The sequence below is a fragment of the Sander lucioperca genome, chromosome 2 (assembly GCF_008315115.2).
Source record: "Sander lucioperca isolate FBNREF2018 chromosome 2, SLUC_FBN_1.2, whole genome shotgun sequence".
Lineage (NCBI taxonomy): Eukaryota > Metazoa > Chordata > Actinopteri > Perciformes > Percidae > Sander > Sander lucioperca.
Genome location: NC_050174.1, coordinates 18,894,753 through 19,038,931, shown reverse-complemented (window position 1 = coordinate 19,038,931; position 144,179 = coordinate 18,894,753). Strand labels below are relative to the sequence as shown.

Below are 144,179 nucleotides of genomic sequence, written 5' to 3'. Positions count from 1 at the left end.
CTTTCCGGGTGTTTCAATGATGCCAGAGCAGGTTCTGAGGTAGCATGATAATGGTTTGCTCTCCACACTGAACAGTTTGAATAACTCTGGTCTAGCTAATGAGAGATTGCTCTGGTCGTTCAGAATTACACAGACTTTGATGGCCATGTGCTTAGAATCCCTGGGGTACATATTTGCAAGGCAGATCTTTAAGCATGAGCGGCTACACCGACATGCACCGCAAAACCTCTGTGCAGCTTGTTGCAACAACAGCAGTGTTTGAATGATCTTCTCCCTCCCCACCGTTCTCTTCTGATGGTGAAGGAGCCTTGAGGGATTGAGGTTATGGGCCTGGATGCATAGCTGCATCATGATAGGTGCTGTCACATTCAGAACACTTTACAAAGAACTTGCAATCTTTGGCTACGTGAGAGATGGAAGAACAGTATTTGAAACATATTCCTTTCTCTCTACAAATGGATCCTAACACTCGGTCCATACACTTGCAGACCATCGGGGCTGCAGTGACCATTTTGACCAGAGGTGACTACTGCCAGCCAAAGAAGAGAAGAAATTCTATACCAAAGCACATTTTCCTAATTCTCCAAAAATGCTGTTCCAAGAGTGGAGAGCTGCAGACAGAGTGGAGGTAAGCTAATGCTATTAGCTAAAGTTAGTGTGTTGACCAGGCATCAGTAAGTTACACCTGGAAGCATGGCATTATAACAGCAACTTCTCCATCTTTCCATAATGTAGTCATACACTTATAGTGACAATCTGAGCCTGTCAGTGGCAAAACAACCAATTTTAGTGGACATAAATTGATCACACATAGGATTACATTGCAGCCTGGTTCGCGGCTGCCAGCCTCTCGCACAATACTGGACCAATTTAGTCACTTAGACAGAAAAATTCTGGCATTTCCCTTTGAATAATGAGGTGGTACATTATGACAGACAACAAGTATTCATGGTAACTAGTTATCACATGAAAGCATGGAACAGTTTCATTGTTAATGCAATAGCCTGTTATTATTTTTGCTTTTTGTCACTAGTCAGTAGGGTCTTTCTCACTCTTAATATCAGAATGCTATGCTGATAAAAACGTTTCTGAGGAAACTAGCAAAAGACTGTGTGAACATAGGCAGGTATGCTGGAAAGCTAGGTAGAATAACACTCTGGTAAATTACAGGTGGAACAGGAATTGTAAATATACACTGAGGGGCTAATGAGAGAATGAGGTGCAGGTGAGGCAATTGGCATGAAGGACCAGGTGAGGGGAGTGAGGTGAAGGTGTGGCCGGACGGAGAAAGGGATTTTAAATGGCAGAAGAGTTAGTGATATGACAGAATCCCCAAAACAGAGCGCAAACATGACTAGGTTTTGTTGAGATTTGTGAACCCCGCTCTAGGGACGGCCCCTGACATGCCACTAGCCTGGTCAGCATGGGCCCGATAGCCTATACTGAAAAACCCTTCCCCGGCGGGATTTATTGAGCCAGAGTTCAACATTAAGCATGGTCCGGGGCCACAAAAAGTTACTCTGTGGCCACCAAATATCCCCAAGAGGTGGCCCCTTGTGGCCAACATGCAGGTCTCTCTTAAGAATGAGACCGGAGTGGTCGGGTTGGGTCAGTGGGTAGAGCAGGCGCACATATACTGAGAGGTTTATGCCTCGACGCAAAGGTCCAGGGTTTGAATCCAACCTGTGACAATTTCCTGCATGTCTTTCCCCCTCTCTCTCCCCTTTCTCACCTAGATGTCCTATGAAATTAAAGGCGGAAAAGCACCAAAAAATGATCTTAAAAAAGAATGAGACCGGAGAACATAGTGTCCCATTCACTCAATGATGCTATCGAGGACATCGCAGTTGTTACCATTTTTCTGTGAAAATCATGATTTTGCACTCAATAATCCATTTATCAGTGTTGATCCGCAGCTGAAGTCTGATCATTTTGTTTGCGACTGTAACGTTACATTGCCGAGGAAAAGCTGTGATAGCCAAAAAAGGATTTTCCCTTAGCCAAACGTTGGCCCTCCTCTCTTTCCCCCACTTTGTTTACAGTCTCAACCCATCTCAAACCCTCTGGAGGAGGGCTGAAGCAAACTTTTACTGACTGGTTTAACTTTGGAGATATAGATCATGGGATGAATCTTCATGGTCCGGGACAGGTGGATGACCACAGTCCATGTGGGCTGGCCACTTCTATGTGCAACAATATCTTTTAAACTTGCATTGTAGAACACTTACTTACGTTTTTGTCCAACGTATCTCTACTCTTTTGAAACAATTCAAATGCTACAATTTATATAATTTAACTGTTCACATATTTCACTGTTTATAAATGCAATTCCATATTATATTATGTAATCTAATCTGTATTGTAATATGTAATCAGTTCCTCCTCTAACCCTGCCTGTGACACACGTCTTTCCACGCTTTCTCCCCTTTTTTTTGTAACTGGGAATGACTGATGGGTTGGTCATGGCTGTTAGTTCTCGTAAGCAGTCACACGTTCACATACACAAACACATACTCTTCTTCACACGCGCCACACACACACTTTCACAGACCCCCGACCTATGCAAAAAAACCTACAGAGATTGACAATGCATTAGCACATGTAAACACACACACACACACACACACTCAGTTAATTAAGTTAACATGCTGACTAAGGAGCTATAGAGTTCTTTGCAGTATGAGAGTGATAGGGGAGGGGACACATGCACACAAAGTACACATATGGACAGAATAACGCAAAGTCAACCTGGACAGACCTGTTTGTTCTGACATTGCACCAATACACAGAGAGAGAGAGAGAGAGAGAGAGAGAGAGAGAGAGAGAGAGAGAGAGAGAGAGAGAGAGAGAGAGAGAGAGAGCGTGTTAAAAGGTGTGTTAAAAACTGACACCACAATGCATGCAGTGAATGCCTTTTTAGGGGCATTTTTCTACTTGTTATATAGATATCATGATATATGTAAAAATGATTGTCTCGCAATGTATCGAGTATCACAGAATCGCTGTAATCTGATACCATAGTTTTCATGGGCAATATATCGTGATAGTATCGAAAGTTACTCTGTGATTCCCATCCTAATCAGCCACCACATTTTGTGTTCCTCTCTTTTGCTTGATCTCAATGTAAAAGCCTTGTTCCAGCAGGGCCCAACTCATAAACTGAATAAAATGAAACAACCGTGGAAAAAAGGTTGAGGAAAAAAAGCGCTGCCATAATGCTGGCTCTTTCGTGTTTGCCCTACAGAATAAAGGTACTTTTTCACAGTCATGGCAAAGCAGGGTCTCACTGGAAACTGCCGACACCTTAAAGTTAATAGAAATATGTTGTCAGATGGGCTTAGGGTGATGCATGGAACGAGGAGTGTGCGTCCAGCGTTGAAACCAACCACAGATGTTGCAACCAAGAGATGTGGCAGGATCTGTTTGATAATATACCTTGAGCCATTGCAGTGTCTGTTGTGCTGGTCAAAGTTTCTAAGGGGCATGATCACCATTCCTACCTTGAGAGTGATGCGATGGGGAGACACACCAGATGGGCAGGTGGGTACACATGGTAACTCTCAGTCTCTGCTGTGTCCACACAGTTGCAAATATGCTTCTATCCTGGAAACATTTTTGTATGTATTGTATTGTTATTGTATTGTTGTATGTATTCGTTCACTTTGTCAACTTCAGAGTTAGTTGGCAACTAATTTAATGCATGACGATCCATCATTGACACTTCATCTACAACCATGACGTGTAATTTTGATGAGTCATAGTGCTGTCATCTTCACTCACTTGCAAGTGGACTCGTCAGTGAGAATGAGAGGGCACCTGGTCCTACTATGAAGGTGGTTCCTTTAGGATGGTGGCCGCAATGCCACTTGCAGCGATTGGGAGGGCTACCTTGCTCTGTGCTCGGACTTTGTTGAGGATGTGGAACAATGTAAAGTTGCAGCAGTTCCCACACTTGCATCAACTGTGATCATTTTGCCAAGTCCCTGTTCCACACTCTCCATCACTGTTTTGACAACTACCCGCTGCTCGTCATTGAGAAGGTGTTCTGTCTCAGTGATGTGAGGAATGTGAGAAAGTGTCGCTTGTAGCCTCCTCCATAATGACATTATGGCACGCGGTACAGTAGGATGCGGAGATAGTACAGCTCAGCTGTATGAGGGTTGAACGCAATCATGGGGAGTCATCCAACTGTGTTAGCCATCTTGAGAAGTCATTCTTTTTCTTCCGCAACTGAAATATTTTTAGAATGTAGGTGAAGTGTTGAAACGCATCTGGATACACAACATGTTGCATCTCTGGATGTAGAGTCATGGCAGCACCTTCATCATTGAATGTGATCACCTGCTCATCCTCCAGATGAATTGTCAGCATCTCCACTGGTGGCTGCTTACTTTGAATGGGGGAGTTATAGCTGTGCCAATACCCCTCAGATGCAGTTATGTATCGCCCTAGTTCATATTGTGTCACTTCATCATGTTGCACGGGTTCTCACGTTTCTCCATCAGGTATGTCCAGTCTGACCAAGCACTGATCTGGTCCCTTTTCAAGATATTGTACAGGTACTTCACACTGGTCACAGCACACACAATCTCAAGGTTGATATGAGCTATATATGGATTGTAAGGCACAACCCATGCATTGTTGACTGATAAGTTGACACCGCCTTTAATGGTCTTCATGATGGGAGCACCAGGTGCTGTATCTACTCGTCTCCTGTAGAGAGGATAGGGGTCCTCAGAGAAGCTTGTCTTGTCTTGAGGAGTGCTTCCACCTTCATGTGGAACACTCAAGCTATGATGTCTGATGTTTGATTTGGACCAAGGCAATTGCATCCTAGAACTCCTTGGCATACCACCGTGGTGATCCATAAATTGACGGCGGCAGGATGGTCAGGCTGGGTCATGACCGAAAGAACAGGGTACAAGCGGCCGAAATGGGTTTCCTCACGAGGGTGGCTGGCGTCTCCCTTAGAGATAGGGTGAGAAGCACAGTCATCCGTGAGGAGCTCGGAGTAGAGCCGCTGCTCCTTTGCGTCGAAAGGAGCCAGTTGAGGTGGTTCGGGCATCTGGTAAGGATGCCCCCTGGGCGCCTCCCTAGGAAGGTGTTCCAGGCACGTCCAGCTGGGAGGAGGCCTTGGGGAAGACCCAGGACTAGGTGGAAGGATTATGTCTCCAACCTGGCCTGGGAACACCTTGGGATCCCCCAGTCGGAGCTGGTTAATGTGGCTCGGGAAAGGGAAGTTTGGGGTTCCCGAAGATGGATGGATGGATGGAGGATGGTCAGGCGTCCAGGTGTTTTTGCCATCATGTCACATACGTGCTGCCGTGTCAGTTTTTTTTTTACCACGAAGCAGTAGATTCCAGTAATGAGCAGGGTCCCGCACTTGAAGATGGAGAGTCCATTTGATTTCTGAAGGTACTGACTACTGGACTGCTAGATATTAAGTTAAGTACTTACTTTATTTGGGTTTTTGCTGCTTCTTGTACTTTTCTACTTTCTACTGCTGCTGTGTGTTCTTTGCTGGATTGATTGTGTTGTTAGGCATAATTTAGTGTTTTTTCTTAAAGTGAAACTAGTTAGTGTGAAGTGTGAATTTTGGGAGTCGAGGTTAACGACTCTCAGGTGCTTTTGACTGATTAGCCAGGGTGTGGCCTCCCCACCTGATTCTGACTACATAAGTAAGCTATAATCAAACCAAAAGATAGAGTGCATTTGATTTCTGAAGGAACTGACTACTGGACTGCTAGATATTAAGTTAAGTACTTACTTTATTTGGGGTTTTGCTGCTTCTTTTACTTTTCTACTTTCTACTGCTGATGTGTGTTCTTTGCTGGATTGGTTGTGTTGTTAGGCATAATTTAGTGGTTTTTCTTAAAGTGAAACTAGTTAGTGTGAAGTGTGAATTTGGGGAGTGAAGGTTAACGACTCTCAGGTGCTTTTGACTGATTAGCCAGGGTGTGGCCTCCTACTCTATCCTCCTCTCTTGACTCTCACGACCCTCGTCCTCCCCAGCGCCGTGGTTATCTGACTCAGTACGTGCTGAAAGATCAAAATCTAAACACCCAGATGATCTGCTTACCTATCAGTCTCTTCTTTCCTCCTTCTTTTTATCAAACCAAAATTGAATCCTCTTTCTCGAACCCCAAATTTTTTTTTTCCATCTTCTCAAACCTCCTAGATTCCCCCAGTCCACCTCCTCCCTCCTCCCTCCTCCCAACCCACTTTGTCAACTATTTTGTAAAAAAGATAGATGACATACGCTCTTCATTCTCCACCACATTTCCTGAAATCATCTTTCCATCTATCACATCCAGTACTCTTTCCTCTTTCACCCCTTTATCTCCAAATCAAATTCTTACTTTGATTACCTCTGCCCGCCCAACCACCTGCCCCCTGGATCCTATCCCTTCTCACCTTCTCCAGTCCATTGCTCCTGACCACCTTCCTTTCCTCACCCATCTCATTAACATCTCCTTGTCAACTGGTTTCCCCGATGCCTTCAAAGAGGCAAGAGTGACCCCACTACTCAAAAAACCAACACTCGACTCCTCTGATGTAAATAACTATAGACCCATCTCCCTTCTTCCCTTTCTATCTAAAACTCTTGAGCGTGCCATTTATAATCAACTCTCTACCTATCTCCACCAGAACAATCTTCTTGATCCCCACCAGTCTGGCTTCAAGGCTGGTCACTCAACAGAAACTGCCCTCCTTGCTGTCACTGAGCAGCTTCACATCGCTAGAACAACCTCTCTCTCTTCCATCATCATCCTTCTGGATCTTTCTGCTGCCTTTGACACAGTGAACCACCAGATCCTCGTTTCGACACTCCGAAATCTGGGTGTCTCAGGCTCTGCGCTCTCATTGCTCACATCTTACCTGGCAGACCGAACCTACCGGGTAACTTGGAGAGGATCTAGCTCAGAACCTTGCCCACTCAAAACTGGGGTTCCTCAGGGATCAGTCCTGGGTCCCCTCCTCTTTTCTCTGTACACCAACTCTCTCGGGTCTGTCATTCAATCACACAGCTTTTCTTATCACAGCTACGCAGATGACACCCAACTAATTCTCTCCTTTCCTGAGTCTGAAACTCAGGTAGCAGCACATATCTCGGCCTGTCTGACTGACATCTCTTCTTGGATGTCTACACACCATCTGAAACTCAACTTCGACAAGACTGAGCTCCTTTTCCTTCCAGGGAAGGGCTCGCCTACCCAAGACCTGACTATAACAATTGACAACTCTGTGGTAGTCCCCACCAAGACTACTAGAAACCTGGGTGTGACACTTGACGACCAACTCTCCTTCACTGCTAACATTGCTGCAACCACCCGATCGTGTAGATACATGCTACATAACATCAGAAGGATACATCCCCTTCTAACGCAGAAGGCGGCTCAGGTTCTGGTTCAGGCTCTAGTCATCTCACGTCTAGACTACTGCAACTCCCTCTTGATTGGCCTGCCTGCATGTGCCATCCGACCCCTGCAGCTCATTCAGAACGCAGCAGCTTGGCTTGTCTTCATCCTCCCCAAGTTCTCTCACACTACACCGCTCCTCCGCTCTCTTCACTGGTTACCAATTGCGGCCCGCATCCGCTTCAAGACACTAGTACTTACATACAGGGCCACGAACAGATCAGCCCCATCTTACATCCAGGACATGGTCAAACCCTGTACCCCAACCCGCCCACTTCATACTGCATCAGCCAAACTGCTTGCTGCCCCCTCACAGCGAGGGAGAACTAATCACTCACGAAATCCCAACTGTTCACTGTCCTGGCTCCCAAATGGTGGAACGAGCTCCCCATCGACATCAGGATGGCCGAAAGCCTACACATCTTCCGCCGAAGGCTAAAAACACATCTCTTCCAACTACACCTCGGATGAAAAAAAAATAATAATTCTTGAACCTGCACTTTCATATGTCTCTTTGTAGCTTTGCTTATTTACAGCTAATGTACTTGCACTTACTACTTGTTGTCTGGAGTTTGAACCTTCACAGTTGAAAGCACTTAATTGTAAGTCGCTTTGGATAAAAGCGTCAGCTAAATGACATGTAATGTAATGTAAAAAAGATGGCACTGGTAGAAGGATTTTGGTGTAATTCACACCACAAGGCAACAGGAGTACATATGATAATGGGTCATATGCTGGATGCATGGCATTGACCATTTGAATTCTTCCTCCTCTGAGATGAAGAGTGACAGACAGCTTACCAAACTGCTCCATTCTTGTTGCTCCTGGAACAATGACCACAGATCCCGTTGCTCTGCTTCGGAGACCAGTGAAGGATATTAGAAGCACTTTTCCGGTGATGGCTGAGCGTTAATGCGCAGCCTCCAACTGAGCTCGAAGACGTAGATGTGACGTGAGCAACCTGTCTGAAAGTTGTAAGTCTTCTGGTAGCTGTGCCAAGAGAAATCTCAATCATTCCGAATCTTGCAGAGAGGGAGAGCGTAGGTATATGTAAGGAGATAACACAGGCACAGGCTAATTATTGCTAACTAAAATGCCAGTTAACATTAGTAATTAAACTTAAACAGCTAATGTGAGTTGAAACTCCCTGCGAGATTCTCCTGTACTGTACAATTTCTCTACTGTGCGACAGTAAGTCGCGTGGTTATGACACAATAGTTAGCCTATTTTTACAAAAACGCCTGCTACGGAGCCATAATGTGAGGTACAAGGTAATGGAGCCTTTTATACATTGTCGTGTTTCTTTAGAAATAAACAATGGACAAATAGAGTCTTTAAACGCTTCAAGATGTAAAGTTATTCGCTGTCAAAGTGGCGCCAAAATGAATGGCAGTCAGTGGAATACTAACGGGAGGTGATGGCTTGTTAGCATCAAAATGGCGCCATAGGAGCTACGCGTTCCAAGGAGAAGCTTACCCCCTTGTCAGTGACAGCTAAGTCACTATCAGTTGATGGATGGTTCAAGGTGCCACGATGAAGGTCTCAGCGCCGCGTGCACATCAGGACAATTTTTAGCTTATTGGCGCTGTCATTTTAGGCCACATACTGCGGTAAACTGTGCAAAGAATCTGCTCTGGAAGGGGACCTGCAATGTAATGATACACCTTTCCTTGAATACGTACACCAGGATTAAAGCCGGGCATAGCTATCTCCCAAACCCGATACTTGCCATTGCAAGTGCATTATTATACTGTTTCGACTGTTTTACAAAGTTCTGATTGAGGAAAAGGTCCATATTGCAACTGGAGGCTGCGGTGGGATTGAGCCAGACTTGGGTATTATGGAGTCATAGTTAAGGTCAATCTTACCTGAGTTGCAGCAAAATTCTTTCTTTTCCTCTTTCCAAACAACAGCTTCACAATGTGGGCATTTCAGACATTGAAACAAGTCGTCTTGCTCAGTGTCTGCCTGTAATCACCATGAAGCTCCTCTTGGAAGAAGTCAGTGTCATCATAGCATGCAAGGTTGTGATTGTTATAGCGTACCTGCCGCAGTCGTGCACAGTGCACTTCCTGATTCCGTGTGGCGTCCCTTGCCAGGCACTCCGCTTGTTTCTGTGGTGCCTCTTTTGCCCTCTTATTAGACCTGCGCACAGCGTCGCTTGCCAGGTGTGCAGCTCGTGCTGCGTCTGACTCAGCTGCACATGCACAGCGTTTTGCCTTGTGCATCTGCTTAGCACTTTGTTTAGGCATGTTAGCATCAGCAAAGGTGGTCTGCAACAAAGATTAGATGTCACGGTCAGTGGTCTTTTACTGTAAATTTTCGACAATGGAAGATGAAAATGCCAAAAAATATCACTATACTATTCTCATCTGACATGAAACAGCAAGCTAAACTCGTTCCTTCAGAAAGTTTTCCTCCAATGAACAGGCGGTGTGTTGTACTTGGCAAGTCATTTTAATGAAGGAAAGGTAAAACTGAAATAACAAACACATAACAAATACAGGTAAGTATTTTCTGTATTACCATTAATTTATAAGTAACATCTTTATTTTAACCCTTTACAGGTTGCACCTTCAAAATGTCTTGATTAAGATACAGGTGAGTAAACAAATAAATAAATTCAGTACACAACAAATAATATGTCCCTAAATTAGGTCTTAAGTTATTAAATTAAATATACTCACTGGCGATGCCACATGAATGAACAAAAGATGGATGGCTAGAGATGGCATTAACTACAACATGTGCTTCTTCCAAATAACCACAAGTGCAGCACAACAGGAAAAGCCCCACCCACAGAAAATCCAAATTGCAAAATAAAACACCCACCTTCAAAATAAAGGCATTCTACATTCTACGTCTCTTGTAACTTTCTTCATTACACCACAATCACACTTCAAATTGTTAACATGCAGTAAGTACAAAATGTAAGGTGTTAATACTCACCAGACAGCAATTTGATAGAAAACTTTATACAGTGACCTCCAGTATCCGCAAACACGATCTGCAACAAAGACTAGATGTTCACAGTGTTTTAAACTCTGTCACACTCTGATATCATGCACACAGACACATACACATTTAATGTATTTATTTGTCATACCCAAGTTGCTCATAATCAGAAACAGCAGTGAAATACACTGTTGTTCATGAGAAAAAAGAGCAGGGACAGACTTTACCAAGTAAAAGTGGCCCAAATAGCCTATAATAGATTTATTATGATTATGTTTAGATATGAAAAATATTGAGTCATGTTATTCAAAGTAAATTTACTACTGACTTACTGTGTAATTTTACTTGAGAGAAAACTATTGTACATTTACCTGGCATACATGTTACTGATTATGTTGCAGATTCTGATTTGACTCACAGAATATAACAATGAAAATGTTACATTATCATACAGTGATCCCTATAATTGTCCCTATAATTGTACAGGTCTGGCATGCTGCCAAATATATATTGTGTTCCCCTATATTCATTCTACAGCTGCATAATGTCATGCGTTTGATCGAAGTGATGTAATGTAGCGTGTTATGTGAAGTGAGCACTGCGCCAGACTCTGCTTAAAAACATAGCCAACATAGTCAACCTAGGGGTTAAATACATCAAACTATCCGGTGTTGTGTCAAAGCCTGTTCCCCCGTGGAGTAGTTTATTTTGATTCTAGTGATGCGTGTAACGTTGGCTTCTTGTAATACACTGGCCAGGTTTTTGGCTTCTGTGAGGGAAGTATACGTTGTAGACGTAACGTTATTTAACATCAGGTAGTAATAAGCTTATGATTTGCTTGTTTTAACAGGGGTATTAGTGTAATAAGTTATTAGTGCTGAAGGTTAGAGTGGCAAACTTATACAACAATTGTGATGTTCGTGTAAGCTATCCCCTCGTGCTCCAGGAAAGTGAAGAAAAGTTTGGTTGGTAACGTTATATCCAGTAATCACGTAACACAACAAGTGAACCGCAGTCAGAGTCAAAACCGGTAAACCTCCACCCGCTGCTGTACAGAGCGTCAACAGTTTTTTTATTTTAATAGCTGCAGTCAACCTATGGTAAAGACAATACATTAAACTATCCAGCGTTGTGTCGAAGTCTGTTCCCCCGTCAAGTACTTTATTCTGATTCTAGTAATCTAGTGGCTTGTGAAATATTGGCCAGGTTTTCAGTTTGTGTGAGGGAGGTATACATTATAGGGCTAACGTTACTTAACATCAGGAAGAGATATTTCAAAGACAGACCGCACACACACACACACACACACACACACACACATACACACACACATACAGAGGCTTCCTGATTTATTAGATAGATTATATACATTTGATCCAGTTAGTTTTGGTTTCACACTGCAGTTGTGCAAGCTCACTAAAGAACTAAACATAGTATATCTACGTCTTGTCATCATCACATACGTGTGCCACGTCTCCCGATACTTGTAATTGATTTGGTTTGTAGACTGGCTTTTCAATTCAATTCAATTCAATTCAATTTTATTTATAGTATCAAATCATAACAAGAGATATCTCGAGACACTTTACAGATAGAGTAGGTCTAGACCAAACTCTGTACTTTACGAAGCCCCAACTATTACAGTGGTTGCCTCAAGAGCAAGCATTAGCAGTAGCTATTGCGACAGTGGCAAGGAAAAACTCCCTTTTTTTGTTAGGAAGAAACCTCGGACAGACCCAGACTCTTGGTAGGCGGTGTCTGACGGCACCAGTTGGGGGAGTGGTGAATGGTGGCAATAATAGTCATAATAAAGATAGTGAAGCAGTGATCACAATGGTAGTCATAGTAGTTCATGTCATAGTAGGGCACAGCAGGGCGTTACGGGGTGTAGTGTGGCACAGCAGCCTGGGTGGACGCGGTTGGACGCGGCAGGACGCAGTCGGACACTGCGGGGAAACGCAGAGCGTAGCAGGGTGTAGTAAGTCCATAGCGTCAGCTGCACCCAGGACCCCGGTGTAGGTGCCACCCAATTCCAAGGCGATGTTCTGGGTGAAGAAGAAACAAAGGGACTCCGGGGAGAAAACTCCCCAGAGCTAGGTTAGTAACAGGCATTTCTGGGACTAAGATGCACACAAAAGGAGACAAGTGAAAAGAGAGAAGAGGGAGCGGCTCATTGTGTCCTTGGAAGGAGCTTCCCACAGCAGTCTAGAGTTATAATAGTATAACTAAGAGAGGCAGGCTAAAGAGAGGGGCCCTGGACCGGGCTCGTACTCTCCCCTGCCGGAACGGGCTTGTACTTCCTGCCTCCCTCTACTCTACTCTACTATGCTGCAACTCCTCACTCCCTAACTATAAGCTTTATCAAAGATGATGGTTTTCAGTTTATTCTTAAATGTGGCGACGGTGTCAGCCCCCCGAACCCAAGTTGGGAGCTGGTTCCACAGGAGAGGGGCCTGGTAGCTGAAGGCTCTGGCTCCCACTCTACTTTTAGAGACTCTAGGAACCACAAGTAGCTCTGAGTTCTGGGAGCGCAGTGCTCTAGTGGGACAATAAGGTACTAAAAGCTCTTCTATGTATGATGGTGCTTGACCATTTAGTGCTTTGTAGGTCAGGAGAAGGATTTTAAATTCAATCCTGGATTTTACAGGAAGCCAATGCAGAGAAGCTAATACAGGAGAAATGTGATCTCTTTTGTTAGTTCTTGTCAGAACACGTGCTGCAGCATTCTGGATCAGCTGGAGGGTCTTGAGGGACTTATTTGAGCAGCCTGATAGTAAAGAATTACAGTAGTCCAGCCGGGAAGTTACGAATGCATGGACTAGTTTTTCAGCATCGTTTTGAGACAGGATGTTCCTGATTTTGGCAATGTTACGAAGATGGAAAAAGGCTGTTCTTGAGGTTTGTTTTAAGTGGGCGTTAAAGGATAGATCCTGGTCAAAAATGACTCCTAGATTTCTGACAGTAGTGCTGGAGGCCAGGGCAATACCATCTAGGGTAGCTATATATTTAGATAATGAAGTTCGGTGGTGCTTGGGTCCCAGCACAATAACTTCCGTTTTGTTTGAGTTCAACATCAGAAAATTGTGGGTCATCCAGGATTTTATATCTTTAATGCACGCTTGAAGTTTAGCTAACTGACCGCTTTCGTCTGGCTTGATTGACAGATATAATTGGGTGTCGTCTGCGTAACAGTGAAAGTTAATTGAGTGTTTCCTAATAATATTGCCTAGAGGAAGCATATATAAAGAGAATAGAATTGGTCCAAGCACTGAGCCTTGAGGAACGCCATGGCTAACTTTAGCGTATTTGGATGGTTTATCGTTAATATTAACAAATTGGGATCGCTCAGAAAAATAGGACTTAAACCAGCTTAGTGCGATTCCTTTAATGCCAACTAAATGTTCCAGTCTCTGTAAGAGGATGGTATGGTCAATAGTGTCGAATGCAGCACTAAGATCTAATAAGACAAGTATGGAGACAAGTCCTTTGTCAGCAGCAGTTAGAAGGTCGTTAGTGATTTTCACCAGTGCCGTCTCTGTGCTATGATGCATTCTAAATCCTGACTGAAAGTCTTCAAATAGACTATTTCTATGCAGAAAGTCACACAATTGATTAGCGACTACCTTCTCAAGGATTTTGGAGAGAAACGGGAGGTTAGATATAGGTCTATAGTTGGCTAAGACCTCAGGGTCGAGGGTGGGTTTTTTCAGAATAGGTTTTATCACAGCTACTTTAAAAGACTGCGGTACGTGACCCGTTAATAAGGACATATTGATCGTATCTAGTAATGTGGTGTTGACCACGGGTAGTGCTTCTTTAAGTAGCTTCGTTGGAATGGGGTCTAAGAGACAGGTAGTTGGCTTAGCTGAAGAGACCCTTAACATTAATTGTTGGAGGTCTAAAGGATAAAAGCCGTCTAAATAAGTATCAGGTCTTATCGTTCTCTCTAGCCCTCCTGCGCCCAATGGTGAGTCGTTGGAAGCTGTGGGCAGAAGGTGATGAATTTTTTCTCTAATTGTTATAATTTTATCATTAAAAAAGGTCATGAAGTCATCACTGCTCAGAGCTATAGGAATAGATGGCTCAATAGAGCTGTGACTATCTGTCAGCCTGGCTACAGTGCTGAAAAGAAACCTTGGGTTGTTCTTATTTTCTTCTATTAGTGTTGAGTAATAGTCTGATCTGGCATTTCTGAGGGCCCTCCTATAATTTTTTAGACTATCTTGCCAATCCACACGAGATTCTTCCAGTTTGGTGGAACGCCATTTACTTTCAAGTTTTCGTGAGATTTGTTTTAATTTGCGAGTTTGGGAGTTATACCAAGGTGCTAGTTTCCTTTCCTTCATCATCTTCTTTTTGAGAGGAGCAACCGAGTCTAAAGTAGTCCGTAGGCAGGCCGTAGCAGCGTCTACAAAGTTATCAAGTTGGGAGGGACTAGAGTTAACATAACAGTCCTCTGTTATATTAAGGCATGACATTGAGTTAAGTGCTGTTGGAATAGCTTCCTTAAATTTAGCTATAGCACTGTCAGATAAGCATCTAGTGTAGAAACTTTTATTTAATTTCGTATAGTCTGGTAGTAGGAATTCGAAAGTTATTAAAAAATGGTCTGATAATAAAGGATTCTGCGGAAATACTATTAAATCGTCAATTTTGATGCCATATTCTAGCACAAGGTCGAGGGTGTGGTTAAAACAGTGCGTGGCCTTATGCACCCTCTGACTGAAACCAATAGAATCTAGCAGTGAATTGAAAGCAGTACTAAGGCTATTGCTCTCAATGTCCACATGGATATTAAAATCACCTACAATAAGTACTTTGTCTGATTGAAGGACTACGCATGATAAAAACTCTGAGAATTCAGATAAAAACTCAGAATATGGACCTGGTGCTCGGTAAACAACAACGAATATAATTGGCTGTACTGTTTTCCATGTTGGGTGTTGAAGATTAAGAACAAGGCTTTCAAACGAGTTATAATTTAGTTTAGGTTTAGGATTAATTAACAGGCTCGAGTCAAATATGGCTGCAACTCCCCCTCCTCGGCCTGAGCCTCGTGGAATTTGGGTATTATTATGACTGGGAGGAGTGGCTTCGTTTAAACTAACATATTCGTCATGGCCCAGCCAGGTTTCGGTGAGGCAGAATAAGTCAATGTGGTTATCTGATATCAATTCGTTTACCAATAATGCTTTCGATGACAGAGATCTAATATTTAATAGTCCACATTTGATTTTCCTATTCTGTTCTATCGTTGCAGTGGTTGTTTTAATTCCAATTAGGTTGTTTAGTATAGCACCTCTTTTGTTAGCGTTTGGTTTAAACGGTCTCAGTCGGGGGACAGACACGGTGGTTATGGGATTATGAATGGGTGATTGCTCTGAAGGGAGCACAGAGGGGCGTGTAGCGCTGTATCTCTGATTATTGACTTTGGGAGAGTGTGTCTGGTCAGTGTGCTTGTGGGAGTGTTTACGGGATGTAAACAGTCAATCAGAGGTCTGGGTATGCAGGGCGTGGTGCAAATTTCCACGTAGCATCTGGCTTCCGCGTGTATTGGGATGAATCCCATCCCTGCTGAACAGGGAGCCACGTTCCCAAAACAGATTGAAGTTGTCAATAAAACCTATCCTGTGAATACTGCATGTGAGCTGGAGCCAGGTGTTAAGGGAGAGTAGTCTGCTAAAGAGGCCTGATCCGCGACCTAGAGATGGAAGTGGGCCCGAAATAAAAACCGACTTCCCAGTGCTTTTTAAAGCCTCAATGAGAGTGGTAAAGTCTCGCCTTGTGCGCTCACACTCCTGAATCCGAGTGGACATGTCGTTATGTCCACAATGGACCACGATGCGTTTGATAGAGGTCGGAAATGAGGGTATCAGGTCCATAACTTTAGCCAGGATGTCTGCAACTTTGGCTCCGGGAAAACAGTGTGTGACAGCATTATGAAACCGTAGGTCTCTAGTGATGGAGTCCCCAATAATTACTGTGGTTAGGGGGAAGAGCGGACGAGGAGTGGGGGGGGTGTGGGTAGCCGGTGACGGGAGCAAAACAGTCAGTGTCGGTTTCAGATGGGCAGGGAAAAGAAGAGGAAGAATGCTTACCGTTCGGTTGTGGAGATTGTTTTTGAGGAACGTTGTCATTTGGCCGATCCAGGCAGTGTAGGCCACCGGACCGTCTGACTACCGCATCCCTCAGAAGCTTTCGCCGCGCGGTAGCAATCGTCTTCCGTGACGACGGCTGGTCAGTCTGCTTTGAAGCGGGGCGAGCCCGGTGAGCCGCACTGGCCACCACCGGCTCCGACTCCGACAAAGCATTGAAGCGGTTGGAGAGGCTGAGGGCAGGAGGCGATGGAGCCCTACCCGAGGCTCTCTTTCAGCCGCAAACCACCTCAGTCCAGGGTGGCTTGATAACCGGTGTCGAGCAGGACGATGGGCGTGGGCAGGCAGCTGGGTCCCATGGCGCGGTATCCTGGAAGGCCGCCGAGAGAGATGAGATCCGGAGCGACTGATTATGAGCCACGTCCAAGCAGGCGGTTAACAAAGCATCTTTGGTTTTTAAGTCCTCGGAAAGCCGACGAACATCTTCCCTGAGGTCAGCAATTTCTTTGTTTGTATTATTGAACAACGAGGAAATCCTGAGGGGGAGTGGGGACTCGCCAGGTGTAGAGGTTGCCATGAAGCTAGCGTTAGTTTAGCCGGTAGGCCTAGTCTTGATAAATTAGCGTGAGGCTAATACTTACTTACACGTAAAAATGTATCTTTGGTTTTAAAAACACTTTATTAGTATAATAAAAACTAGGCGATAGAGCCGACTGTTAGGTAGGAGGTTGAAGGCAGCTGCCGGCTGCCTCGTCCCCGCCGACTGCTGTCGCTTGTGGATGACGTTCGCTTGTGGATGACGTGCAGCAGCTCCTCACAGTTGTGTGTGGGTGCCCAATTACTGCTAAAACATGTCTGATTGGGTAGTATTTGGTCCAGAAGCCTATTTAACTATTAAGTAGCTGCTTGCTGTAAGATAGCTGTAATCTTGGAGGCCAATGCTGGTCATTTCTCCCGAATTTCGGGTCACATTACTGCTGGGACAGGTTCGGCTGTGTAGTATTTGGTTTAGAAGCCTTTATATGAGTTTTCACTGTCCTGCTATACTGTATACTCTGTTGCAATAGCTCCAGCTGCTACTAGTGAAACAAAACTGGAGCTCAGCAGAGAGTCCAGAAAACACATGGCCAATCAGAGTAGACTGGGCTTTTTTGGGGGGGGGGGCTTAAAGAGACAGGCGCTCCAGCAGAGCGTCTCATACAGAGGGTGAATGGGCAGTATGAGAAATATGTGTTTTTTGAACATTAAAGCATGTAAACATGTCCTAGTACAAACACAAAAGTACAAGTATGAACTTGAAAATGCTAGTTCCCCTTTAAAAGCGACCTACATCAGTGACTGAGGGAAGATCAAAGGCATAAAACTGCATTATTGCTACAGAGAGAGACTGTACATGGATGTCTCTAATGCCCTCTTGTACACACACACACACACACACACACACACACACACACGCACACACGCACGCACGCACGCATGCACACACACACACACACACAGACACACACACACACACCTTCTGTGCAGTGCAGTTTCTGCATCTGTTCTTGGATCTGCTATACTGCAGTGTGGTGCAAGGGGACATCTAAGGGCCAAAAGATAGAACTGCAGAAGACCAAAACACTGCAGTCTCCTTCCTGCCTCCCCACTCTTTCTCCTCCTCTCTCTCTAAATAGCGGTCTGTGTGCCCCCTCTGACATCCTTGTTTCCTTCCTGCTCCCATCACATTTAGTTTCCTATGCTCCTGTCCTTGTTTCATAAAATTGCAATAAAAGATGGCAGTTAGGATGTGCCCCTAGTTTATCATGCAGGAGAGGAAACGCAACAATAAAAGGAGAGGTCATTAGTTTGAAGTGAATTTTAAGCAAATGCTTGAAATGTTGCAAAAAAGAAATACGAATTAGGGGGCGTTACATTAACTGGTTTAGATTGAATACACTAGGCTGCTCCAAATCTAGTTTCATCAGAAATTGGTGTACTTGTACTGGAGGACACCCCCGACTCTCCTGTCCTGAATGTTACCCATTCTCATCTGGAATGATGCTCTTGTGGGGATTTGTTGGGTCTCTGTAAACTATAGTGTGGTCTAGACCCACTGTATCTACAAACATGTATCTACTATCTGTATCTACGTGTGTGTGTGTGTGTGTGTGTGTGTGTGTGTGTATGTGTGTGTGTGTGTGTGTGTATGTGTGTGTGTGTGTGTGTGTGTGTGTGTGTGTGTGTGACGGCCCCGGTCAGCGAGGTTGTCGCATGCTTGTGGAGTTTAAAGACAGTTAACCACAGGTTCCCGTTAATGTTATGATGGACATGTGTTGTGATATTTAAACAAACAATCCGTCAACGGCGAAATAAAAGCCTATTATTTACGAGACCGGTCTGAGAGACCTCCAGCTTACAGTGAGGTCTCTGAGCCAGTCATGGCCGAGCGACGAGCGACGAGCTAGAGGCCGGGGCAGGCGCCTGCTGGCTGTCGCCTCACTCCATGGACCTCCGAAAACTTTGAAGCAAATTGTCAATTCGGCATCAATTTTCGCAAGACTGCCTATATTCGAAATCTAAACAGTTCATTTCTCGCCTAAAACTTTGTCAGAAGTGAATTTAATGATGAATAAGAAAATTGTTAAAAATGTCTCGTTGTTGGTTATTCTGCAAGTTCCGAGTTGGCAGTGGGCGTGACTTATAAGTTCGACCAATCAAGTACACCTAGGAAAAAGGAAAAGGGAAAAGACCATGCTCTGAAGTAGGAGCTAAAAAAGTGCGCTACTGGGCCAGAGGAACTTAAAAATCCCCAAATTTTTCCTGTTGGAACACGACGAAAAAAAGTGTTCTAGGAACGTTTTAGTTCTAAGAACTGCAAAAATCCCTCCGGTCGGAAAGCCCCTAGTGTCCGAGAGAGAGAGAGAGAGAGAGAGAGAGAGAGAGAGAGAGAGAGAGAGAGAGAGAGAGAGAGAGAGAGAGAGAGAGGACTGTTTAATCTCTGGGAAGTGAGATCCAAAAACACACCTGCAATTACCGCTTATCACCAGAGGTGCTGCCAACCACCATAATGTTGTCCATTAAAACTTCACAGTATCAGTTATTTCTTATCTTTTCCCTTCCTTTCCTGAACTATGTTGATTTAATGCAGTCAAGTTATGCGAAATGTTCATTTACTGAAAAATTGGCAGAAGATCCGGCTCTGCCTCCCCTTGCAAAACTTTGTTCGTTTTCGGGAAACAACAACAAACTTTGAGTAGCAAGCTACAGGCTAAAAATGGCACAAAAAACGTTTTTAGGCAAATTTGGATCTAGCAAAAGGCAGGCTTGCTTGGTTCTTTCAGGGAATAATTGTAAAGATTCACAAAAAATATGTTTAACGTTATGGCATTTACTATCCAACTGGGATGGTTTTGTGACAGATTGTGGTTTTTTCTCCTACCTGCCATGTATGTGTGGAGGAACTAGACCTTACTCTGCAGTGCTGTGGAGATCTGGCCAGGTCTTGGCTACCAGCTGTTCACAGCTGATGTTGTCAAGAGCTGTGGACTTTCAAGTTGGCTACCAGAGGGCATGTTACATCACCTGAGGCACACACCCAGCACAGGTTGCCCCTGCCAGTGTTTTTACTGCACAGCCATATTAAATGAGCAGGGAGAAGGGCAGGACACTGCTGAGGGATTAATAATAAATTAACAGACAGACAGACAGAAAGAGGGAAAAGACCACTGGAATCAAACACACATACAATCTAACATGCACAAGCCCAGTTTCCAGGACTATGTTTATGTGGTTACCCACATAAATGGATGGGAATTCATATTTTCACACATGTATTCAATCTAGAAAATGCATTTCCTGCAGAAAATGCTTGTGAATGCTAAAGCTAAACTGGATTGCTAGCTTAAATGCGTGAGAAAAAGGTGAAGTAGTGAGAATAGTTGGAGAAATGGGAATGGTTTAAATTAGTATAAATTTCATTAAAATGTTAAATAACACCAATAATGTATGAAACAAAAGTGGAATATTTTAAGGTTTTCTGAAAAGCTGCCGCTACACTGAATTGCTGGCTTCAATGTGCAAGAACAAGTTGAAGTGAAGTTCTGGGGAAATGGAAAAGTGGAAATGGTTTTAATATGAATGTCATTAAAAAGTTGAATAATGCCAACACTATGAAAGTTTTTGTAAAAGCTGATGCTAAACTGAATTGCCGGCTTTAATTTGGATGCATATATCCAATATTTTCAAAAAGTACGAATAGAATTTACAAGCTGTATAAAACATAATAAATGAAAGACGTGGAACATTTTAAGGTATCAATGCAGTATGAATCTGTAAATAAGACTTGAATATGCATGGACAGCAGCTAAAGCAATATAACTAGTTTAAAAAGAGGGAAAGGGATGAAGGAAGCAAAAAAACAAAAAAGAGTAGGAAATAAAAGACATACAGTATATAGACATATAGATAGATAGATATGGAGAGAGAGCCCCGTTTTGCCATGGCATTAAAATCCTGAGTGAAGGTTGTAAGTCAAAGCCACATGTGAGATGTAACATGCACTTTTATTAAAACAGACTGTGATCAAAATAAAATGCAAAGACCAAGTTTCCTTCCCCGTTTGAAAATATACAGCTGCAACACATGTAAATGAAAAATGATCTAAAATAAATAGCCCATATTAAATAAAAACAGCCTATCTCTGAGAGAGAGAGAGAGAGAGAGAGAGAGAGAGAGGGGCGTCAGGGGAACTTGGAAATTCTGGCGCCAAATGGAATGTGATTATTTATAAACAGAATGTAGATGCTGTTGCAACAAAATTAAGCCAGATTAACCTTTTTACCTTTGTCTCAGCACCCTGACTGCATGGTAATGATACCAAACCATAGAAAAAATGAACGCAGCTTCCAGGTCTGAAAAGTAAAGCCAATGCAAAATGCCCTAATCCCACATTCTATCTAATTTCCCACAGAGGGCGACTCCACTGGTTGCAAAAACAAGTCCATTTCTTTAGAAGTCTGGAAAAATTACCCTACTTCTCACTTGATTTAAGGAGTTTATGTCCTCAGTCACTAGTTTCAAGTCTGCAATACAGCATGATGTTCATTTTGTGAATTATGGTCCCATTTATTTTAAAATAGATGATAAGACAGGGCATGCTTTAGGGCGTGGCTGTATGCCGACCTGGTAATCATAATAAAGGCTTGGCAATGCTAACCATGGCACTGTGGACAGTAAAATAGCTGTGAACTTGTTTTCGGTGTTGTCCGTGTTTTCTTTCTTAAACTTTGACCCTCTCCTCAGTGTGTTTTCAATTCAGCAAAATTGTAACATTTTGCTCACATAAAAATGTCTTGTTCAGCGTCCTGCCAACCAAGCTAGCTAGCTACTGCTAGCATTAGCTGGTACCTTAAGGGAACGTTTGACGATTTTCTGTACTGCCATTCATACGATCTCATTCAAATGATTGGGTAGAGTTTATTTTTGGTGTAAATGTAAAATGTTGGTCTCACCTGGGTTTTCATATTGAGGAAATTATGTTTTAGTTAATTCTACATTGTCCAGTCATGGAAGATGACAGTAGGGTACATTTTTCCATCTGATTGTCAAAAAGCATTACTGTCCACTCTGGTGTACATTATTTTGCATTACAATACTACCCCTCTAACAGTAGTGAACATGTACAATGTGACTTTCTGTGAGCTCAACACCCCTCTTCCATCATTTTCCATCCATCAATCAATCCCTCTTTTGCTCATCCCTTGTTACTGGCTAATTAATAAAACTACCTTTCCCTGCTAATTGTCTACCGTTTATAGGACCACAAGAGACACCAGGAAGCGAGAGAGACAGAGAGAGAGACAGAGAGAGAGCGATGAGATAGGTAGCGGTGTAGGGGTATAATTATGTTAAGCCAAATCACACATGAACTTGATAGAGCTTATTCTTAGCCCAGGGAATGTTGGGAAATGACAGGAAGAAGGAGGAGGGCTCAAGTTTATTTCAGTTCAAAGAGCATTTAACAAGACTGATATAATACATTGTGTAAGGAAGAGCATTTTTAAAAGGAAACAGAGAGAAGTAAGAGAATGATAGAACAACTGCAATCTGATCAGTCCCTGGCCTCTTTTCCAAAGGCCTCTACACATTGTACAGTTACAGCAATCTTACAGGTTCATTACATGTCACACTGTGAGAGCTCCGTTCTGTAGATGTGGGTAGCAGCCACTGGTCTTTATTAGCCAGGCTAGCAGCATGGCTCCAGAGATGGCAATTTAATCCAGTCTGAAATAATTAAACACTGTTGGATTGCCATGAAATCTGTTACAGATATCCATGTTCAAAGGATGACCCCTAATGACTTTGATGATCCTGACTGTCCTCTAGTACCACCATGAGGTTGATATTAGTGGTTTTAAGTGAAATTGATCCACTGGCTTTTCTTCTAACGCCAATATCGGGTCAAATTTTAAGTTTATTGGATGTACATGGGTAAAGCCTAACAACGCTTGAGAGACGCAGGTCCCTCCCCTTCCGCTATCTCCACTAAATATTTTGCAAGGGCACCTTTGCTGCATCCGGGGCATAGCGCCACCCAAGACAGTTGTGATTGGTTTAAAAAAATACAAACAAGCCAGAGCGATTTTCCCCCTATCCCAGAATAGATAAGTGGTGTAGCCAGAACATACTCTAGAGCTATGGAGATAGGTCAGGCAATGCAAGACTAGTATTAAGCTGCATTACATGTCATCAAGCTGACGCTTTTATCCAAAGCGACATACAATTGCTACATATGTCAGAGGTTGCACGCCTCTGGAGCAACTAGGGGTTAAGTGTCTTGCTCAGGGACACGTTGGTTGATGTACCGCAGTGGGAATTAAACCCAGATCTCCCACACTAAAGGCATGTGTCATATCCACTGCGCCATCACCACCCTAGCTAGACATAGTAATCATAACAACCACTACAGCCTATTCATAATCTACAGAGAATGTTTGATAGACTATAATACACAGTAAGGAATGACATTTCTCCGTCCTCAACTAGATGGCATAGTGGTGCAGTTTTTACTATTGCACTTCACACTGCATAAATTAGCCTAGCAGCTAGCAGTTTACCTCTGCTCATTTCTTCAGCTCTGTTTTTCTCTGCTTAATCCTGATAAAACCCCATGGTTGAATATCAGCCTGCATGCTCGTTTTTGTAGCCTATAGGTGTGTAGTTGAGATTAAAATGAAGGCAAGGTTCAAAGATGGGTGTGCTCTAAGCAAAGGAGCTTCAAGTAGGGGTGTAGTCATGTTCACAAATACGGATTGAACTTTCCTAGGTCATGGAAATAACAAATTTGATTTCTTAATAGGTGGTGTTCCCCTTTAATGTCCTTCCACTGTTATTCAGTATGTTAAAAATCCCCAAGCAGAGGCTACATAGCCACACCTGAGGATGTATTATTAATGAGTTTTTGTTATCTCATTGCAGAGAAAAAAAACATAAATTACAACATGAAGATAGATTGTGTGCATTAAGGACAATCAAACAACATTTAAGTATATCAACTTACAGGACGCACACAAAAAGAATGAACAATGGGAGTATAATGTGTTTACTGCTGCATGCAGGACTTTTAATTGACATACCCTGAACTGGAGGTGGTAGTGTGTGTAATGGCGGATAATAAAAGTAAGCTAACTAATAAGCTCCTGAAAGTACTGCGTGTACCTGGAATCATTAAAATATAGTGAGTCTCAGGGAAGAAGGCTGTGTATATAGCCTCTAAGTGGGGTGATTGATAGCACCTGAAGGGGGTTCCTTCCCATGCAGGAGTGTTTGATTTAGACTCTCTGCCCCAGATGTGGTCAGGTGGCCTCCGTTTGGGGACTTATAACACGATAGGCTTGTTCGAGATGAGCTGCGCCTCGCCTGTAAAGTGAATGGGAACAGGTGGCAGCAGCGGGGGGCGGTGACCAAAAGCTGTGGCCAAGTCAGACAGTTTTAAATTTTAAGCAGCCTTCGGTCTGTACATGGAAGTCACAGAAACACTCACATCCTGTTAGATCTAATTCTGATTTATTAAAATGTTATCAGACCCACATATAAGTTTGTTCGCAGGTTCCAATTGTTGTGATAATGACTAAGTAGCCCATTAAAATGCTCTGCAGGCTATCTGTTGCTGATGTTAATATAAAACACAACAGTTTTTTTTACAAAAGCCATAACCACTTTGAACTCACACATGCACTGACTTCACAGTCTAACCCCCCAACCCCCGGACTTTCTTCTACCCACATACTGTGCAATATGCAATATTTAATACTATTGATAATACTGTGCAATTCCATTACTGTGCAATATCTGTATACTGTGCAATATCATTACTCTCAATACAGTGCAATAACCCACACTGCATATCACACTGTATATAAAACCATATTTATTTATTTTTTCATATGTATATAGCGTCTCAGATCTGTGCACCTTACCCCCCTTTTTTGCACTACTTATTTTATTTCATGTTGTTATATTTCTTTATTTTACTTACATGTTGGCACTGGAAAAGGAGTTGCTTTTATATCTCATTGTACATGTATGGTGACAATAAAAGGCATTCTATTCTAGCCAATAACATCAGCCATCACAATGCATCGGTCGGGCAATAGTGCTAATTGACAATGGCCAGCAGTAGTTACATTAGCTGTACATTTTTTACATGAAATCAAACCAGCACCAATAAGATCTAGTATGATAGACAATGCATTAAACTGCTATTGCTCTACAACTGCCAGAAAGAAAAGTACCAATTCAAAGACTAAATCTTTATAGTGGCAATCCTTGAGGACCTTGATTTTTATCTTTATCTTTGGTGAAAAGCAATTGTTCTTCCCTGTCAAGGTAAAGGTGTTCAGTCACAATTAGAAATCATTATTATTATTATTATTATTATTATTATTATTATTATATTATGTACAGTATGCACTTCATGATTGGGAATTGACTTCACAGGGCAAAGATTCTTCAATCAGAGAAGGGATCCTTTCACATCACTTTCTTTCATTCTTAGGACAACACAGTCTCACTCCCAGTTTGTCAAAACCGACACTTGGTCAGGGGCCTTTGGCATTGGTTACTGACACAAAAAGTCTCCTTTAGCGTCTTAGTCAGACGCAGGATCATGGGTGATGTTACAAAATGTAAATTTTAAGTGACACGCGGGACACCCAATCTCCTGGGTGAAAGGCCAGTGTTGTCTGCGTCCTTGCACAGATTTTCAGTCTTTCATACTACTTGCAACCGTTGCTCTTCATACTATGTCACCTTACAGATGCTCGTGTGTCTTAACAGGTTGCTAAGGAAGTGGTCACGAATAAACAATTGATTAAATATTTGTGCAAATAAACTGTAAATCCGTAAACCAGTGGCATACAGAGGGTGTAATTAGCAATTTATATTTACACCTCGATTTTACCATTAAGGCACCTTTTTTTTCAGCAGCAGCTGAAAGCTAAGGCTTCTGTCTTTCATCATTACATTTTTCGCTTGTGATGACGTCATCCTGTTACGTGAAGTCCGGCACTTATTTGAATGAACCATCTATCTATAACGTATGCCATTGTTGATGTAAACGAACAGTTGCTGCTGTCACACACACCTAAAGCACACCCGTAGCTGCCAGTAGCTCCTCACTGAATGCTGATTGGTCCGGTTTGCCGCTGTTCGGACACAACCGCATTACTCAAAGCCAGTCAAAATGGATTTTTGTGTGATATGTGATCCGCCAGGTTGGAGATATAATCCCTCCACCTAGTCCTGGGTCTTCCCCGAGGCCTCCTCCCAGCTGGACGTGCCTGGAAAACCTCCCTAGGGAGGCGCCCAGGGGGCATCCTTACCAGATGCCCGAACCACCTCAACTGGCTCCTTTCGACGCAAAGGAGCAGCGGCTCTACTCCGAGCTCCTCACGGATGACTGAGCTTCTCACCCTATCTCTAAGGGAGACGCCAGCCACCCTCCTGAGGAAACCCATTTCGGCCGCTTGTACCCTGGAACGCCTCGGGATCCCCCAGTCGGAGCTGGTTAATGTGGCTCGGGAAAGGGAAGTTTGGGGTCCCCTGCTGGAGCTGCTACCCCCGCGACCCGTTACCGGATAAGCGGAAGAAGATGGATGGATGGATGGATGTGAACCGCTATTCTGCCAGTGCCTACTGATATTAGGCTGATATCTGGAAATGATGTTGGAGACTTCAATAGATGATTTCAGGTTAACTGCAACATTTATTCAAACAGCGAACAAACTCTCATGACAGGGAGACGCCCGTTGTACACACACAGCTGCGTGCACAAGAGAGACTGACTTGAACATCAGAATAACTCCTTTTTATACTCTTTTTATCCTTACATATTACAATCTATCTATTTCTGTGGGACCGTGTTACCTTCAAACTAATCCTCATATGGAAGATACTTCTAATAGATTCACACATTCCAGTCTATTTATTTCTGTGGGACAATGTTACCTCAAAACTAATCCTTATATGGAAGCTCCTTAGAATAGATGAAATACCTTTGAACACCTGCATGCTTACATATCCAACCTATCACCTACATTGGTATTTTTGGCTTATTGTGATGTCATTTCTTGGAGTATCTTCAAATGCTTCATATCTCTCAGTACAACCTAAGCTAAAATATTAAGTCAATAAACCATAATAATTAATAAAAATATTTAAATTGTGTCATAAATAAAAAATAAAATTGCATGTGTTTTCATCAAATCTTCCTAAATAAACACACAAAACATATTGATCCTATAAATTTCTAAATGTAGAAACATGTACATGTACAAAATATTTCTCAACACAAGTTATTTGAAATATTTTTATTATTATATTTTTTACTGTATGAGATATTTTCATTTTCATGTGCAGTGGCATTTGATTGTTTTATCTGCATTAGAATGGTGACACGTGGTTTTGCACCGAACTTCACATAACGTGATGACGTCATCACAAGCGTACGATGCAATGACATGAAAGACTGAAGCCTAGCTCTCTGCTGCTGGGAAAAAAAAATTCTTTCTTCATGCACTAAGGCTTCTGAACTTGGCTTAGTGTGGAGGCACAATAATTACGTGTTGCCACTTGTTTTCTGCTGTGAACCAGGAGGCCTTAACATAGCCAACATTGCCATTTTGGGATGTGGATGTGTCCATGCTTGGACACTTTTTGGCTAACTTCTACCAGAATATATGTTTAAATACAAATATAAATGATCTTGTAATGTTTGTATGTTGTAAATGTGTAAAACTTAAGTGAAAATTCTTACCTTTCTAACAGAATATAGTTTTACCTTTTACTTTATCTTTGTCTTTAAAAAAGTCGGCAAAAGCAAGCGAATACTGGTGAATTAGCCATGCTTTGCCACCCTTGGCCATACTTGGACAACCCTATCTCCTTGATGTGAAAACTCAATGGACGCTGCTGGTTTTTCAGGGGTATTAACCATATTAACAAGTCGGCCAATTTAACATCAATGCTGTCAACACATCCAGGACTGTACTTCTGTTCTTCACAATTAAATGGCATGCTTCAACAACTCCAAATTATGCAGTAAAAGCTCCTTAAATTTTCACTTTGAATGTAACATAATTTCACCCTATGAGCGTCGCCCAAGCATTCTTACTGCTTTCTCTCATCAAAGTTACTTTCATATATTAATTAGACACATAAATGTCTATGTACATATATGAAAATTCCCACTTAGATTCTTTGATGTGTATAAATTAATTCTAGTCGGACTTTGGGCATAATCTACTTTTGATTTTACTTATTTGACTTCGGACGTCACTACGTTTTCTTAATTTATTTTTTCTATTTAGTTATTTTGATGTGGGATTTGTTTAAAAAAAAATGTATATTTTTTTATTTAAGATAAAATACAATCTCAGTTGCACTTTTGATAAGAGACACATCTGTTGTTTTGCACAGTTTTATTTAGTCATTTGTCTGCAGCTCATTCTGTTAAAAAATTGTGAGAAAAAAAATGTATTGTGAACCAAATCGTGAGTTAAGTGTATTGTTACATGTCTAGTGTCTGAACTAGTGTCACCCTGGTTCCCTTAACAAATGCCAATGGAATATTTCCATTGGAATATTGCAGAAAATGTGGCAAACAAACGTTTATGATACTTACATGTTTTATTTTAGGAAGACCTTAAAACATAACCACCAGTGTTTCCCCTAGATTGACTGCTTGGCAGATGGGGGGATACCACAACACCAAATTCCGTTCTCAACTCAACACTTTCTTTAAATATTTATCGATAAATAGGTTTGGCAATGTGAGACTACCAGTAGGCTTACACTACAAACAATATATCTTTACTTCACCTATTCAACTGACTTTAGCAGTTTAGAAAAACTTGACTGTCCTGCTGTTACAGACGTGAACAGGGTTCAAAATTAACTTTTTCGTCCACCAGCCAAATGGCTAGTGAATGTTCAAATTTTACCAGCCACTCAAAAGATTACCATTGTTTTTTGGCTGGTGAGTGAAGCAAATCTACCAGCCAATTACATATTTTACCAGCATTTGGCTGGTAAATGGTGCTAATTTTGAACCCTGGACGTGAACTAACCACAGCCTCATTCAGTGACTCAGGGCAGTGTATCGCTGCAGTTCATGGTGGTGTGCAGCTGCAGAATGAATATAGGGGAAACACAATGGATAGTTGGCGCCTCAGAGCCTTTTGGTTAGTTTCCAGGTGATGACGCTTCCTAAAGCCAGGCCGGCGACAAAGATCAGGATGAGGCTATAGCTATGACAGCTCATTGATGACACGTTCTGCATGGATGCCACAGCCAGCTCGGAGAAACTGTTGATCTGTGGAGAGACAGCTCTTATCATGTGGTGCATTATAATCACTCCTGGAAAAAATATTTCAGAAGATAAGAATGAAAAACATTTATGCAACTAAATGACAATAACTTTTTTATTTTATTCCCAGATATCAAATTGGTTATTGTTCCGTTGCTCTGATTGGTTGTAGGTCTATCCAGTCACATACAGAGGTATTTTGGTCTATGCCCAGTGATAGCGCACCTTAGAAGTAGAAAATAAGGGGATGTTTCAGATTAATTTGCATTTGCGATTTGGTCTGGGAATGTCCGTCGGGAACTGTGTATGGTCAATGGTCATTGTGCTAAACTTCTGCAATTGTTGGGCCTCACTGTAAAAGCATCTTAAAGGACGTAATAAAAATAATAACTTTATTTGTATAGCAGCTTTCATACAATTAAGTGCAGCGCAAAGTGCTTTACAGTATGGCATTAAAAACTAAACACATTAGAGAAAAGACAACATAAGATAAATAAGTTCAGAAGAATAGAATGAAAACTATGAAGAAAAAAAAAAAGGGACAAAGCTAAAAGTAGTAAAAGTGTCAGACGAAAAAAGCTAAAAGCGAACCACATTAACTAAATGCCAGCCTGAATAAGTAAGTCTTCAGTTGAATTGTAAAAGAGTCAGCTGGCATTTCTAATGTAGCTGAGCAGGGTGTTCCAAAGTCTTGGAGCATAGTAGCTTAAAGCAGATTTGCTTGCTTTGTGGGCTACTTTGGGAACAGTTAAAATACCAGTATCAGAGCATTTGAGGGCACTTGTTGGTTGATAAGGAGTTAAGAGGTCTAAAATGTAGGAAGGAGCTATATCATTAAGGGCTTTGTGAGTAAAAGGACCTTAAAATCAATTCAAAAAGCTAGTGTAGGGTAGCTGAAACATGAGTAATGTGCTCTCTTGAAAAAATGTTTTTCCACATCCTGGTTTGTTAGTAACGGTCTTACTTTGGCCACATTTCTCAGGTGGAAGAATGCTGTCTTGGTGACTTTGCTAATGTGAGCTTCAAAACATAAATTAAAGATTAAAGACTGATTTGGTCTGATAAGCCAGGTCCCCAAGCCTATTAAAAATAAAAAAAAATAGTAGTTTAGGACTGTTTGTGCCTATTTGTTTTAAAGAGCAACGTCCAATGGGGAAACTCCAACCCTCGACCCACCAATGGTGTAACTTCATCACTCACTCTGTAAGTGAGGGACAGACTTTCCCATCTACAGTGAGGAAAATAAGTATTTGAACACCCTGCTATGTTGCAAGTTCTCCCACTTAGAAATCATGGAGGGGTCTGAAATTGTCATCGTAGGTGCATGTCCACTGTGAGAGACATAATCTAAAAAAAAAAATCCAGAAATCACAATATATGATTTTTTAACTATTTATTTGTATGATACAGCTGCAAATAAGTATTTGAACACCTGTCTATCAGCTAGAATTCTGACCCTCAAAGACCTGTTAGTCTGCCTTTAAAATGTCCACCTCCACTCCATTTATTATCCTAAATTAGATGCACCTGTTTGAGGTCGTTAGCTGCATAAAGACACCTGTCCACCCCATACAATCAGTAAGAATCCAACTACTAACATGGCCAAGACCAAAGAGCTGTCCAAAGACACTAGAGACAAAATTGTACACCTCCACAAGGCTGGAAAGGGTTACGGGGAAATTGCCAAGCAGCTTGGTGAAAAAAGGTCCACTGTTGGAGCAATCATTAGAAAATGGAAGAAGCTAAACATGACTGTCAATCTCCCTCGGACTGGGGCTCCATGCAAGATCTCACCTCGTGGGGTCTCAATGATCCTAAGAAAGGTGAGAAATCAGCCCAGAACTACACGGGAGGAGCTGGTCAATGACCTGAAAAGAGCTGGGACCACCGTTTCCAAGGTTACTGTTGGTAATACACTAAGACGTCATGGTTTGAAATCATGCATGGCACGGAAGGTTCCCCTGCTTAAACCAGCACATGTCAAGGCCCGTCTTAAGTTTGCCAATGACCATTTGGATGATCCAGAGGAGTCATGGGAGAAAGTCATGTGGTCAGATGAGACCAAAATAGAACTTTTTGGTCATAATTCCACTAACCGTGTTTGGAGGAAGAAGAATGATGAGTACCATCCCAAGAACACCATCCCTACTGTGAAGCATGGGGGTGGTAGCATCATGCTTTGGGGGTGTTTTTCTGCACATGGGACAGGGCGACTGCACTGTATTCTGTAATCTACCGGGGCCATGTATTGCGAGATTTTGGGGAACAACCTCCTTCCCTCAGTTAGAGCATTGAAGATGGGTCGAGGCTGGGTCTTCCAACATGACAATGACCCGAAGCACACAGCCAGGATAACCAAGGAGTGGCTCTGTAAGAAGCATATCAAGGTTCAGGCGTGGCCTAGCCAGTCTCCAGACCTAAACCCAATAGAGAATCTTTGGAGGGAGCTCAAACTCCGTGTTTCTCAGCGACAGCCCAGAAACCTGACTGATCTAGAGAAGATCTGTGTGGAGGAGTGGGCCAAAATCCCTCCTGCAGTGTGTGCAAACCTGGTGAAAAACTACAGGAAACGTTTGACCTCTGTAATTGCAAACAAAGGCTACTGTACCAAATATTAACATTGATTTTCTCAGGTGTTCAAATACTTATTTGCAGCTGTATCATACAAATAAATAGTTAAAAAAATCATACATTGTGATTTCTGGATTTTTTTTTTTTTTTAGATTATGTCTCTCACAGTGGACATGCACCTACGATGACAATTTCAGACCCCTCCATGATTTCTAAGTGGGAGAACTTGCAAAATAGCAGGGTGTTCAAATACTTATTTTCCTCACTGTATAGGGCTGGTCCACCTTGCTGCAGTCCAGCCAAAAACAAACTAGATATAGCTTTATCTACACTGCTGAATAATCTCATACAGTGAGACAACATGAACAACGGTCTCATGTTCCTGTGACCACAGAGCTAACATGGTTGAGGAAAGTGCTCTGAAATGAAGAAGATGGAAGAAACGAAGGCCCACATACCCATCCTCCATGTTCCCGGATCCAGCCCAGTAGATTGTTTCTGAAAAAATCTACGGTCCACCTCAGGATCTCCCTCACTGATTGAGGGAGATGGGCCTTCACCATCTGATGAACAACAGAAACACAAGGTTCATACACAAAGTGAAGCTGCTGACAAACTCTGTAGTTCATTTTAATGACCTTGCTGGATTATTGGAAAAAAACTGCAACAAATATCCAAAAATATGTGGACACCTGAATATTACACGCATGTGCGATTGTTGAACATGTCATTCCAAAGTTATCAATAGACAGTGAAATGTGCCTCAAGTTGGGTTAGCATCCCTATGTGTAGGAACAAGGAATGTGTTTTAGGTTGCAACCTACACTGCCACTATGTCACTGTTGGTAATTGTCAGCGTGTTTGTCTGGAGGTGTGTGTGTGTGTGTGTGTGTGTGTGTGTGTGTACGTTACCAGGGGTCCGTTTCAGAAAGCAGGTTTAGTGAAAACTCTGAGTTTGTTAACCCTGAGATGAGGGAAACTCTGGGTTTTCCGTTTCAGAAAGAGAGGTAACTTAACCTCAGAGTCAGTTACTATGGTTACTGAGTCTGTGAACCTAACCTGGTCGGGAGCAAGTTTTCTTCAAGAAACCTCGAGTTTCTCTTAGTCTCCTCCCTGAGTTTCTGTATGTGCACGCTTTAGTAACTTTTTCATTTTTTATCAAATAAGTGACACATCAAATGACTAACACATCATACCGCTGTACTTGTTTTGTCACATCTCACAAAAAAGTGACTTTTATTAGTATCGCCTGTATTTTTTTTTTTCCTTTTTACAGTTCTCTAAAATATTGTCTGAATCGCTGAGGGAGGAGACAGAGAAACTCGGTTTCTTCTCTCTCATTTCCTCATTCATTCAGTCTGTATCAGGCGCATTTTAATGCAGTTTGTTATCTGCATGAATAAAAACTTAATAAATAAAACTTATTGTTAGGCAGATTATAAAACATTTTTTTCTCAAACATATGTCCTTTTGTCGACAATCCCGTTGATGAAAAAGCTGTATTACTTCACAGAGAGTTTACGTCGGGAGATGATATTGAGTCCCGACTAAATGTATTTTCATTTCCACATAACCGATTTGAGAGGTATTTTTTTTCACAGTCCATCAGATATGTAGATACCTTATCCGTCCTCATATCACTAACATCCACCATCGTTAACATCCCAGCAGATTCTTTGTGTCGCATTACGTTTTTTGCAAACGGCAGTTTTCTTTATTGGTGATGCAGATCATACTGTAGGCTAATAGTAAAGCCACTGTATGCAGAGCCGTAAGAAAAGTGTGCCGCCGTCTGAAACGTTTTTTTGTATTGTTCCCTGGACACAAACCAGTGAGAGCCATTCAAAAGAAATAAATGATTATAAATGATAGTTCTGTTAATGATCATGGTGCTGCAGCCTCAGAATGGGATATAGTAGGCCTAGTAGCTTACTTTTTCGCCCGCAGGATTGCACCCAAATGAAATTATAGGTATAATACAATTCCAGTTTTCACTAGTAGGCTAATATTATAAGTTAACTGTGATTAAATATGAAATTAATACACTGTTAATACTTACACATTGACTCAAGCAGCAATTTTCTCCCACAACAATTCTCTCTGTTGCTGCAGCAGCCGCTGTCTTACTTTTTTAACGAAATACATGTTCAAACTCGCTGTTTGTGCGCATGAGTATTTCCGCCGACCCGTTTGTTTGTGGTTGTTACCATGGTGAATCGTAGAATCATGGCTCCATTCATACTGCCTTTTTATTGTGGTGGTGCACGCGCGTGAACCTACTCCGAGTTGATTGAACCAACTCATATCAGCTGTTCTGAAACCGAAAACTCTGAGTTTCCCATCTCAGGGTAAATCAACTCAGACATCAGGGTTAGACTCAGAGTTTGTTAAACCTTCTACCTGAAACGGACCCCAGCATAGACTGTATGTATATAAAAATGGACAACGCATCTTGCACTTCCTCTCAGTCTACAAAAGTGAAGGCAAAATCTCACGGGAAAGGGAACTGTCATCTTGTAATTTTCCAGAGTCTGCACAGTGGTAATCGGGTGGTGGAGATGCGGTATCAAAGTCCCACCCACACACCAATCACAGCTGTCAATCATGATGTTTAACCCCATTTTTTATAGCATTAAATAAATAATAAAAACTAAACTGATCCAAAAAAAATAACAGTTTTGTTTGAAACAGAGAAGGGAAAAGTGGAAGCCCCTATTTTTGGTCCAGTTGCTGCCACATCAAAGAGCATCTTGTAAGGTAAAACGGTTTTGTTTACAATAATCGAACTGGAATGCAGTTATGGCTCTTTATTTGGACACAGCACGACAGAGAGACCTCCCTGCATTAGCCCTATCAGCAGCTAATTGTATTGATAGTCACTACAGCATTGTCAACAGAAACACGGTCATGGAGCACACGTGTGTTCATCTTCGGACGCTTTGCTTGATAAATTCCCCTTGAAACGATGGATCATTCAGCCACTTTGGACACAGACTTTGAGTAAACTTGCTGCAGCAAAATGAAGGAATGCACACAGTAACTTCATTTGTTCATATTGTGAGTTTCCTTCTTGCTTGACACAGTTTGAATATGGTTCCTGCCGTACTGGGGACGCAGTGTTGCTGATTGTTGCATTTGCTGTTGCTCAAAGTATGAATTAACATGTGGATATGAAGTGAATCTCTTGTTTGTGAACCTAAAGTGCCCAAGTAGTGTAGTGGATTATTGATTAATGTGAACGTGTATTGTGGCTGATATTTGTGCTGTTTAAGTTTTTACATTTTTTATTGTAGTGCATGTACTAGTGGTTGCCCTCAATATGAGTGGAACAAATGCTTCTTCAATTGATGATGATGATGATGATGATGATGATGATGATGATGATGTCAAAAGAACTGTCAAACTCACTGAAAAAAGCCTTGGCATGTAAATTTAAGAAACTTCAGAAAGCAAGGAAATCCAAAGTCATCAAATCAAATTAAAAAGGTACAATCACTTTAATGAAAAAGCTCATGAAAAATGACGATAATGCCTTACAAGTGCAAACTAAGCTTGATGCAAATATTGGATAATGTAATTACGTTACATGAGCCATTTCCTTAATACCACAATCAAAATAACCATGGGTTTATTGAAGATGTCAAACAACCGGCAGACCGGTCTCACAACATGGACTCAAAAGGAACATGGACTTGGAGGAAATAATAATAACCATTTTGAAAACTTTTCTTGCCTGCCAAAAGTTACTCAAGAGTAAACATAATCTGGAACAAACGGAGAAGGAAATAAGAAAGAGGAAAGAGCAATCTGAACTTGAAGTGGAGTTAGCTGCATCTGTGGCGAAGGTAAAGGAAAAGGTTTGCAAAGCTCTGTATCCAATAAATTCCATGGCATGGAAACCTATATTAACAAAATAGAGAAAAAGGACCTACGTGCTCAAAGTTCAACAAAGCCTCTCTCATCTGTTGTAAATTGTTAAAAGGTTTCTGTATCTGCGTGAACCTACCTTGAACCAATCCTCTTTTCCTCTTGTGCCCCTTTCTTATCTATTTACTCTCACCAGTGGTGTAGTCGAGTCACCATCTGTCAAGTCAGAGTCAAGTCTCGAGTCCCCAGTGTTCGAGTCCGAGTCCAAGTCACCAAAGAAGAGTCCCAGTCGACACACCATTAACTGAGTTTGAGTCTCGAGTCCCCAGTGTTCAAGTCCGGGTCCAAGTCTGAGTCACTAAAGAAGAGTCCGCATCCCTCTGCATCTTTCGACTACAGTCGCAGGTGGAGAGCACACACCCTGCCCCTGCAAGAAATAGCTTATATGAAATGTTTATGACCTATTAGCGTTTTGTTTTATTTCTATACCAGTGATAAAACGACACTTTTAAAACGGTGCCGGTGTCTAAACGGTGCCTGAACAGATACTTTGAAAAAAATTGCTGTTAAACGACAAAAAGAACCACTAGATGGCAAAAGGCTTTTTTACAATAACACTAAACGCACCACAAGGCTTTTGTTCGGTAGTGTTTTGTTTTTTTATTGCAAGTGAACGCACCATAAAGTCCTGTCTGTGTTGTTTTTCAGAAAATGTCAGTGGGCATAGTGCAACTGCACTGTGTCTTTAGCTGCAGACTGTTGTACGTATCGGTGTTGGAATCCTTTTCAGTGAAATACAGCCACACTTTACATTGTTTAGCTGTCAGCATTTTAACTGTGTGCAGCTACTAACTAACGGTAGCTTGCTGCAGTGTAAATAGTGTTAATTAGCATCAGATGTAGCAATGGTTCTGTGTTCTCTACTGTCTGTTTCGGAGCACCAGAGAGCAGCCCAGGCATTTAAGTGGCAATGAAGTCAGCGTTGCTATTTGGTCCGGTAGATACCGGTCGTTGAGGCATTAGTCAGAAACTTCATCCAACTTCCAAGTCCTATATCATGAATGCTCGAATCCGATTTCATAAATACTCAAGTCCTAGTCATCAGTGTGCAAGTCCAAGTCAAGTCACAGGTCCAGAGAACAGCGACTCGAGTACTCCATCGCTGACTCTCACATCATCAAAGTACATTTGCCAACAATCGCGTTGGCAAATGTATATATTTGTGTGTCTCATTCAAACTTCAGAACATTGTGAACTGAACCTTGCTTCGTGTCATTTCCATCTAATTTCAGCCAAAATCGTTTCTGTGTCTTTTTTGCCGAGCACTAAGCCAAAGGAAAGAAACTATGACCTGAATGTTGAATCACAAACACTTCTGCAGAGTTCCATAGAGCTTAGGATAGCTCAGAACAGATATCCTGATGTTTCAGCACCAATCGCTGGTGATGGTAATAGTTTGTTTTCTATAATTGCAAGGCAAAATTAAATAACCAATATGCTGGTGCAACAACAAAACTCTATTATCTCTGCCAAAGAGGGAGATTTAAGTACTTTAGATTTTCACGTGATAATCTATTCTGATCTACAGCAAAAATAAGCTAACCCACCTTGACAGCCAGCTTTCCGGCGACGTAGAAGAGCACAGCAATCCTCTCCCAGTTGATCCCATGTTGAAACACTTTGTCTGCCACTGCCTTAAAGCTGTCACACTTAGAGCGGGAAGAACCAGCTATCCCATCTATCGCACTGCAACAGAGACAAGAGAGGATAGGGGCAGTTTGAGTGTTAAAGAACTTGAAAAACTAAAGAGGACTTAGACCAGTGGTTTTCCAACCTTTTTGGTCTGAGGTCCCCCCACAGCTTTGTCAGATGAACTTGTGTGTATAAAATTATTAATTATATAAAAGTATTTCATAAAATTGAACTATCAATATTTAGGTTGGTTTGGTAACTAACTATATAGCTATTAACTATTTCAACCGTTAGCTAACTATTTCAACTTTTAGCCATTTTAACTGTTTCTGTTATTTTTAGCTGATCATTTTAACTGTTAAGGCAGTTAACATTACTTTTAACTAGTTAGCTCTACCATTTATTCATTATTTAATATATAACTTCAGTGCTCGCTTGCTAACTAGTTTTCACACACTCTTACATAGCTACAACATGCAGTGTTCCGGTGTTGAAGTTGACTTAATGTTAGTATGTGGATATATTCTTTTAGTCTTTTAAATGTACATATCTGTCTATATGGTTCATACTGAATATCCATATTTATTCAGTTTTTCTTATAATAATACACTGCATATATCTATATTATTTTTACTACTATTATAAGGTTTCTGCTGCTACATTGCACATATCTGTACATGTTGTTCACACATTGTTCATATTACATAGCCATATTTATTCTGCTCTTATAAGGTAACTGCTAATACACTGCACACATTTATATTTAATTTATATTACTCTAAACCACCTTCTGTTGACCAACTGTACACTACTGTCTACAATGCACTATATTTCTTGTCCTGAATATCACATTGCACTTTTCTGCTCTTTTTGCACTTCTGGTTGGACGCAAACTACATTTCGTTGTCTTTGTACTTGTACTCTGCACAGTGACAATAAAGTTTAATCTAATCTAATCAAATCATAATTTCAATTTTTTCAAATTAGTAGATCTACTCTGAAATCTTTCCACTTACCCCCTGGCAACTGCAGAAGTATCCCCTGGGGTACACGTACCCCTGGTTTGGAATCAATGCTATAGACGTTTTCCAACAGGTTCTCACACTCATCTCGTAAAATACGGACGCTTGGTCAGGTGCCTTTGTCGTTCTTATTGACGCTAAAAGTCTCCTTTAGCGCTATAAGTAAACGCGCTTGGTCGGGACTATTGCCGTCCCTTTAGCGCTATAAGTAAACGCGCTTGGTCGGGACTATTGCCGTCCCTTTAGCGTTATAAGTAAACGCGCTTGGTCGGGACTATTGCCGTCCCTTTTGACGCAGTTATGTTAAGGAAAAGGTCGTGGGTGGGCTTACGGTTCCGTGACACGCGGGAAAAACGGGATGGTTATGTTTAGGAAAGGGTCGTGGGTGGGCGTACGGTTCTGTGACACGCGGGAGGAAAATAAAAAGCGACTATAGCAAGCGTGACAAGCGGGATGCGAACCCCGCTCTCCTGGGTGAAAGTCCTGTGTTTGTTTGACCCATCCACCACCCCAACCAATATCCTTGCGCGGAAATTCGCCCTTACATACTACTCGCTAAATCCTATCTAACTGCTGCTCTCCCCAGTGCGTTACACAAATACGCTGAAAGACGCCTTTTTCGTCACATCAGACGCTGACAGCCACTGTCCAAACGTCCTTATTTTACGAGTTCGGAATGAGAACGGGTTGCGTTTTCAGTATTCTACCATGAGCGCTGAGATACAGCGGCTCAGACTCACTCTTTGAACTCCTGGTCGCCTTGGACCTTGTCCCCGATGATGCAGATCATTTTGGCCAGCTGGGTCACCATCTTCTGCTCCTGGTCAGTCTTTAAGTCTGCCAGCGGAGTAAGGGGTGGGAAGTCCTCTGAGGGTACGTCCTTCAGCTCCTCCTCTATCACCCTGGAAGAGAACAGGATATTAAAAAACAGGCCCTGTCCCAAACTTATAGAGGGAATTAAGGGCCATAACTAAACAAATCAATACATCAATACAACAAATATGTAATTATGTAATTAAATGTCAAAATGTGTGTATATTTATTTATACTTTTAGTTATACATTTATACTTTTATTTTTACTTTCATAGTTTTATTTATACTTTTCTTTATCCATAGCATAAGTTGCTGCAGGGACAACATATCTGTCAACTTTAGTCATCAAAAGCTTCTGTTACAGACCCAGCAGGCTCAACTAGTCGATCGAGCTCTCTCGGTTTGCACTGTATTGCTACAATCCAGCAGATAGATTAAGAAGAAAGGAGGATTCATAATGTATAATATGTTCTTTTTTTAAATTATTTTTTATTTTATTATTTGGAAATATTGTAAATACTAGACATTCTGATCCACACTCACTATACCTGGTGGTGGCGGTAATCATGGATCTTCAGGCCACACAGCACGTAATGTTGAATTGTGTCAGCTGGTAAATCAAAAGAAGGCAGCCACCAGGTTCTCTCCCTCCATCACATCACCCTGTAGCCCAGTCTCATAATACATTTATGTTGCAGCCTCACTTGCTGTACGTTAGCGCTTAGAGGAGCAATTTTTTTCTGTCTCACTCAGGGCTGATATAATTCCTATTCTCTCAGCTAAGTCCTTAAAAATGTTGCATGTTCCGTTGTACTAACACTCAAAGAAGTCGGTTGTTTAGTTTTTCCGGTAAGTAACTTAACGTTACTTTTTGTTTTAAGCCTATTTACAAATGCTGTTTATTCCTAAAATGTACGTATCACAAAAAAGTGTGTTCTTGCATACAATACACAATTTATAGAATAAGATTTGACATGGAATTTGGTCACATAATACTGCAAGTCCTCAGATGAAGCATACATTCATGCACAAGCTCATATTTATGATTCATTGTGATCCACCATGTCTTAACTACGTGTTTGTATTTTACTGTAATTACAAAAGGTATCTACACTGAAAACTGAATGACCAGTGCCTACAAAAAGAAGACCTTGTGTATAGAGCGGTGTATTTTGTTGTTATTTATCAGGTTGTGGAAAACTTGCATAGACCACATTCTTAGTTTTTCAAATGGGTGTGATGATGATGCAAGAACAACATTTTTAGTTCAGCTTCTTCTGTAGAAAGGACAGACAGACTATTAGCAGTTTATTATTCTGTCTTTAATAAGAGAATTTTATAAATATTAAACTGAAACAATTGCTCTGCTCCAGCAGTCACCACCTTCACAGGTAAAAGCGTTTTTTTCCAAATTCACATAAAAAGGGTCTTCAATAGCTGGAACTGGCCCACTAGTAGTGCAACCATGTGAGTCCTGTAATAGATGTGTCCTGGTGTTACCACTTTAGAAGTATGTATTAGGCATACACAATATATATTATGTATTTTGGATTTAACAGTTAGGATTAGTAATTGACATTGCATGTACTTCAATAGTTTTTAGTTTTTAGACTTCAAAAATGTCAGTGTAGTAAAGCTCATGGACATTAGATGTAATCATAACAGTTATGGTAATTGAATAACCTGTTTAACGTGCCTTTTAATTTGTGATCACACCTTTCTGTTATGAATACATTTACAATAAACCTACACTTATTAAACAGCACCTAGTGCATTTTCAATTAACTACAAGAATTTTTTTTTTCAACTTTACTATACTGTGAGACATTTTATATGTAGCAAGCTAGGGGAAGAAACTGTTAGGTCTATTGATGTTAACAGTTTCTTGGTTTCCTTGGGAAAGGGACAAAAAAGGCAACCTGACTTGCCTAAATTTAAATTGGTCCCAGTAACAACCACTCTCTAAGTATGTGATGCTCTTGGAACAGCACACTAATATTACCTATAATATTTGAGAAACTGTTTACAAATATTTACAGCTATGTTTGACATGGGGGCAGAGAGTGTCATAGACCTTGGAGTGGTAAGGAAGAGCAGAGCTGGTAAGACCGAACAGTGTTATGGCCATAAGTGGGAAAAAAAAATGTTAAAAAAAGAAATAACACTCATCAAATAATAGACTCTGCAAAACTGTTAAAAAAATAAAAAATACTTTCATTAGTGTTGAAATGAACTCCATCGTACAAAAAAGCCCAGGGGTCTTATTTGCGTCAGAAGTGGCGTACAGACGAAACGTAGGATGTGAGTACACAGAAATATTCGGATTTATAAAACCGTGCCCACGCACGTCCTACACCGGATTCCCTTTATAAAATCACAATCGGCTCTAAATGTGGCGCAGCTTTGGCGGCTTCATGTCACGCCCATAGCTGCCCTTCAATAGTCAGTGAAATGCCCCAAATTAATATTCATTCATTCCGACATCATGCGCAGAAAGAAAGCAAAGGACTTTCACTCAATGTGAAGTTGCAGTTCTTGTTAGAGAGGTAGAAAAGAGAAAAATATGTTTGGAAGGCACAGTGTGGGCGTTACTAATGCCACAAAAGCTGTAGGTAGAGTGACAACATGTTGCAGACACAGTTAATGCCACAGCCTCAGAGGTCAGACAGTGGCCCAAATTAAAAAGAAATGGTCCGATATTAAAGTTGATGCAAAAAAACACCTAGCGCTACTCCGAGAAAGTGTTTATGCCATGGGACGCCAGACTGACCCCTCTTAGAGTGGGACTGGCACAGCGTGGTTTCTTCGAGTGCTCCTCTGTGTTGCTGGGCCCAAAACAGCACAGAGATCAGGACAGCTCGAGGAAGTTGGAACTGGCTCTGAGGCCACTCATCCTCGTTTGCCAGCAAGTCCTCTTACTGTCAGTCTCCATTTGCCACACAATCTCCCAGCTGGCATTCGTCACAGTGCCACTGAGTGTAAAAGCGCGAAAGGCGGAGGTATGTCCCTCTTTGGCTAATGTATTTTAAAGATGAAGGTGCAACATGGCTGCCGCCATTTGAGTGACTCGCTTCTAAGTATTCTGAATGATTCTGAATGGCAGATTCTACGTGTACGAGAAGATTAGTTGGTGGAAGTAATTACACATGAATGAGCACAGAACAAAGGGGATTTTGTTAAGAATCAACTCAAAAAATTACTCAATGGAGCTTTAAGGCATTGACAACCCCTGTGTTTTTCATTTCGCTGACACTAAGTTAAAAGTTAGGAAATGAAATATTCGGTTTGCAGAACTACTTTTAAAACAAAATTAACGTTAGCATGTTTTACCATATGTGGCTGACAGTTAACAAGGTAATGTTAACTTAAGATGAATTTACTGTTACTCCGCTTATATGTAATATAACTGTGGATATGTATGCAAAGAGCTACTAAGACTACTTTAACACTTAGCTATAAAGCTTACCCCAAATTATATAAACTAACTTTGTTAGCTCTTCTTTTTCTTATTATTATCCTTATCTTTGATTGGTGCTTGCAACCAGGTTTCAGGTGCTGGCTATGGGGGTGTGCGCTGCCATCTTGAATTAAGCTAAAGCAGTAGATTAAAGTTTAACCACCAATCACAGGGTAGAGCCTGGCCCCTGACTTTTGATGACTGAAGTTGACAGATATATTCTGTCCCTGCAGCAAGTTATGCTATAGATAAATAAAAGTGTAGATAAAAGTATAAGAGCATAAATACAAGTATAAATAAAGATATACACATTTAGACACTGTATAATTATACATGTATTTATTTATTTATTATTTAGTTGGTTAGTTAGTTATGGTCCTTAATTCCCTCCATACAAACTGACCCCTACCCACTAACACTATACTGTGGAGTAGGGCTAATGGTTTTCCTGAATCGATTCAATTCCAATCCAATTCCTAGATTCTCAGAGAATTTATGCTGTAATTTATGCTGTACATTGTACAAACAAGTTTGCAACCCTCAAACATGTTTTATAATGCAACAGGTTAATGTTCTCATTAAGAATTGACCCCCAAAAAATGTTTGTGGTGAAAAGGCATATATTAAACAATCAATTTTGGGATTTTATTAATCTCTGCGATTTAGCACAAAATAAATGAGCATAGATTATGGATTGTTGATAATCTTAAAAGTAGGTTTTCACATACAAGGAAATTGCACTTTAACTTTCCAGAGGCTGATGACGTTTCTTAATTTATGGTCTTCCTTATGAGTCATGATGCAACACAGTTTATGAGAGGTGTGATTTACCGTAAGAGCGCAACAGCTGTTACTGTGAAATGAAACTGAAACTTGCTTTAGATTAGAAAATGTTTTGTTATTTTCATTAACAAACCAAGTTTCCAAAGCAATGATTAGTGAGTGAAGTGGAAGTAAAACAAAATTTATGATTTACAGAGTGTGTTCAGCTGTGCTTTAGATACACTGGGCTGAAGAAATGACCGGTTTCAGTTCAGGGTAAATAACATACATTTTCCCAGTTAATCATTTGGTTTGCAAAATGTCAAATTCAAACTTGTTTTGTCCAAAATGGAAAAAGGCAGCAAATCTTCACATTTGAGAACGGCAATATTTTTGCTTGAAAAATTATTTAAACAATGAATCAATTATCTAAATTGTTGTTGACTCATATTGTGTAGCTCATCTTATCTCTAATCATTTCAGCTCTAGTTTTGAAATATGGTACGATGTGTGGACCTATCCAGATGTCATCACAGATGAAATGGAACCTTTTACTTTATTTTAAAATATCTATGATTAATCAACCAATCAGCCCTTCTAAATTCAGTGATTAATCGGGTTTTTTTGTTGTTGTTATGGTCTCATGTTATTTTAAACTAACTAAATGACTGTTGATTGAACACAACTATCTTGGGCTCTATAACTTGAGATCAGAGAAAGGAAACTTACTCTTTGATCAGGGCCTCCCCTATCCTCGCATCTGAGGAGGAATAAAACAACATTAGTGTGCACTACACGTTCAAAATGACACAAGGCAGCGTTAACTTCTGGCTATCTAAATGGTTACAATGTTGCCACTGTGGTTGTTAGCCTACATGTAGCCGCGGGCCATTTAAAAATACAGAAATAAAAAATACAAATGTTAACTTCCGCAACTTGAATTTGACTTGAACTACTACGTTGAGTGCCACAGAAAGCTTACCTGACATGCCGTTTCCTTCACACGCCATGGTTTGAGGAAAACTATTTAAAAAAAAAAAAAAAAAAAAAAACTTCTAGAGAAACTTTTTTTCCCCTACAAACTCTGCCTCTCTCACACAGTCAGATAAAACCTCATTTAAAAACGTAAGGCGCTATTTAAAAAAAAAAAAAAAAAAACATCCCAAATGAAACGCTTACTATATTTTATATAAACGAACCTCCATAAAGAGACAATACATACACACATCGAAAGTGTTCTGTTCTGATTCCTGCTTTAAAGAAAAACACTGGGCGGCGCAAATCAACTGTCCTTGACTTAAATACATCCGTGTAGCAACTTGAGTCATGTACATAGGTCATGTTACATTTAGGCCTACATTGTCCCTGCTTCCCCTAATGGCTACACTTACTGGAAAAGGCTATGCGTGCTAAGTCTACGCGCTTTGTGGTCAGCACTGCTTTGCCAAATCGATAAGTTGCATGCACAGTAGTCTCTCGGTGTTTTTTCAAGTAATAATATTTTTATTAATATTTGTTTGTTATTTTTGGTTGTTTATTTTAAAAGTTATTTTTGTGTATGTAGACTACTTTTGTGTTCCCCCCGTTTTTCATTATAAAATGTATTCATACATAATGTAAAAAAGTTCCCCGCATTATCTTTTTTTAAGTAGGCCTAGATATAGAAAAGTATACAGAGCTATACATAAAGTCAAACGAATAGAAGAACAAGTTAGAACCAAAGAACCAAAATAAATTAATATCAAACATGCCAGGGGTTAGCAAAGAATAGAAAATAAATGAATTGAAAACATTAAATAGGGAGCACAATCTTACAGTTTTAATTGCTTTTTTGTTTGTGTAGTATAATTGTCTAGATATATAGCACCATTTCTTTCTTGAACACATTCACTTTTTTACTTTGGCAAATTTACATTTATGGAAAAGTGGAGAGTGATGAGAAAATGTTCGTTCTCATATAGCAGTATCATATCTGACAAAACCAAATATTACATTTTCCAGTAAAAATTTAAAGTTGCAGGCAGGTAATATTCCCCATGATAAATCTACAAATATCTTGCCATATAGTTTGTGGGTATGTATACATTTCCAGAATAGATGGACAATAGCTTCAGTATGTGAATCACAGAAGGCACATCTCAGGTCTATATTATTTTTGAATTTGACAAAAAAAAGGATCCAATGAATAATTTTAAATTAAAAATTCTTTAACCTTATTGACCAAAAATATTTTTTGTGGGAGAGTCCAAACCTTTTTGCAGCATGAATTGCCTACACAATTTTTCCAATAAGCTATTCCAAGTGAATAGAAAAAAAATATATTGAAATAGAGCACAGATCTTACGGTTGTTTTAACAAACAGATGGCTTAAATCACATTGTTCCAATAGGTGAGTCAATTTCATCAATACCCCAGATGGGATAGCATCAAAGACTATGGCAAACTGTTTAGGAGTTACAGTTATCTGATATTGTTTAAGAAATCCCTGATAATTAAATAAAACACCTTTACTATTGAATAATTGATTCACAGAAACAATGTTGTTATTGAACCATTCCTTGAAAAAAAGAGATCTGTTTTTATAATGTAGGCCATATCTCTATTGTTTAATATAGTTTTTTTTTTATGTATTAAGAACATTTGCAGATTCATACAACAAAACACTCCAGGGAGTCTACAAAGTCTAGCAAGGCAATATCCAATATCATTCAGTCATGTGAGGTCACAAGAGTTAAATATAACTGCACAGTATTCAGAGCTTTACAGTTCTTTGAGTCCAAATATTCATTGACTTCACTTTTAAACAGTAAAGAAAGGTTTAGATTAGGTTAGATTAGATAGACTTCATTGATCCCAAATTGGGAAATTTCAGTGCTACAGCAGCAAAATATAAGACACACAGCACACATACAGAATATGTAAGAAATAAAAAATAGGATAGAATACAAGAACAACTATTCAAAAATTAAGATAAAAAAATACGAAAGAAATAGTGTACAAACATATATACAAGTGGGGAATAAAAATGTACAAGATGAAAGTAAAACGAGTGTTTGTGCAAGTTACACTATAGTGCAGTATTGTGATGTATATACATCTTATCTAACACTCAGTGATGAAGTGTTAAAAAGTTTTATTGCCTGTGGTAGGAATGATTTTCTGTGGCAGTCCATGCAACACCAAAGCAGTGTGGGGTGGAGAGGGTGGTCAGGATTATCCATGATGAATGACGATGTTCAGTGCCCTCCTCTCCACCACCGCTTCAAATGTCTCCTGTTTGCAGCCAATAACAGAGCCAGCCTTCCCGATCGGTTTGTTAAGTCTGTTTGTGACGCTAGCTCCAATGTTGCTTCCCCAACAGATGGAGGAGAACAGAGCACTGGCCACAACAGACTGGTAGAACATCTCCAACATTCTGCTGCACACGTTTAAAGGATCTCAGTTTTTTCCTAATCATATTTTTTGTGTGATTTCATACCTGTTTAGGGTTAAAAAAAAAAAAAAAAACATCCTACAATGTACACATTTTAATTTTAATTTTAATTTTACAGCATGGACAGCAGGATCATTTGAGTATGAAAATAGACAAATTTGGTAGATACAAATTTTACCAGATTATAGAGTTTTTATTAACCAAGAATACAGATATTTTGGTTTCGTTACTTGCATTTTGCAAGGGTATATTTACTACTAAAGCTTAACACTTTTTTTTTTATTTAACCTTTATTTATCCAGGTAAGTCGATTGAGAACAATTTCTCATTTGCAACAACGTCACATTCACACAGTTACACATCCATACCTGGAAGCTGCCCAGTACAACCACAGTCTGATCTGGCCTTGCTCAAGGGCACCTCAGTGGTGGTAATGAGTGAGGGACAAGCGCTGCTCTTTTTTACTTTCCCCACCCAGATTTTGTTTATCAGTGTTTTAAGCCCCCTACGTCTCCTTCCAGGCAGCGCTGCCTAGAAGGCACTAGGATTAGGCAATGGTTATGATAACCATAACCATTGCCTAATCCTAACCATAACCATAACGGTTAGGGTATAGAGCGGACCTGCTTTCTAAAGGCGGAGGGGCAATCTGGCACCCGAAGCCGACCATCTTGCAGCTCTGGGCTTGGCCCCTTCTCAGTCCCTCTCTCAGGGGCTAGATGAGGCGGTCCTGCACACTATGGTAATGCCAGGGCTTCCTCCACTCGTTCTAACTATGTCCCGAAGTGGAGGGTGTTCTCGGGATGGTGTCGCAGTAAGCAGGAGGATCTAGCCACTTGCTCTGTCCAACTTGTTCTCCGCTTCCTTCAGTCGCTTCAAGATTCGGGGAGGGCGGCTAGCACCATTAAGGTGTACACTTCTGCTGTATCCCTCTTCCATGAGGCTGTGTGGTGTTACGGTGGGGAGACATCTCTTCGTGTCCCAATTCATTAAAGGGCGTGTAGAAGCGTCCATACAGGTCCCCCAGGTCTCCTTCATGGGAGCTACCCTTGGTGCTGAAGGCCTTGACTCAAGCTCCTTATGAACCCATAGAACAGGCTACCCTTAGGTTTCTGCCTCACAAAATGGCTTTCCTCCTATATGTTCCGCTAAGAGGGTTAGCGAGTTGCATGTTCTATTTATATATATATATATATATATAATTTATCAAACTTATTTCATTATTTCATAATGAAATATAAATAATGAAATAAGTTTGGATAAATTCAAGGACATCTGACCAGAATGTCTCTGTGTAGGAACATTTCAAAAACAAATGGGAAATACTTTAATCTGAGCTTTTACAGAAAGCGCATTCAGATTCAATATTTGGTTTATACCTCTTAAGTAGGACTACACACTTGGCTGGTTAGAATGTGTGAATTAATTTAAACGTTAATTCTCTCACTTTATTAGTCAGCACAAATTTGAAAGGCAAAACCCAAACTTTTTTCATAATTAAAATATTATTCCTGTACCAGTTTTCAAAAAATAAAGATTTGTTTTTGTAGAGAATGACCTTATTAAGCCAAATATGATACCTATGAGGTTTTCATATAGCCTAGGCCGAGTTTTTAATTTTACTACTTCTTGGATCATATCATCACATTGGCTTCCGATTAGCAGCTTCCGATTTGGCAGTTAAGGGGAAATTTAAGGGAAACTTAAAGCTGAAGTTAGCTTCCGATTCACAGCATCCAATTCAGCAGGGAAACATAATTTACATTGCTGAGTGATTGATCCTCCGTTTTTTGAACCTCTGACTGTATTGAAAGCATGTTAGTAATTAAGGTAAATTATTAATTGTGTCTAAAACACAGTTTCCATATTTGTAAAAGCTTTATTCTATTTGTGAAAATGCAATAAAGAGGGTTTTCCCTGTTCTTTTTCAAATGTAGACCACATTGGACCTGGTCCAGATCCAAAACCACTACACTTAGGAACCGTTCGGTATTTATGGAATGGACCACCGGAGGAAAATAGGGGAGGGTCATGTCTTTTTATTCTTTGTTGAGGGGAGGGTCATCCAATTTGTTTTAGTCTAGGGGGGAGGGTCACCCAACTTTTGCATTCATGAGAACAGCAACATTTCAAAGTGGCTTGTTTGGTGCATATTTATCCATGTAGCTCCATGTAGCTCTCTCAGTCTCGGCCCCTATTGCTAGCAGATGGGTCCCTCCCTATTTAGTCAGCCAGAAAATGTAAACTGTAGCTTTAGAGACTGTGATATTTCCCAAACTGAATAAATCCCGCTCGCACATATAAACACAAAAACAGTTCAAAAACACATCCAAAACACTGTACGAAAACGGATCAGACGCAAGCTTTTATTTTTGAAAAGTCAAAGCTTGCGGACTGCACCAAGCCGGGATGAGACAGGAGGTCTCCAGGCTGCAGCCACACCCGACTCAAAAATATCCTTTCGGTCCCGGTGATATATATATATATATATAAATAAATGACAGCCTTTTCAAGGCATTCGAGAAGGAAGGAGTGGTAGCATGCAAGCTTATATTTTAGCATATAGGTAAAGCTGCCAAAGCTGAACATTATCCAAAACTCAATTTGACGAGCGTCAATTTGGGAGATTGCATGCTACCACTCCTTCCTTCTCAAATGCCTTGAAAAGGCTGTTGTTTGCACAATTTCACAAATAATCACCGGGACCAAAAGGATATTTGAGTCGGATATGGCTGCAGCCTGGAGACCTCCCATCTCATGCATGAAAGAAAGATGCAGTTACAAAAAATAAAATAAAAACACCAAAGGAGAGTACTTCTTCATTCTCTGAAAGACCTCCACTCCAACTACAATCCAACCGCCCTGAAACACCATGCAGTCTCCTATCGACAGTTCCTCAGATACTGCCCTTTTTATGTTACTCAAGCGAAAGAGTCCGACCGAAACACCTGTAGCTGCTTTGACCATGACAACTTTAAAATGATTGTTGACAGGCTCTGTCAGAAAGGCATTCTGTTGACTAACAGCATTTATATAGATATTGCGCAAAAAATATACTATAAATATGATTTTAGCACTCTACTACACTGTAAAAATGAAATTTAAAATGATTTTAAACCAACTGACCCAAGAATAGAGAGAAAACATTAATGTCTATGGCATACTGACTTGCTCAGTACAACAAAAAACCCATATTATCTAAGTTTAGAAGTAAAATATTTTAAATATACTTTGAGATAGTAGTTCATAATAAATAACTTATTTTCATCAGTACATTTGCATAACTTCTAGTAGGGTGAATTATTTAATACTTGTCATGCTTTTGTAGTTACACCATTTGACAATGTAATGGGACTGTGATTCTTTAATTGGTTAAAAATGGTAGAAATGTCAAATAAAATACTATGACACCAACAGAAATGCAAACTATACATTTAAACAAACATCTAACATGTTGTTTTAACAAGTTTAAAGCATATTTTTGATTTGGACATCATACCAACCCTTATTTGTCACTGACCCTCTAACCTTGCCCGACTGCTCCTGGGAGAGCACTGCCCCAAGCCCCCTGTAGCTGGCATCAACCTCAAGAATGAATGGCAGAGAGAAGTCGGCATAAGCAAGCACAGGTGCCGTAACAAGTTTGATCTTAAGTTCCTCAAAACTACACTGGCACTGCTCCGTCCAATGTCCCCTCACAGACAGCTCTGCTCTTCTCTTTGACTTTGTGTCACCCATTTCAGCAACTAGCCTATGCAGCGGGGCCGCCAACTTGGCAAACCCCTCCACAAAGCGGCAATAGTAACTGGCAAAACCGAGGAATGACCACAGCTCTTGGATAGTGGTAGGAGGCGGCCAGTTCGCCACTACCTGCACCTTACTGGGATCTGTGGAGACGCCTTTGTCAGAAATGACATGGCCCAAGTAGTGCACATCCTGCATCCCGAGCACTACATCCAACCTCTCTAGATGCTGTTAGACCGTGGAAGAGAAAACTACAATATATGTATAGTCCTGCAAGAATGACGGAACCCAGCTCTGCTCTTCAGCAGGACATGAGGACAGGTCCATGGCCTCAATCTGGTCTTGCACCCCAGGAGAAACAGCTTGGGACCTCACCATGGCAACCACAGACCCCTGCAGGCAAGCTGACGACACAGACCACATCCAGGGTACCCACGACAGTGCGAGGGTACAGTATCACGTTGATGGCCTCAACATTCCCAATGGGTATGTAAGCAGTGCCCCCGACCACCTGAACCAGGGCCGGAGAAGCCAGCAGTCCAGCAGGCAGACCAAAGTCCAAAGGCTCGAACAGTACAGTACAACCAGAATACTGCTCTGAACGGGTTGCAGCGATGGTCTTCATCATGCCACCAGGGATGCGGCAGGACTTTCTGCCCCAAACCTTCACCTTGCCTGAAACGTCCCGGGGAGCCTGCTCGCTGGCCTGGTGACACCGTTGCAATACCTTCACAACAGGCTCGGGAGCCCTAGATACTGAGGGCAGATTGAACAAGGCCAAACCATGCTGGCCGAAGAGCTCTCTGTAGCACCTGCGGATGATATTCATTCCCAACACGGGGGCGTGAAGTGACATATCACTGGGGGGGTCTTTGACCACCAGCACACCGCACCGTGCCATTGACTTACTACAGAGTTTGACATCCAACTCCAGGTAGCCAATATAAGGGATGGCAAGCCCATTGGCTGCTCGGAGCTGCAGCCAGTTGCAAGATTGGAGTTTCTCTCTACCCCACGGCTCGAAATGCTGGAGGAAAAAGCTCTCTGTAACTGTAGACACCATGGACCCAGTGTCTACCAAGCAAGGGACATCAACCCCTCCCATATTCACATCCAGATGTGGACAAGAGCAAATCAGCTTAGGAACTTCCTCCAAAACACTTGGAATAAACTCCGAGCCAGTGGCTGCGCTAGTTTTCCGAAGCCGGACGATGATGCAGTTGCCTACTAGACTGTTGGTGGGCATGCAAGGCAGGCTGAGTGTGAGGGGGGGCACGTATCCCCTCACATTCCCTAGCAAAGTGACCTTGTTGCTGACAGCGCTGACATATAACAGGGCTCAGACGCTTGGGTGGAAGTACTCAAACCTTGAGCACTGGACTCCAAACTGCATGCCCAAGGCAGAGGAGACGGAATGACTTCGGCCCCTAGCACCCCCAGGCAAACTGTCGCGCTCCCACCGGATGGCCTCGCCCCTAACCTTGAGTAGAGCCGCAGTAGGCTTCCGGCGCACCAACTGTTTTAACTCGCGGCGGAGAGCACCTTCAAGCACGTGCTCCACAAACTGGTCGCGCAACAATACTTCGGAATGTGGCATGCCACTTGGGCCACTCTGTTTTACGGACGCCATAAGACTCATCAGGGCAAGGGAAAACTCTTGCAGTGTCTTTCCCTCCTGCTGTCGTCTAGAAAAGAAAGCCTCCTGAAGGGCTACGTAGGACTCAGAACAGCCATACAACTCCTGTAATGCTGCTATAATTTTGGCTAGGTCACCTCGCTCTATACTGGGACGATACTTTATTTCTTCGCGCGCCTCCCCCTCCAAGTGTTGGAACCATCCACTAGTGGATTAAACATGATCTTTTTCAAACAAAGGATTTCCAGCCAACATGTGCTCAGAGACAATGGGCCTGAGACAAAGAAAGAGCCTACATGGAAAATTCCAATCCATTTCTCCTCAGAAAAGAGGGTTCCCCACCCATTTCCCAGCAACAGCTTGCAGGTCAAACGTGAGTGTTACTGCACAAAATGGCCACAGGTCCGAGAACTCTGATCTCCCATTGGCTCCTGGGACCATAAAACAGCATGGAGCCAGGTCAGGGGACCTAAGCCATAAATAGCCTGACCACCCAAAAATCCCGGTGTTGCACCGAAATCTGTGACCCGTCGTGATCTGTGTCCCTCCTGTTAAAAGCGTAGCGCCCCCTTCCGTGGTTAAGGTTAGGGACAGGGGTTTGGTTCAGGTTGTGGTAGGGGGACACCGATCTCGATGGGTCACAGATTTTGGTGTAACACCGGTCTTCCACTGGTGGCTCACGCTGCTGAAGGAAGCACACAAGCGCTTGTGCTAAAAACTTCCATTTCTAAACAAAGTGGATTTAATTAAGGGATCCTGGAAACACACGTCGTGTTTCAACGCTGCAGAGAGAACAACGACGTTCTCTAGAAGAAAATTGGACACGGACACCGTTGTTTCTTCAAAGTCGACTCTGGCTTGTTCCCGCTGCCCTGGGGATCAGAAAGCTTTTCTCCGCGCCCGTTGACGAGCAGCCGGATTGCGTTCTGTTTTTTTGTGGAAAGCTATGGACAGACACGAACGGACTGAACACACAGTAAGAAGGCTTAAGGTTTTCTGGGCAGAGGAATAGTGTGTTTTATTAATGTGTAAAGGCTAATGTTGCCATTGTTTACCATTAATGTGATCGATTGATAAGCGCTACGGGTGCACGTTTGATTTATTAATCTATGATTGTGACCACTGAGTCAAATCTATTTCTGTGAATGTACTCTGATCACGGTGCATTTGTTGATATGTTGTGTTGAATATGTAGCTTGTTCAGACTGTAAAGGCTTGTGCTTCTCCCACTGCTGAGGAGTTTAGTTACTGTTTGGTCCGTCTGTTCACAGCCGCAAGGCGGAGCCGTGTTATTTCCGCAAGCAATCAGCTGTTTAGCGCACCAGAGTGGTTATAATGAACGTCCCCTCAGTCAGACGAAATTCTCAGAGTCTGCCCTAATTTCACGTTAGTCCAGACCTGAGTGACTGAGAGGGCTGGTCATTATCGATAACTAAGATCTAAGTGTGTCTCTTTCTTTCCCCTTTCTTCTTTCACTAACCTCACGCACACACAAACACACACACACACACGTGCGTGAATAGCTAAACCGCTAGCCCATAGCAAAGTAGCTAGTGTGTTCTTTTGGTCTGTAAGACGTTAACCTGAAAGCTAACCAGCTTGCTCTAGCCACACAGCGCTGCACCCAGCACCACTACCGCCCTCTTGAGGCTAAATAGTTCTGTGCAGCTCACAGGAGTAGCCATTTTTGTAGTCTTTGAACTAGACTACATTTCGACACCCCCTCCTCCTCGCACTTTCTTACACACACTCACACTCATACAGACACAGACACAGACGTGTCTCCTCACGTCACATGCTGGTTTGTTTTTCCTTTGTTTTGTTGTAGTTTAAAAAAGGTATATTGGTTTTAATTGATCAAAGGATTATTGATTGGCCATTGATAATTTTGAAGTTAATAAATTCTACTATATTTTAAATAGCAGTTGTCTGTGTACTTATTGTAATAACAAGCTGGTTAAACAGGTCGTTGCTTGAATTCACCCTTCCTTTTGTTCCTTTAGAATATACCAGATAAATTAATCAAATTAATTCAGATCGGTATTTTGTATAGTTTTCCAGTCTCATTTAGGTGGAAACACCACCTAAATGAGACTGTTTCACAGTTTGATTATTGGTCCCTGACTTCCAGGGTGGTTCCTATGGAGCTAAATCAGGGCCAAATGTTTTGTTAATTTGAAAAATATATATATAGTTGAAAAGCTAAAGCTTGAAATTGAAAATTTAAGTTTTGGTCTAAAACTTGAAAAATAAAACCATGTATTCAAACTAAAAATAAGTGTACCAACTTTTCTTTCAGTTTGAATAAAATTTAGATTAAATTCTGGAATTATTTTGAATTATTAATAATTAATTTTCATTTTTCACTTTTATATTTGTTTTCAGTTCCATATTTCATGTTTTCAGATTCAAAACTTATTTTTTTTACAGCTTCAAATCTTTTTTTTCAGTTTCAGATCTGTTTTTCAGTTTCAGATCAGTTTTTTTCAGTTTCAGACTTTTGGTCCTGATTTTGGGTAGGGGCCATGGTTTCATCAACTCAGAGGGGCGTGGAATTATGAGTGACAGCCTAACAAAGAAGGCAGAAAACTCTCCTCAGTCATGTTGCCTTCAGGAAATTGTGTTACTGCAAGAACTATGACTGAATGCTTTCTAGCCACCATATACATGTGATTTTTATTAAACAAACTCTGTCTGAAACTGAAAAAAACTGATCTGAAACTGAAAAACAGATCTGAAACTGAAAAAAAGATTTGAAGCCGTAAAAAAAATAAGTTTTGAATCTGAAAACATGAAATGTGGAACTGAAAACAAATATAAAAGTGAAAAATGAAAATAAATAATTTATTCAAAATAATTCCAGAATTTAATCTAAATTTTATTCAAACTGAAAGAAAAATTGGTACACTTATTTTTAGTTTGAATACATGGTTTTATTTTTCAAGTTTTAGACCAAAACTTAAATTTTCAATTTCAAGCTTTAGTTTTTCAACTATATATATTTATTTAAATTAACAAAACATTTGGCCCTGATTTAGCTCCATAGGTTCCCCATTTTGATTGTTTGTTGATTTGATAAAGTTATTAATAATCATATTCATAACTTTATTAATATTGATAAAAACATCTTTGATAATTTGCCAATAATTAAATCTGTACCCTACGAATTCCCAACACAAGTGATCAAACAAATAAAAGGCCTGATCGGACACAGACAAGTGGCGTGCCCTCATCGAGCCACTCGGTCAGCCCTATACCTGATCTACCCCGGAAGGTGGGACATTTTCTATCTTGGGGTACAACAATCAGTCGCTCTGTTACAGGGGCATTAACCGTGGCAGTAGTAGGGGCCGTAGAGCTGGGACCAGGAGCGTCGACACTCTGCTCCTGGCGCATCCTCCCATTATCCGCTCTTAACTGTGCAACTAAATCCCTTAACTCCTGTAACACCTGTTCGCCCATAACTAAGCCCTACTGATACAATGGGGCTGAAAAGGGAATTAACAGCAGTTCGTCAAGTGCCGCAAAAATGTGAAGAAGCCAGCTGCTGTTTTGTCTCTAAAATCAAAAGAACACAAAAAGAAATAAGGTTAAACACAGTAACCCACAGTACAATGGTTACACCATGGAAATACAGTAAAACAGAAAAGGAACACACGTCTATGGCTTTCAGAAATGCATAATCCTGCCGACAACGCCAGATTGTGGCTAGTGGGACTTTTTGGTGTGGAGCACCTTTTTGGCCCGCTCAACGCCCAGACCCAAGGAAGACACCGGCAACGCCACCTGGGGAATTGCACCCCAAGAATAGGATATGACTTGCTCGATAGTTAAACCACCAAAATACAGAAAGCACACAGGTTCGACTTATGCATGAAGCCAGAGACATTGTTCCGTTAAAGGCAATTATTTTATTTATACAAAACTACTACAACTTAAAGTATAAAATACCTCTAAAATACCATACACACAGGAGGTAGGGAAATGGGGGAGGATCAGTGCTAAGGCCTTACCAGTGGAGGGTCAAGGGGTGTGGAATCTCAGGGAAGGATCACCCAAATCACACGTGAACACTCGCACACACACACGGTGGTGAAAAACTCAAAATAAACCAAAAAGGGGTAAAACACAGCACACGGGAGGGAGACACCACCACCACCTCCACCTTCGGCGCTCAGCAACTGTGGAAAAAGAACACTCAATTATTGGGGGGAAATAAATCAATAAACCAAAAATAAATGAAAAACAACTTCAATTTAAGGCCAATCTAGGAAGCTGAAAGGGACTAATAGCTGCCTAGTGCCAAACAAAAATAACCAAAGATTCACAACAAATAAACCATAAAGTTTCAACGGAAATTAAAGTCGTTTTATCAGAACTTAAACAGAAAGAAATAGAAATGAACCAAAACCACTTAATCCTAGCTGCCTAGAGCCAAACAAAACTAACCAAAGATTAACAACAAATAAACCATAAAGTTTCAACAGAAATGAAAGTCTTTTTTAAAAAACTTAAACAAAAAGAAATAGAAATTAACCAAAATCACTTAATCCCAATTTAACAAAGAAACCTATAAACATAGACCCCAATCTCCACACACAGTATTAATAAACACAGGCAGGCCAAAGAAAGGCAAAACTATCACCCGTGTCGCAATCACTCATCTAATACAGCCCTGTAGAACACCCAATTGGGCAGCAGATCCTGGCACTGAAAGGCGCGTGGAGGCGTTCAAAGCCTGGAGTGAGCTCATACAAGTAACTCATTGAAACAGAAGTCGGTTGAGACAAAACAGCAGCATGGCGGGGGAAGGAGGGGCTAGTGAAGATACCAACGCCGGCGAAGTAGTTTACAAACCCTGGCGTGCACACAACAAACCGAATCAGTAACAGTTTGATTACACAAAACAATATACGAGAGGCCAACCGGCATACATACATACCCTTCAGGGAGCTTCGCACCAATACACCACCTCTAGTGCCAATAGTACAGCTACACGGGGCCTACAATAGAACAACCGATTACTTAAACACTGTCAGGGGAATACTCAAGAGAAGTAAAGCGTTGCCCAACCTATCAGCAGCAAAACTCAACCCGGTCCCATTACAGGAGTGGTCGGGTTTGTGACAGGGAGACACTGCAAAAGACAATGCACGTTGTAATGCCCACCCTAACACAAACGAGGCTTATAGGTAACAAATTAGCAACACTGCATTACCTGTCGAATTCCGTAACCGCGCCACGGAAGCGAGGGGACACAGAGCGGACATGTGGCTCCGGCAACAAAGAGTAGAGAGTGTCAAGAGGACAAACCCCCTGCCTATATAACATGCAGTTACTTCCTGATTGGTCCAGAGAGTGAGTGTGATTGAAAGCATAGCGACCAATCAACCTGCTACCTGCTGCTCAACTCTCTGGTAATATTCTATTCACAACATACAACCAATAGTACGGTAATGTTAAATCTTACTTGTGAAAAGTAATCTCCGAGCCCAGTTTGCGATGCGACTGGTTAGCACTTGGCTAACCACTCAGTGCAGATGCCCTTTATTTTTTTCAGACATGAATTACATGATTTAACCTCTGCCTTCTCATCTTATACACCACACTCCTCTGTTATGGTGTGGTGGCCATTTCAGTAGATTTACTCACTAACATTGTTGTGGAAACACAATAAGCATGAAAACTAAATGCACACTTCCTGCATTACTGAATTACTTCAAATACTAAGTTACTCCTCTAATTAACTAGTATTCACCTGAAATAAAACAATAAAACATTGAGACCATTCAGCAAAGCACACTGGGTAATTAATTCAACACACAAACTGGTTGCTACGGACTCGTCACTAGGCTTCCTCAGTCATTGTATATTTTAGCTATATAGGTAAAGCTGCCAAAGCTGAACATTATCCAAAACATTATCCAAAACATATATGTTTATTTTTAAAGCAGATTTTAAATTGCATTGTAACAATTTAACAATTCACCCTTATGAAATTCAATCGCGGCACGGCTGTCTTGGAACGCAATAGACAGACGGTGGCGGAGTGCCCCGACACTTAAATTCAACTAAAATGTAACAGTGAACAATCAGTGTTCGACCTACAGTCTGTTGTGATGCCTCTCCAAACGCAGAAACGAAGTGCAATCACACCATAAAACGTTAAGACACGTTAAGAAAAAAAATCCGTATTTTGCCGTAATCCAGTGACACAGAAAAAAAGTAATCCACAGCGATCAGTAGATCCACAAAAAGGTAAATGATACGGTGTATCCAGCAAGGCCTACGGCGTCACATTTACCAGCCAGCTCCAAACAGGTGAACGAGGCCTCTCCACTTCACCGTTTAAACAAAGTGGAATAAACGTATAAAAGTCCAAATCTACACAAAACCCGCAATCAATTAGTAAGATAACATCAAATGTATATTCCTGGCATTTAGGCAACCTTTATTGCAACGTTGGCACGGCAAGATGTCCAGACATAGTGCAACAGTAAATTTCGTTTTTTGCGTCCTGCTGCTCCCATCGTCAGCCAGGTAATATTTTTTTTTACTAAAGCAGTATATGAAATCAGATGTATTACCTACCACCATTTAGTTGTTTTGTGTTATTTAAAATATTTATAAAATGTCTGGTCATGCCAAACATAATTATTTCACTCATTTTTTAAACAATGCAATTACCCATTTCAGCCACCAGGGGAGCAGTGCTCCCTCTGCCCCCCCCCCCAGCAAACTCATGGGTCAGACCCATCTGGTAGCGGGGGCGAGACTGAGAGCTACATGGAAAAATATGCACCAAACAAGCCACTTTTAAATTTTGCTGTTTCATGAATACAAAAGTTGTGTGACCCCCCCTCCTAGACTAAAATATGTTGGGTGACCCTCCCCTCAACAAAGAATAAAAAGACATGACCCTCCCCTATTTTCCTCCGGTGGTCCATTCCATAAATACCGAACAGTCCCTTAGCCCTGGAAATGTGATAAACTAGTGTAACAACCCCTCTACTAAACAGCTATTCAACATAGTGTCATAATTTAGTGACAAAAGTAAGCTATTACAACATTCTGGAGTTTTTTCTTCGTTTTTTGGAATCATGTCCGACCATAACTACAACTTGGCTGCTCTCCACGAGGCATGTGACGATTTTGACATTGAGGAAGAAATGGAAGCGGAGCAACACTCATCCGAAGAAGGCAAAATTAACAAAGAACATACGCCAATTAAACAGCCGAATCCTAAGAAACTAAGACACCAAAGGGAAAGTGAGGACGCAAATACTGGTGCTGAAATTCTACAAGCTGGACAAGCTCTGACCAGAAAAATGGATGAGCAGACGGAGCTTTTCAAAAGTTTCGACAGACGGATTGAAGCTAACACAACCGCAGCGAAAGAAAACCGAGAAGAAATCTGCGTGCTTCAGAAAAAAAAAAAATAGGAGGCCTACAGAGAGAAAACAGCCTGTTAAAAGAAGCATGTGCAGAGCAAAACCGGTACAAAAGGGTGTGTAAGGAAATGCACATACATTTCAAAGAAGACTTCTCGAAAGAAGACCAGGAGGCACGTGCAAAGCTGTGGCCACTGGTCCAAGAAGCCAGAAAGACAGGTAAAAGGTCATTCTTGAAAGAAGGATACGCTCTGATTGATAACCGGAGAGTGGACCCAAACTGAACACTTGTTTTGTTATCTTATATAATGGCTGTCAGAAATCCAGCCTACAATCACGTTTATCAGAGAAACTTTAATCTTATTGTTTGTTTAACATAAATGCTCTGATATGTAAGTATTAACACTACCCACACTTTGTTTGTTAATGCATCACTGAACATCCGAGGTTAAATAATCCGATGCTATGATTGGAGCATGGTTAATGTTACGTTGATGACTCCCTACTACTACTACTATACTGAATGTTTACCTTGTTTACTGTTCATATATGGTATTTATAACAAAGTAGGCGAAGTTGATTTCATATTTAAATAGACCTTTGCTACAATAGCTGTTTGGTTTGTAGTTTTCCTTTTGTCCCTCTACAGTGGTTAGAGGGTTAGTTACACTAAACATGTAGATTTAGGACTAATTACTCATTCCTGCGCATCGTTACACTCTTTTGTGCATTGTTTACATGTTACTTACTTATCACCTAAATGTTGTCCTTTATTTCTTTAAACACTAGGGGGTTGAAAGATAATGTAAAACATAAGGCTATTTTTCTTTTCTGCAAGGAGCAAAGGGCTAATTGTGTTTTTTTGCAAGAAACCCACTCAGTTGAGGCTGACACAAAATTTTGGAAATTGCAATGGGGGGGACTATCTTTTTCAGTCATGGAACGTCGGCAGGAGTTATGATTTTATTAAATAGATTTCCCGGGAAAATTATTGAAATAAAATATCTACTAGATTATTGGAGATTGAAAAACTCAACCAGAAAACAATCTACCTGGTTCAATTCATCTAATAATGGCCAGTGCTCAAGATTGGATTATTGGTTAATCTCAGACAATTTAATTAATGAGGTAAATAGATGTGAAATTTCAGCATCACCCTGATCATTGTGTAATATCCCTGACACTTTCTCCGGGTTGAAGAGAGAATAATATAAACTCCATATGGAAATTTAACAATACCCTTTTGGAAGATGCTGAGTTTTGTAATGTAGTTAAACAACTGGTTAAAGAAGTAGGTGAATTGGAAATGTCTTTTCTGAGTAAATGGGAATGGTTTAAGTTCAAAGTTAACCACTATTAGAACAAGTAAGCAATCATCAACACTTAAAAAGATAAGACAAAGGGAAATCATTAGTCACATTAATACGCTATGCTGTAAAGATAATTTGACACTGGAAGAGCAGAATGAATTAAACAATTTACAGTTGATAATCTATATCTGGAAAAGGCCAAGGGAGCATTTATTCGTTCAAGGGCTTGTTGGATTGAAGAAGGGGAAAAAAAGCTCTTTCTTACTTTTTTAGTATGGAAAAACAGACAGATGGAGAAAAATATTCAGAAGTTAAATATCAATGATATTATTGTTGAAAATCAAGAAGAAGTAAACGACAACATCAAAGCTTTTTATAGTAACTTGTATAAATCCCTTTTTTCTAAAGAAGATTGTTATTTTTTCTTAGATAAGATTAAGGTATAAAAAGACAATGGATGGTAACTTTAAACAACATACGGAAGATGATCTAAGAATTGAGGAGCTAGACTTAGCAGTTCAACAGATGTTTAAGGGGAAATCACCTGGAATAGATGGGCTAACCGTGGATTTTTTATCTTTCTTTTGGAGTGATATCAGGGAAATGCTCTATAATGCCTATTTAGATTGTATATCAAAAGGTAATCTTTCTCCCACTATGAAACATGGTCTCATCACTCTAATTCCCAAACCTAACAAAGATAATTTTTTATTGGATAATTGGAGACCAATTACCTTGTTATGTAACGACTATAAATTGCTGGCACTTGTCTATGCTAATCGTCTGAATGAGGGATTATCACATATTACTGATGAGTGTCAATCAGCTTTCATGAAGGGTAGAAATCTACATAATCATACCAGATTACTACTAGACATGCTTGACTATCAAGACCTCATTGACACTGATGCTTTTATTTTATTTCTTGATTTCTATAAGGCATTTGATACGGTTGAACATACCTTTTTATTTGAAATCTTAGAATTTAGGTTTTGGGAGCAACTTTTGTAAAATAATTAAGATGTTTTATACTGACATATATAGCTCTGTGTCCCTGAATCCTGGTATAACTCCTAGGTTTGAGGTGCTCCGGGGTATTAGGCAAGGGTGTCCCATTTCTCCCAAACTGTTTATTCTAGCCACCCAATCACTTATCATGCTCATTAATCACAACCCCAACTTGCATGGGATATCAATATTTGATAAGGAATTTAAAATTAGTCAATTTGCTGACGACACAGCAATCCTTTTAAGGAATAAATTCATGGTTGATGTCGCCCTTGATTCAGTCTCAATTTTCTCTAAAGCTTCAGGATTAACCCTCAATATTAAAAAATGCGAGCTACTTCCCATTCACTCATCAACGGATTCTGTCATCTCTTCAATCAAGGTTAAATCTGAAGTGAAATATCTAGTAATAGTTTTATTAGGCTTGATTTTCTTTTGCAATGCAACTGTGAGGTGACCAAAATTCCTGTTAAGCTATCAAACTTCCACAAACAAATTCTCCAATATATTGGAAAATTATATTTACCCATAACTTTTCTCCTCATGAATCCACCTTATGGAACAATAGGGTAATTCTAATCAATAGGAACTCATTATTTAAGAGTGATTGGTATGAAAAGGGCATTATGTTTGTGAATGATGTTATAGATGATAATGGTAACTTTTTGGAATATGAAGCTTTCTTAGACAAAGATAATTTAAACTGTACTTATAGAGAATACAAAAAGATCTGTAAAGTAATACCTATTACTACGGTTAATTCAAAGCACATTGTTATATGCAAGAATAAGACCCTTACCAACTTTACCAAATTTAGTTATTAATGATTGTACTTTAATTGACAATAAATGTAATAATAGTGATGCTTTGAAATCTAAATTATTTTTTGATTATAACAGAGGGTTGTGTGTACAGGTTCCGAACACGGATGCGTTGTTTATAGAAAAAACACATTTTAAATTCATTAAATGGCCCATTTCCCCAAAAGTCAAAGAGACTCACTTTAAAATAATTTATAAGATATATCCGGTCGCTGACTTTCTTAGAAGAAGATTCAAATTTGATGTAGACCCTTGTGTATTTTGTGAGAAGGCTGATGAGACTCTGGAACACATGTTTTTTTTTTGCCCCGTGCCCAACAGCTTCTGGTCCAAGATACATAATTGGCTGTCACTTAAGGTTGATAATATCCCTACTCTCACTGTCACACATCCTCTTTTATATGGATAATATAGATTCGTCAGTATCAGATTTAGTCAATATGATTATTCTTATGGGTAAATATCATATTCATTGCAGTAAGTGGAGATGTTCTAAACCTTCCTTTGTTTGGTTTAAAACTGTTCTTTTCCTCACTGAAAAAGATCAGATCAAGTAAAATTGCAAGAAAAATATGTAACAACATATCTAGGAAACTACTGTTTTGATTAATCTCTCCTTGGGTGCTGCTCTAAATGTTAATTTTATTTTCTTTAGCCTTTTTGCTTTTGACTTGTGTATCTTAAAATAGCTCCCCTTTTTTGTTTTTGTTTTGTTCTTTGTTTCTTTTGCTCAGGTAATTCTTTCTTGTACATAGACAACATTTGTATTGTATATACACATGTATATCCTTTTCCCTACGAGAGTTTTGTATGTTGTTGTTTTATTGTCAATAAAAAAAAAAAATGTTTAAAAAAAAATTACCGGTCCAAGATGGCGGCCGCATTTCTTGCGCCCAGCAGCCAATGCGGCTGTCGTCTACTCTCTATTATGTCTATGGTCTCGTTTTTGTTTGTTTTTTGTGTTTTTTTTTTTGTCTTCAAAAAACTTTATTATTCAAGTACAGATACACATATACATTGAAAACATTCATACATACATAGCCTACAGTACATAAAAAAGGGGTGCATGAAATTTACATTAAAGAGTTAATGTTCAGAGTCCGGATGGCTTTCTTATTTGTCAGTCCTTTTAAAGTTTCAAAATATAATTTCATGTCATTTTTAAATTGGTGAATATTTGGTTTTCTTTCAGACCATACATGTATGGATATAAAATGTTCCAAATAAAATTAAAAGATTCAAAATGAAAACACATTGACTTATTCAAATAATTTCCTTCATAGTAAAAAATAATGTCTCTACTTTGTAATTTTATCCTAGAGCCACACAATACATGAAATACATCCTCCACATCAATCCAGAATAATCTGACATAAAAACATTCACAAAACAAATGTGCAATCGTCTCTGTGAAAACACCACAAAATATGCAGGATTCAGAAACATCAGGTTTATATTTCTTTAAAATTTGATAGGGTAGATGCAATGGATAATTTTGAAATATACGTCATTTACTTTATTATTAAGAACATATTTATTATAATAGGTCCAAATCAAGTTCCAATTGATATTCCCAAAGTGGTTATTCCAATAATGTTTGCATCGAGCAACTGTGGGGCAATGTGTCAAATGTCTAAAATATCTATTATTGCACTTTTTATCCTTGATGTCTATGCCATTTATTAAAACATCTTTTCTAAATGTTGACTGGTCATTAGACACATTACTACCCTTCAGCAAGTCTTACATAACCCGTGGGTACAGCATCAAATACTATGCTATATTCTCGTGCAATTATTGGAATATTAAACTTTATTAAGAATTCTGAAGATGTAAGTAAGTGACCGTGTCATTAATCAACTAGGAAATCAATAAAATATTGTTTTGGACCCAATTGGGATAAAATATTGACTTGTTCTTATACTTTACGCTTATGGTCTCGTTCGTCTCGTTTAGGATGAGAAAACAAACGTATTAATTTTGCGCGTCGCTGTCTGATTACGTCATTGTCTTGTGGAAGCGGTAGTGGCGCATGCGGTGTTATTTGAGCTACAGTAAAAAAGTTTAGCTTTGCTGGACACCTGCGCTGCGTTTTCACGTTTATTCCACGCCATGTCATCTCTTCTGAAGGTCGATCGCGAGATGAAAACCAAGGTAAGTTTGTGAGCTGCCCGGCTCCTCAGAGACACACCATGATGTCCGAGAACACTGCAACTCTCACTGACGTTAACGTAACGTTACACTTTCCACCAGGTTTCTGTGACTGACTAACGTTAATAATACTGCTCATGCCACTTAACACCCTGGTGTTCACACAGATGAAGATCATATGGTCTGGAGTAAAGTTATGAGATTACAATCGTATAGGAATGCTAAACCCAACTTGAAAACCTGTTGTCACACTGTTGGATTATTATTAAAGCATAACGTTAGAGGTTTTCTAACTTCCCGTCAATCTGTTGACAGGTGGAAGCATTCAGGGAGCAGATCAGCAGTGAGGTAAGAATTTTACATACTGCTAATCTAAGATTTTCTCTAAAACTGTGATACTCTCTTTGTGTCTTCAATGTCCTCTCTACTCTCTGCTTCATGTTAATAACGTTCCTGTTGAGTGTTTCTTTTTTTATCACAAAACGTTCTCTCCTGTTTGTTACTGTAGGCCGAGCACCTGGTCGCCAGCTTTTTCCCTCGAAAGCTTCTGCAGTTGGATAACTTTCTAAAGGTAAGTGACCTGACTGAAGGCTTGTTTCACAGTGCAACTACCTTTAAGTTATCATACATATTTTAGTCTACTCATGGATGTGTTATAAAACGTCCTATTAGATGTGGCAACACCTGTGGTTACTGGTGGTAACAACAAGTGCACTCTAATACATTAGCAAACAATAACATTGAATTACATGCTGTTTCCTGTCAATCCTTCCAGTGTATGAAGCATGTGCGTCAAAACCATTTTATAAGGGGCCCATCCACTTTTCAAATTATTAGTTTAGACAGTCAGAGCTGGTTTATGTGGCTCTGGAAACAGAAGTATGGAGTCCCCTGGCTGGAGCTGCTGCCTCTGCGAACCAACCCCGGATAAGAATGGATAATTTAACACACACACACACACACACACACACACACACTTTTACCGTGTTTTGTCCAAAACATATCAAGAACATCAGCCTTTCCACTCTGAAAGTAATACATTCTTTCATTTCTGTTAGTTATTAATAACTTACTTTGATCGCTGCTTTGTCACTGACTCGCTGAGCCTGTGATATATTGTTGTAAGCTCAACTGCCCGAAAGCAGTGTTATGTATGTAAAAATGTCTGTGTAAACAAAGCCACCAAGATAACTCGCTAACAACATAATCTTTGAGACGTCTGCTTCAGGTCCTTGTAATTCTTAGTAGTAGTAGAAATGATTGGAAGATAAATGTAGTTTATTGGAGAATGTCCTCTCCGCTTAGTTAATTTAACAGCAATTGCAATTGCATGCAACCTTAAAAAGATCCTCAACCAAGTGTTTTCTATTAAAGATGGCTACAAATTTGTCATTGAATCAATTTCTGTATTTTTATTTTTTTAATAACTTCAAATGTGATCTGGGGCTGACCACTTCTGGGTGAAATTACAAAATGTACCCTTTTTATTTTTATTTTCGTATAGAAAGATAAAAGTATGAAATCACCAGAACACAGGAAATGACATCTGCTTGGTTAATTTTTTTTCTTCTCGCTGTCATCTCTCTACTGTCTGTGAGAAAGGTATAACAGTGCCCCCGAAAATACTTAATGTGTTTTTTAGGCTTATGTAATATTGCTTTATTCTTTTGTACAAAAGCTATTTTAAACCCTTTCCATGTGGTCTTCATCCAGGAGCCGATTCTCAACGTGATTGACCTGAAAGAAATCCATTCAGAGATCAAGTTCAAAGTCCCAGACCCGATTCTCTTCAATAACAGCCATGATGGTGTGGACATGGTAAGCTTGCAGTATATTCTATGAGTTGTAGGTTAGTCATCATGGCACAGCTAGTGGCTGAATACTCAGTTGAACAAGTCATTCTGCGGAAAAACAGAAACAATTAAAGATTTAAGAGATTAGATTAAAGATTTACTTACTTAGTTGTCAGAGATGCATCTCTGACAACTAAGTAAGTAAATCTTGTGTGTAAGTAAATCAAGTTGAACGGATCTATACAATAATATAATAGATGGTTAACTACTGAGAAAACATTTCTGCACTGTAATGGACAATAGGGCTGTTGGAACAAATACCGAAAGTCGAATATAATTTGAATAGTAAAAAAAAAAATACAATTTGAATGCTGAAATTACTATTTTCAGTATGACTTTTCTTATAAATATGTTGGCTAACGTTAGCTAATCTCCCTCCTCTCGCCTTGGCCTACCCGCATGTGTCACTCATGTCACGACTTATGAACAATAACTTAGCGGGAGTGAGAAACACAAGGCATTGTGAGGTCTAAGCTTACGTTACTTAACGAGTAACGTTAGTACAGCATTACGGAGCTAACGTTACATACTGAGTAAAGTTAGTAGAAGGAGGAGTGACAGGCTACTGCTGGAAATCGGAAGGACGGGAAATAGTTTTAACATTACTTTAAAATCGACATCCACCGAGCTAAAGTGCTTATGTTATCAATAGTTGGCTCGTTCTTGTTTTCTAACTGCGTCGCGAGGTATAGTAACATTAGCTTAGCTGGGAGCTTCATGGAGACAGCTAAAGTTTGTTAGCTGCCCTACAGCTGTCAAAATTAGCTTTGACTTCATATATTACCTTCTAATAGCTGTATTCTCAGTAACGTGACAATCTACAAGAAACAGGTTGCTTATAAATCACTAAAATAGTAGTGACAACACCGTTTGGCTTTGTTATTAATGCAGTTAGCATTGTTTGTTAGTTATCTAGTTTATGACAAATCGTTTCGGCTGTGCTTTCTAACATGATGTCATTGTGCTAACCATGCACCGTTAGCCTTTACAACAGAAGTGCCCAACCAGTCGATCGCGTTCTACTGGTAGACCGCGGACTGATCCCAAGTCGACCGCGAGGGGTGTAGGAAAAACAAACAAACAAAAAAAACATTTTTTGGGGTGTGTGTGTGTTATATTTTGTATTAAATGTACACTACAGCCTATCATGAGTCCTGCACCCTATCAGTCTCTTAAACACGTCCACAAAAAAGTATTAAAAAAAGAGAAAGAAAAAAGTAGGTCACGTTTAACCTACGGTCGCGCGTGACATGCATGACAGGAAGTTGACAGCTGTCAACAGTAGCTAGCTAGAAGCTAGCAAACAGAGCGGTTACACGCTCCTAAACGTTAACATGGCTGAGGGGAAACGAGCCAAGACCTACCATTTTCACCCTGAATGGGAGGAAGATTATTTTTTTGTTTATTCTCATTCAAAGCCTGTTTGTTTGATCTGCAATGCAACGGTGGCGTTGGCAAAGAAAGGGAATCTGGAGCGGCATTTTAAAACAGTACACGGGAGCTACGAGAGGGATTTCCCTGCAAAAACGCCTTTACGCGCCACAAAAGTGCGGGATTTGAAAGCACAGCTTGCAGCACGGCAGTCAGTCTTCACCAAACCGAAGACCCAGGGTAAGGCCGCAACTATTGCTTCCTATCGCGTCAGTCATGTCCTCGCTAAACACAAGAAGCCATTCAATGACGGCGATATGGTGAAGGAAGCCTTTCTCGAGGCAGCGGATAGCCTTTTTGACGACTTTAAAAATAAAACAGAGATCGTGAAGGCCATTAAAGAAGTGCAACTCTCCCGCAATACTACTACAAGGCGATGTGAGCGAATGGCTGTGGATGTGGAGGAGCAACTGAGGAAGGATATTGACGCGTGTGAGTGCTTTTCCCTCCAATTTGACGAGTCGACTGATATGGTGGATGTGGCACAATTGTGTGTTTTCATCAGGATGGTTTTTGAAGACATGAGCGCCAAGGAAGAGCTACTCACAATTTTGCCATTAAAAGGACACACCAGAGGTGAGGATATTTTTAATGCTTTCATGGGATTTGTTAGCGAGACAAAACTGTCGCTCTTCAAGCTGATCTCCATCACGACTGATGGGGCGCCTGCTATGATGGGCCGCAACAGTGGGTTCATTGCACTGTGTAAAGAAAGTGAATCTTTCCCGGATATCCTGAATTATCATTGTATAATTCACCAGCAAGCGTTGTGTGGAAAGATTTTAAATATGAAAGAAGTGATGGATATTGCGATGAAGATTGTGTGTTCAGTTCGCGCCAGGAGTCTGCAGAGAAGGCTTTTCCGTGCTCACTTGGAGGAGAATGATGCTGAGCACACAGACCTGCTGCTTCACACGGATGTTAGGTGGTTAAGCAGAGGTAGATTTTTGGCCAGATTCACGGAGCTATTGCCTGAAATCAAGGACTTCCTGAAGCTTTCAAAACATGTGCATTACCATACAAAGCTAGAGGACCACCAGTGGTTTTTAGATTTATCTTTCCTCACTGATCTCACTGGCGAGCTCAATGAATTGAATTTAGAGCTGCAGGGTAAGGGTAAAGATGTAGTCAACATGATGAGTTCAGTGAACACGTTTAAAAGCAAGCTACAGCTGATGTCAAGCAGGCTGCAGAGGGGTAACCTGCACAACTTCCCTCACATGCACGCAGAACTACAACGTCAAGGTAAAGGTGTGACACAGCTTGACAGCGGACGTTATGAGGAGCATGTTCAGAGCATCTCATCAGAGTTTGAGAGGCGTTTTACTGACTTTGCATCCATCGAGCCTGTAGCCAGCTATATGTGTTATCCATTTGGTGCTAGTATTGATGTTGGTGACATTGCCGCCAAAGTCAAATCACTTTTTGACTTGGAAAGCTCCGCTCTTGAGGATGAGATTCTGACATTGCAAAATGACATTGAGATCAAAGCCAGATCGAGCATGTAGTGTTCTGGAAACTACTGGTGGAGGAGAAGTATCCCAATCTCAGAAGATGTGCCTTGAACCTGACAGCTCTTTTTGGATCAACTTATTTGTGCGAGTCTGCTTTCTCGCACATGAAAATCATCAAGTCCAAGTACAGATCAACAGTGACTGATGACCACCTTGCAGCCTGCCTACGCCTTGCAACCAGCTCCTACACTCCTGACTACGAGAAGCTAGCCTCCTCCTCCCAGTGCCAGGTCTCCCATTAAGGTAGAAAGTGATTTCCTTTTTTCAAACTCAGAGATCTACCTGTTTTGTATCTGGTTTATGTTTCTGTTTTGTTCATATTAAGGTCAGTTATATGACTATTGCTCATCATGCAGATTGGTGTGTGTGTGTGTGAGAGAGAGAGAGAGAGGAGCAGAGAGTGGGTTTGTGCTACAGCGCACTATGCAAACTGGCAACTGTGTGAGAGGAATTTGTGTGTGTGTGTGTGTGTGTGTGTGTGTGTTTGAGAGAGGGATGGTTTGTGTTGTGATGTCTAGTAGTTGTGTGACAACAAGAAAAAGTGTTGTGAGGTTAGTTACTGCAGGCTGGAAACGATGTGTGTGGTTTGCGATGTTGACACTGGACTGGTAGATCTCGGGAGGTTGGCTACTTGAAAAGTAGATCTTGGGTCAAAAAAGGTTGGGCACCCCTGCTTTACAACAATGCCGCTTCACTACACTTTTTAGATAATGTTTCATTACAGAGTTCTCTGTTAATTTGTGTTTGTCGCTGTGTGCTCGTGGTGGAAAATTAATGTAAACAAAGTTGCGTGCAGTGCGCCATGACGTAGGTCCCCTTCAAGGCCAGGCTAATGTTAGAAGGTGGGTTGAATCATTTAGAATTTGTTCTGTTTGGCTGTCAGAGGAAATGTGGAACTAACAGCAGTCCCAACAGAGTCAGACTCTAAAACAACCCACCAGAGGGGAAAACAATTGGCAATACAATATGCAACTAAGGGCTGAACCGCTTATAAAAAGGCCTGTAGCTAGCGGGAACGAAAAAAAACTTACGTCTACCAGAGAGACAATGTTAGTAAGCTAATGTTAGCTATGTGTTACCAAGCTAAGGCACTTGCAAACATAATACCGCATAGCTTTATAAAACTTAGTTATGGGTTCTTTACCCTGTTGGTAGTGCATCCCACCACACATTAGCTTTTAGAGATTTTTCAGTTGCAATACAAGTCAATGGAGAGTTCAATCTCCAAAGCACCCTTGTGGAGAGTCTGGCTACTCCACATAGCATTCGGGATGGGAGGAAAACATGATCTGGTTTATTGGCATTTCTTTAAACCAATCACAATCGTCTTGGGTGGTGCTAAGCACCAGAGAAAAGCCGGGGTGTCGCTGCAAAATAGGCTCGGAAGGAACTTGTTTTGGTGGAACATGTGAACGTTTAAAAGTTGTTTTAGTCTTGCATCAGAAAACTCAGATTGGACAGATAGTCAGCTAGCTGTCTGAATTTACCCTGCAGAGATCTGAGAAAAGGTCATGTAATAGGCTTCCTAAGTGAAAAAGCCCAAAGTCCACCCCAAAGGGACTTACCATCTCCAACAAAAACACTGTTCACAAACTGCTCCAAACAGCTCTATTGTAGTCCAACCTTTACTTCAGAGATGGAACGTGCGCCACTTTGTAACACACGTTATAATGCTTGCTTAGCTGCTAGCGTGGCACACCCTCATACTCTACTTCTGACTGACTAGTAGTCCTTACCTAGGTACTGCACCTGTGCGACTCCCAACAAAGATGGAACAGAAGTGCGATGCCTCACTCTGTAGCTAAAACAGTGTGTCTGCATATATGTGTTTGTGTGTTTGTTTGTGTGTGTGTCTGTGTGTGTTAGTGTGGGTCTGTGTGTGTGTGTGTGTGTGTGTGTGTGTGTGTGTGTGAGATGTTATGTTCATAATAAACTGTCTGTAGTTCAGTCTGTCAAGGTTACCATGTTTGTAAAACACAGTAGGGAACGCTTTGATCTATGTATTGAGATTCCTTTGATCTTTAATCAGCTAACGATCAAAGCACCTGCTGTTAATATGTCACATGTGGCACGCTGCAGCTATTCAGAGACACTGAGAGCGAGCTCTCAAAAAAAGGCTCAGACTCCAACAACGATAAGGGGTATTAGTCAAATGACGTAATCGTGACCACCACAAGGCCTTTGCGAAATTATCGGTATAAAATCGATGTGGATAAACTTAAAAATGTGGAGATATCATCGATTTAAAAAAAGTGGTTCGCTCTGCATTTCGCTCGGAAATGTGGAGGATGTTTAACAGGGCAGCGAATGGAGGAAGAGTTGGAACTGTTGTCATTTGGAAGCTCACCGAGCCAACGGTGAAACTAGACAACAATACCTACGTTTTGATGTATAAATTGTGCATGACAAGTAAATATTGTGGGCGTGAGAGCAATTTATAGAGAAGGGACAAAGATAATTTTTTAAGGCTCTGTGCTCTGGCTGATGACATCATCCACTCTAAGTCTCGCAATACACACCCATTATAATCGATAGAATTTCCTGAAATGTACACTAAACTTAAAAAGCTTTTTCACAAAAACTGTAAAAGATATCAAACTGAAAAGCCATAACCTAATACCTGAAGTTTTCGTGAACATTTTAAAGTGTGTTTGGCATCTGTAGGTGAAAGTATGAAGGAGCTGAAAATTTTGGGAGCGGAAGAAGATTTTAAAGTTTTGAGGAGGGCTCCATTGACTTTCAATGTAAAAAAAAAATTAAATATGCTTAATATTTGAAAAAGTATAAATAGTAGAAAAAAAGTTGAAGAAGTCCCATCATCTCCTGAAAGAGCTGAAGATTTTGAAAGTTGAATGGTTTTAATAGCTGAACGTATGCAGAAGTTACGGAAAGCTAAAAAAACATACGGAATAATAATAAAGAACTGAATAACAATAGTTGGAATGCTGCTGAATCAGCATTCCCACTAATAAATAAAGAACCGAATAACAATAGTCGGAATGCTGCTGAATCAGCATTCCCCCTAATAACTGATGGAGTAAACAGAGGGTTCGAATGTACTGGGGCTAAGACAGGTGTTACCTGTAGCTCAAAGTGCCGCCTGAACTGATTCCAGATTCTAAGGCAGTTTTTCACTACTACACTACTACTAGAGTGACGAAGTCAGGGGGAGGCGCAACAGGGACATAAGAGAGGAGGGACTACATGAGGCCTACTCAACCTGCAGCCATGGTGGAGACTGGCTGTTGGTGTGGCACCACTGCAAATTGTTCTAATGTTTGCAGCCCAATAGTAAAGCAAAAAGTTGGGTAGAGCTAGGCCGCCCAACTGTTTAGGTTTTTGTAGAATTTCTTTTTTGATTCTAGGGGTGCTTTTGTTCCAAATAAATTTTGAGATTAAGCTACTAAGAGAGTGGAAAAAGGGTTTAGATAGGGAAAATAGGTATGCACTGGAAAAGATACAAAAACTTGGGCAGTACATTCATTTTAATACAATTTATCCGACCAGCGAGAGACAGAGGTAAGAGTGACCACTGGTGGACGTCTTGGGATAGCCTGGCTAAAAAAGGGGAGAAGTTACATTTAATAGTTCTGAATAGATTCTTGTTACACAGACACCCAGATATTTAAAGTGCTCCAGAGACGTTCTGAATGGTAACTTTGAGAGGGGATAGGCTGTGGCCGCCGCATTAAATGGCATAAGTTCGCTTTTATGCAGATTTAATTTATAACCTGAGATATGCCCAAAGTCTTTCAATACAGTTAGTACAGGGGGGATAGATTTGTCTGGACAAGAAAGAAAGACCAAGAGGTCGTTGGCGTCGGGGATACCTTATGCTCTATGTCGCCTCTTGAGATGCCCTGCATCTGACTGGACCTGAGGGCTACCGCAAGAGGTTCAATGGCAATGGCAAACAGTAATGGAGAGAGTGGGCGGCCCTGTCAGGTACCACCTTTGAGGAAGAAATAGTCAGAATAGTCATTATTCGTGCGGACACAAGCAAGAGGGGATGTATACAAAAGCTTAATCCATGATATAAATGTATTGCCAAAGCCGAAGCGTTTCAATGTATAAAACAGGTAGGGCCACTCCACGCGGTCAAATGCCTTTTCGGCATCCATTGAAATGACCAGCTCAGGGCCGTGAGAGGTTGTGGGTGAATACAGAATATCAAACAGTCGTCTGACATTATGAAAGGAATGTCTGTTCTTTACAAACCCCGTTTGGTCCGCAGCGATGATATTTGGAAGGACACATTCTAGACGTCTAGCCAGCATTTTAGCCAGTATTTTGACATCTGCGCAAAGCAGAGAGAGAGGGCAATAATTACTACAGGACAGAGGGTCTTTATCCTTTTTCAATATAAGATAGATAGTAGCCTGGCGTAACGTGAGAGGGAGTGTGCCATTTTGCAGCGATTCATTAAACATGCTAAGTAGCAGTGGGGACAGTGTATCTGCAAATGTTTTAAAAAATTTGGCAAGGAAACCGCCAGGGCATTTCCCATTCTGCATAAGCATTAAAGCACTCCTAAGTTTGTTTATCGTAAATGGTGCATCCAGACTAGATGCCAGTTCAGAGTTGATGGAAGGGATATCTAAGGAACTAAAAAAGTGTTTGTATTGTGTTTCGCTATTTAGGCACTCAGAGGAGTATAATGAAGTATAAAACTCTCTGAACTGATTGTTAATGGATTAAGGGTTAATAGTTGTTCCAATATCTGTGTTAATCTGGTTGATGTGCCTTGATGAGGAGGACTGCCGAATTTGGTGAGCGAGCAATTTACTTGGCTTATCTCCAAACTCATAGTAATTATGATGTGTTTTTAAAAGGGACTCTGCCGTTTCAATGGAGGCCAGAATGTCATACTCCGCCTTCTTTGTGAGTAGTTCTTTGAAAGCATCAGGTGCGTTGACTGCTGCTCTGCTATATTGGAGAGAGAAAGTTACTTTTCCCTAGCAATCTTTGTCTGATAGGCAGAGTAAGATATTATTTCACCTCTTAAGTAAGCTTTACATGACTCCCATATAGCTGCTGTAGATACATCTGGATTGACATTACTAGATATGAAAAGATCAATACGACTGTTAATTGTGCTAATAAAATTGGTGTCAGAAAGTAACAGTGAATTAAAGTGCCAGGGAGAGCAGAAAAGAGACCTGCCCGGGAAGGAGACATCCATGACCATGGTTGCATGGTCTGAAATTACAAGGGGATTGTAGGAACACGACGTGACAGAGGAGAGGAGCTTATTATCAATGAGAAAGAAATCTATTCATGAAAACGAGCCATGGACAGGAGAGAAGAATGAGAACTGCTTGGTGCTAGGATTAAAAAAGCGCCAGGTGTCTGAGACGGCATACTGCTCCATGAATAGCTGGATAACTTTAGATGATTTAGATGGAACACAAGGCCTGTTAGATGAGCGATCAAGCGAGCGGTCAAGACAGCAGTTGAAGTCACCACCAAGGATAAGCTGGTGAGAGTTCTTAGAGAAAAAAATCTTAAAGTTCTCATCCATGTTTGGGCCATACACATTCGCCAACACCAGGTAATTGGCTCCAATTCTACCCGTAACAATTACAAAACGTCCATTAGGGTCTGAAATGACAATGGACATTGAGAAGGGGATTGCTTTATGAATCAGAATTGCTGCCCCGTGTGTCTTGCTAGAAAATGAGGAGTGATAAAGTTGGCCCACCCAACCTCTATGAAGTTTAACATGATCTAATGGCAAAAGGTGAGTCTCTTGTAAAAAGGCTATTTTAGTGTTAAGGGTTTTAAGATGGTTAATCACTTTGTTGCGCTTAACAGGAGAGTTCAGGCCTTTAACATTCCAACTAGTAAATCAAACAGCACCACTTGGTGCAGAGAAGGAGACTGTACTAGCCATCATATGATGTGTTGCCTCTGTGAATGTCCCCGCCCATCCCTGCTCACAACTCAGAGCCAGAGAGAGGGAGTAAAGCACCTGTCTGGGTCTAACATTGTGGATTATAGCAGTAGCACAAAAATAATAGAAAAATAAACTAACAGAACACACAATAAAAGAAAACTTATAAAACAGTGACAAAAAAAATACCACTCTCCCCTCACGCAACCCACCCCCCTACTAGCCTGTTGCAAACTAAAAATCTTTAAAAGGAGAGGCTTAAAAGGTAAACTAAAAGTTAAGTCGCGGGAGCCAGCTGCTTATGCGTCTACACCGCACCCCTCATACCGTAAGTCTCCGCAGTGGCAACTTTTGCTGAGTTTTCACCTCCATTCTCCAGTAGACTTGCAGTAACTCCGGTGGGAATGATGCGCTTTGAGCTCAGGTCATTCACAGGAGTCATTCCAAGTGGACCATGAGCAGTTATTGGTAGGAGTCTTTACAAGATTACAGCAGCTACAGATGACAGATTTTTTTCGCTCCTTTTTCAGAGCTCATAACTTATTTATTATTGCTGTCGGGGTGTCAAGACCATTTTAAACAATATATTAAAAATGTTACCAACCCTGCCTTTAATAAATAAATGTAGGCCTTATAAGTTTTGTGTCATTCTTTGGCTGGTATGATCATGAAAATAATTGCATTCTATTACAAGTGTTGGACAGATTAAAAGTTTGACCTGATGAGTCAGCAATGTAGGATTCATCCTATGGTTATCATGAATGTCTGCGCAAACTTTCATTACAGTCCATTGTAGTTGTTGAGATATTTCAGTCTGGACAATTGTGGATTGAGTGACAGACAGACCAACATTGCCATCCATTGAGCCACACTTCTAGCATGCCTAATCATGAAATTACATCTTCTGTTTGTGCTGCAGAATACTAAAAAGAGGAAACTAGAAGATGGAGTCACTGTTGAGAGCTGGCAAGGTAAAAACAAAAGATTCCTGTTTTTTCATCTCATAGTGTACACAGTTTTCCCTAAGTTTGTGGAAGACTAAGGTGCACGTATTTGTGGGGGGTTAGGGGTCCTCTTTCAAAACAATTTTACAAATTCACATAATTTTAGATTATTATCATTACTACTATCATGTCTAAAATGTTGGAAAGCTAGTGCAGATAATAAATAACACTCAAAAAGCTTAAAGACAAGAAGTTAACTGACCAACTACAATCATTAGATCTGAGGCAAGTAATTTACTTAGTTTTATGCTCACATTGATTTTACATTTATTCGGCTTAGCCCAAAACGGCTTGTGTGCTTCACCAGAGGCTTTATAATGGTAGGGAAAACACTGCTATATATCATAATATTGCCCAACTTTAGACCAATGACAGTCCAATGAATAGTGTATTTGTCCACTTAGGTTTAAAAATATCTGAAGGAGATAACATCAATCATAAAACCTACTTGAAATAATGAATGCCTGTTGAGCACAGTAAGCGAAATGCAAAAAGTGAGCTGACTTTGCAGGGCTAGGACCAACCCCACACCTACTCTGCATGTTGATGGTCTTGTATTGATCAAAATCATGCAGCAGAGTGTCGGACCACGAACCAGCAGCAACCTTACTCTTTGATGAGAAGCAGAGTTTGTAACTGTGGATTCTGTGTTTGCTTCCAGGGGGAACCAAAACCCTGGTGATGCCAGAGGGGATGCTGAAATGTAACACCAAACTGGTAGACCTGATTGAGCGAGTCAAACCAGAGATCAGGACTCTGATTGAGAAGTGTAACACAGTAAGTGTCTGCGTGTGCGCGCACACACACACACAGACACACACATACACACACACACATATATGCAGACACACACACACACACTGACACACACACACACACACACACACACACACACATATACACACATACCCAAACACACATACACACATAGCCACACATATACACAAACACACGCACACACATATACGCAGACACACACACACACACACACACACACACAAACACACACACACAGAAACACATACACACCCAAACACACACAGACACACACGCAGACACACACACACACACACACACACACACCAGGGTACCCACGGGGTCTTAAAGCATTTAAAAAGTCTTAAATTTGATAATCTCAAATTAAGGCCTTAAAAGTAGGGCTGTCAAACGATTACATTTTCTTAATCGCGATTAATCGTTGAATTTCTATAGTTAATCGCGATTAATCGCATGTTTTATCACATGATTAAAATTCTATTATTTTGCATTTCAAAACAGTTTTTAAGTACATATTAACAATGGAAAGCCATTCTTACCAGTGTATCTTGATTGGGAATGAAATTAATGCAAAGAAAGTGACTTTATGAACTTGATTTTATGATTTGTATTTGTTTATTATATATTTAATCTAGTCTCACATTTGAATTTAACAACAACTTTGAATGCACCACGAGGATGTAAATTACCAGTTTCATTGAACGCACCGTCTGTTTTTTTTTGTTTAATCCAGCTACTAGCTAGCGTTAGCTGCTGTTGAGTATAGTGTTAACTAGCGTCACGTGCAGCAATGTTTCTGTTGCCTGTAACGTCTGTTTCAGAGCATCAGAGAGAAGTGCAGGCATATCAGTGGCACCGGAATGAGCCACCGAAATCCGCGTTGCTATTCCTGCAGCAGCAGGATGTGTTACGAGGAAGTACGGCAAAATAGTAGCCTGTTAGGCACGACGCAAAGCCGAGTGAAGTGAAAATAAATTAATAAATGGCGGCATGCGATTAATACGATTTTTAAAAAAAAAAATGCTGACAGCCCAACTTAAAAGCCTTGAATTGGGTATAGAAAGTCTTGGATTTCGTTACAAAGATCTTATATTTTTTTTGCCTTTCCTAGGATTAAGTTCATACCGTAACACAATTAGCTGTTACTAATGTAGGCTAATTAAAAACTGACCGGAGCCCGTTGCTGGACACACCGGAGGACCGAGACACAAAGTAAACACGCCTCTCTGACCGGTACTGGGGGGTTAGCGGTTAAACTGAGCGGAGGATGTGCGGAATGTGTCGGAAACCTGGCTGGCCGCTCGGCGCCTTCAGACAAAGCTCAAGCTAAGAGGCTAACGGCTTATTAGCTAGCCAAACACGGAGCTGTGAGCGCATTAATCTGCTTGATGTGCGTCTTATAACAAACAGAGCGAGCAGCCGCCGGACTCTAACATCTGTTGATCCGTGCAGGACTTCACTGTGAGTGGACTGTTTAGAGACGAAGTGACTGGCAGGTAACGTTAAAGGTTATCTGCTACTGTAGCAGAGCTGCAAGTAAACGCTGAACTGAGCTGTGTGTTTTCAGTGTTAAACACTGCTGCAGGTATTCATGCAAGACTGTTGTTGGTGACTTCCAGAGGTGGAAGACTTACTCAGATCATGTATTGCAGTAAAAGTAGAAAAACAGTGTTGTAGAGTTACAAATTACTTGTCAGTTACAAGTCCTGCATTCAACATCTTCCTTAAGTAATAGTACAAAAGTGTTATCAAAATATACTTAAAAGTACCAAAAGTAAAAGTGCTCATTATGCAGTGTAATATAGCTTATTTAATTGGATTATATTATAATCCAATAAATTGTATTAAATATGACTGATAATTTAAATAAAATGTTTTATTTAATTCAAGTAGCCTACTTGTACATAATTATTTTCTAGGGTTTAAAATGTATACAGATTTGACATTTTCCACTCATACTTCTGTCGGAATGGGTACGAAGTTGGCATTGAATTTCATTTGAAATGGCATTAAAAAGGTCTTAAAAAGCCTTGAATTTAAGTTGGAAGATGCTGGGGGTACCCTGACACACACTGATGGGTAACACATTGATTGGACAGTTTTGTAATGTCACTCTACAGCATCATCAGTAGGGGTGTCACGATTCTCCAAATCCTTGATTCAATTACATTTTCGATTCTAAGGTCATGATTCGATTTTTACATAATTTTTTTTAAAAGCACAGGTTGCTATGCCATTTTTAGACTATACTTTTATGCAATATAATATCTGACCTTTGTTTGCAATGTACCACACTACATTGTCAAATTTAAAACAATTTTTAACAACATAATGTAACAATAACTTATATCTTCAGTCAATTGAAAACTTAAGCAAAATAACCTGCCTTTAGTTTCTCTTTTGTAACTGTGGTCTTCTTCACAGAAGATGACATTCAAGTTCACAACAAAACAAACAAAAACAATAAAACAGCCATGTACATAGTCTTCTCTGAACAATTAAATGTCTTAAACTATTTCCGAACAGTTGAACATATACTACTCCCTGTGTCCTTCTCCATTTCTACATCAGACGGGGGCACCGAGGCAAGCATGGCGGAATTGGACACTGACTGCGACTTGTAGCGATCGCCGCTTTTTGGTCCTACACGTCCTGTGTCATAGACACACCCCCAGTCCGCCTCGATAATTACGCCAGCAATTGCAAACTAAAATGGCGCTAAAACTCACCCGTAGAAGAGGCCGATTCCATCCAATGAGTGGCTCCGTAGCTTGCCAGCCCTCGGCGACGAGTTAAAGGTCCCGGTTTTTTTTAGCATCTCTTCTTCCTTTCTTCCTCTGTGATTCTACCGGAAGTGACGGAGGTAACTCCGCTAAGGAGGCAATCAAACATTATCAACTAAAAGCAAGAGGCTTCACTATGTTGGTTTTTGGTGTCCTGTGGGGAACCTGACTGTTCTTTTTTGTTTGTGGGTCTCCTGCATCTGCAGTTGCCATGCTATCTTTTGCCTGGCTGTAGCTAAGTTAGAGGAGGTTGAGACTTCAACACGTGTGTTTTTTTTCCGCTTGACAAGCCATCGACGATTCCATTTTTTAATCCGAAGTTCAAGATTGTGACTTAATTTCGGTCGATTTCGAATCAAAATCGAAATCGTGACACCCTTAATCATCAGCACCTCATGGACCCATAGGGAGAGCGGGCACCTCGACCTGATGTGTTTATCTTCTCTGGTATCAAAGAGTTCACAAAGGGCTCACCAAGAAATAACGTAACAATGATTATGACCATCAAAACTGCAGCTGGACTTCATCTGTTTTAGAAAATGGTTGACAGGTAGAAACATGGTGAACTGTGACCAGTCAAGCCATGCTGGCAAAGTGCAAGTGTTTTTCGAATGCACAGTAAGGTTAAAGCAGTTGTTTAGCTTGATGATGTGTTGGAGACGTGCTGGTTTGCAAAAACCTGTTTGTACGATTCCTCCATACAATAATTAAAACTGATCTGCTCACTAGGGCTGACAACACCAGGTCGGTTTGTCGATATGCTCTAATATGACCAAATTATCATTGGTCGGATAACAGTTGCTGTTACTTTCATAAAGCCCCCTGTCTTAGGGTGACCTCTAGCTCACCCAGTAGAGTGGGGCTGAGTCCTTGGCAGCAGCCCGGGTTCAATTCCGACCTACGGCCCTTTGCTGCATGTCATCCCCCCTCTCTCTCCCCTTTCCTGTTTTCAAGATATCCTATCCATTAAAGGCCATAAAAGCCCAAAAAGGAGAGTACTTGGTCTAGATGAAGGGAAGACTGAAGCATGTAGGTAGAGAGGACAGGAATATACGGTTACAGTATTTATTTCTCGTCCACTGTTGTTGTTCAGCACTTGTACATGTAGGATGTGAGGCTGGTCTTTGTTGTATTTGTCCCGCCCATCCTCCACTGTGATTGGACAGCTGGGTAAAAAAGTGACAGTTATGAGCACAGCTTTTTACCCAAAGTTCAAAATTCTTCATCCCTCTGCGACCAGAAACAAACGCTGCTGGTGTTTGTAGCTTCATGTGTATATGCGGCGCTCCCATTGCAAAGCATTAAAAACTTAAAGCCTCAGGAATGAACATTGATGGACACATAGTCTTGCATTGCCAGACCTTCCTTCACAGTGCTTTGGAGGAGGGTCTGGCTAGTCCACACAGCATTCCAGGATAGGAGAAAAACATGATCTGGTTTATTGGCATGTCTTTAAACCAATCACAGTCGTAATGAGCCCCGGTGCCGCTGCAAAATAGCCTCGGGAAGGAACTTGTTTTGGTGGAACGTGTACATTCAAAAGTTGTTTTAGTCATGCAACAGAAAACTCGTCCAGCTAGTTGTCTTGATTTACCCTGCAGAGATCTGAGGAGCAGTTAACCATAGTCCTTATAAATTGACCTGGGTTTAAAATTCCAACACAAAGAAGCAGAAGGTAATGGACATCCGTCCGAAAAGGAGGACATCCAGCGGAATATCTGGCAGCACCGGAGCAATCCTGGAAGTGGAACGCCATGGATATAGACTAATGTACACACAACACGGTAGAGTGCACTCAGTGCTCTGCAGGCAACAGTTGCTATAGAAATAACATGCAGATTTGTTTGCATTTTTTTCCCCATTGACCAATCGATTGGTTGAAGAGTAGGTAGAATTTTAGTCGACCAAGATTTTCTTTGGTTGAATACAGCCCTACCGCTGACTAACGGCGCAGAATATGTCAATATTTGGTTGTGTAGACCTGTTTTATTGAATAATAGCTCTGCTAACTCGGCAATACACAGACTGAATTTCCTGTAACTTGATAAAAGCCTTGTGCTGGTTCACCAGGGGGTAGCAGGAAATGGGGAGTTTGCACATTATCAGTAAACACATCTCCAAAACCTCCCAACCTCCTTGTGTTATTGTTTACTGGTTGCTTTCAGCTGATGTGTGCATGTGATATGTGGTATTTATAACTTACTTTTAAAGCACAACTTGAACTGGCCCCAAAGTAAAATAGTAGATCTCTTAACATCCTATGTGCCTGACCGTGGTCTAAGATCATCTAATTAGTTATTTCTTGCTGTTCCCAGGTCCAGTTTTGTGGCCACAGGGGACTCAGCTGTTGCTGTCAGGGCTCCTTAACTCTGGAATGCACTTCCTGTAGAGATTAGATTTTCAACATCTGTATCCACTTTTAGGATGGTATTTTATAATGTCCCAATGTTATGTGTCTGTATATGTACGTGTGCTTTTAAAATGTTCCAGTGTGTAGCCATTTGTCATTTGCACTGAGACAAGACATGATCTTGTATCTACTCAGGTTAAGATGTGGGTCCAGCTACTCATCCCCAGAATAGAAGATGGAAACAACTTTGGAGTCTCCATACAGGTCAGTCCTCACTTACTGCCTTGAAGCATGGTTTAACATATTTAAGGCTAAAATGGTTAATTACAATCTTTTGTAGTTAAATACAAAATAAGTTTCCAACTAATTACTAATAATTGAATTTAAAAAAAAATAATAGTTTAATGCACATTTTTCAGGAATTAACACTTGCCTATAAACCCAACCAACTGAAGCAGCTGAAATGAATGTCTTCAAACCTTGTCTCTATTTTCAGTGTAAATAGTATCAAATGAAATGTATTCATTCATTACAGGAAACCTTTAAGACATAATTGAGAACTTATCACAAAATAACTAGTCTCGCATTGCCAGACCTATCTCCATGGCGCTGTGGAGTACATTCCAGGATAGGAATGGGTTGTTTGCATTTCTTTAAACCAATCACAATTTTCTTGAGAGGCGCTAAGCTCTGGTTGCAGAGACCGTGGCTCTGCAAAATGGTCTCAGAAAGGAACTTGTTTTGGTGGAACATTTGAAACCCGCAAAAGAAAACGAGAATACTATATTAAATGAAGTTACTGTTGACACAATACGGGAGCTATTTAAATTAGCTCGATACATGGTTAAATGTTATTTGCTCTTACCAAGTGTATCGCTTTGTGTATTTTGTCCAGAGCAAATCCTGCCAATCGGTCCAAAACGTCATATATATATATATATATATATATATATATATATACACATATACATACAGTGCCTGACAAAAGTCTTGTCGCTTATCTAAGTTGTAGGAACAACAAATAATAATTTGACTTGTAGTTGATCAATTGGAATCAGAAATGGTTTATATGAAAGGCAAAGGCTTCTGGATTATGCTTATTATACCAAAATAAAGTTTTGTATCATTCATTGAGTTTTATCATTGAATTAGGACAGAAAGGTCAGATTTGGCTTGGACAAAAGTCTTGTCGCATACAAAAATACAGTAATGTACGGTAGAAATTATACTTTATTGTGAATACACAAACATGCTACAATAACATCAGAGCATACGTAAAGTCATGGTGCCTTGGGAAAAAGAAAATGAGCTTGGAGGACTACATCCATACGTCTCGGCAATGACTCAAATAACGTATTGATGAAGTCATCTGGAATAGCAAAGAAAGCAGTCTTGCAGGACTCCCAGAGTTCATCAAGATTCGTTGGTTTCATCTTCCAAGCCTCCTCCTTTATCTTACCCCAGACATGCTCAATAATGTTCATGTCTGGTGACTGGGCTGGCCAATCCTGGAGCACCTTGACCTTCTTCGCTTTCAGGAACTTTGATGTGGAGGCTGAAGTATGACAAGGAGCGCCATCCTGCTGAAGAATTTGCCCTCTCTTGTGGTTTGGAATGTAATGGGCAGCAATAATTTGTTGATACTTCAGGCTGTTGATGTTGCCATCCACTCTGCAGATCTCTCGCACACCCCCATACTGCATGTAACCCCAAACCATGATTTTTCCTCCACCAAACTTGACTGTTTTCTGGGTGAATCTTGGGTCCATGCGGGTTCCAACAGGTCTTCTGCAGTATTTGCAGCAATTGGGATGCAGTTCAATGGATGATTCATCAGAAAAATCAACCTTCTGCCACTTTTCCACTGTCCATCTTTTCACCAAGCTGTGGGCCTTTGCAAATGCAACACACTTTTTTAGTTGTCTTCTGTGTAATGCTGGTTTGTGAGCACTAATTCGGCCATGGAGGCCACTGCGTGAGAGAATTCGACAAACTGTTGTTATAGATACAGGGGTTTCTGGCAGAAAAAGGGCTGGCCCTGGACTGTCGAAGCAACAAACGGTCTTCTCGAACAGTTGTCTTACGGGGTCTGCCTGACCCGGACTTGTCATGAACTTCACCAGTTTCTTCAAATCTTTTTCTTATCCTTTCCACTTGACGTTTGGATACATTGAAGATGTCTGCCACCTCAGCAGCAGACTTGGTCTTCAGGCTCTTGATGATCAGCACTTTGGTCTGTGGTTGAATCTTTGGCATGTTGTGAGAGGTCAGGTTTCACTTCACATGAAGGTCTGGTGTGCTGGAGTTCTTTTTATACACACCCAGGAATGTGTTAATTACAGTATTTGTCACAGGTGAAACTCTAATCTGTGATTGGTTGAATCATATAAAGACAACACTTTTGTCCAAGCCAAATCTGACCTTTCTGTCCTAATTCAATGATAAAACTCAATTAATGATACAAAACTTTATTTTGGTATAATAAGCATAATCCAGAAGCCTTTGCCTTTCATATAAACCATTTCTGATTCCAATTGATCAACTACACGTCAAATTATTATTTGTTGTTCCTACAACTTAGATAAGCGACAAGACTTTTGTCAGGCACTATATATATATATATATATATATATATATATATATATATATATATATATATATATATATATATATATAATTCTTTAATTTGTTTTCTTTTTTTTTTCTGAGGCCTATAAGACTAAAGGTAGCAAGCATAGTCTCACGGGTATATATGAGGAATTACAAAACTCACTCCACTGCTCAGGTCTGACAGAAATAGGAGAGGGAATCCGGCCTGGAGATATCTGAACTAGAGTGGCACGACATTTGGGAGAATCAGGCCAAAACTACCAACTTAAGATCTCGGCGAGAATTCTCCTGGAAGAATATAATATGTTCTTTTGTGACTCCTAAAGTGAAAGTCGTACAGCAGGGCTCTCGCGGTCAGAACTGATGTTGAGGCTGTGTGGTAAATCAATGGCAGACCACTTTCATATGTTTTGGGACTGCTCTTTCATACTGCCACTCTGGAAAGATATTGCAGGGGTCATGAGTACTGTATTTGACTAAAAGTGGATTGCTTCTTTGTCACATTATACCTGAGCAAATTCCCAGATAATCTCATGTCCCATGATAAGTATCTTTACAAAGTCCTTCTTGTTGCAAGCAACAAATCCATTACACTGAAGCTGCTGTGGATAAACCCGCCAGCTAAGGATGATTGGATTGCAATTGTCAGTGAAATAAACTTTATGGAGAGACTGACCTTTTCCTTAAGGTTACAATTCGACCACTATATTAAGGTGTGGAAAAAATGGCCTGTATACTATAAGGAATGTAACCCACTCTAATTGTAAATCCCTGTTTTTTCTTTGTTTTCGGTGTGTTTTGCCTGAACTGTAGCATGGCCCACGTCTCTTTTTCTATTGCCCTCTCTTCTTTCCTTCCTGTTCTTGTTTTAAACTGAAAAAAACGATAAAAAGAAAGTTTAAAAAACAAAACAAAAAAAACCATTTCATTTTCAGCATGTAGCTTGAAGTTTGTGGTTGTTTCCCGAAGAGAACGGAGTTAGGCAGCACACATCCTGGAATCCTGGAAATGAACTCGTTGATCTAACAACCAAAAGAAAATCCATGATCTGACCTACTACTAGAGACCCCAGATTAAGGGGGGCAGTAGCTTAGTCCGTAGGGAGTTGGGTTGGGAACCGGAGGCTCGCTAGATCAAGTCCCTGTACAGACCAAAGTACAGAGTGTGGACTGGTAGCTGGAGACCTGGACACTGGCACCTGTCCAGCAGTCGCAGCCCACTCACTCTGACATCTCTCAATTTGTCCATGTGTAGGATGTGTGCGTATTTCAGGCCTGTGTGTAGTGTGTCTAACAAAACAGAGTGTACATTCTAAGTTCCCCACTAGGAAATGTTTTATTAGAAAAATATTATTTAAAAAATTATTATTTATTATTACACTCTGTGAATGTCATCCAGAATTAATAGAACCATAGTTACATATGTAACTCATTTGAATTTGTAATTTGAGTAGTTACTTGTGAGTCAAATGTGGGATTTGAATACATTTTTAAAATATGTTAACCATGTTCACAGAAGTAGTTGTTCTTTAACTTAAACTATAAAGGATATTGTATAAAACATCCCTGCTATAGGGATATAGCAACTTAATACGATATAGAGTCTGGTTTTTGTTTGATATCTAGTGTTGGCTAAAAATGCTTTTTTATTGAGCGTTATGGTAGCGTTTTTTTCCCTCGACCTATATTGTGCAGTAGTTAAGTTGTATTCACAGTTTATTAACATCCAATATCCAACGCTGTCCAAACTGCTCCAAATTCCAAACAGCAAGTTCCTTGGGTACCCAGGAAGCCAAGTGTGAAGTAGATCAGATGAGCAGTTCTCGAGATATTCGTAAGAAGACACACACACACACACACACACACACACACACACACACACACACACACCGATGGTCCTGGATTTATAGTCATTTTAAGTAGTCTGAAAGAATTGACTGAAACGATTAAAGTTTAACAGATTATTTCAGACTAGTTCAAGTCATCACATCACTACAGGACTTGATTCTCATTGGCATTCCTCACTAGTCTTTACTGCTGTTCTATAGTTAAATGTTTTGGTGAATGGAGGTTGTTCCTGCAGTCCCTATGTTTGACACTGGGGGGCAGCATTGACATGGTCTACAGCCTGGTATCTGATAACAGGCGAATGAGTAGAACTTTATTTGCCTTCAGAGGAGTTGTGCAGCAGTTAGTAATAACAGCAACACAAGATTTCGTTTTGTTGCTTTATTTACAAAAAAATGAAAAAGATACAATAAATAATTTGCAAGGGAATGTGAAGAGTGAATTGCTTAAAGTGCTCATATTATGCTTTTTGGCTTTTTCCCTTTCCTTTATTGTGTTATGTATCTTTTTTGTGCATGCTATAGGTTTACAAAGTGACAAAGCCCAAAGTCCACCCCAAAGGGACTTACCATCTCCAACAGAAAACACTTTTCACAAACTGCTCCAAACAGCTCTATCCAGCCTTTACTTCCCTGACGAACGTGCGTCACTTTGTAACGCACGTTATAATTGTCGCCTAGCTGCTAGCATGGCACGCCCTCATACTCTGATTCTGACTGGCTAGTAGTCCTTACCTAGCTACTGCGCATGTGCAACAAAGATGGAACAGAAGTGAAATGCCTCACTCGGTAGCTAAAACAGAGAGCTCAACACACAGGGTGAAAAGAGGAGCTGCAGCAATGTGCAGTACAACAAAAATATGGTGTTTTTTGAAAATTAAACCATGTAAACCTATTCTGATATAACCTCTAAATACAATTATGATTCTGAAAATGAGCATAATATCAGCACTTTAAAACCCTCAAGGAGCTTGAGAACTGGCATTCTCCAGGCAGCATATTACAGAAAATAGTCATTAAATGCAATATATACAATTTGTATGCATCTATTGATATTTATACACACACATCATCAAGAACACTGATTCATAATACATGCAAGTATAAACAAACACCATGTGACGAGTTTTCACCACGTAGGGAAGATAAATTAAATACAACATATAGTCAAATAATGTGTTTTTCTTTAATAATAGGGATACGAGGAGACATTTACAAGCAAAGTGATATAATTTATTTGAATATAAAAAGTATACTAGGTATGTAATCATTTCTGCTTCAAGCTGTATTTATTTAATAATTATGTAATTATTAGGGCCCGAGCGCCGACAGCGGCGAAGGCCCTATTGAAACTGAAGGAATTCTTCCTTTCCTTTCGTTTCTTCTGGCAAATGAATCGCCTTTTTGAGGGGCTTAAACATATTCAAAAATTCAAATTGCAAATTGAGCCCCTGCTGTTTAACGTAGACTCATAAAACTTGGTACACATATGTAGCATGTCAAGACGTACAAAAAAGCTCATTGGAGCCATACCCTAAACCCAACAGGAAGTCCGCCATTTTGAATTGAAAGTTCGAAATTAGTGTGATTTTGGCCATTTCCACGCCGTACTTTAACAAACTCCTCCTAGAGATTTCATCCGATGGACTTACAAATTTGGTCTGTACCTTTTTAAAGATGAAAAGTTATTAAAAGAAAAACTTTTCGTCAAACGGTGGTGGCGTGGCGGCCATTTTGAGCATCTATCGATGAACGAAGAAGTTGTAACTTTAGTGTACATTGTCATATCTGCCTGAGGACATCTACAGGCCAAAATTGACTTTTGGTCATAGCTGGCAACAAGAAATCCGCCTTATACGACAAACATCCGATTTACATGAAACTTATAATGTGTGGTCTACCGCCCCCTATACTTTAACCACGCCCATGTATAGGCCCCCCTTTATGGCTTTTGAACTGTTTAAGGTAGTCTTGTGTGAGGTATCATTGAACTCAGCAGAGAGTTCCTTCTTCATTGGTGATGGTTTGGCTCGCCCCCTATGCTTAAACCACGCCCCTTTCATAACTGGTGACCCATTTAAGGTAGAGTCTTGTGTGAGGTATCATTGAACTCAGCAGGGAGTAATTGGTGACAATTTGCAGTGTCATCGCAAATGCACGGTCACAAGGAGCGGCGTCTGCCAGTAACCCTGACGCACGCAGAGGAGCTTTTAAACACTGTATGGTTAAAGGTTTATTTACTGCCAATGTCCAACACAGGGTTGCACAGTTCAGACCAAAGATTTGCAAGGAGACAAAACTGTTTTAGAACATAGCAGGAAAAGTTGCCGCGGTCTAAACTGGCCCGTGTCAGTGTTTTCTCTGTTTCATCACTGTATGCAACTGTAGCAAGTATCTCGCTATCACAGTCCTCATTTGTATTTTAAAGGTCCCATGGCATGAAAATTTTACTTTATGAGGTTTTTTAACATTAATATGAGTTCCCCTAGCCTGCCTATGGTCCCCCAGTGGCTAGAAATGGCGATAGGTGTAAACCAAGCCCTGGGTATCCTGCTCTGCCTTTGAGAAAATGAAAGCTCAGATGGGCCAATCTGGAATCTTCCCTATATGATGTCATAAGGGGAAAGGTTACTTCCCCTTTCTCTGCTTTGCCAGCCCAGAGAATTTGGCCCGCCCATGAGAAAGAGAGAGACATCATGGCTTGCAAACGAGTGAAGCATGGCAGTTGGTCAAGGCCACACACCCACCCTCCATCTTGCCCCGCCTCTCTCCTCCTCAATAACCTTTAAAGCTACAGACACAGAAATGGCATGTCCTAAGGAAAGCTCATTGTGGGACTGGCTCGTAGTGGCTGTAATTCTGCATCAAGGCTGAATTTCGGGAAAGAGACTTCAGATACAGTGTTAGGGGACCACTGAGGCCTATATAAAAGCATCCAAAAAGCAGCATGTCATAGGACCTTTTAAGACGATACAAAAAAGGCGAAAGTTTGAACAGAAATACAGAGAGTCGTTGCTATGGAGATGATACACGGTCTCGTCTAGTCGAATTGGTGTATACTGGCAGGTTTCAGAACATTGCAGACCGGCGCATTGCAAGTAGTTGCAAATTACAATTTGTCTTGTCGCAAATCTTTGGTCTGAACTGGCTATGGACATAATCTGCAAAAAAGGCAAGGGTGAAATTACCCTAACCTTTGGGTATTGCACTTTATAAATTTTACAGTTCGCACACATCCATTTTTAGTTGCAAATGTGAGTGAAACGCTCGCACTGTCAAGCCCTGAAATTGCACATGAGAATTTAACTTTTTGGTACTAGAATAATGAAATAAAATTTAAGTTAGATGAACAAAATGTACCTATTTAGATAAAACGGTAAGTTTTCCTTTGGGGACATAATTTGATTTGATGTTAAAAAAATTTAATGGAATGCATTATATCGCAGTATATCGCAATATGTTTAAAATCCACAACAATATTGTATTGTGAAATCATGATAATATCTTATCATAGGGCCTCTGCCAATTCCCACCCCTATTATTTATATTTATTTTATAACTTAAAGGGAAATTAGTGTTACGATAAACTCAATGTAACAAAACCAAACCGGGTGAAAGCCAGGGGAGACAGGAAAGAGAGACTGGCTGTCCCCAGCTTATAGTCTTGCAGCCAGACCAGGTGAGCTGAATCTCACTCAGCTCCTGAAGGAAGAGGCCTGCTCAGAGAGCGTCATCACATTAGGACTCGATCAATTCCTGCACAGGTTAAAATGTTGCTAGTTAAACCACTAAAGAAGTACGTGACCATGTGTAACAATAGTTGAGTTTTCTGTTTCCTGGTATCTATTTTCACCATGTCTGTCTCTGTCTGTAGGAAGAGACTGTGGCAGAACTGAGGACGGTGGAGTCAGAGGCCGCATCTTACCTGGACCAGATCTCCAGATACTACATGACAAGAGCCAAGCTTGTCTCCAAAATTGTCAAGTACCCTCACGTGGTGGGTTGTGTGTAGAGCTGCAAAGATTAATCGATTAGTTGTCAACTATTAAATTAATCAGCAACTATTTTGATAATCAATCGGTGTGAGTCATTTATGAAAAAAAAGAAATTCCAGCTTCGGAAATTTAACATTTTCTAGTTTCTTCACATCTCTCCGACAGTAAACTGAATATCTTTGAGTTGTGGACAAAACAAGACATTTGAGGATGTCATCTTGGGCTTTGGGAAACACTGATCAACGTTTTTCACAATTTTTTGATATTTTATAGACCAAACAACTAAGCGATTCATTGAGGAAATAGTCAAAGGATTAATCAACAATAAGTTGCAGCCCTAGTTGTGTGTATTAATGATGAACTGTCTGTGTGTCTGCTCTACAGGAGGACTACAGGAGGACCATATCAGAGATTGATGAGAAAGAGTACATCAGTTTGAAAATCATTGTTTCAGAACTCAGGAATCAATACGTGAGTGCTGATTTGTCTCTTTAACCCTCGTCCACACTGCAAGCTGCAGCTTGAAAAAACGGGGTCAAGAGTTACTTTATGCAGGGACAGGGGCCTGATGTCTGGGTTACGAGGGAGTTCCCCAAACTCCTCTGTAGAATACTCTCATTAAAAAGGGCTGTAACAGAATATGTTTTTGTCGAAAAATGCCTAGTGGACAACTTAGTATGCAACAAGCGTGCGTGTGGTCAAACACCGAGATCAGAGGAGGTGTGGACAGCAAGCAGAGGCTGCATGTACAACCAAAAATAGCAGAAAAAATATATACATCTGCTCATCTTAGTCCCCTGTTCCTTCAAGTATAGATTAAATAAAACAGGGCTTCTCAAAGTTCGAACCAGGGTCCAAATCCAGACCGAATGGAAAGTCACTTTGGAACCAGCCGATACCTCGTGTTACGTTTTCTGTTGATCAATAAATTGTTAGTGAAGTTTAATATGCATTAGTGGTGATCCGTGATCTCCAGTTGACAGGAAAACCTAGTACTCAACTTGAATTTATCTTGCTTAAACTTCCATTAAAGGGGTGGTTCAGAATTTTGGACATAGGACCTCATTTCCAAGTTAGCCAATGTGTTATTTATCAGTGGAGACAGTTTTCAACACTTTTCATCCAGTCCTTCCAGTTGCAGAGTTCACTGGTGCTAGGCTAGCGCAAGTCAACAGTATCTGCTAGCCTGCCACTAAAAACAGTCTTACCCACTCCACAGTACACCCGAGGCAAATAAATTATAACACCAGACTATCAATGTAAATGTCTGTGTTGATAGAATAATGTTAGAAATAAAACTACCTTTGCATCACATTGCAATAGTTATACTTTGTTCCCTGTAGTTGGCAGCATAGGCTACAGCAGTGGCGGAGTGACCTACCTAGGCTACTGAGAAAGCCGGTTTCCATGACAATCACGCAAGTTTATTTACCTGACGCTGCAGTTTTGCATGTAAACGTGTACATGATTTTTCTGTCAGCAATTACCTAAATTTAGCGGTTAGCCCAGCCAGGTATCTACCAAGAGTGTAGCTATACCGTTAGCTAACGTTGTCACTCTCCACAATGCATTGAACTGTAACGTTATCTCCACTAACGTTGTCAGTCTCAATCTATTAGTAGCAGCTAGGCTAACGTTATGAAACCGCGTTCGTTGTCAGTGACTTGTGGTCCTTTAGATTGTGGGGGTTTTCAAAGTCGTCTGGTCTAAAATGATCACTACACATTTGCCACTTGAGTAGAGTCTCCGCCAGTGTCTTGATGTCCAAGCCAGCAGCAAAATCCCACAGTTGGTTCCTTTCTGGATCTCCCAATGGAAATTTGTGGAAACTTTGTGGTGCCCATCTGTTTGGTTTATTTTTACAATGTCTAAATGCACACTGAATCACCATGTTGCCTAGTCCTTAGTTTCCAATCCAATGCTTCAATACCACTGTACTAGGCTACTACTAGGTGTCCCAACTGGAGTGCGCTTCTCTGTTTTTTTCGTACTTTTCGGCGCAGTACTACTAACCGGAGCAAAGTAAAATACCGCCGCTGCTGAGAAACTAGTCCCTCAAAATGTAATGTGATCATTGAGATGCAAGGGTAGTTTTATTTCTAACATTATTCTATCAACGCATACATTTACATCGATATTGTGGCGTTATAATTTATTTGCCTCAGGTGTACTGTGGAGTGGGCAAGACTGTTTTTAGTGGCAGGCTAGCAGATACTGTTGACTTGCGCTAGCCTAGCACCAGTGAACTCTGCAACTGGAAGGACTGGATGAAAAGTGTTGAAAACTGTCTCCACTGATAAATAACACACTGGCAAAAAAAAAATTCTGAACCACCCCTTTAAAATGTAATTTTGATATCACTAATCATTCTGGACATCTGACCTTGAATAAAAATTTAATGCAGACCTTTTAGTAATACGTTTGAGAACCCCTTACTCCTGAAATGACCAGCCCTCTCACTCATTTAGAACAAATTCAAAATCAGGTTTCGGGAAGCACCCTTAAGATGGCCGAAAATAGGACTCAGGTTGTTTTTATTTATTTAGTAGAGGACAGCCCTACTTGTGTCACACGGGCACGGCAGTGCCTCAAACAAATGAATGAGGTGATCCTCTTTCTCTCTCTCTCTGGCCAAAACTCTGCCATTTTGACCAGCTTGTAACTGACTTGACCAGCTGACTTCGCTACAAACTACTTGACAGCTGAGTTTCAGGCGCCACCATCAGCTGGCTTGATTCAAGCTGACGTTGGCCAGTTTAAACCATTGGAACTTTTCCCTGCAACGTTCCTAATGAAAACGGTTTTATCTCAGCGTGAATCTTTGGTCTGAACTGGGCTTTAGTCAGATATGACCAGCTCAATATTAACCTTAATATTTCTGATTTTAGGTGATTCTTCATGATATGATCCTGAAGAACATTGAGAAGATCAAGAAACCAAGAAACTGCAACTCTGAAGCTCTTTACTGACAACCCCCCCCCAGCACATACACACACACACACACACACACACACACACACACACACACACACACACACACAAAACATGAGCTCAGTCAGGCAGTACTGACCAATAATTCTAGCTTTTGTTTTGGGAGTACCTGACGGTTTTGGCTTTGACAACCCCAGGACAATTATGGCGTATCGAATAAGATGCTGCCTTTGGACTGATAGTGTGCTGATATTCAGTCTTAAAAAGTGCTGCTTTCTATTCTATATTTAAAACCCTCAGCTGTTTGGGTCCATAGTGAGCTAGAGGAAGCTTTAAAAATGCATTTAAAAAAAATGTGACCCAACATCACACACATATATTACAGCTGTTGTGGGATCCTCCATCTTTGATTTAGGCCCTATTCTGCAGTCACTGCCATGCTTTCTAGCACGTAACCTTCAGTTTTGGCCATCCAGTACTCTGGAATGTGACCATGGATTCTTTTTTCCCCCTAAGTATCTCGACTGCACGCTGCTAATACAAAGACCGCCCACATGGTCTGCCTCCCATCTGTTCCGCTGGGACTAAAGCTCGGAGGTTACCCCTGGTTTCTCTTCCTGTCTTGTCTAGGTTATCTGGAGTTCTGCTCTTGTGGACGCTGTGTCTCTCCCAGGAATATTATCATCTGTTTTTTATTGGTTTTCTTTTTTTGCTCCATGTTGCCTGACCCACCTAGAGAAGGTTTTCCTTTAGTTTTTTTAGTCTCTGGAACATTCTAGGTACACCACTGTCCTGAAAAAAATATGGAATGTAAAACTCAAACTCCACACAGTCCTCCCCCGGTTGGCCTCAAACTGTCAAGGGACCCTCTTCTCTAAATACAGTGCAGACCCGTTTCCTCAGTGCTTCAGAAAACAGCTGCAGTTCTTCAGCTTTAGTGTTGCAATTATCCTGACATCCAGAGATTTGATTGCACATAACTCGATTCTCGCTCTTCACATGAAGAATATTCTTTATTTCTCCCTCTGCCTACAAACTGCTTTTTCTGTCTTAAGTTGTTCTTGTTGTATATTTGTGTCATAGTGACACTAGAAGATGTTATTGCATCCCAAGAAAAAAAATCTGTTTGCCTGCCTTCCTGTTACAGGGAGGCATATTGCAGAACATGTGGTGCTGTTAACACATCTGTTAACTCTGTAGCACACTGCTGTCTGTCAGTAAGGACCTGTCAGAAAGGGTTGGATTCAAAAGTCGAAAAAGAAAACTACCTGGATGTGTGTTCTTCTACACGACATAATGCACATTCAATAATGTGCCTCCATGTATATGTCTCTTGCGATCAAGCAGGCTTGAACTGGAACTCGAAACGATTTGTCAACTGTCAAACGCAACTAGAGTGTCCGTGGTTTCATACAGCGGTTATTGTTGTTTTTAACGGCCCTGCCCCAAACGGGTGTTTGCACTTAAAGAAATGCAATCTGAAATCTTCAATTTTCAGATTTCTTGTGCTGTTATAATGTTGTTTTGTATTTTGTTCACCTCACGATATGAAATTGAAGCCTGGTGCTTTAAAAAAAAAACTTTTGCAACTTGACAGCACTATGGAAGTGCATCCAATTTGGTTTTTTATTTTAGGTTTTTAAGCTAACAAAGTGATAAAGGAACAGACCTCTCTGTATGCATGTATGCAGGTAAGGACTGTTACTTTGTAAAAAACAAATCTAGTTTGAACAAATTCAAACTAACTCGTAATACCTTTGAATAAATTGGAATCCAACCCATGTAGCCTTTTTTTAAATAAACCGTGGCTGCAGTCACACCAGATTTCACTCTCCGTTTGTTTCTATGAGGTACAGGGAGAGGTGTATTCACTGTTGATCAAAAAGTGACCAGGGCCTTGAAAAGGTCGCTGTTGCAATTTGTTGTGCATATTCAAAAACCTGATGATATTCAAGTCTTTCACAATGTTTCAAAGTAGGTGTGTTTCTTTTGACCCGAGATGTCGTTTTTTTTCCGCACCCTGGCAAACTGTTGGCTGGTTGGTTTGTGTACAACAACTATAGCAAAGAGCACAGAGCTGACGTAAGCTGTGCAGGCAAGAGTCCATTTAATTGTCCGGAACTGCACTAAAACACTGAGACGCATATTCAGAATGCGCCCTATACATGTCCAAAGAATGCTTCTGAAAACCAGAATAATACCGGCATATCCCACGTCTTAATCGGAAAATGCTTTACTCGGAAAAAGGCCTTATTCGGAATAGCCAAACAGAATATTCTGTTTACATGACCTGTATCAAATTCTGAATATTATCACATTCGGAATAACAGTGGAATTTTACAGCTGGAACACAGCTATTTTTATTTCGGCGCCCATGTTATACAATCTGTCCGTTCACACTGGGCGTGTAGCGTCCACGCACTGCAGCGATAATTTCGGCGTCTCATCTATTTCTTGTGCGAGATGCGAGTGTATGTGTCAAGCCAGGCAGGTAATCACATACAGGAAGACCACACATTCAAACTAAAACCCCTAGGTTCATGGTGATTTTGGCTGTCTTGACTTCTCACAGCGAGACATGCGATCAGGCACACGGAAAGAGAGACCGGCGGACTGACAGAGAGTCACATATAGGCTACAATTACCACAGTTTTCCCCACGCATCCTGTCTCTTTCTATCAGAGAGAGAGGATCGCTTTGTGACCGGCGCGTATCGTCCGGTGTGAATGGCAAGGCGCACGATCACACGCACGCCGGTGTGTTCCAGCTGTTAGTGTGCATGTAAATGTATTCACTGTCTATGGAAAAACAAAGACCAAAGAAAACTAGAACCCACTTGATTTGTGTAACTCAGGCTGCTAAAGCCTATATTATATTTCATGTTGTATTTTGTCCCCTTTCCTTTACATTGGAATCACATCAGGAAGGGATCTCAAAACCAGTATGGACAGGAGGAACAATAAATGGGCATGTGATTACTGTATTAAAAATGTGAACATATATCCTTTAATTTTCTGTTGCATTCAAACTGTATTTTGAATTTCAAATAAAAAATGACAGCCATAATACAGGTTTGTGACTGTGTTAATGCATGTGTGCATGGCTAAGAACAATGGCCAGTCCCTCCAGGATTTTGCGACGAACTTTGGTGCGACTCGCAATTTTGACCAATCACCGCAACTTTTCCGCAAATTTGACCAATAACCGCAGTTTCCCGTGACTTCAACCAATCCCAGCAGTCCCACTGACCAAGAGGGAGTGAGAGAGAGCTGGTTTCCAATATGAAGACAAGACTCGAACGTCTCACATTTACCAACAAAATGTACAGCGAAAGACTGTGCAAAACATTTCAGACAGTCCTGCCAAACTGTATACATTTTAACATCAATGTACGCTGTAATGTTTTTTTCACTCTAAAGTCAGCGGCTGCTGTTTCAATCCTGTCAGCTGTCTGCAGCGGGCTGTGGCGGGGCTGCTGCTCATACAGTTCCCCCGCTACTGACCAAGGGGGTAAGCCTCTCCCCAGAACGTGTAGCTCCTATGGCGCCATTTTGATGCTACCAAGCCATCACCTCCCGTTAGCATTCCATTGACTGCCATTCATTTTGGCGCCACTTTGACAGCAATTAACTTTACATCTGAACCGTGTATAGACTCTATTTGTCCATTGTTTATTTCTAAAGAAACACAACAATGTATAAAAGGCTCCATTACCTTGTATCTCACGTTATGGCTCCGTAGTAGACGTTTTTGTAAAAATAGGCTAACGATTATGTCATAACCATGCGACTTGATGTCACATAGTAGAGGAATTACCGTACAGTACAGGAGAAGCTCGCAGGCAGTTTCGCCTCACATTAGCTGTTTAAGTTTAATTACTAATGTTAACTAGTATTTTAGTTAGCAATAATTAGCCTGTGCCTATGTTATCTCCTTACATATACCTATGCTATGTTTTTTTCATTTTGGATTGGATAATTTGCATGCAATTGCGCAAGTCAGGGCCCGTGAACGCGAAATATTTTGAAGGGTGGTAGGGGAAGACTCATGAATATGCCTACTCTGGTTGGGTTGGTTAGGTTTAGGCAAGAGGAGTGGGTTTGGTTATGGTTAGGGTAAGAATGTCAGGGTGATAATATTCCAAATTCCAAATAGGTGTAATACATGAGTAGTATGGATAACTGTGTGTAAATATATGCCACGGTACTGTAAATGCACAGGGGTGCAAATAGCATACATTGATATTTGTACCAGACGGGGTATTAATAGAACACATTGCTGTGTGCACCGGCGGGGTATGAATAGCATACACTGCTAATGGTACCAGGGGTGCAAATAGAACACATTGCTGTGTGCACCGGGGTACGAATAGCATATACTGCTAATTGTACCAGGGGTGCAAATAGAACACATTGCTGTGTGCACCAGGGTACAAATAGCATTCACTTTTAATTGCACAAGGGTACGAATAGCATACACTACTAATTGTACCAGGGGTGCAAATAGCCTTACCCTTGATTTATTCTCCCCGAAACAAGTTTCCTTTTTATTTGTAAAGAACTATACAAAAAAAAATCGCAACTTTTTTTGCAACTTTCACTGTCTCCCACAACTTCATTGCAACAAACATACAAAAGACATCGTAATTTGTATCACAATTTTTTACAAAAGCTCCCGCAAAATCAGGCATTTTGGGCCGCAACAATCTAAAAAAAAGGCTGCGAAATCCTGGAGGGACTGAATGGCATAAGGTACTATGCAGTGATGTTTTTATCTCTGGGGAGTTGTTTTTTTTCCCACATAGCGCTGATGTCTCATAAGGCGAACCCAACCACTCTTTTAGCATACAACTTGTGCTGTAATATTTTTTGACTTCTTTTAAAACTATTTGCCTCAATCTTCCCACTCCAGATTCTCAGTCATGACACAGCGTTATCAGACACATACTGTTGAATCAGCTTTTTGTTCTCCCTTTATTGAATACAGAAGTTCAACCAGGCATCTGTAGAACATAACGGAGGTTTCCGACTTTTTGAGGTACCCCCACAGCCCTGTCAGATGAACGTACTCCTTCATTGATTCCCAATGTTTGTTCCAAATGTATAACACTATTCATTATATAAAAGTGAATATTGTTACTTTTTTCATACAACCCCAGTTGTATTACGTGTATATATTCTTTCAATAAAATCATAGTTTCTATTTCTTTTCTTAAATTGAGCTATTCTACGATCTTTCCACGTACCCCCTGGGGTACAAGTAGGCCCTACCCCTGGTTGGGAATCACTGCATTACAATACAACTGAACATGACGGCCACAAATACTGATAAAAGCAAATAACTGAAATAAAGAAATTGAATAATAAATGAAATTTTACTATTAGTATTTTAAAAGGAATAAGAACATAGCAAATAACACCATATAAATGGTTGATTTTGTTCCATGTGCAGAAGTACTGGAATAATATACCTTGTATAAACAGGGGGAAATGACAAGTAACTCTTTGAATGGTATAATTATGACGATTTCAGTTAAAGGGTAACCCCCATTTCCCCATGCATTTGTGTCTAACTACGGAGCCCCCCTGGTCCCACTTTGTAAAAAAAAATTAATTATAATTATCTCGTGGCCTCAAGATAGTAACTCGTGGCCTCGAGATACGTATCTCGTGGCCTCAAGATAGTATCTCGTGGCCTCAAGATAGTAACTCGTGGCCTCGAGATACGTATCTCGTGGCCTCAAGATAGTAACTCGTGGCCTCGAGATACGTATCTCGTGGCCTCAAAATAGTAACTTGTGGTCTCGAGATACGTATCTCGTGGCCTCAAGATAAGTGTATATAAAAGGAGAATGCACAATGGAGCAGCTTTTCTCCCCAAAGCAGAGAGTGCAGAGAGTTTCTCCTAAAACCCAACTTCCGCCATCCCGTTATTGTGGCGCGTTCCCCGCGGCCGTCTCCCGGCGCGTAAGGCGCCCTTTCCCCGTTATGTTTATCCTAAACCCAACCTCCGCCATCCCGTTATTGTGGCGGGTCCCCCACGGCCGTCTCCCGGCGCGTAAGGCGCCCTTTCCCCGTTAGGTTTCTCCTAAACCCAACCTCCGCCATCCCTTGCGGCCGCCTCCCAACTTACAGAGCATCATTTTTGGCCGTTTCCCAGCCGTCTCCCGGCGTCCTTTCCCCGAGAAAATATCGTGACATTTACACGAACTGCCGTGAGACTGCATATCCATAGTCCTTTATAATTCTTCTTCATATTTTATAGCCTATATTTATACTTTTTTACATGTATATACTTGTTTATTTACCAACTTCTATTATTATTTATATTCCTTTAAATGTCTTGATGCACTCTCTGCTTTGGGGAGAAAAGCTGCTCCATTGTGCATTCTCCTTTTATATACACTTATCTTGAGGCCACGAGTTACTATCTTGAGGCCACAAGATAGTATCTTGAGGCCACGAGTTACTATCTTGAGGCCACGAGATACTATCTTGAGGCCACAGGATACTATCTTGAGGCCACGAGTTACTATCTTGAGGCCACGAGATACTCACAGCCCTGTTGATTAGAGGGGGACATCCTCTGATATGGTGACACAGCGTTGTGTCCGAGGCATATCACTGGACACATCCAGACCACAGATATCTGGCAGCAACAGGAACACTCCTGAAAACATATTCTATCAGTATAGGGGCATCACCACGGGAGCACTATCAATTTCACGATCCTCACAGCCCTCCAACTGCTGCTTCACCCTCCTCCACCCGATCTCTCTCGCTCTCCCTATTTCTTTCTATTTCTCTCTCTCTCTCTCAGTCTATCTTTGTCTGTATCGTTGTAGTCTGGCTCAAATGAATACAGGTGGTCATCAAACTATAACGACCTCATCCACATTTTCGAAATCATTAAAATATTGAGACATGGCACTGACAAACGTTTGGGTAGGGTAGGGTTAGGGTTAGGACCCTAATCAATCTCACTCATCATGCCTTAAGGCTGTGACACACCAAGGTGACCATTGCCATCGCAGACGGTGAGTGACAGTCGCCCTAGTTTGTGCAGTATGACATATGGATTTTGCAGTTCAAAGGATAACCAGGAGAAGGAGACGGTCCTGACACACCAAGCCGATGGCCAGGAACTAGTGGTGATGAAGGACCTCGTCATGTTTGTTTTGGCCAAAAATTAGCCGACAGCCAAGTACCACGTACGTTCTGCGTGAGAGGAAATAACTCTCCATACCAGCAGGTGGCGGTAATCTATACGTCATTCAACAAGGGAAACCGGACACAAACAATCTATGATACCAGTCTATGATACCAACAACAAACAGCGTTTGCTTGAATCAGCAGCGGCAGAACCGAACAGCGCCTACGGTCCCTCTGGTTCACCCCTGCTGGGAAAACAGCGGACACCGGGAGACGGCTAACCAGACTGTCCATCTCCCGGGCTGTCATCCGTTCTCTCTGCAAAAATTATAGCCGTTAGCTGCTAGCTGCCGTCCAGTTAGTGTATTCAGCCAGACTTCTGTGATAATCATTCCGACAACAATCCATGGAGCGGCGGTGGTGTGGCTATGTCCTCCAGTTACTGAAGGCTAGCTTTATTTTGCGCTTGGAGCAGCAAGTTCATCTGCCTGTTGCCCCTCTGTCTGTCTCGTTCTTTCCAACTGTTGTGAGGCTAGTTCTTCGTCTGTATACTCAAATAAATAAGGACGACCATCAAACTAAAAAGGCTCTTCCGTGTGTTGTATATCTGCTATATTCTCCATAGTTACATTACTCCAAGCTTCTTCCCTTGTGGACAACTCCGCTCTTCACTCTTCACACACTATGCTCCGATCTGCACACTACTGTTTACCTTTTCCTACTACCACTGAATTCCCAGGAGACAGCACGAGGCTACAGCTAGGCTTCAGTAACGCTATTACTGGCAAGCCACAGACATCGTTTATCACGTTTCGATGTAGTTACATGGTCACTGATATGATCATAACCACTACAGTGCTCAATTACCTATTTTTGAGGGGGAAATAAACTACAATTTTTTGCTGCAAAGACATGATCTGTCAGCTGATTTGGCTAACCGCTAGCTGAGACAGCATGTAATAACTTTAAAAGACCCTCAAAATAAAACCTGAAAATAACCGTTAACATATATAACGGCTGTTACGTCCGCTGTAGATGGCTTTACCCAGTGTTAAGTTTGAGTTAACGTTATTTTAGGCTGAATCAAGCTGTCAAATCTAATGTATATAGCATATTTGTCATAATTTAAACAAGTCTCCCGAAGAGAGGCGGGGGAAAGTGTATCTCTCTTTCCCCCGCCTCTGCCTGCTGCGCTGTGGACGTGTGTGTGTGTGTGTGTGCGTGCGTGCGTGAGTGACAGTCCGGTCAGCGAGGTTGTCAAGTCCGCAGGGCACGCTTGTGGAGTTTAACTCCGAAAAGACAGTTAACCAAAGGTTCCCGTTAATGTTATGATGGACGTGTTGTGATATTTAAACAAACGATCCATCAACGGCAAAATAAAAGCCTCTTATTTATGAGACCGGCATGTCTGTCCGAGCTGGCTGTCGCCTACTGGCTATCGCCTCACTTCATGGAGTTCTGAAAACTTTGAAGCAAATTGTCAATTCGGCATCAATTTTCGCAAGACTGCCTATATTTGAAATCTAAACAGTTCATTTCTCGCCTAAAACATTGTCAGAAGTGAATTTAGTGATGAATAAGATGGTGAAAACTGTTAAAATTGTCCCATTGTTGGTCTGTCTGTACCGGAAACCTCCGCCGTCCAAAAGCACTTACAGGCATAGACAGTATATAATAAAGGACCAACAGATCCCGTTGCTCTGGACGGAGACCAGTGAAGGCCGTTAGAAGCACTTTTCCGGTGAGCGCTGAGCGTTACTGCGCAGCCTCCAACTGAGAGAGACGACGTAAATGTGACGTGAGCAACCTGTCTGAAAGTTAAAGTCTTTTCAAGTCTTACAAAGTCTTCTGGTAGCTGTGCCAAGAGAAATCTCAATTATTCCGAATCTTGCAGAGACGGAGAGCGTAGGTATATGTAAGGAGATAACATGGACACAGGCTAATTATTGCTAACTAAAATGCTAGTTAACATTAGTAATTCAACTTAAACAGCTAATGTAAGTCGAAACTGCCTGCGAGCTTCTCCTGTACTATACGGTAATTCCTCTACTATGCGACAGTAAGTCCCGTGGTTATGACACAATCGTTAGCCTATTTTTACAAAAACTTCTACTACGGAGCCATAACGTGAGAAACAAGGTAATGGAGCCTTTTATACATTGTCGTGTTTCTTTATAAATAAACAACGGACAAATAAAGTCTTTAAATGCTTCAGATGTGAAGTTATTCGCTGTCAAAGTGACATCAAAATGAATGGCAGTCAATGGAATGCTAACGTCGGGTGATCACTTTGTAGCATCAAAATGGCGCCATAGGAGGTTCGAGCTCTGAAGCGAAGCTTACCCCCTTGCTTACAGGCAGTCAGTCTCTCAGAAGCCTCGCGCAGCAGTCCCAGCCTGCAGTCAGAGCAGAGAGGAGACACACACCACTCCGCATCCAGACTGCAAATGAATCGCGCATGCGCATGGCCACCACCGTTCCCGCCCTGGGTTACAGAGCGGGGTGTAAATGTAAATGTTTCTTCACTCACTCTCACACAAAAATAAATCACTGCATTTGCCTCACATAGCTCCATTCACTCTAGTCTAGTCTCTTGCCAAGTTCGTTTGTGCCAGCTCTTGCTAGTCTATCTGTTGTCAATCTCGATATCAATTTACTTACTTACTTATTTACTATACTTCAAAACCCAAACAGTCTTTTTAAAGACTAATCCCACAAACAGTCTTTTTAAAGATTATCCCCATCTCAGCCCTAGCCAGTAATTTTTTAACTGCTAGGCAGTGCACTTAGCTACCCCTCTGCCTTTTTCACCGTGTTGCAACACCCACGCAACACACACACACACACACATTCACCCACTCACTCACTCACTCACTCACTGACAAAGGACTGCAATCGTTAATTCTTAAAATCAAATAAAATCTGCATTGCCTGCAAAATTTTGTTCGTTGTATTAAAGATCGTGCCTAAGTCCCGACTGATTAGCCCCTGATACTAGTCTCTCAACATAGCCACACACACGCACACATCGTTACATCATAGCCTAAACTTTATTGAAAACACAACTAATCCACATCCAAATTATTTCAAAACCAAACAAAAATGAGAGAAAGAGAGATTTCTAATGAGGACCAACAAGGCAACCGACGCACCACCAGCTGCAAAAAAGCTTCGAAGGTACGACGAAGCATACCTGCAGTTTGGGTTTACAGTCACGGCTGATCTGAGACCTCAGTGTGTCGTGTGTGCCGAGGTGCTGGCAAAAGACAGCATGAAGCCCTGCAAACTAAAAAGGCACCTCGAAACAAAGCATGCTGGCATTAAGGATAAACCGGCTGAATATTTTAAAAGAAAGCTTGATGGCCTCCATCAGCAACAGGCAACCATTTCAGTGCACAGCACTGTGTCTAAACAGTGTTTGGAGGCATCGTATGTAGTGGCCAAAAGAATAGCTAAACTGGGTAAACCGCATACAATTGCCGAGACTCTCATTTTGCCGGCCGCGCAAGACGTGCACAATAATGATAGGAGATAGTGCAGCAGCCAAACTCGGTGCAGTACCACTGTCCAATGACACAGTCGCTAGGAGAATTTCAGACATGTCTAATGATATCAGAGAGCAACTCATAGAGTTCATAAAAAAGAGTCCTTACTACGCGCTGCAGCTGGACGAATCCACTGATATTGCTGGGCAGGCACAGCTCCGCACCTATGTCAGGTATCTGCGGGACAAGGCGATTGAGGAGGATGTCCTGTTTTGCCGGCCTCTTCAGTCGCACACTACAGGAGAAGCCATCTTCAATGTCCTTGATATTTTTATCCGTGAAAATGGTTTGGCTTGGGACTGATGCGTTGGCCTATGCACGGATGGTGCGCGGGCAATGACGGGCTGTGAGTGTGGCCTAGCTGCTCGCATTCAGCAAGTAGCTCCACTTGTGAAATGGACACATTGCATGGTCCATCGTGAAACACTAGCTGCTAAAAAAATGCCGGTTCTCTTTGACTCCGTGCTGAACCAATCCGTGAAAATGATAAATCTCATAAAATCACGGCCGCTCAACTCTTGCTTGTTTGGGGTCCTCTGCCAGGAGATGGGGTCAGGGCACGAACAGCTGCTTCTGCACACTGAAGTTCGCTGGCTCTCCAGGGGGCGGGTGTTACAGCAGTTGTATGAGCTGCGAGAGGAGGTGAAGTGTTTTTTGACAGAAATCAAATCAGATCTGGCGAAGCATCTGGATGACACTATGTGGCTTGCGTCTCTGTCCTATTTGGTCGATATATTTGACCGCTCGAATGACCTTAACCTAGTCTTTGCAAGGCCGCGAAACTCATATTTTGCTCCTTGCAGACATAGTGGACGCCTTCACCCAAAAACTTGACCTCTGGCATGGCCACATCAGTCGAGGGAACTGCGACATGTTCCCCAGCCTTGCATACTTTATCACTGATGCAGGCACATCACACGATTTCACCTCTCTATTTCAATCAGCGTCTGAGCACCTGTGAGCAATGAGAGAACAATTTGCGACGTACTTTAAAGAGGATTATCGCTCTTTTGCGTGGGTTCGAGATCCATTTGTGTGCACAGCAAGCGAGCTGTCAATTGATATGCAGGAACAGCTTATTGAGCTGAAGAGTGACATTAGGCTGAAGGAACTCTTTACCTTCTGCCCTCTTTCGTCATTCTGGGCAGCATTGATGCAGGAATACCCTCAACTCTGTGACGTCGCCTTGAAGATTCTCCTCCCTTTCGCGTCGACATATTTGTGTGAGGCAGGATTCTCAAAAATGACTGCACTCAAAACAAAATACCGCAATTATGCACAAATCGAGGATGATTTGAGGCTATGTTTATCAGACATTGCGACAAGAATTGAGGATCTTTGCAAGGCAAAGCAGGCTCAGGTCTCACATTAACATCGCCTACCTGCAAGCTTCTGTAAAAAATGCAGACCAACTGATCACCAAGACATCTTTTAGCTCAGACCTAAGCCATTCTATATTTTCTGGCTCCTGTAAAAGGCAGGAGTTAAGGCGTCACCTTTAAGAGCACCTTCTGTCACTTTGAGGCAGCAGGTCCAGGCATAGATAGACATTTATTGATCCTTTCGGAAATTCATCTTGCACCATGCAGCTCATCAGATAGACAGACAACCGACAGCTCATCAAATAGACAGACAGACAACAGACCATACAGACTCTCAACAAAAGAACGATAGAAAAGGACCATCATGTCTTTTTCTACTCTGAACTGTCTCAGCTTCCGCATAAAATATAGTCGCTGCAGACCCTTTTTATAGATGGCATCAGTGTTGGTATTCCATGATAGCTTAGCATCTATTATTGTTCCTAAGTATTTATACTCTTCTACCACTTCAATCCCTTGCCCCTCTATAGTCATCTGCTGGTGGGTCGAGCCCCCACTTCTAAAGTCAAATATCATTTTTTTAGTTTTCTTTGTGTTTAGCAGAAGACAACTGGACCTGCACCATTCTATAAACTGATCTACCCAAGCCCAGTAGTTGGTTTCATCGTTGTCCCGTATCAAACCTACAATTGCTGTATCATCAGCAAATTTTATTATTTTATTGTTCCTGTGTGTTGCTCCTGCATTCATTTGTGTACAGAGTAAATAAGACGGAGGAGATTGTACTTCCTTGTGGAGCCCCCGTGTTTGTAATAATGGAAGAAGACACTGCTTCATTTACCCTGACACACTGCACTCGGTCAGTCAGAAAGGACTCAACCCATCTGATGACGGCACTATGCACTCCCAACTGCAATAGCCTCTCCATCATAATGTGAGGCCTAATGTTGTTGAATGCAGATGAGAAGTCTATAAATACACACGAACATATCGTTTGGGCTGATCAAGGTGACAATAAATATTATGGAGCATATACAATAAGGCGTAAGAAGTGCTCCTTTCTGTCCTGTATGCAAATTGTAGAGGGTCAATAACCCTCTACATATATACTAGTGATGTAGTCATTCCATGCTTAAGCCTTAAACATGCTTGTGAAAGTCGACTGAGTCTCTGACATGGAAGATTACTGTGAGAGAAGGTGACTTTCACGAGCAAGGCTCAGTCATGTTTAAAGGTGGCTAATGGCTTCTTAGAACATGAAACATGAGGTGGTCAGATGTAATGTGATAAAGTAGATGAACAGCCTATATGTGTTTTGCCTAATTATTTTATTAGATCATGTGTATATATACAAAATGCATTTATTTTGTCCTTTTTGACATTTTTGTGTTTTTTTTTCTGCACTCTTGCCTAAACTCTAAGTTGTTGTCCCATCCTCTTTCAGTCACTTGGTTTTCTGATTTGTACTTGTCTGGAGACAGTAGCTTTTTTTTAAATTTTTTTTTTTTAAATCGATTATTAACTTATCTGCATCGAGCATCGAATCGCTCTAGAGAGAATCGCGATGCATCTAAGAATCGATTATTTTTCCCACCCCTCCTATATGGAGCTCAGCGTAAATTCTTGCAGGAAGACTTCTAAACTTAATCTCATTTCTCTCTCTTCTAAAACTGAACAGCTGTTAGAGGCGTTCACTTTTATTTTAACCAATCAGAAGCGGCCTTGAATTTCACGAGCCAATCACAGCATGACATCCCTGTTTTAAACCTGTCTCTCTCTGCTGCTCCTGGCTGCTCAGTTGTCATTTCAGGCTAAGAGCACAACCCTCCTCCTCCCCTTGCCCCTCCGGTCTTCGTCTTGCACGGCTCCTGGTTCCTCCTTCGGCAAGACTGCCGTCGGCTCCTCGGTTCAGTCTTCGGGTTCCTCTCACCACCATCAGTGTCTAGACTCCATCGGGGGATCAGCTTCTAGCTTTCTAACCCCCTAATTATATATAATTTCATTATGATGGAGTCTAATCTCCAAAGACTGTGCATGTCATATCATGCATTCGTATAATATCGTAATAAATCTTTGCATATCTGCAACAAAGTCTCTCCTGATTGAAATATACTTACATTTAACAGGTAAAGACTCCATTGACTCCAAATTTTCATTTGTATTTTCAGCCATAAGAGCGTTTGATAACTGTCAGTCAAGGTGGAGACCTTGACTGACAGTTATCAAACGGTCGTTTGGAGTCGTTGAAGCTTAGCTGACAGTCCTGATAGACAGTATTGTGTAATATAAGTGCCATTAATTTATAAGCAAAGTGTATGAATACACTGATTGGAGTTTCTTATTACTAGTTGTTTTGTGGCATCATAAATGAATGTACAAATCTAGTTGTAGTCTTGCAAATTGTGACCCTGCAAGATCCCCAGTCTTTACATATTATGACAGATGACAGTCTTTACCGTTAAGATGTGAGATGGTTGTCTTTAGATGTGAGATGGTGTCAGACTTTAGTCTTTTCAAAGTCTGTTCAGAGTCTTCTAGTGTATGGTAGGCATAAAACAGACTCTAAAAAGACTTTGAAAATATTAATGTCTGGGTTAGGGTTAGGCTAGACAACCTGTCATAATGTCACTAAGTTTTTAGTCACAGACTATAAGATTTTACTACCAAGACTTAAAACTTAGGATAATATCAAACACGTTTGATTTTGTCGGGATGTCAAGACAGGAAAAAGACTGGACTGAATTTTATGACCACACCCCAACCTACCAAGACTGTAATGATTTCATTCCAATATTGGAAATTTGTCTGCGACTGTGTGTGTGTCTCTGTGTGTGTGTGTGTGTGTGTGTGTGTGTGTGTGTGTGTGTGTGTGTGTGTGTGTGTGTGTGTGTGTGTGTGTGTGTGCACGTGTGCGTGTGTCTGTTTGCAAAAAACAAATGCAGCAGACTTACCTTCTTGGACAAATAATTATTTTATTTATAGAGGACACAATAACATTCCTCAGAATGTTGCACTGCAGAAAGATTATACAAAATGAATCATTCAAATGTTCAGTAGTCCCAGACTCGGGCCACAACAGAGAGCGATCCTGATAAGGACTGAATGATCATACGCTATTACACCCAGTTTACTACAGTGTCAATTTACAATGTTTATATCGTTGCTGTCAAGCAGAAACTTTTTGCCTTAACTCCGTCTAAGGTAATAGCTCAATAAAAAGCTTTCAAATTAGCCTTTTTTATTTCCTGAAAATCAACAGTTTTAGATATACAAGGTTTTCACCCGACACCAACAATATCACAGTTGTTGTTTACAGTGGTTCATAAGTAAGAAACAAAGACAGAGAAACTAAGAATTGTGTCTCTCCCAGTGCCATTTGGATACTTTTTGACTTCATGTTAATATAGTGGCTCCTGCCATCAAAGCAAAAATGATTATTGAAAACATTATTGAAAAGCCTCTTTGCTTGCAGTCCTAATCACATTCCTATGGATGTAATCATACAGTTTTGAAAAATATTAGCTATCAATCCCAGTCAACAATTATTACTGATAAAATATCTGCTTGCAGTGAATATACTTGCTAAGTTAAGTTGTAAATTGTCTGAAATAACGGTTAGCCTATAACTTTGTTTTTTATTCAACAATACAACAACAATGAAAACTTTATTCTTCAGTTTTACAGATAAAATTACTGAAGTAAAAATAAGAAAACAAAAAATCTGTCACTGCATGGTGCTTACTTTTGTCGATACCCCCCAAAAAAGGTACAACAAGAGTACAAGTCCACAGCCATGCTAATGGATCTGTAAAGCTGCACAGTGGCTATTTGAGCTAAATGCTAACATCAGCATGCAAACCAGCTCAAAATGACTGCTAACATTCTAATGTCCACGTTTACCATCTTAAGCCTGTTCGCACAGGACTTGTATTACCAGGGAACCTCATGTGATTTAGTAATCACACCACACATCTGTGTTTTGTTTCGCACGGGTTACGCAAAGTCTGTATTTTACTCCAATTTACTGACATAATCCCCCTATGATGTCAAAACTTTCATTTCATTCATTTCACTTGCCAACGCAGCCAATACAACACAGAATCACAGAGATGCGGATTTACACGGGACTAATATTGTCAAACAACCTCTGTGTTTGGCAAAATATGGTAGGTAATTTGCGATGGAATTTTTACTTGATGAATTACAAACATGGCAGATTCACATGGGATTAAGACCACAGACAAACTCTCCAATTATTACAAATTACTCAAGGTCAATGGTAATACTAGTCAAATGCTAACATTTGCTAATTAGAACTAATGACTAAGTATAGCTTAGTACCCTATTCGCACAGAACTAGTTTTATATGGGGACCTCTAGTAAATTCAATATTTGTGAGCCTTTTTAAGTTTAATGTTTTGATTCGCTGGCAATAAGAAAATATAGAATAACAGCAGCCTTATGAATCAGGGTGATTTTTAAGTTGAAAAGCGCTAGAGTGGCATTTGCAGGTAAGTTGAGGGTGATTTGTAGAGGTAATGAAATGTCATCAGAGGTAGTGTGGTCACTATGTTTTAAGACTGGTGATGCTAAGGCACTTTAAGTGTACTATTCAAACAATGATTTAACTAAATGCTGAATTTCGATTTCTTTGACATGTTAAGATGTTTCGATTTGGTTTCCCAGATTATAATTGTATCATTGAATTGGCCATATTTGTCGGCCAAGGCTGGATTACTAACCAAGCATCGACCCTAGAAGGACCCAGAACAGTTGGTATTTCAGGGAGACAGTTATGATTTTCATGCTGAACTTTGGTCACTGAGAAGGTTCCCCACCAGTGTCCATACCAGCATGACTAGGACAGGTGGAATCTGTAGAGGACTCTATTAGTGTGATGAAGTTCTTTTCTTCACTTCCTTTTCGTGGTCATATAAGCTAATAACTACTACTATTAAAAAAAAAAAATAGTTCAACATTTTGAGAAATATGATTATTTTCTTTCCATCCAAGAATGAGAGGAGGAGATTGATAACAATCTGTGTTAGTGAGAGGGTATGATCTTCTCCTCGCACTTTCAGAAACACTAAGTAAGTAAGCATATTTTCCAAAATGTTAAGTATTTTCTTTACTTATTTCCTTGCCTGGTGCAGCAAGGCAAGGCAGTGCACAATAAATCAGACCCGATCTTCAAACTTCATGACTCCGTCAAAGCCGTTGTAGGTGAGGGGTTCAAGGACGGGGCTGCAGGTCTCTTGAGCAAGGCAGGCCATCCTATTGTTCTCACAGCTGTCCTCACTGCCCGGGTCAATGTACACACTATCCGCAGAGTGGATAGACGGGTCCTCATCAAAATAGTTGTGGGGCCGCAGCAGGACCCCGCCCCCATTGCCCACAGTTACCGTGTTGGGGATGTCCTCGGAGTGGGGGATGTGGAGGAAGCCAGTGGTCACCCAGGCAATCAGGTCCTGCAGGCACATTTTCATACACATCATGCAAATTAAAAAATTCAGCTGAGTTATGTAAGTTCACGTTTACATATATGTTTATATTATCTTATCACTTGTCAATAGTGGACGTAGCATCTGTGACGTCACCCATTGGTTTGTGGACTGCCATTTTAAAGGGTCGAGTTTGGCGATACGGGCGTCGCCATCTTGGTTTTTTGTAACCTGACGTGCCGATTTTTGACAACAGGGTGGCACTAGGGAGGCCAAACCAGTGTAATTTATGGTTGCAAGGGCGCTGTGCTAAGCTAAATGATAAAGACGGAGAGTTGCTGATTTTCAACCCTTCTAATGCGAGTCATCCAGGAGAGTTTTCTGGTAGGTAATCGCAGACCTCCAGGTACTGTCGCCATTCATCTGCATGTACCGCAGTACCGAAAATCGGCAAACGTTTCTTCAAGCTACCAGCTAACGCTAGCGGTTGCTAGCTAACTTGGTTGAACAAAATGTTTCACTTAACTTTTATGAAGTGAAAACACACTGAGTGAGAGGGGCAATGTTAAAGACACACTCAAAAACAAGTTCACAGCTATTTTAATGTACACAGTGCCAGGGTTAGCATTGCTAAGCCTCTATCATGATTGACAGGTCGGCGTGTAGCCACGCCTTTAAAGTATGCCCTGCTTAAAAAAAATTGGACCATAATTTAAAATTAACATCATGCTATATTGAAGAAGACGTGAAACTAGCGATTAAGGCCATAAACTCATTATGAAAATGTTTACTGAGGTAATAAATCAAGTGAGAAGTAGGGTCATTTCCCTATAAATTGACTTCTTCTTGCAACCAGTGGAGTCGCCCCCAGCTGGAAATTAGATAGAATGCAGGTTTAAGGCACTCCGCATTGGCTTAACTTTTTAGACCCGAAAGCTTTGTCCATTATTTTTACAGTCTTTTAATTATTTTTCACATACACATTCCATCTCAACACACCTCGTCTTCGATGTTTTCGTTGTCTTCAATGTACTTGCTGAAGTCGACAGCTGGATTCCAGATGTTGTTCTGATTGTACAGACTGGAGCTGAACTGCTCTAAATCCTTATGCTTGGTGATGGCAACCTTATATCTGGAGATGACAGAAGAGCCGCAAAGAGAGATGGCTTTAGATGGCCAGCAGCATGTCTGAACATCTAAGGCTCTGTGGCTCATCACCAGACAAGAACATTGTTATAAAACGATCCGCAGATTATGTGTAATGCCAAACAATGCCTACTAGTCCCACACATCCAAATAATGTTGAAGGCAGGTGCTGAACCAACAGAAGACAGCAATGAAAACATAAAGAAAGGTATGCACACTATAGCTACCTTACATGCAATTTATTGACACATCCATCTGAAGAATAGCATTAGCTTAATACGTTATTTACGTATTAAGCTAATGCTATTCTTCAGACTTCTTATTACCAGCCGCAAGAGCAACGGTGGTATTGCTTTCACCCTGTGGATAGGTTAGAAATGACTAGATTTTGACTGGGCTACTCTGCTAAAGAACCATGACAGAACCACAATCATCACTTTTTCAAATGATAGAGTACGTTAGAGTCACATAATCACACCCATTAGTGGTGTCACTAGTTCTTTGGATGACATACAGCAGTATGTTGTCTGCATGTAGGTGAGATTTAATGTCATGTTTTGTGTAATATGTGATCCAGTGGTCCAAAATATATCATTATGAAATTCAAAACATGCATTCTGCCATCATGTAGTGTATGCACTGTATCTTAATTTCTCTAAAATACTTTGACGAGGAAAAACAAAACGTCCACAAACAAACAAATATAGTCTGACTTCAGGACCAGCCCTGCCTCCTAAAAATTAGGTTCTGTACTGTACTGCATTCTAAATACAGTATATTGTTTCTGACGTATTTTGAGTCAGCATAGGGTCATGGTGGATGGATTAGTCAAACAAGCACAGGACTTTTTTTTACCTAGCAGACCAATGTGTCCTGTGTGAAACCAAAAGCTTATTTAAACTTACATACGTCACTTAAGTTGCATAACAAAAGCACGTATTTTAGCACAAACCACAATCTTTTTTTTAACCTAACCAAGTAGTTTTGATTTAATTCACAATGTTAACCACTTGTTTAAAACTGCAACCACAACATGCACCTGTCGCTGGTACGATGGGTGTTGAAGGGAACGCAATCCAGGAGAAATTTGAGAATGCAGTTTAGTTGTATGGGAAGGTACTTTTAGGAAACACTTTTGTCAGGACTTCCCTGATCACAGATTGTTACTATCCATGCTGCATAAAAGTACTGGTTGTGAGTTTCAATATAATAATATATAATTTTTACTATTTATTATACAATGTAATCCACATTTTAAATTGAGCTTAGTGGAGGTCATAATCTAGTCCTATGAGTATCTGTAAAACACATCCTGTCTAACACAACTTTTAATCATCAATGCAAAAAAGTGTCATTAACTTTTGAAAGTGAGATTTTTTGACTTTGTGGCTGTTCAGGCTCACCTGGCCCACGACATGGCTCTCTCCTCGGCCTGGCTCTCTGGGAGGTGGTCCCCGGTGAAGCTAAACACCTGCAGCCTGTAGGACCGATGGTGACCCCAGCGGTTGGTCTTGTTGCTGGCGATGTGGAGGTAGCGAGGAGTCTTAGTGTCGTAACGCAGAGCTGCCTCCTGTGTAAGTGCACAGTAAACTAGTAAAATTAGTCCCACAGTCAAGATGTAGGGTTACTTTGTTGGCTGCAACACTGGTGGATTAAAGAGCCCCTTTTTATGTTTTTTCTCAACTGCCTAAAAACGGCTCGCCCACATTCCTGTTTGAAATTCCTCAATTAGTGATGTCATTTATTGAGAATGCCAGCCCAATGTGCTGTCCATAGGTGCTGCTTGAGCAAGCATGTTTGAATTTGGCAGTATGAGATACATAGTATGTTTTTTGAACATCAAAGCATGTAAACCTACTCTAATAGGGTTGGGTACGGCAAAAAAAGTGTCATTAACCAAACCTCACTTTGGTAAATATGACCACCTAGCAGTCCTGTTACAGCCGACTTACACCACAAGGCTAAAAGCAAATCCAGTCACAGTGAGATCTGTGAAGATGTGCACTGGCAGAACTGCAGGGTTGTTTAGAGGCCACAAACATGGACATTTTCAAAAAGGCCACTGATACAGATACTGTAAGCAGCTATATCAACTGGTGCACCTCCATCTGTATCCCCAGCCAGATTATTCGTTTGTTCCCTAACCAGAAGCCCTGGTTTAATGCGGACATACGCATGAAGATCAGGAGCCGGTATGCAACTTTCAAGTCAGGGAACACTATGGAGTATAAAAATTCCCGTTATGAGTTCCAAAAGTCCATCAGAGCTGCCAAGAGGACATACTCTGAGAGACTTGAGAGCTCCTACAGGGACAATAACACAAGGCGTATGTGGCAGGGAATTCAATCCATCTCAAACTACAGGAATAGCCTCAGCAGGGCAGACACCTATGATTCCTTTCTACCAGACGCAGCACTGTAGACGAAAAGCACAGGGCATCCTCAGGGACAAACACCACCCAATCCATGCTATGTTCAGGTAGAAGGTCTCAGGATACAACCTAAGACACCACAGGTCAGAGAGCATCTCCACTCGCAAGGCCTGATTTCAACTTCATCTTACAGCTGTTTTGTCTTTATATTGTTCTTCTACTTTATATTTCATTTGTTTTTTAACATGTTTTTTTTCCATTTAATGTTAATCATTTTTGTTATGGGAGAAACAAAGGTCTTTTTATCTGAAGACTGGACTGGAAACAGCCGCAGCTTCGATTCTGACCTGCAGCCCTTTGCTGTACGTAATTTCCCCTCTCTCTCCCTCTTTCATGTCTTCAACTGTCTTATCTAATAAAGGCCTAAATAAATCTTTAAAAAAACTACCCAAAAGGCTACCCTCTGGAGGGAATGATCAGGGAATGATCAGTCGGAATTCAAATGGAGGTTTGACCCAGTGAGGGCCATTAAAACCGTTGTCAATTACCACCTCCTTCTGGACACAGTAGTAGCAAATTTACAAAGTAGAGGGGGCGGGCAAACGGTCACCAATAAAAAGGGAATCTGTCTACAGAGTTCAATGACACAAGAGTATACCTTAACGTGGTATACGTTATGCTCACGTGGCTTAAGCATAGGGGGTGGGCCAAACCATGACCAATGAAAAAGGAACTCTCTGCTGAGTTCAATGATACCCCACACCAGAGTCCACCAGATACCTTAAACGGTTCAAAAGCCATAAAAGGGGGCATGGCTTGAGGACATGGGCGTGGTTAAAGTATAGGGGGCGGCTCAGTATGACATGTAGACCACACATTCTAAGTTTCACGTAAATCGGATGATGTTTGTCATATAAGCCAGATTTCCTGTTGCCAGCAGGGGGCGCTATGACCAAAGTCAATTTTGGCCTATAGTCCTCAGGCCTGGACCCTTGTCAATTGTGAGAAATTTCGGGCGGATATGACAATGTACACTAACGTTACAACTTCTTTGTTCATCGCTAAACACTCAAAATGGCCACCACGCCACGCCCACACCGTCTGACGAAAAGTTTTTCTTTTAATAACTTTTCATCTTTAAGGTGTTGGGATGGTACAGACCAAGTTTGAACTACATCGGATGACATCTCTAGGAGGAGTTCGTTAAAGTATAGCACCTTGACTTTTAGGCCTACTTCCTGTTGCCACTAGGGGGCGCTGACTTTAAGTAAATATCAGCCTTTATTTGTCCTTAGGGTTGGACTCTTATGAATCCTGAAAAGTTTCGAGCCAATTGGACAATGTACACTCAAGTTACACCCACTTCCTGTTTTGATGGCGAAATGCACAAAATGGCCGCCCGCCACGGCCACGCCCTATGACGAAATTTTTTTCTTTTAACAACTTTTCATTTTTAATGTCTTAAGATGGCACAGACCAAATTTGAAGTTGATCGGATGAAATCTCTAGGAGGAGTTTGTTAAAGTACGACGTGGAAATGGCCAAAATCACACTAATTTCGAACTTTCAATTCAAAATGGCGGACTTCCTGTTGGGTTTAGGGTATGGCTTCAATGCCGTTTTGTGTGCGTCTTAACATCTTACATATCTGTACCAAGTTTCGTGAGTCTACGTTAAACGCACTGCAGGGGCTCAATTTTTTTTAACTTTGTAGGGGGCGCTAGCGAGCCATTTTTGTGCGGCTATTCCCAAAACCCTTAAAATATGTAAATTTTCACCAGACTTGATGCGACCGCCAAATTTGGTGAGTTTTTGAATATGTTAAGCCCCTCAAAAAGCCAATTTACTTGCAGAAAATAATAATTCCTTCAGTTTCAATAGGGCCTTCGGCGCTGTCGGCGCTCGGGCCCTAACTAGTGATACAACAGCAAGGCTGCGTCGGAGCTCAGATGCCAGGAACACTCTGGCCAATCAGAGAAGACTGGGCTTTGTCGGGAGGGGGGCTTAAAGAGACAGGCGCTCCAACAGAGCATCTCATACAGAGGGTGAATACAGGTGCAGCAGCCATGAGCAGTATGAGAAAAATAAAGTGTTTTTAACATTAAAGCACGTAAACATGTTCTAGTTCAAACACAAAATACAAGTAAAACCCTGAAAATGTTATTGCCCTATAATATGAACTCAGCAGTATATTTCACAGCATGAAATATTATTATTAGAAACATTTTCTCATGAAGATGCAAATATATACTAGTACTGCAAGCAGTTATGACGGGGTCCAAGCCTCCCGATGTCAATCGCCCCTGGCGACCCGGGGAGCATGCGAAAGCGGGACCCAAAGCGTGAAGGTGGGGAAGCAAACGTCAATAAATATCGAGAGGTGTGAGCCGCAAGGTCTGCGGTATATTGCCATTGCAAATATTCTATTAACATTGATTGAGTAAAAGGGCCTAAACTGGTTTAGTTGACTATGGCTACGTTCACACCCACCATAAGTCTTAATGCTTAATTTAAATTTTTTGCTCAAATCAGATTTTTTGTTTGGCTGTTCACATTACCTTTCAAAATGTGGTGTATATCAGATTCCAGTGTGAACTGTTTGCGGTTTTGAACTGACCCGCATGCGCAAAAGAACAATAACAATGACAGCAGACGCAGCACGCTGTTGCACAAAAATTAGGGAGATTATGGAGGAAGTAAGCATTTTTGCTTTTATTTCAAAATGTTTGTTTAATGGCAGCCTTAACATTAATGAGCAGGTGCTGAGGGGGAGAAGAATGAAGAGAAAGAGAGTCAAATTGGCTATTTTGGCCTTTTGCAGGGTTATGGCTGCAAATTCACTACAGAGGTCTGTGTGGATGCAGAGACGAAGCCAGGAGTGGTGGGACTGTGTTGTGAATAGCTTCACAGTTTATTCAAAACTTTCGGATACCTAGTTCATTTTTTCATTTTGTCTAGGGCTAACTCCTGCCGGCGCATAATTGTGAGACATGTCGATGTAGATTGACGTAAAAGTCGTATCAAATCCGCCTTGGTTGTTCACACTGCGGCCGCATTGAAAAATATCAGACCTGGGTCTGATTCAGGACCACATATGGAAGTGGTCTATATCTGATTTGAAAAAATCTGATCTGGGCAAGATTTGAGTGTTCACATTACTCCTGAAGAAGTCTGACCAGGGGTCTCATTTATAAAACTGTGCATAGGATCCTTACTACTACCGTGCGTACGTACATCTGTAAGCAATGTTCCCTTTATAAATTACAGATTGTGTGCGTACGTGAATCAGCCTCTTATCGCCCTGTACACGCCCATTTTTAACCATAAATATTCAATGCAAAGCTCCTCATGAATGCTGATCAGTATGTTAGTGACCCTGGCAGTTCTTCTTTCGTTGCGCTGAATCATGCCAAATCATGCTGAATCATGCCGAATCATGACGACTGGCGGGGAAAAAGCAAAAAACTTCTCAGACGTTCAGGAATTGCTGCACATTGAATTATAAATTTGTCTCAGGTTTCCCTACACTGTGCGAGAACAGGACAAATATTATAATAATACCTAATATTATTAATAATACTTTCCAAAACGGCAGGCATTACGGCACTCGGGGATAGCTTCGATATACCAGATCTATATGATAAGATTTAACAGAACTATATATTATATCCAAACAAGACTTAGTGATGAAGTTGAAGATTATATATAATATTTATATAAAACACTTGTCTGACATTTCCCTCTGGAAACAGCCGGTTGCCCCCAGAGTGGCGAGGACCAGTATTTGGACCGGGATGGCACGGTTCCGGCGCGTTGCCCTCTCTACTAGACCCAATTCAGTACAGAGATCCTAGAGCACAGCTTTAAGGAATTTAAATTGGCATATTCAGTTTGGCATAGCCAGTCATCGTCATAGTCCCTGAAGCCTCTTTTTCTCCTTTTTACCCTTTTCCTCCTTTCTTTCATTGCCGTAGTCCTCCTGCAGGTCCAGCAGTGCCATCATGCAGCATTACGCACGTGTTCACTGCAGTATTTATATGTTTACAACATATTGTGATTGTTAACACCTTGCCAAAATCACAGCATCAACTTTCGTGGTCACCCCAAGATACAATCTGAAGATGAAAGTCTAATAGGCAAACACACTTTTCTTCATGCAGGTTTTGTTACGAACAGTATTAAAGTTAGGACCGATAACGAGGACATTAACTGTAACGATTGCGCGAGAGCTTAACGACTGTATTTCCAGACTTTGACATTTGATGATATATGCACAGTATTAAAGACATATTTAGCTATTTACACTGTGTTCTGCCGTTATCTAATGCTACGGTATTTGATGCTATCCTGTAATCCATGCAGTTGGGCCATCTCCTCCTCCTGCGCTCCGTAGCAAACAATTGTGACTGTTATGGGCAGCTCTCTCTCCTCCCTGTTTTGGGTGTTTTTGTTCTCTGTTTGTCTGTGTGTTTCTGTGTGTGTCTGTGTTTTTCCACCTGGAGTGCTGGAGGTGTGTTCAGAGAACAAGTGCCGTGGTTTCCTGCTTCAATGCAGATTAATTTTTCAACAGAAGCCACTGTCTTTTGCCTCAGAATCATCTAAGGTACATTGATTCGGGGGCAGAGGATAACTTCATTGATCTTAATCTGGCTAAGCAGGCGAACAATCCCCTCGAATCACTCCCTTCCCCTATCAATGTCACTACCATTGACAGTCAGTTACTGGCAAAAATTACGCAGCAAACTGTCCCAGTTACACTTGTTCTCTCCGATAATCAAAACCCCAACTGTATCAGAGAAACTGCCCGATCTGTCATCAGTCCCCAAAGAATATCTGGATCTAGCGGAAGTGTTCAGCAAGGAGAAAGCATTATCTCTGCCACCCCATAGACCCTATGACTGTGCAATTGAGCTGTTTCCAGGAGCTCCCTTGCCTGCTAGCCGACTCTACAACCTGTCCAGACCTGAGAGAGAGGCTATGGAAAAGTATATCGGAGAGTCCCTGGCCGCAGGTATCATTCGTCCATCATCATCACCTGTGGGGGCGGGGTTCTTCTTTGTGGACAAGAAGCACAAGACGCTACTCCCCTGTATAGATTTTCGCGGTCTGAACATTACAGTAAAAAATAAATACCCTTTGCCACTAATCAATTCTGTTTTTGACCCACTTCAGGGCGCCACTGTCTTCTCTAAACTGGATCTGCGCAATGCCTATCATCTCGTCAGGATTCGGCAAGGAGATGAGTGGAAAACAGCTTTCAATACACCACTTGGACACTTCGAATATCTGGTAATGCCTTTTGGACTCACAAATGCACCAGCTGTATTCCAAACAATGGTGAATGATGTGTTAAGAGACGTGTTAAATCGTTTTGTTTTCGTCTACCTGGACGATATTCTGATTTTTTCTAAGTCCCTTAAATAACACGTTTCCCACGTCCGTCTCGTCCTGCAACGTCTGTTGGAAAACAAACTTTTTGTTAAAGCAGAGAAGTGTGAGTTCCACTGTGAGTCTGTCCCCTTCCTTGGGTTCATTATTGAAAAGGGACAGGTTTCAGCAGACCCCAACAAGATTAAGGCAGTAACTTAAACAACTACAACGTTTTCTGGGGTTTGCTAATTTTTACAGGAGATTCATTCAGGGCTTTAGTCAGGTGGTTGCTCCCCTCACCAAACTCACTTCCCCTAAAGTTCCGTTTGTGTGGTCTCCTGAAGCTGATTTAGCATGAGTACCCTGAAAAAACTGTTTTCGACCTCCCCTGTGCTCATTCACCCTGATACTTCTTTGCCATTTGTGGTGGAAGTGGATGCTTCAGACTCCGGTGTTGGAGCGGTTCTATCACAATGCTCCCCCACGGATCAAAAACTCCATCCTTGTGCTTTTTTCTCCAAAAAGTTATCTCCAGAGACACTATGACGTGGGAAACCGGGAGTTGCTGGCCGTGAAACTGGCACTGGAGGAATGGAGGCATTGGCTGGATGGGGCGGAACAGCCTTTTGTGGTATGGACCGACCACAAGAACCTGGCCTTTATCCAGTCTTCAAAGAGACTAAACTCTCACCAGGCCAGATGGTCCATATTCTTCAGTAGGTTTAACTTTACTCTTACTTACCGTCCTGGATCTCACAATGTAAAACCTGATGCTTTGTCCCGCCAGTTTTCCATCTCTGAAGAGTCCAGTGAACCAGAGTCCATCCTGCCCTCTACCTGCATTGTGGCCGCAGTTCGCTGGGAGATTGAATCCCTGGTCAAGACGGCCCAAGCATCAGACCCTGGACCAGCAGATGGACCATCTGGCCGGCTCTATGTCCCTGTGTCTGTGCAGTCCGAAGTGTTGCAGTGGGTTCATTCTTCCCGTTTCGCCTGCCATCCGGGGATGCAACGTACCCTTACGTTGCTGAAAAGACATTTTTGGTGGCCGTCAGCAGAAGCTGATGTTCGGGCTTTCGTGGCAGCGTGTACCATCTGTGCCCGAGGTAAAGCATCCCACCAGTCTCCCTCAGGTCTGCTGCAACCCCTGCCAGTCCCGAGTCATCCCTGGTCACACATAGCCCTGGACTTTGTCACTGGTCTCCCTGTGTGGACAGATTCTCCACTGCCAGTGAGGCAGCGGATCTCTTAGTCTTACATGTATTCCGTCCCCATGGAATACCTGTGGACATTGTTTCTGACAGAGGCCCACAGTTCATTTCTCAAGTCTGGAAAGAATTTTGCTCTGCTCTTGGCGCGACTGTGAGTCTCTCCTCAGGATTTCACCCAATCAAACGGCCAGACTGAGAGAGCCAACCAGGACCTAGAAGCGTCTTTTCATTGCGTGGCGGCTCAGCATCCATCTTCTTGGGCGAAACACCTTCCCTGGATCGAGTATGCCCACAACTCCCTGACCACCTCTGCTACCGGCCTATCCCCTTTCGAGGCGTCACTGGGGTATCAACCTCCTCTGTTTCCTGATCAAGAGAAGGAATTGGCTGTTCCCTCTGTTCAGGAGAACGTACGTCGCTGTCATCAAGTTTGGCGCGACACCCGTGAAGCGTTGCTCAGGACCATGGAGCAGAACAAGAATTCGGCAGATCGGCACAGGACCCCAGCCCCCCAGTACCAGCCCGGACAACAGGTGTGGCTTTCTTCCAAGAACATTCCCCTGCGGATTGAATCACGCAAGTTGGCACCTCAGTTTTTGGGTCCATTCGTTATGATTCGATTATCAATCCCTCGGCTGTGCGGTTAAAGTTGCCACGGACTATGAGTGTCATCTTACCTTTCATGTGTCGCAACTGAAACCTGTCTCGTCCAGTCCTCTGTGCTGCCTGCAGATCCTCCACCACCTGTACGCATGATTGACGACCACCCGGCCTACACTGTCCAAAGGCTTTTGGATGTTCGGCAGCGGGGTAGAGGGCTCCAGTACCTTGTCGACTGGGAGGGTTATGGACCAGAGGAGCGTTCCTGGATTCCCAGAAGTTTTATTTTGGATCCGCAACTCGTAAAGGACTTCCATTGAGCTCACCCTGACAAGCCGAGGCCTAGAGGGACGCCAGGAGGCGTCCGTTGAGAGGGGGGGGGTCCTGTTATGGGCAGCTAGAGAGCTGCCCATAACCGCCCTGTTTTGGGTGTTTTTGTTCTCTGTTTGTCTGTGTTTTTCCACCGGAGTGCTGGAGGAGTGTTCAGAGGAAAGTAGGTCAAGGGGCGTGGCCGATTCAACACTGCACAGCCGTTCTTCACAGCTGAAGCTCATTTACAAGATGCTGCCTCCTCCACTGTGCCTACAAGCTTCCAGCCTCACCGTCCAGCCTCATCCTCCACCTGTGGAAACTACTGTGAACTCTTCCCTGCCTGTCTGCCTCGAGTCTCGTACTACCTGGATCCTTCCCCCTCGGCTCGCCTCGGTACTCGGACCAGCCAGGAGATTCCCCGCCCAGACAAAACCCACACTGTTTCTCTGAGTACAATTTTGTTCATTAAAACCTTTACAAACTGCTTTCATTGTCTGTGTGTGAAATCTCTGTGTTCTGGGTCAGAACAAGCCCCTAACAGTGACGGTGAGACAGCGCCGATTAAACATTAATAACGAATTTTTATTAAAGATGTGAGTTGGATTTTACAAGGTGTTTATGGAACAAGTATCACTTAGTACAAGGGCAAATAGCACTGCTGGATGTAATCTTCATGGTAACATGAAAGCTATGGAGTGAAAAAAGGTGCGTGAGGCATCAATACTTGAACATATTACGAGTAATCGTTATTCCCACATTTACTTTCTGCAGTCTGACTGAGTCTACCACCTCACCATCTGCGTCGCCAATTCCCATTGTCTCCAAAATGTGCGTACGCATGGGTCAGAGTTTGCGTGGAGGACCGCACATTCTCCCGTCAAGTTTGTTTTTTTATAAATCGCAACCTTAACGTGGGAAGTGGCGTACGCACATTTTCAGCCCCGTTTTGTGCGTACGCCACGTTTATAAATGAGACCCCTGGTCACTTGACCCCAAAAAATCAGATTTGGGCCACTTTTGCCTGCAGTCTGAACATAGCCTATAGCGCCCCCTAATGGCCGATCTTCGCCAAATTTGGTACAGAGCATCAAGTGAGTTTCATGTTGATAGCAATTACTGCGGCAGAGAAATTGCGATCGCAAATGTCCCATTTACATGTATTGAGTTATTGGCCAAAACACATAAACGTTGATTATAGCGCACCCTAATGGCCGATCTTCACAGAATTTGGTACAGAACATCGTAATGGGATGTTGAACAATAATCTCAAGTTTTTTGCTGATAGCATTTCATTTGACCGACATATGATAAAGTTCGTGTTTGGTAGCTAGCTAGGAAATTTAGTTTGGTCGTCAAATGCGCAAACTTTAACGTAGCAAAATTGTTTCCATAACTTTGGGTCAGGTCCATCTGGTCTACCAGGTTTCGTGCAGATCGGCCGCATGGCCTAGGACGAGTTCGAAAAAGTTGGTTTCGCGCATATTGCGAAAAAAAACTTCATAGCAGAAATGGGCGTGGCCTACATCATGTGATTCAGCTTAATTCAAGGAAAACGTGGATGTATGGTTTTCTAATGTGTGATGTGTACTGTGGGAGTTAAAGGCAAAAAAAACATTATAGCGCCACCTAGTAGTCCACGTGTAATTTTTGGTAGGTGAGGTAGAAGAAGATCTCTGCCCGAACCCATCGGGTCCGGTCTTAATTTTTATCATTTTACACGGGCTCGGGCCGGGCTCAGGCTTGCGCTCCAGGTTGCGTGGTAAATGAGCGGTCAGGTGATGCATTTCGATTAGCGTGTAAATGGATGCTGAGGAGGTGAAATAGAGGCTGGCCTCTGGAGAACTTATTTTATTTCTTTGTTCCAGCTTCCAAGTGGCCTATAGCCTACGTTAGTCATGAATAAAAAAAATAATGATGATGATGATGAATAATAATCCTTAGGAAAACAATAGGGTTCCACAGAACCTCGCACTTGGACCCCTAATAACAAATGCATCAAAGCCTAATAAGTATGAGGTTTCTAATAAGTACAATAGACACATCAATTACAATATAGAACCATGGCTTGTTACTTTTACAATCCCCAGATAATAAAACATGTATTCTGCAGTTATTATGTTTTTAATAGTCAATTAACAAGTATTTGGCATAATGCAAAGGTATTTTGGAATAAACCCCTTCATTGTATAAATAATTTATGTTAATGGCAGTGATAGTGCTGCAGATGACGCTTCAAGTTATCTCTCGACACTATTAAAAGCTGGGAATATAGTTCATGACCTTTGTTGCACACTGTCCTCTAAAGCCTGTTAAATGAAACTTAAATGCAAGTGACTGTTTAAAGGAAGTGAAAGAAGGCCGACCTGTTCTGTTTTAAGTTGCTTCTCCACCAGCTGAGGAACCATAGCATAGTGATCAGGCATCCATGGCAGCGACACATTGACATATTCCATGTCTTTCGTCTGGAAAAAGTTATTCACTCCTGCAGAGAAAATGAAGCAAAAATGTTTGTAATAACACAAACCTGCATTGTATGGAGCCCCTAAGGGGACATGAGCAAAGAAAAATCCAAATCGCTGTATCCCTTGCTCCAGAACAGATTATAAGACTTTTAAAATCCGTTTTAAATGTCATATCAAAACAATATAATGTTGACGACTTGCAAGCCAAGCAGCAATGTCCTTATAATGAAGACCTAGATTAAAATATAGTGCAACTAACTTCTGTACTGTAGTCATTGCTCTAGCTGTCACTGTCATGGCCCAGGCTACATCGATATACGACTTTCATGTGCTCACACAAAAGTTTTGCGTGCTCACATGAAACTTTCTTGTGCTCACGTGAAACTTTCATGTGCGCACATGAAAAGGTTTTGCGTGCGCACATGAAAGTTTCACGTGAGCACATGAGGTTTCGTGTGAGCACGTGAAACTAAACTTTAGATTTTTTTTTGCTCATGTCCCCTCAGGGTAGATCCATGTCAGGTTGTCAGCTGGTTTATGAATGTAATTTTTAAATTAATTTAAAGCTGCAGAGAAAACAATAATATGAAACCCACTACTGGGGCTACTTCTTTAAAATTTTGTAGGGCCAATTGAGCCAATTTCCCACACCCAAGCCCTGGACCCCCATTAGATGTAAATTTGCACCAGTTATGATATGTGCGCTTTCATAACTTTCCGAGCATGTTTAGCACTTAAAAAATGCTTTTCATTTGGTGGAATAATAAGAATTCTATTAATTTCAATAGGGCCTTCGCCCACTGACATCGCCAAAAAACCATAACAATATGAAATGCAATTGATTGAGCTTTTATTTAATTTTTTCATAAAAATAATTTAAACTAAATTTAGGATTGCATTTCCACTTTTTAATATTAAATTGTCAATTGCAAAGTACATATTTCAATTGATAGATTGACAGTTTCACCAGCCAATGGCAAAATTCACCTGCATTTGGCGCATTGTAATTTCAGGCCCTGGCTGTCCGGTAGAAAATTAGCAGTTCTTTGGGTGCCAGTTTTAAGCAAGCAAGGATCTCTGGGGAGGAACAATTGACCCGTTTCTCATCAGTTTAATCTTATCCTTACTATTGTCTTTCATGTTCACTGATCAAATTCCTGGTGTTCTGTATGACCTTTAGCTCTGTGCTAAAACTATTTTACTTTGATCAGTAGATTATTAGCGTATCCTGATTTAAATAAGTGTCTGCGTTTTGTAGCTTTGTATTGAGAGGACTTTGATGAGAAACATACTCGTACTGAGCCTGTGTAAATCCTCTCAGACTTGTGAGTTGAGTCTCCCCAGAGACTGAGCTTAGCCCAGCCCACACCGCACCTTCCTGTAGTTTCCCGTAACCTTGTATGTCATCCTGGCCAGAAACTCTGGTCAGAGAGAATCTACAGCTTTTTTTTAATGAATTTCTGTCCCCACTGCACAGTGAATAAAACTCATCTGAACCAGCCACAGAATTGGAAATGAAAGAATCTTTTCTTCCACAACACCAATGCCCAAATGAGTTCTGTAAAGATTCTCCCTTGGCTAATTCAATTTACACTAACCATACACTATATATTCCACAACATGTGTACAATGTTGTAAAATTACCATATTAATAGCCGTCACCATGACACGATGGGTGTTGTAGGTCTCAACTGAAGACCCTTCTCTTCTTTAAATGTTTGTGTGCTTAAGCCTATTTTTAGTAGTGATGCCTCTAATTGTTCTGTTGTAATGGTTGTGTTGTACTTTTTGTTCTTTTTAGGGCTTCAACTAACAATTATTTTCCTTGTTGATTAATCTGTTGATAATTGTTTCCATTAATCGATTAGTTGTTGGGTTGATCAGTGTTTTCCAAAGTCCAAGATTGCATCCTTAAATGTCTTGTTTTGTTCACAAATCAAGTCTACTGTGAGAGGACTAAAAACTATAAATATAAGCTAGAAAATATTCACAATGAAGAAGCTGGAATCAGATAATTTTTACTTTTTTCATATAAAAATGACTCGATTATCACAGTAGTTTGCGATTACAAAATAAAATTTTAGGCATGTATTACACATGTTTCTACTATTATATGTATATATCACACTAATTTTGTGAACCTTAGACTTTGGTGAACTCATTTCAAGCACCAAAACAATCCGTCCACTTGACCACTGTTTTTACAGAGGTTTGATAAATTTCAAACAGCAAACCTCTTTCCACATTGTTCTGGGACAAATTTGGGACTCACTATACAGACAGCAGAATTTGTTCTCAACATTTTGAAATATATGGATATCAGGTTCTATGCAAATGCCCTTAAAAGGTGAATTTAAGGGACCGTTTGGTATTTATGGAATGGACCACCGGAGGAAAATAGGGGAGGGTTATGTCTTTTTATTTTTTGTTGAAGGGAGGGTCATCCAACATTTTTTAGTCTGGTCACCCAACTTTTTTATTTATGAAAAGAGCAAAATTTCAAAGTGGCTTGTTTGGTGCATATTTATCCATGTAGCTCTCAGTCTCGGCCCCCTAGCAGATGGGTCTGACCGCATATGCGGAGTTTGCTGGGGGGGCAGGAGGAGCACTGCCCCCCTGGTGACTCAAATGGGTAATTGCATTGTTTAAAAAAATGAGTGGAATAATTATGACCAGATATTTTATAAATATCTTAAATAACACAAAACAACTAAATGGTGGTAGGTAATACATCTGATTTCATATACTGCTTTAGTAAAAAAAAAAACTGTTGCACTAGTCTGGACATCTTGCCGTGCCAACGTTGCAATAAAGGTTTCCTAAGTGCCATGTATATAAATGTGATGTCAGCTTACTAATTGATTGCGGGTTTTGTGTAGATTTGGACTTGTATACGTTTATTCCACTTTGTTTAAACGGCGAAGTGGAGAGGCCTCGTTCACCTGTTTGGAGCTGGCTGGTGAATGTGACGCTCGTATAGGCCTTGCTGGATACACCGTGACTCTGTTTGTGGATCTACTGATCGCTGTGGATTACTTTTTTTCCGTGTCATTGGATTACGGCAAAATACGGATCTTTTTTCTTAACGTGTCTTAACGTTTTATGGTGAGTTTGGAGAGACATCTCAACAGACTGTAGGTCCAACACTGATTGTTCACCGTTACATTTTAGTTGAATTTAAGCGTCTGTCTATTGCGTTCCAAAACAGCCGTCCGCCCAAACAGGGCGAATTGTTAAATTGTTACAATGTAAGTTAAATTCTGCTTTAAAAATAAACATATGTGTTTTGGAATATAATGTTCAGCTTCGGCACCTTTACCTATGTGCTAAAATATACAATGACGAAGCCTAGTGACAAGTCCATAGCAACCAGTGTTGAATTGGTGATTTCCCGGTGTCCTTTGCTGAATGGTCTCAATGTTTTATTATTTTATTTCACGTGAATACTAGTTTACTAGAGGAGAAACTTAGTATTTAAGGTAATGCAGTAATGCATGAAGTGTGCATTTAGTTTCCATGCTTATTGTGTTTCCACAACTATGTTAGTGAGTAAATCTACTGAAATGGCCACCACACCATAACAGAGGAGTGTGATGTGTAAGATGAGAATGCAGAGGTTAACATGTATGTCAGCTGTAAAAATCAAATGGCATCTGTACATATTTGCAAAGTGCAAACTTGCACGCAAGGGGATGGTCATACCTATTTTTCAAATCATTTTGGAGGGTCATAGGAAAATTACTACTGATAAGGGGAGGGTCAAGTCTTTTTAGGTTAGAGGCCACAAAACTCCTCCGGTGGCCCCTTAATTAAATAACAGTCCCTAAGAAGATATGTAAAAATCGAAAAAGAAATGCTCTTGGACCTCAGTTAATAGTTGATTGATATATATTTGCAGCTCTAGTTCTTTAAACCTTGTTTTGTAAAGCACTTCATAACCTAGCTTTTGAAAAGTGCTAGAGAAATAAAACTTTACTTGCTTAGATAAGCTGATTTATATGTTATACGTTTTAGGACCACGTGAAAAATGTATTTGAGTTCTAAGTCAGAATTCTGAGAAGGAATTCAGAATTCTTTAAACTCAGGATTGAGAATTATGTATTTTTTTCTCAGAAATCTGATTTTATTCTCAGAATTCTGACTTTAAACTCAGAATTCTGACTTTAAACTCAGAACTTCAATACATTTTTTACATTGGCCCTGATGCTTTTCCAAAGTTTGAAATGTACTGCCACTCACCCAACACATCTAGGTCCACTTTGAAGTTGATAAAGTGGGTGTGGATGTTCCCCAGTACGTTCTCGGCGACCTGGTGTCCATATTTCAGACTACCATCCACCAGGTAAGAAGAGGAGATGTAGCCGGTTGCGTGCACTTTGGCCTCCACTGACCCACTCTGGTAGAAGATGAAATCCCACATGTAGTCATAGTTTCCAATTGCTGTGATGGTCCTAAACACCAGGGCGCTGTTCACCATCCCCCCGTAACTATTGGAGAAAAAGTCAGCGAAGTGCCTCCGCAGGGGTTGACCCATGTTGTGCTCAAACACACATATTGAATTCATATATCTGACCGGGACTGAAACATCTATGTAGCGGTATGTGTCCACGTAGGTGGCTTCATGGGGGCAATCTACGCCACGGACCAGTTCGTGTGCGAAGCGCCCTATCCCGATGCTCGCGTCCAGAAACTTTGTTAGAATCATCCCCGGAGTCACTGAACCGTAGACTGACATGGCCTCCTGCACGCTCAGCTCGTAGATTATCCTGTCACTTTTGAAACGCACATCAAACACCCTCAAGCCTGTGACAGAGCTGAGCCCGAAAGCGAAGCTCCAGTCCAGGTACAGGACATGGTTGTTGCTGATGCTATAGCGTTTCCCCTCTGCGTTAAACAGCTGCGGGCCAATCTGCAGAGGCTTGTGCCTGGGTTTCAGTGAACCGTAGTCGGGCGTCTCCTTGTAAACTATTTTCTTAATAGACCCCGTTTCATATTTCTCTTTAAGCTCGTCTACAGTGTCGAAGTATTGGCCGTTATAAAGCAACCGCTCCACTTTCCATTCGGACGCGTTGACGCTCTCGTGGTTGATCAGCAGCTCGAAGCCCACCGGGTGGATGTACATTCCGCTCATATCCCTAAAGTAAGATATCCAGGTATTTCTGTCCCCGGATCGAATTCCACGGGGCATCTGCTCGAACGCGTTCACCTTCTTGTTCTGATCTACGTCGAAGCTCTCTTTCATGAGCTTCCCCAGCTTGGAGAAGACCTCACCCACATATTTGAAAAGCAAGTCGTATTCCCCGATGGTGACCGTACGCGCAGTGATAGGCAGTTCCATGTTGTACCTCTCAATGGTGACATCTCTGTGGTATGTCGGGTCAGGAAGAGGCCCCACTACGTACTCCTTAACGTAGCCTTTTGCGCCGTGAAAGACCACCACGGTAGCCTCTCTATCCGGCTTGGCACTTTTCCCGTCCAAGTAAGCCAGCACGTCCGCTTTTTTGGGCAGAGATAGATCTATTAAAAACAAGAAATTTCCCCATGGCTTGGTGATCTGGTTGGTGGATATGTCCAGGTCTTTCTGCTTGAGCATGAACTGCTGGACCTGCAAGTACTCCTGCCGGCTTAGGTCAGCGAACACGAGGCTGCGCTCGTCGTGTTTGCGCTTCAGCGGGTGGACACGCTGAGTGGAACATTTAGGTGCCCTGCTGGTGTGGATGCCGATCAGGACGATGTTGAGAATGATGGAGACGAGGACGAACAGGATAAGCGCCCATTTTACAAAAGAGTTCATCATCCGTTCTATTCTTACGTACGCCCGTGCTTGGAGAAAGAGAGGAAAGGAATGAGCCCTGGGCAGGACGTGCAAGCGGTCAAAAGCGTTTGAAAAAGAGAGGCGCGCCCCTCAACTCTTCCGTCTCCACCCCTTTCTACATGGATCCCATAACCCCTTGCCCCTTCCTCCCCATGTGAATGAACATCTTTTGAAATGCAGTTGAATGCAGCCTCTGTTCATCAGCTACATAACCAAACATGAGTTTTTTACGCAAGCTGTTTAAACATTCTACAGGTGTCACATGTGAAAAGTACTGGGTGGGCTATAATCCGTCAAATATAACCCATTAATAAAATCAAGTCATTTTAAGGCAGAAACAACCTTTCAAACACAAGGTAGGAGCTGCAAGCATGCATTTTATGGGTTGTATTGCCCCTTTAAAAAGGTATTTCAACTGGTAAAGAGTACTGGGTGGGCTATAATCTGTCGTCTAATTGTGAGGCATAAATAACCTTTCAGTGACAAGGTAGAAACTACAATAACGTTTTGGCAATAGGAGAAAAAAAGGACTGGATTTGTTATAATCTAGGGCAAAGGGTGCTCCTGCAGATGGCAATCACTTTTTGGCACAACACCAATAACCAGTGGTGGAAGAAGTATTTTTTACGTGGGTAAAAGTAGCAATACTACAATGTAGAAATACTCTGTTTCAAGTAAAAATCCTGCATTCAAACTTTTACTTTAATAAAAATAAAAAAGTATCAGCATCAAAATATACTTAAAGTACCAAAAGTAAAAGTACTCATTATGCAGAATGGTCCAGTTCACAATAATATATTGGCTGTTGGATTATAATTATTGATGCATTAATGTGTTCCACTTTAACTCTCTGAGGCCCACATAGAGGATGGACAGGAGATCTTTAGGGGAAGCGAACAACAGATGCCACATAAAAGTGACGTACATCATCTGAAAGCTAGGAACCTGAGGATTAATTTGAAATGCAGCTCAGCACTGTTAAGTTTTTCTAGTCATAAATGTGTAATAAACATGTTTTGGTTAGCACCTATTCAATTTTGAACGTTTTTATTGTGTATAAGGGCTTAGAACATTATGCTGGAAGTATATGAAGGTCATTCTCATGCTCTATTACTGTATACTTCTTATAAGTTGTTGCAGGAGTTTATGGGTTGATACCATTTGTTAAAGACATTTGGTGCAACATTTAACCTGTTTTTTACCACTCGAGAAATGATCAGAATGGTCAAGAATCCCTCCAAAATATCACATTAAGACATCCAGACCTTGAGGAACACCACAGAAAAATCCATGCAACTTTTGGCATTTGGAAATTTCTGCAAGAATTGCATTTTTCTGCAATAGATGGTGAGCTCTTTTGTTTTGGAAACTGCTCAGAAACCTGCTTATGGTCACTATACCTAAAAAAGTCATCATCAAACATGAGAACAATAAGGACAATTAAATCCACAAGAGTCTCCAGTTTTCCAGTAATACCCAATTCAGGCAATTCTAAGAATGTTTTAGGAGCACAGTCTGCCAACATTAAATAACGTCTACTTCCATTTAGCGTGGACGTTTTATTCCTTTTAGTCCCAGGTTTGTGTTGGCCTACTATTTTCTTTTCCTTGTCCCTATAGGCTACTTGTGTAGGCGTCTTTGGGTTTCATGAAAGGCGCTATATATATAAGTTATTGCTACATTTGTTGCTACAACAATCTTGTTAAGCGTTTAGCTCGTGACAGTGACAGGGATACCCGGCTCACGATACATCCAAAGTAGGCTAAGTTACCGTATGCAACACTTTAAATGCGACGATGCATCTGTAACTTATTCTCATATTGTAAATGAATGATTTTCTGTCAGAGCAAAATATTCATCACGATATATGACCTCCTGGTAATGCTAACTCAGTAATCTACAGTGGGCAATAAGGCACCAAAAAGATCTTTACGACAGCAGGTGTGGCCGCTAGAATCAATACAAACTGTAAGTGGCATATAGCCACTTTAATAGTATAAATACCTACATTTACACCTACTATAAATACCTACTGGTTTTAAGAGAATGAATGAATGAGTGAATACATTTATTTGTTTAATGATTATAAAAGACAAAAACACTGCAAAACAGTCAATACATACATTAAAGGTGCTCTAAGCGATGTTGGGTGACGTACTTCTTGTTGACGTTCAAAGTATTTTCAAACAAAACGAAGACTAGCTCGCTCCTCCCTCTTCCTCATCCCGTTCCAAGTTCCTATAAACATATCTCTATGCAGTAGATGCATTGGGCCTCCACAGGGATTTTTATGATGTGTGAAACCTGTTTATGTCACTTAGACATATTTACAGTAGTTTCTCAACGGAAACTCCTACAAACATATTGAAATTGATTTTATTTTTCTTGGCACCACAGAGGATATTAAAATGTGTAAACCCTGTTCATGTCACTTAAACTGCTTTACAGTAGTTTCTTAGCAGAAGGTCCTACAAACATATTGAAATAAATTGAAGTTAGTTTCTTAGCAGACGTTCCTATACACATCTCTCTATGCAGGAAAATGCATTTGGGCCTCCATAGGGATTTTTATAATGTGTTAACCCTTTTTATGTCACTTAAACAGCTTTACAGTAGTTTCTTAGCAGAAGTTCCTCTACACATATCTGAATGCAGTAGATGCATTGGGCTTCCACAGGGATTTTTATGTTGTGTGAGACATTTATGTCACTTAAACAGCTTTAAAGTAGTTTCTCAACGGAAGCTCCTACAAACATATTGAAATAAATTGATTTTTTTTCTCGAAACCACAGAGGATATTAAAATGTGTAAACCCTGTCTCTGTCACTTAAACAGCTTTACAGTAGTTTCTTAGCAGAAGTTCCTATACACATATCTTTATGCAGGAAATATGCATTTGGGCCTCCATAGGCCTTTTTATGATGTGTTAACCCTTTTTATGTCACTTAAACAGCTTTACAGTAGTTTCTTAGCAGAAGTTCCTATAAACATATCTGTATGCAGTAGATGCATTGGGCCTCCACAGGGCTTTTTATGATGTGTGAAACCTGTTTATGTCACTTAAACAGCTTTACAGTAGTTTCTCAACGGAAGCTCCTACAAACATATTGAAATTAATTGATTTTTTTTTCTTGGCACCACAGAGGATATTAAAATGTGTAAACCCTGTTCATGTCACTTAAACAGCTTTACAGTAGTTTCTTAGCAGAAGTTCCTCTACACATATCTGAATGCAGTAGATGCATTGGGCCTCCACAGGGCTTTTTATGATGTGTGAGACCTGTTTATGTCACTTAAACAGCTTTAAAGTAGTTTCTCAACGGAAACTCCTACAAACATATTGAAATAAATTGATTTTTTTTTCTCGGAACCACAGGGGATATTAAAATGTGTAAACCCTGTCTCTGTCACTTAAACAGCTTTACAGTAGTTTCTTAGCAGAAGTTCCTATACACATATCTTTATGCAGGAAATATGCATTTGGCCTCCCCAAAGCTTCTTACAGATTGTTATCCATGTTTCTGTTACTTAAACAGCTTTACAGTAGTTTCTTAGCAGAAGTTCCTATAAACATATCTGTATGCAGTAGATGCATTGGGCCTCCACAGGGCTTTTTATGATGTGTGAAACCTGTTTATGTCACTTAAACATATTTACAGTAGTTTCTCAACGGAAACTCCTACAAACATATTGAAATTAATTGATTTTTTTTTTCTTGGCACCACAGAGGATATTAAAATGTGTAAACCCTGTTCATGTCACTTAAACTGCTTTACAGTAGTTTCTTAGCAGAAGGTCCTACAAACATATTGAAATAAATTGAAGTTAGTTTCTTAGCAGACGTTCCTATACACATCTCTCTATGCAGGAAAATGCATTTGGGCCTCCATAGGGATTTTTATAATGTGTTAACCCTTTTTATGTCACTTAAACAGCTTTACAGTAGTTTCTTAGCAGAAGTTCCTATAAACATATCTGTATGCAGTAGATGCATTGGGCCTCCACAGGGCTTTTTATGATGTGTGAAACCTGTTTATGTCACTTAAACATATTTACAGTAGTTTCTCAACGGAAACTCCTACAAACATATTGAAATTAATTGATTTCTTTTTTTTCTTGGCACCACAGAGGATATTAAAATGTGTAAACCCTGTTCATGTCACTTAAACTGCTTTACAGTAGTTTCTTAGCAGAAGGTCCTACAAACATATTGAAATAAATTGAAGTTAGTTTCTTAGCAGACGTTCCTATACACATCTCTCTATGCAGGAAAATGCATTTGGGCCTCCATAGGGATTTTTATAATGTGTTAACCCTTTTTATGTCACTTAAACAGCTTTACAGTAGTTTCTTAGCAGAAGTTCCTCTACACATATCTGAATGCAGTAGATGCATTGGGCCTCCACAGGGCTTTTCATGATGTGTGAGACCTGTTTATGTCACTTAAACAGCTTTAAAGTAGTTTCTCAACGGAAGCTCCTACAAACATATTGAAATAAATTGATTTTTTTTCTCGGAACCACAGAGGATATTAAAATATGTAAACCCTGTCTCTGTCACTTAAACAGCTTTACAGTAGTTTCTTAGCAGAAGTTCCTATACACATATCTTTATGCAGGAAATATGCATTTGGGCCTCCATAGGGATTTTTATGATGTGTTAACCCTTTTTATGTCACTTAAACAGCTTTACAGTAGTTTCTTAGCAGAAGTTCCTATAAACATATCTGTATGCAGTAGATGCATTGGGCCTCCACAGGGCTTTTTATGATGTGTGAAACCTGTTTATGTCACTTAAACAGCGCACAAGGCGAGACTTTACCACTCTCATTGAGGCTTTAAAAAGCACTGGGAAGTCGGTTTTTATTTCGGGCCCACTTCCATCTCTAGGTCGCGGATCAGGCCTCTTTAGCAGACTACTCTCCCTTAACACCTGGCTCCAGCTCACATGCAGTATTCACAGGATAGGTTTTATTGACAACTTCAATCTGTTTTGGGAACGTGGCTCCCTGTTCAGCAGGGATGGGATTCATCCCAATACACGCGGAAGCCAGATGCTACGTGGAAATTTGCACCACGCCCTGCATACCCAGACCTCTGATTGACTGTTTACATCCCGTAAACACTCCCACAAGCACACTGACCAGACACACTCTCCCAAAGTCAATAATCAGAGATACAGCGCTACACGCCCCTCTGTGCTCCCTTCAGAGCAATCACCCATTCATAATCCCATAACCACCGTGTCTGTCCCCCGACTGAGACCGTTTAAACCAAACGCTAACAAAAGAGGTGCTATACTAAACAACCTAATTGGAATTAAAACAACCACTGCAACGATAGAACAGAATAGGAAAATCAAATGTGGACTATTAAATATTAGATCTCTGTCATCGAAAGCATTATTGGTAAACGAATTGATATCAGATAACCACATTGATTTATTCTGCCTCACCGAAACCTGGCTGGGCCATGACGAATATGTTAGTTTAAACGAAGCCACTCCTCCCAGTCATAATAATACCCAAATTCCACGAGGCTCAGGCCGAGGAGGGGGAGTTGCAGCCATATTTGACTCGAGCCTGTTAATTAATCCTAAACCTAAACTAAATTATAACTCGTTTGAAAGCCTTGTTCTTAATCTTCAACACCCAACATGGAAAACAGTACAGCCAATTATATTCGTTGTTGTTTACCGAGCACCAGGTCCATATTCTGAGTTTTTATCTGAATTCTCAGAGTTTTTATCATGCGTAGTCCTTCAATCAGACAAAGTACTTATTGTAGGTGATTTTAATATCCATGTGGACATTGAGAGCAATAGCCTTAGTACTGCTTTCAATTCACTGCTAGATTCTATTGGTTTCAGTCAGAGGGTGCATAAGGCCACGCACTGTTTTAACCACACCCTCGACCTTGTGCTAGAATATGGCATCAAAATTGACGATTTAATAGTATTTCCGCAGAATCCTTTATTATCAGACCATTTTTTAATAACTTTCGAATTCCTACTACCAGACTATACGAAATTAAATAAAAGTTTCTACACTAGATGCTTATCTGACAGTGCTATAGCTAAATTTAAGGAAGCTATTCCAACAGCACTTAACTCAATGTCATGCCTTAATATAACAGAGGACTGTTATGTTAACTCTAGTCCCTCCCAACTTGATAACTTTGTAGACGCTGCTACGGCCTGCCTACGGACTACTTTAGACTCGGTTGCTCCTCTCAAAAAGAAGATGATGAAGGAAAGGAAACTAGCACCTTGGTATAACTCCCAAACTCGCAAATTAAAACAAATCTCACGAAAACTTGAAAGTAAATGGCGTTCCACCAAACTGGAAGAATCTCGTGTGGATTGGCAAGATAGTCTAAAAAATTATAGGAGGGCCCTCAGAAATGCCAGATCAGACTATTACTCAACACTAATAGAAGAAAATAAGAACAACCCAAGGTTTCTTTTCAGCACTGTAGCCAGGCTGACAGATAGTCACAGCTCTATTGAGCCATCTATTCCTATAGCTCTGAGCAGTGATGACTTCATGACCTTTTTTAATGATAAAATTATAACAATTAGAGAAAAAATTCATCACCTTCTGCCCACAGCTTCCAACGACTCACCATTGGGCGCAGGAGGGCTAGAGAGAACGATAAGACCTGATACTTATTTAGACGGCTTTTATCCTTTAGACCTCCAACAATTAATGTTAAGGGTCTCTTCAGCTAAGCCAACTACCTGTCTCTTAGACCCCATTCCAACGAAGCTACTTAAAGAAGCACTACCCGTGGTCAACACCACATTACTAGATACGATCAATATGTCCTTATTAACGGGTCACGTACCGCAGTCTTTTAAAGTAGCTGTGATAAAACCTATTCTGAAAAAACCCACCCTCGACCCTGAGGTCTTAGCCAACTATAGACCTATATCTAACCTCCCGTTTCTCTCCAAAGTCCTTGAGAAGGTAGTCGCTAATCAATTGTGTGACTTTCTGCATAGAAATAGTCTATTTGAAGACTTTCAGTCAGGATTTAGAATGCATCATAGCACAGAGACGGCACTGGTGAAAATCACTAACGACCTTCTAACTGCTGCTGACAAAGGACTTGTCTCCGTACTTGTCTTATTAGATCTTAGTGCTGCATTCGACACTATTGACCATACCATCCTCTTACAGAGACTGGAACATTTAGTTGGCATTAAAGGAATCGCACTAAGCTGGTTTAAGTCCTATTTTTCTGAGCGATCCCAATTTGTTAATATTAACGATAAACCATCCAAATACGCTAAAGTTAGCCATGGCGTTCCTCAAGGCTCAGTGCTTGGACCAATTCTATTCTCTTTATATATGCTTCCTCTAGGCAATATTATTAGGAAACACTCAATTAACTTTCACTGTTACGCAGACGACACCCAATTATATCTGTCAATCAAGCCAGACGAAAGCGGTCAGTTAGCTAAACTTCAAGCGTGCATTAAAGATATAAAATCCTGGATGACCCACAATTTTCTGATGTTGAACACAAACAAAACGGAAGTTATTGTGCTGGGACCCAAGCACCACCGAACTTCATTATCTAAATATATAGCTACCCTAGATGGTATTGCCCTGGCCTCCAGCACTACTGTCAGAAATCTAGGAGTCATTTTTGACCAGGATCTATCCTTTAACGCCCACTTAAAACAAACTTCAAGAACAGCCTTTTTCCATCTTCGTAACATTGCCAAAATCAGGAACATCCTGTCTCAAAACGATGCTGAAAAACTAGTCCATGCATTCGTAACTTCCCGGCTGGACTACTGTAATTCTTTACTATCAGGCTGCTCAAATAAGTCCCTCAAGACCCTCCAGCTGATCCAGAATGCTGCAGCACGTGTTCTGACAAGAACTAACAAAAGAGATCACATTTCTCCTGTATTAGCTTCTCTGCATTGGCTTCCTGTAAAATCCAGGATTGAATTTAAAATCCTTCTCCTGACCTACAAAGCACTAAATGGTCAAGCACCATCATACATAGAAGAGCTTTTAGTACCTTATTGTCCCACTAGAGCACTGCGCTCCCAGAACTCAGAGCTACTTGTGGTTCCTAGAGTCTCTAAAAGTAGAATCGGAGCCAGAGCCTTCAGCTACCAGGCTCCTCTCCTGTGGAACCAGCTCCCAACTTGGGTTCGGGGGGCTGACACCGTCGCCACATTTAAGAATAAACTGAAAACCATCATCTTTGATAAAGCTTATAGTTAGGGAGTGAGGAGTTGCAGCATAGTAGAGTAGAGTAGAGGGAGGCAGGAAGTACAAGCCCGTTCCGGCAGGGGAGAGTACGAGCCCGGTCCAGGGCCCCTCTCTTTAGCCTGCCTCTCTTAGTTATGCTATTATAACTCTAGACTGCTGTGGGAAGCTCCTTCCAAGGACACAATGAGCCGCTCCCTCTTCTCTCTTTTCACTTGTCTCCTTTTGTGTGCATCTTAGTCCCAGAAATGCCTGTTACTAACCTAGCTCTGGGGAGTTTTCTCCCCGGAGTCCCTTTGCTTCTTCTTCACCCAGAACATCGCCTTGGAATTGGGTGGCACCTACACCGGGGTCCTGGGTGCAGCTGACGCTATGGACTTACTACACCCTGCTACGCTCTGCGTTTCCCCGCAGTGTCCGACTGCGTCCTGCCGCGTCCAACCGCGTCCACCCAGGCTGCTGTGCCACACTACACCCCGTAACGCCCTGCTGTGCCCTACTATGACATGAACTACTATGACTACCATTGTGATCACTGCTTCACTATCTTTATTATGACTATTATTGCCACCATTCACCACTCCCCCAACTGGTGCCGTCAGACACCGCCTACCAAGAGTCTGGGTCTGTCCGAGGTTTCTTCCTAACAAAAAAAGGGAGTTTTTCCTTGCCACTGTCGCAATAGCTACTGCTAATGCTTGCTCTTGAGGCAACCACTGTAATAGTTGGGGCTTCGTAAAGTACAGAGTTTGGTCTAGACCTACTCTATCTGTAAAGTGTCTCGAGATATCTCTTGTTATGATTTGATACTATAAATAAAATTGAATTGAATTGAATTGAAACATATTTACAGTAGTTTCTCAACGGAAACTCCTACAAACATATTGAAATTAATTGATTTCTTTTTTTCTTGGCACCACAGAGGATATTAAAATGTGTAAACCCTGTTCATGTCACTTAAACTGCTTTACAGTAGTTTCTTAGCAGAAGGTCCTACAAACATATTGAAATAAATTGAAGTTAGTTTCTTAGCAGACGTTCCTATACACATCTCTCTATGCAGGAAAATGCATTTGGGCATCCATAGGGATTTTTATAATGTGTTAACCCTTTTTATGTCACTTATACAGCTTTACAGTAGTTTCTTAGCAGAAGTTCCTCTACACATATCTGAATGCAGTAGATGCATTGGGCCTCCACAGGGCTTTTTATGATGTGTGAGACCTGTTTATGTCACTTAAACAGCTTTACAGTAGTTTCTCAACGGAAGCTCCTGCAAACATATTGAAATTAATTGATTTTTTTTTTTCTTGGCACCACAGAGGATATTAAAATGTGTAAACCCTGTTCATGTCACTTAAACAGCTTTACAATAGTTTCTTAGCAGAAGTTCCTCTACACATATCTGAATGCAGTAGATGCATTGGGCCTCCACAGGGATTTTTATGTTGTGTGAGACATTTATGTCACTTAAACAGCTTTAAAGTAGTTTCTCAACGGAAGCTCCTACAAACATATTGAAATAAATTGTTTTTTTTTCTCGAAACCACAAAGGACATTAAAATGTGTAAACCCTGTCTCTGTCACTTAAACAGCTTTACAGTAGTTTCTTAGCAGAAGTTCCTATACACATATCTTTATGCAGGAAATATGCATTTGGGCCTCCATAGGCCTTTTTATGATGTGTTAACCCTTTTTATGTCACTTAAACAGCTTTACAGTAGTTTCTTAGCAGAAGTTCCTATAAACATATCTGTATGCAGTAGATGCATTGGGCCTCCACAGGGCTTTTTATGGTGTGTGAAACCTGTTTATGTCACTTAAACATATGTACAGTAGTTTCTCAACGGAAACTCCTACAAACATATTGAAATTAATTGATTTTTTTTTTCTTGGCACCACAGAGGATATTAAAATGTGTAAACCCTGTTCATGTCACTTAAACTGCTTTACAGTAGTTTCTTAGCAGAAGGTCCTACAAACATATTGAAATAAATGAAGTTAGTTTCTTAGCAGACGTTCCTACACTCTCTCTATGCAGGAAATGCATTTGGGCCTCCATCGGGATTTGGGCCTCCATAGGGCTTTTTATGATGTGTTAACCCTTTTTATGTCACTTAAACAGCTTTACAGTAGTTTCTTAGCAGAAGTTCCTATAAACATATCTGTATGCAGTAGATGCATTGGGCCTCCACAGGGCTTTTTATGATGTGTGAAACCTGTTTATGTCACTTAAACATATTTACAGTAGTTTCTCAAAGGAAACTCTTACAAACATATTGAAATGAATTGATTTTTTTTTTCTTGGCACCACAGAGGATATTAAAATGTGTAAACCCTGTTCATGTCACTTAAACTGCTTTACAGTAGTTTCTTAGCAGAAGGTCCTACAAACATATTGAAATAAATTGAAGTTAATTTCTTAGCAGACGTTCCTATACACATCTCTCTATGCAGGAAAATGCATTTGGGCCTCCATAGGGATTTTTATAATGTGTTAACCCTTTTTATGTCACTTAAACATCTTTACAGTAATTTCTTAGCAGAAGTTCCTCTACACATATCTGAATGCAGTAGATGCATTGGGCCTCCACAGGGCTTTTTATGATGTGTGAAACCTGTTTATGTCACTTAAACATATTTACAGTAGTTTCTCAAAGGAAACTCTTACAAACATATTGAAATGAATTGATTTTTTTTTTCTTGGCACCACAGAGGATATTAAAATGTGTAAACCCTGTTCATGTCACTTAAACTGCTTTACAGTACTTTCTTAGCAGAAGGTCCTACAAACATATTGAAATAAATTGAAGTTAATTTCTTAGCAGACGTTCCTATACACATCTCTCTATGCAGGAAAATGCATTTGGGCCTCCATAGGGATTTTTATAATGTGTTAACCCTTTTTATGTCACTTAAACAGCTTTACAGTAGTTTCTTAGCAGAAGTTCCTCTACACATATCTGAATGCAGTAGATGCATTGGGCCTCCACAGGGCTTTTATGATGTGTGAAACCTGTTCATGTCACTTAAACAGCTTTAAAGTAGTTTCTCAACGGAAGCTCCTACAAACATATTGAAATAAATTGATTTTTTTTCTCGGAACCACAGAGGATATTAAAATGTGTAAACCCTGTCTCTGTCACTTAAACAGCTTTACAGTAGTTTCTTAGCAGAAGTTCCTATACACATATCTTTATGCAGGAAATATGCATTTGGCCTCCCCAAAGCTTCTTACAGATTGTTATCCATGTTTCTATTACTTAAGCAGCTTTACAGTAGTTTCTTAGCAGAAGTTCCTATACACATATCTGAATGCAGTAGATGCATTGGGCCTACACAGGGCTTTTTATGATGTGTGAGACCTGTTTATGTCACTTAAACAGCTTTGAAGTAGTTTCTCAACGGAAGCTCCTACAAACATATTGAAATAAATTGATTTTTTTTCTCGGAACCACAGAGGATATTAAAATGTGTAAACCCTGTCTCTGTCACTTAAACAGCTTTACAGTAGTTTCTTAGCAGAAGTTCCTCTACACATATCTTTATGCAGGAAATATGCATTTGGCCTCCCCAAAGCTTCTTACAGATTGTTATCCATGTTTCTGTTACTTAAACAGCTTTACAGTAGTTTCTTAGCAGAAGTTCCTAGACACATATCTGTATGCAGTAGATGCATTGGGCCTCCACAGGGCTTTTTATGATGTGTGAAACCTGTTTATGTCACTTAAACTTATTTACAGTAGTTTCTCAACGGAAACTCCTACAAACATATTGAAATTAATTGATTTTTTTTTTCTTGGCACCACAGAGGATATTAAAATGTGTAAACCCTGTTCATGTCACTTAAACAGCTTTACAGTAGTTTCTTAGCAGAAGGTCCTACAAACATATTGAAATAAATTGAAGTTAGTTTCTTAGCAGACGTTCCTATACACATCTCTCTATGCAGGAAAATGCATTTGGGCCTCCATAGGGATTTTTATAATGTGTTAACCCTTTTTATGTCACTTAAACAGCTTTACAGTAGTTTCTTAGCAGAAGTTCCTATACACATATCTGAATGCAGTAGATGCATTGGGCCTCCACAGGGCTTTTTATGATGTGTGAAACCTGTTTATGTCACTTAAACAGCTTTACAGTAGTTTCTCAACGGAAGCTCCTACAAACATATTGAAATTAATTGATTTTTTTTTCTTGGCACCACAGAGGATATTAAAATGTGTAAACCCTGTTCATGTCACTTAAACAGCTTTACAGTAGTTTCTTAGCAGAAGTTCCTCTACACATATCTGAATGCAGTAGATGCATTGGGCCTCCACAGGGCTTTTTCTGATGTGTGAGACCTGTTTATGTCACTTAAACAGCTTTAAAGTACTTTCTCAACGGAAGCTCCTACAAACATATTGAAATAAATTGATTTTTTTTCTCGGAACCACAGAGGATATTAAAATGTGTAAACCCTGTCTCTGTCACTTAAACAGCTTTACAGTAGTTTCTTAGAAGTTCCTATACACATATCTTTATGCAGGAAATATGCATTTGGGCCTCCATAGGGCTTTTTATGATGTGTTAACCCTTTTTATGTCACTTAAACAGCTTTACAGTAGTTTCTTAGCAGAAGTTCCTATAAACATATCTGTATGCAGTAGATGCATTGGGCCTCCACAGGGCTTATTATGATGTGTGAAACCTGTTTATGTCACTTAAACATATTTACAGTAGTTTCTCAAAGGAAACTCTTACAAACATATTTAAATGAATTGATTTTATTTTTTCTTGGCACCACAGAGGATATTAAAATGTGTAAACCCTGTTCATGTCACTTAAACTGCTTTACAGTAGTTTCTTAGCAGAAGGTCCTACAAACATATTGAAATAAATTGAAGTTAATTTCTTAGCAGACGTTCCTATACACATCTCTCTATGCAGGAAAATGCATTTGGGCCTCCATAGGGATTTTTATAATGTGTTAACCCTTTTTATGTCACTTAAACATCTTTACAGTAATTTCTTAGCAGAAGTTCCTCTACACATATCTGAATGCAGTAGATGCATTGGGCCTCCACAGGGCTTTTTATGATGTGTGAAACCTGTTTATGTCACTTAAACATATTTACAGTAGTTTCTCAAAGGAAACTCTTACAAACATATTGAAATGAATTGATTTTTTTTTTCTTGGCACCACAGAGGATATTAAAATGTGTAAACCCTGTTCATGT

The 144,179-nt window shown here is 40.9% G+C and overlaps 3 protein-coding genes across 5 annotated transcripts; 1 reads left to right on the top strand and 2 right to left on the bottom strand.

Moving 5' to 3' along the window:
* Positions 1–28,613: 28,613 nt before the first annotated feature.
* LOC116062819 (apoptosis regulator BAX-like) lies at positions 28,614–44,827 on the bottom strand. 2 transcript variants are annotated; one of them, XM_031317533.2, is made up of 7 exons: positions 44,483–44,827; positions 44,230–44,260; positions 39,208–39,369; positions 37,361–37,499; positions 32,345–32,449; positions 29,064–29,321; positions 28,614–28,880 (listed from the first exon to the last, which is right to left on the bottom strand). In XM_031317533.2, exons 1-6 carry the CDS (start codon positions 44,508–44,510, stop codon positions 29,178–29,180), a joined length of 609 nt encoding a protein of 202 aa, XP_031173393.1. In that variant the 5' UTR covers positions 44,511–44,827; the 3' UTR covers positions 28,614–28,880; positions 29,064–29,177. The 2 variants fall into 2 exon arrangements, with proteins under 2 accessions (XP_031173393.1, XP_035850466.1); XM_035994573.1 differs by having other exon boundaries at positions 28,614–28,890; positions 29,074–29,321.
* Positions 44,828–64,814: 19,987 nt separating this feature from the next.
* LOC116062812 (proteasome activator complex subunit 3-like) lies at positions 64,815–95,845 on the top strand. 2 transcript variants are annotated; one of them, XM_035994570.1, is made up of 11 exons: positions 64,815–64,997; positions 65,310–65,342; positions 65,503–65,565; positions 66,708–66,812; positions 76,605–76,656; positions 77,351–77,466; positions 82,795–82,863; positions 90,930–91,052; positions 91,435–91,521; positions 93,939–94,030; positions 94,066–95,845. In XM_035994570.1, exons 1-10 carry the CDS (start codon positions 64,956–64,958, stop codon positions 94,017–94,019), a joined length of 771 nt encoding a protein of 256 aa, XP_035850463.1. In that variant the 5' UTR covers positions 64,815–64,955; the 3' UTR covers positions 94,020–94,030; positions 94,066–95,845. The 2 variants fall into 2 exon arrangements, with proteins under 2 accessions (XP_035850463.1, XP_031173380.1); XM_031317520.2 differs by having other exon boundaries at positions 93,939–95,845.
* Positions 95,846–110,803: 14,958 nt separating this feature from the next.
* Positions 110,804–130,793, bottom strand: aoc2 (amine oxidase copper containing 2). The gene is made up of 5 exons (XM_031317508.2): positions 129,152–130,793; positions 124,814–124,932; positions 113,990–114,156; positions 112,440–112,572; positions 110,804–111,467 (listed from the first exon to the last, which is right to left on the bottom strand). The coding sequence occupies exons 1-5, from the start codon at positions 130,707–130,709 to the stop codon at positions 111,177–111,179; spliced, it is 2,268 nt and encodes a 755-aa protein (XP_031173368.1). The 5' UTR covers positions 130,710–130,793; the 3' UTR covers positions 110,804–111,176.
* Between the last annotated feature and the right edge of the window lie 13,386 nt (positions 130,794–144,179).

Coding starts and splice junctions, on each gene's coding strand:
- LOC116062812 (XM_035994570.1), top strand. CDS start 64,956: ATGTCATCTCTTCTGAAGGTCGATCGCGAGATGAAAACCAAG. Junction 66,813..76,604: donor GCCATGATGGTGTGGACATG/GTAAGCTTGCAG, acceptor TTTGTGCTGCAG/AATACTAAAAAGAGGAAACT. Junction 91,053..91,434: donor TTGTCAAGTACCCTCACGTG/GTGGGTTGTGTG, acceptor TCTGCTCTACAG/GAGGACTACAGGAGGACCAT.
- LOC116062819 (XM_031317533.2), bottom strand. CDS start 44,510: ATGGCGTGTGAAGGAAACGGCATGTCAG. Junction 39,370..44,229: donor GGGGAGGCCCTGATCAAAGA/GTAAGTTTCCTT, acceptor GTTCTCTTCCAG/GGTGATAGAGGAGGAGCTGA. Junction 37,500..39,207: donor GGCGACCAGGAGTTCAAAGA/GTGAGTCTGAGC, acceptor TCTCTGTTGCAG/TGCGATAGATGGGATAGCTG.
- aoc2 (XM_031317508.2), bottom strand. CDS start 130,709: ATGATGAACTCTTTTGTAAAATGGGCGCTTATCCTGTTCGTCCTCGTC. Junction 114,157..124,813: donor AGCAACTTAAAACAGAACAG/GTCGGCCTTCTT, acceptor GCACTTACACAG/GAGGCAGCTCTGCGTTACGA. Junction 112,573..113,989: donor AGAGCCATGTCGTGGGCCAG/GTGAGCCTGAAC, acceptor TGTCATCTCCAG/ATATAAGGTTGCCATCACCA.